The sequence below is a fragment of the Cupressus sempervirens genome, chromosome 5 (assembly GCF_028749045.1).
Source record: "Cupressus sempervirens isolate cs-2001-9-10 chromosome 5, ASM2874904v1, whole genome shotgun sequence".
NCBI lineage: Eukaryota > Viridiplantae > Streptophyta > Pinopsida > Cupressales > Cupressaceae > Cupressus > Cupressus sempervirens.
Genome location: NC_143122.1, coordinates 555,383,704 through 555,527,882, shown reverse-complemented (window position 1 = coordinate 555,527,882; position 144,179 = coordinate 555,383,704). Strand labels below are relative to the sequence as shown.

Below are 144,179 nucleotides of genomic sequence, written 5' to 3'. Positions count from 1 at the left end.
CAAAATTTCTTGCACAATTGTTTGAGGTCCTTGTTCTTGAATCGTATACCATAATGAAAAATGATGTGGGTTAGTATAAACAAGGCAACATGTTTGCCTATAATAGTAGATAGTGGTATAGCTTCAACCCATTTGGTCAAATACTTAGTTGTTGTGATGATGAATTTGTGACCACTAGATGAACTTGGATAAATTTTGCCTACCAAGTCAAAGGCCCATTGTTGAAATGGCCAATATGTCACAAAAGAAATCAACTCACATCTAGGAGAATCAATTAAGTTGCCTTGAAGTTGACATTTATGATAGGACTTGGCATAACGAACGACATCAGCTTACATGGTTAGCTAGTAATAACCCACTCTAAGAAGTTTCTAAGTAAGTACAAGGCCATTAGAATGTGCCCCACAAATGTCATAGTAGACTTCAACAAGTGCCTTTTCGGACTCTTCGAGCTCTAAACATCTAAGTAACATTCTATCTAAACTCTTCCTATACAAGCTACCAGAGACCAAAGTGTAATGTGAAGCATTACAGAGGAGTTGACATTTTTTCTTCTGCATGAGGGTTTCAGGAATAACCTGATCACATAGGTAAGAGAAGATAGCTGCATAGCAGGAGGAATCGTGACCTACAACAATGCAGATCACCTAGTTATCTAAGGAATCATAGGTGGGATGACATAGTCCTTCCACCAGGAACTCAAATCACAATTCATGTTCTTGTAGTTGGAGGATAGATGCTAGAGTGGCCATAGCATCAGAAGCCTTGTTTCTTGCTTTAGGAATTTGTTGGAATGTCACAAAAGTGAAATAGTTCCTTAGAGCATCTATCAACTTCTTGTAAGGTATCAACTTATCATCCTTTTTTGATATTCATTGTTCACTTGGTTTATAACAAGTTGAGAATCCCCATAGATGTGCAATTAAATGATTCTCCTTTTAAGAGCCATTTTGATCTCATTTGTTAGTGCCTCGTATTCTGCAATTTTGTTTGTACAAGGGAATAAGAGTTTTTAGGATTTTGGAATCGTATATCGATGAGGGGAAATGAACAAAACACCTACTCCAACCCCATTTTGTGTATGAGAACCATCAAAGATCATTTTCCAAGTTCTCTCAGTGATGTACATAATTGAGGCATTTGGAAATTGAATTTGTATGGATGTTGTATCTTCTAGTGGAAAATTAGCCAATTGTTCAGCTATGGCCTAGCCTCTAATGGCTTCACATTCAACATATTGAATGTTAAATTTTGAAATAATCATCATCCATTCAGCTAGATGACTAGTGAGCACAAATTTTCTCAATAAATATTTCAAAGGATCAATTTTGGCAATTAGGTCTACTATATGTGCCAACATGTAATGTTAAAGCTTCTGAGAAGCAAAGACCACTCTAAGGCAGGTTTTCTCAATACTGGTGTAGTTCATTTCGTAAGCTACCAAAGTTTGATTGATGTAATATATAGCCCATGCTTTACTAGTCTCATCACTTTGTGCTAATAATGCTCCTAAAGAAGAAGTTGTTGCTAAGATATACAAGATCAAAAGTTTTCCCAGAATGGGTGGCATCAAAACTGGAGGTTTAACCAAGTATTCTTTGATTTGGTTGAGAATTTGCTGAAAATGTTCATTCCCGATATGAGTAGAGCCTTTATACAAATTCTTGTTAAAACATCAAGCTTTATCAACCAACTAGGAAATGAATCTTCTTATGGATTGTAGACGTCCTAGCAAACTTCTAAGTTGACTAGTATTTCTTGTCGGAGGCATTTCCATGATGACTTGGACTTTTTTAGGATCAACCTCAATGCTTTTGCTAAGATAATGTAGCCTAACAATTTTCTAGATGTGACACCAAAGACACACTTTTTTGGGTTCAACCTAAGTTGAAACTGTTCCATACGATCCAATATCAAACTAAGCTCTTAAAGATGTGTGTCTCATTTTCTAGATTTAGCCAATGTGTCATCAACATGGTCTTCCATATTTTTATTCATCATGTCATGGAAGATGGTGGTCATTTCTCTTTGATAAGTAGCACCAACATTTTTGAGCCCAAAGGGCATGATGTTCCAGCAGAAAGTACCCCAGGCACATGTAAAAGTTGTCTTCTCTTGATCAACTAGAGCAATCTTAGTTTGGTTATATTCAGAAAAGCCATCCATGAGGGAGTACATTTCGTAACCCACCATCATGTCCACTATCATATCTATGTTTGGTAGTGAAAAGTCATCTTTGGGGCATGCTTTGTTTAGATCTCTGAAATCAGTACAAACTCAGATAGATTTATCATGCTTAGACATAGGTACGATGTTGGAAATCCACTCTACATAGTCAATAGCTCTGATAAAGTTTGCACTCAAGAGTTTTTCTAACTCTGCTTTGACTAATAGGGCTACGTACAGATGCATCTTTCTTATTTTTTGTTTAACAGGTTTCACACCAGGAGAGATAGATAAATGATGCATGATAAGATCTATGTCAAGCCCTAGCATATTTGAGTACATCCATGCAAAATTAATCTTCTTGTCTTAAAAGAATTTGGCAAAATGCTCTTTTTCCTCAGTTGACAGTAATTGAATTACATGGATAATTTTAGGAGATTCCTTTGTCCCCAAGTTGATAGGCTATGTAGGTTCAATGAGAACCAAAGATCTATCCTAAAAATAGCTTGGCGGACTACCAAGTACCTCATCCAAAGGTGCCTCAATGAGGTTTTCGCCATTAGATACATCTTTGTTTTTACTTTTTTTAGGTTCAGATACTGCCACAATGTGGTTTTTGCCATATGACTATTTGTTCTCTCTTTTTATTTTATGACTAAGGTACTTGATATCTGATTTTGTCATGTTAATTGCGGTTTTGTTGGTGGAAGAAGTGATGCGTTCAAAGGAATTGAGGTAACAAGCAATCTCATAGGTGCTCTGAAAAGATGGTATTTTAGGTCTTTGATTTTGAACTGACCAATCTATGAGATTAGGGTGAATTAATGAGAGTGAGGTGGAAGCTTCAAGGTTGTTAATGCAAAAGGAGTCATCTCTAGTGACATGAAAAGTCGAGCCTATAGTGAACATTGTAAAGGAGTCGAGATCAAGAATACACCTAGAGCGACCAACGTGATCCACTAAAGCATGTTGCAAGCCAAACTCATTTGACCCTATACTAGACTCTTTGACTACATTCGGTTGGGTTGCATAGGCATGAGTGACAACCACTCCTAGTTATCAAGATGCATATGATAAGCTTTCCCATTCATAGTCGTGATGGTCTATACTTTGATCTCTAGCAATTAGGAGAGAAATATTTTATCTAATCTGGCCTCTATTTATGTCTTCATGGTCAGATTCATTTTGTTTTGGCTGTTGAGAAGTGGAAGCTTCAACATTGTTATTGGAAATTAGTGTTTCTTCTCCCAGAAGGAGAGAAGTTAGAGGCATAAAATCCTCATCTTGTGAAGTGGCAGCAACAAAGGGAGGATGATCATCCTCTAATTTTCTAGACATGGGTGCACTTCAATCAAATGTTGGTATGTCATTTTCTATCCCAAAACCTAGGCTAGTAGTATCTCGAGCATCGCAACCTTGAGTATGACTTAAAGGTTCAAATAGAGCTTTTTTGTTACCAATTAAGGACCCATGGCCCTAATAACCCATGTTTGCAAACATTTAATATCCTTTGACATAACATTTAGGAGAAATGGGAGTAGTGACTGTGACTTCCTCCTCATCTTCCTCTTCCCTACAGATCCAATCTTTAACTATTTGTTCTTCTTTCTCTACTTCTAGGGGAACTAAGGATTGCACAAATGTGCCAAAAAGAGTCATGGCAGAAGTATAAAGCTTCTTTTTGGTAGAAGGTTTCCCATAAGACCAAGGGGAAACAAGTAAAGCAGCAATAGAATCTAGAGTGTATTCACCCATGCCAAGGCTCATCATTTTCAATTTTTGTTCACACTCTGTAAAGGACGGTGTCAACTCATGAGAAGAGTGATTATGTGAAACTAGTGTTTGTGCACCATATAATGTGTTGATAGACATTGAATTGTTATTGGGGACAACTATTTCAGTACCATTAAAAGGGAACTTGATGTACTGAAGGTACATAGAGGGTACTACTTGCCTGTCATGAATCCATGATCATCCCAATAACAAATTTTATGTAAGTGGTATGTCTAGGACTTGGAAAATGACATCATTCTCAATTGAGCCAACTCTGATTGGAAGCACAATTAGGCCTTTGGAAGGTCTTTTAACCTCATCATAAGCTTTTATAGTGATCTTGCACCTAGGGTCAATGGAAAATTCATAGATGCCCAACTATTTTATCACATTGAAGGAAATGATGTTCAACCCTGCACCATTGTCTATCAAGACTCGATGAACGCAAGTACAAAAGATTTGGACTTTGACATGGAGAGCAAGATTGTGGGGATGACTAAGAGCTCTGTCATCTTCTTCAGAAAAGTTGAGGTAATGAGGTGAAGAGATATGGTTCACCATAGCTTGGAATCGTTCCACATCAATATTTGTGGGAACGTTGGTAGAACGTAAAGCTTTTTCAAGGATATCTTTGTGCAAAGGAGATAATTCTAACAACTCAAAAATAGAAATCTAAGTCGAGGTACATTATGGTTGGCTGACAAGGTCATAGTTGGAGATCTTGGAAGTAGTTGGTTGTTTAGAAGATGAAGCATTCTTAGTACATGAGCAACTTTTAGGACAACTTTAGATTGCCCCCTAGTGACGACATTAAGAGATTCACTTTGTGAAGAGGAATATTTGGCCACTTGGAGTATCACCTTAGCTCTAGTGTCATTATGGTGTTGGGGAGCATTTTGTGTTTTTAGGACAACTTTGGGTCTTTGATCCTCAGGTCAGTTGTCATCATTAGAACTTGTCATGCATAAATACTTAATAGGCTCAAGCATGCTTATAACATTGTTGTGTCAGCATAGGCATAGCGCGGATCTTCCACGATCGTTGATCTCGTGGAGATCAACGGTTGGCGCTATGTCGCTATTGAAAGCTGCAAGAATTTTAACCATAATGACATAGCGCCTTAGTGACATGTAGCAGGGTGGGGCCGAGTGTTATGAACTACAAGGATGGTAACAGTTCGGGCTGAGTCAGATGCTAAGTGTGCTGAGGTGTTTTGAGGGCCCATAAGTTTTAAAGGGGCAAGTGCAGTGTAACTTGGTGTAAATTTTAGATTGGTAGAAGCTATATAGATTTTATCTTAATAAAGATATTTTCAGTTGCATCAGATCTAATGGATGTTCTGGAGTCCAAGTGAATCCTTACTCACTTTTTGATCACCATCCAAATGTTTAAAAAAAAATCTACCATTTTCAGAAGTGGGAGGATGACTGATCCAATCAAGGTTTCTTGTATCTTTCTCCTTAACACCTCTTTACTTAAGGATGAGGCATTCATGGCTTCCACTAGTATTATTGATTGGTTTAACAATTAGGGGGCTAAAGAAGGTAATTATATTGATGCATGGGTTAGGAAGACTAAAACATGGGAGAATATGTTTAAATTAGTTGAGAAGAAGAAAGCCAAGGATGCTAGAAGTGAGGAGTTAGGATTTTTTAATTCATTGCAAGATTTAGAGATGAAGATTCAGAGGAAACTTGAGGACTCGAATTCTTTGGAAGCCCTATTAGCCACCAGAGACAAACTTGGCATCATGATTCTTCTTAGCAACTTTGGAGGTTTCATCTTTCTTGTATTTTGGCAAGGGTTGTTTAAAAGCTTTATGGTCAAAATTTTTAACAAGGCCATTTGTGACAACTTTACTAGCCTCAATGAGATCTTGAATTACATCTTTTAGTTTGAAATAATTTTTCAGTGTTGTGGCCCTTGCTTTCATTATAACTGCAAATGTGATTCTCTCTCCACCACAGGGGTCTGATGGGTGGGCCGTAGGGATGGGAATTATCTAGTAAAGTAACCAGCTTGTTTGCAATTAAGGTTTTTAAGACCACTTTGTAAGGATCAACCATTGGTGTATAAACACATCATTTTTTGGTAAACTTAGAGCCCTTATTAGATGTTTATGGTTTCAAACCTTCTTGTTTTGTAGCATAGATAGCATTAGAAAGGTTGAATGTAGGTTCCTTGGTCTTAGGAGTGTCCACTACTTCATCATTGACAACATTCTTGTTTTTATTCCAAGGTTTTCCTTTGTCTTTGTCATTTCCATTGTTATTTGTCTTTGTTCACAACAATGTCACCCTTCTTGATAGTAACATCCTCAATGTGATATGCACTCTCAACCATTGCATTAAAGGATGTGAACAACTATTTTCTTAAATCAAATTATAGCTCAGGTACAAGCGTGTTGACAAAAATGTAAATTTTCTCAACTTCAGGAACTTGTTGAGGGTACCTAGAGTATAGGGATCTCCATCATTGAAGGTATGTTGCATAGAGTGCTCCCTATTTTTATTTAATTTGGCATAAGTCCAACACAGGTTCCAAGATGTTGAGTGTTATAAGGGTATTGTTGGATAAAGCATTGTGCAAGCTAGTCAAATGTTTTGAGAGGGGGAGTCAATTTTGTAAACCACTCCATAGCTTGCCCTCTTATACTTCTAGGAAACAAACACATAAGATAGGAGTCTTCATGCATGAAATCCATGCTAATATCATAGAAATGCCTCACATGATCATGAGGGTCACCATTTCCATCATATTTTTCATACTTAGGAACCTCTATACACTTAGGAAGTGGAGGCATGTATAAACTCCTATCAAATGGAAGAGCACAAATTGATTCAATAAATGACGTTTTAGGTGGCTCTTTGGTAGTTTGCAACTGTGCAAGTTGTTTCCTTAGTTCTTGCATTTCTTCTCACAAGATTTCAGCCTCAATAGGCTCTTGTTTTTTGATTACTTGTTGCACATCAAAATCTTGGGAGAGTTTCCATCCTTTCATTGTCATATATTAGAAGTATTGATCCCCATTTTGCTCTAAAGCTTTTAACATCAGTTTTTGAGCAAGCTCATCTTGTTGAAATCTTACCACTTCCTCACTTTCATGATGTGATTGTGATTGTCTAGGTGGTGATGGACATGCCCTTGAATTGACTCTAGGAGTCCTTGGAGGTATGTGATTGCCATGATTTCCACCAATAGGAATGTTTTCAAAAGGATTATGATAATATTCTCTCCTAGTTTCCTCATTGTGTGTTGGGCGGTTAGCTTCAACTTGTTGATCCACTATTTGCCTAGCACAGATAATTTACAAGAGTCTTTCATTTTCACATGCTTGCTCTTCTAAGTGGCATTTGATTTCATCAGGATGCATGTTGGTCAAAGTGTTTTCACCTGAGGGTGTGTCAAAGGGTATTCCAAATGGATTCTCAAAACTATAAAGTGGATTGTGCCAAACATTTGTCATTTGTTCTTAATTAGAATTAGGATCTTCTACATAAGGTTGTCCATGAGGACACTTAGGTGGAGTCTCTAACTATTTGAAAATGAAAGGGGAATGACTACCTTTACCAACATGGAACCTAGTTGTGACCGGCATGTAAGGATTCATCTTTGCTTAATAGGACAAGAAAAGTGTGTCAGATTTGAAGCTCTTACAACCAAGATTAGTTACTTGGCAAAGTATAGCAAATGACTTGTCAAACAGTGCTCAAGGATATACATCACTAGCGACTCAAGCCGAGCAAGTGAGCAAGAAGCTCAAATAGCGAATAGCTAGCATAGAATATTAATCTAATTTTGACAAGTGATTCATCAATGATGTTTTGAGACTTACATTTTATGAACTAAACCCATCTTTTCAACTTTGGATAGCACCTAACATACAGATGTGTGACCAAGACCAGGGAGAGCATAGGTGACAAGACCCTAGATAAGATAAAGTGGAACACAAACCCTATTTTGGTAGAAAAAAGTCTCAAGTGATATTCTTTCAAAACACAGGCGATAGTAGGACATCACAATATATTGTGCAACATAGTTTTTAGTAACTGTGCAACACTTTTCTCTTGGGTGACAATTCACACAAGGCAAGATGACATATTTTTGTATAGAAGGGCGATAGACTTTATAATAGTAGGGCGACACAATTTGTAAAAACAACTATTGCATGATATTTCTCTAGAGAATGTGTGATAAAGTGTCAGTTTTATGTAAAAGGACAAGTTTTTGACTCCAATTTGTGGTGTTTCAGTTTGATATCAAATAGTTTTTAGATTAGACATTCTTAGATTATAGTTTGCGTTGAAAACAACAAGGTTTGAAAATAGTGGGGATTTTTTAACATGTCTCAAACAGTTGAACAAGGGTAAAAACAACCTTGTCAATATGCATTTGTGATATCAGAACATCCTTCCTACCAATTTTACTAAGATATTTGATTTGTAAGAATGTTAAAATAGGTCAATACATTCGAAAACAATAGCCAAGCAATCTACTTAGAATCACAGTTCATTACTCAACAACTTGGCCCTCACTTAATGCTCCTTTGCCTTACACCAAGTGGTTGTCCACAAGAGATATTGGATTTATCATGGAAGTGTCATAAGCATAACCAAAGGGAACACATATGGTGAGTGTAAAATCTTGGGGTGATCCAGGTAGTCCACTAGGATTGATCCTTGCACTAAGAATTTGGGTGGAAAAATGGGGTAGCTACTAACTTAGGGTGTTTAGAAAGGGTTTCCATTCATAATTTTCCTCTTATACCCAATTAAGGGACACCCCACCTTGTGGTGGGTAATAGACCTTGCGGTCCCAAGAGCACCTTAAGCATTCTTTCCTAGTGATCTCCTTATGGTCAAAATCCCATGAGCGATCACAGTAAGCAAAGACAAACACTACACCTACCAAGGTTTTGTGTACTTGATAGCCTTGAGTTTAAAGTGGGTTGGAAGAGTTGGGTATTAACTTGTCCCACTTAGGTGATTCCTCTAAGGTTGTCCAAGAGTAGGCCCTCTAAAGGATTCTAACTACCACAGAATGGATCCACTCTCAAGGGTCAAGATGTTTGATTCACCACAAGGGTGAAGAGCATACTCTCCTATTTTGATTGCTTCTCCCAAATATGCCAAGAAGCTTCAATTAATCCTCTTATTCTCAAAATCCAAAGGTAAGTCAAGAGTTTTGATTTACTGCAAGGGTGAAGAGCATACTTTCCTATCACCCAAGGATACTGAATACAAGTTTTATGTGCCTAGAAAATTAAACAACTAGTAAGATGTCACACATAAAATGAAAGAAATACAAGCAAGTGTTTGGCTTTTTATGCTTTGGGCAGCCCTAAAAACAATTGTTAGTAGCCCTCGTGCATTTGAAGCTTTGACATGCATTCTTTTTAAGGCAATTAGGAAAACATTTCAAGGTTACACCCTACAACCACAACTGTTAGCCCCACAAGTTAGCTTCAAAATAGCATGTAATTTGCAAATAAACCTCTGTAAAACCACTATAGATCTATAAAAATTTAGCAAATAGCAAGTACAAACAAGAAACTAATCTAATCACTCAATCAACAAGCAAGTTCAAACCAGGTGACAGTTTTTGGCTAGAAGTATGTCGTGCGATATTTCTCAATATAAGCATGTGATAGTTTCCTTCCATGCAGTATTTCAGTCTAATTTGAGAGACAAAAAATGTTATATTAGAGTGATAGAGTTTAGTACTATCATGCGACACTATTTCCAGAAAATGTATCACCCTATAGTTATAAGAACTATCATATGAAACTGGAAAAATTTTGCCTGAAAGTTACAGCTTAAAAAAAAAAAAAAAAAAAGGGTGTAGACAACATGCAGAGAATGCAACAAAAAATAGCAAATTAAAGGAAAAAATCCAGTGTTCTGCCCCGTGGTGAGCACCAAAAATGTATACTAGAAATGTGTCACACTCTAAACCCTTCTATCTAAGGGATTCCATGATTTTTGAATGCTTGAATGCGGACTTAGAGCTCCCTATCCACAGAGTGCAAGAGAGTATGATTCAAATGAAAAGGGCTCTCAACTGAGCCTTAGGAATGCTCTTCTTGCTAGTAAACTATGCAATGGGAGGTTTTCTTAGAGACAAGGTGCAAGAGTGAAAATCTCTACAACGGGTGCCTCAATAGTGCAATGCAAATGGAGACTAAACTAGAATGAGTATGCAAAATGCAACTATACTAAGCATTGATGAGAGTGTTACCACCAACCTAGTTAAGCTATGTGAGATAAATCATTGCAAAAGAGAAACTAAACTAACATGTAACATGATATTAAGCTAGAATGCTATGCAATGAGAGAATGAAGACAAGAAAATGGAAGTTCTCCATAAAGCTCCAAGGAAACCTATTAGAAAACTTGTAGCATAACAATATTCAAAGGATGGATGGATCCTTTGACAAGGGGAGAGCTCTCTCTTTTAAAGTTGTATGGACGGTACTAGAGATCAAGGTCAAGATGATGGATGATCAACAATGGAGTTTGAAAAGAGGAGTGATCCATGTGCACACATAAGTCAACCAATAAAATATAAGTTGACTTCCCATACAAGACAAAAGTCTCAGAGCCTTTTCTTTTAATTTGAAAAGTAGAAAAAGGACTTTATGTGTGCACTTTAAGTGGGTTAGAAGAATGAGGTCTTTTATTTAATTAAAAGGGGACATGTTCTTTTAATCAAATAATGAACTTAGGATAGCATAGTCAAACTATAGGTTATAATCAAATTAATTGATTATTAGTAATTTGGTCTAGGTAAATGATTAATTAAATTAATCAAAATGCTAAGAAGGGGTCTAATAGTCTAGATGACCATTTTTAGGTGATTACAACGTCCACCAACAACAAGTCCAATATTATTATTATCCAGTGATTACAATTTGCAATCCCTTACAGCTCAATACTGCCGCAAGAAGCTACAATATCACCATTACATTATGAAATCCCTAACCCTCAGCTTTTTTATACAAGCCTTTTACCACTTACAAAATTAGGGCTAGAATAAGTTGTCCAATAAGAAAAAACATAGCAGTCAATGCCTTTTACAATATAAGGTCATTTTTGGCTTCAGGGGCGCAACCCATGAAAACCCCCATGAGGGCGTTGCCCCTTGACCCCACCTCGTACTACAACAAGGAGCACACCTAGGGCGCTGCCCCTTGACCCTATCTTGGGGGCATTTCCCCCAAACCCCTATAGAAATAATATGGGGAGAAAACTACGTCGAATAAACCTCTGAGTTTGATTAGGCTCCACATCACAACAATCTCCTACTTGAAGATTGATCAGACTCCACAATAATAACCTCCCACTTGGAGACTAATCATAGTAGTGCTAAACCTGTAGCTTCCATTGGAATATCAAACCACCCTAGACTTTGTTGTTCTTTTATTTTGTTTAGTCTAAAAGACCAACCGAAGCTAAAGAGGAATTCAACTTCTCCCTTGTTACTACCTTCGTAAACATATCCGTTGGATTGTCATCTATATGTATCTTGTCTAGCTTTTAACTATCCATCATCCAAAACTTATTGAAAGAAATGGTACCACAACCATATGTGTTTTGTCTTTGAATGCAGAGCAAAATTCTTCACAAGATGAATGACACTCTAGCTATCTGTAAATAAATAATTATCCCTCTAAGGGTGTCCCAATTCTTCCAAGAAGAACTAAAGCCATATCATCTCCTTTGTTGCCTCTGTAGGAACAAAATACTCTGCCTTTGTAGTGGATAAAGCATTAACCTTCTGCAACCAAGAAATCCAGCTCACTGCTACCCCACCAATAGTTAATACATAACATGTAGTACTCTGCCTGTATCAATATCTCCTGCCAAATTTGAGTCAACATAGCCCTACAAATCAGTAGTAGAGCCCCCAAAGTGTAAACACTTACTGGATGTACCTCTTAAGTATCTAAGAATCCATTTAACTGCATTTTGATGCTCAATTCCTAGATGACTCATATACCTGCTAACAACTCCCACTACATGTGCAATATATGGCCTTGTACATACCAAACATACATCAAGCTTCCTATAGTTGAAGCATAAGGTACCTTGGACATCTTGTCCTCCTCTTTTCGTGTCTTTGGACACATCTCCTTAGTCAACATCAAATGACTAGGTACAGGTGTACTGACAGCTTCATCATTCTCCATAGAGAAATGTTGCAACACCTTTGCAATATAATTAGCCTAAGATAACATCAATTTCTTGTTCCTCCTATCTTTACAAAGCTTCATACCAAGGATTTGTTTTGTTTCCTCCAAATCCTTCGTAGCAAATGCATGTGCTAATTGGCATTTCAGCCCCTTAATGTGACCCATGTTAGACCCAGCTACAAGCATATCATCAACATATAAACATAAAATAATGTAGTTGTCATCATCCAACCTCTTAAAGTAAACACAATGATTTGAATGACACCTGCTATATCCATGCTCGTGCATAAAACTGTCAAATTTCAGATACCATTGTCAAGGTACTTTGTTTAAGCTATATAAACTTTTCTTCAGTATGCACACTAAGTTCTCCTTACCTTTGACCTCAAATCCTTGTGGTTGTGTCATATATATCTCTTCATTCAATCACCATGAAGGAAGGTTTTTTTAACATCAAGATGCTCCAAATGCAAATCTTTAGTAGCCACAATACTTAAAATAGTGCAAATAGAAGTCATTTTAACAACAAGAGAAAATATCTCATCAAAATCAATGCCCTTTTTTTATGCAAATCCTTTTACAACTAACCTTGCTTTAAATCTTTTTTTACCTTCATCCTCTTCTTTCAACTTGTAAACCCATTTATTGTATAAAGCCTTTTTACCTGTAGGCAACTTGCATAAATCTCATGTCTTATTTTTTAGCAAAGAGTTTATTTCATCTTTGATTGCAGACTCCCACTAAATCTTTCTATCCACCTACACAGCTTCATCGTAACATTCAGGTTCACCAGCATTAGTAAGTAAAATAGAATACAAGGAGAAAATCTTTCTAGAGGTCTACTTAGCCTTGTTAACTATTTAACATTCGTTGGGGTGTGTGGTATTTGTTGTTGCGGTTGTTGCACATCATGAGGAGTTTTTGGAACATTGTCTTTTGAAGTATCATCCAACACTACATGATCATTTTCTTTCTTCTTATGTTGCTGTAATGGATTTTTGTACAACACTTTCTCATTGAATATGACATCCTTGCTTCTTACAATTTGACAATTTTCAAAATCCCAAAGCCTATAACCAAATTCATTAGTGTCACATCCAAAAAATATGCATTTCTTTGACTTAACTTCTAGTTTGGTTCTATTTTTAGAATCTATATGAGCAAATGCTTCACAAGCAAAGATTATGAGAAAAGAATAATTCACCTTCTTACCAGTCCATGCTTCCTTTGGAATACCACAACTCAAAGGAGTAGATGGACCTCTGTTAATCAAATAAACAACAATATTGAAAGCCTATGCCTACATGTTTGAGGGCAACCTCATGCTTCTTTCACGCTCCATTATAGTCTTGTTCATGCTTTTAGCCACTCCATTTTCCCATGGAGTACTTGGAACAGTTTTATGTCTACAAATACCATTAGTGGACCAATAATCTTCAAATTCATGACTACAATACTCACCACCATTATAAGATGTGAGACATTTTAATTTCTTTCCAATCTCATTTTCAACCAAGCATTTCCATTTCTTAAAAGTTTGAAATACATTAGATTTCTATCTAAAGAAATAAACTCATACTTTTCTAGTTGCATCATCAATAAATGTAACATAATAATGAGAGCCACCAAGGGAAGATACCTGAGCTAGTTCCCATACATCTGTATGCACGAGCTCTAATCTTTCACTTTTCTTTTCCTTCCCAGTCTTCACAAAACTCACTCTTTTTTGTTTTCCATACACACAACTTTCACAAAAATCCATATAAACACATTTCAAACTTGGTAAAACTTTCTTTGAATGAAGTAGTTTCATACCTTTCTCACTCATGTTCCCAAGTCTATGGTGTCATAGCGCTATATCGGAGTCTAGAACAACTATTTGTTCTCCCAACTCAACTGCAACAACTGTTCCTAAACATTTATTTTTCTCTAAAACAATCAAAGTAAAAGGAACAATATGACCTGTGCAAAGATATAAGCGACCTACTTTCACACCTTTTGCTACTACAAGAGAACCTTTTGAAACCTTCCAATTTTTATCATTAAAAGTAACTACACAACCCTCATCACCGAGTTGCCTTGCTAAAATTAAATTCTTACTTAGCCTTGGAACATGTCTCACCTAATGTAGTAGCCAATGATTCCCATTCCGCAACTTAATCTTAACTTTTCCCTTTCCAACAATCTGACAGGGTTCATTATCCCCAAATAAACAAGCCCAAAATCCCTTTAGACATAATCAATAAAATAACCTCTATGAGGTGTCGCATGAAATGAAGCACCAGAATCTAAAACCCATGAATCATCAACACTTTGTAAAGACAGAAGCAAAGCATCCTCTTCAAATTTGTTACTTACCACATTTTCCTCCTTGTTCCCTTCTAGTTTATCTCCTTCATTGTTCTTTTGAGTCCAACAATCTTTCTTCTTGGTTTCCCATAGTACCGGCAATCTCTTGACCCTCTAGATTGAGACCTCTTCCCCTTTGACTTTCCTCTTGATTTCCCACAATTTCCACAATTATTTCCTCTCTCAGTCGTTATGCCTTTGCTTTGTGCATTCAAAACACTTCCTGATGTCGATCCACCTAAGGTTTTTTCATGAGTTTCCTCACTAAAAATAACATCGATCACATCATCAAATTTTAGGTTATTAGATCCAAAAACAGAATTACTTACAATCATTACCAAGCCATTCTAGCTTTCAGGCAAAGAACACAAAATCAAGAGAGCCCTAATTTTTTTTTACCAAAATTAATACTCATAGAAGATAACTGACTAGTACAAATATTAAACTCATTTAAATGATCTGCAACAGATCCATCTTCTATCATTTTCATATAAAATAAATGCTTCATGAGAAATACCTTGTTTAAGCAGAGGGCTTTTCATATAGTTTTGCTAGGGTTTGCATCAACTATTTCATCATCTTTGCTTTTGTAATATCAAATGTAAATTGATGGTGCCAAGCACAATCGAATGCTTTCAAGTGCCTTTCTGTTTAAAATCTCCAAGTCCTCATCTATCATAGCTCCTTGTTTCTTGAACTTTCCTTCTAATGGATTCCATAAACCCTTATGATAAAGATAGTCCTCCATTTGCATCTTCCATAATTGAAAGTTTTACCCATTAAACTTCTCCACCTTTAGCTTACCCTCATCTCTCATTGCTCCTACTCAATCACGAGACCTTCCTACAGAGGATCACAAAAAAAATAAAAAATGACGACGGTCTGGCTAAAAAAAATGACAATAGTCTAAGCCAAAAAATAAAATGACATCCATCTAGCTCTGATAACACTTGTTAGGATTAACCTCAGATAGAAATAATAGTTACATGCAAATATAACCACTATCAAAAAATAACAGATCACACAAAAGAGAACACAAGACACCAAGATTTAACGTGGTTCACTCAATCCCTAGGCTACATCCACCAACAACAAGTCCAATATTATTATTATCTAGTGATTACAATTCACAATCCCTTATGGCTCAATACCACCACAAGAAGCTACAATATCACCATTACATTATGAAATCCCTAACCCTAAACCTTTTTATATAAGCTTTTTATCCCTTACAAAATTAGGGCTAGAATAAGTTGTCCAATAAGAAAAAACATAACAGTTGACACCTTTTATAATATAAGGTCATTTTTGGCTTCGAGGGCACTACCCTCGAAAACCCCGTGGGGGCCTTGCCTTCAACCCCACCCTGTATTGCAATAGGGAGCGCATCTAGGGCATTGCCTCTTGACCTTGTCTTGGGGGCATTGCCCCCAAACCCCTATAGAAATAATATGGGGAGAAAACCATGCCAAATAAACTTCTGAGTCTAATTAGGTTCCACATCATAACACTATCTTTATACCAGAAATGGTTTAAAAATACAAAATGAAATTTATGTACCCTTTTAGATCTTCCATCAAGAATGAAGTATTCATGAATGCAGGACAAGACATCTTGCCATATAGCCTTGAGTTGGTATAGGTCATGGAAATTCCCATTCTTCACAAACCTTTTCTCCTCATCATCATATTTTGGGAATTTCTTGAAAGTTGCATTCAAGATACTTGTTTCCTTTCTGAATTTTAACCCTCCCATAGGAAGACCGGTGATCTCCTCTATGAAATCCTCTGTCAAATTCATTGTAACTCCATGCATGGTAATCCTTTCTTCAGTCCAGTTCTTGAAGAAGTACTTAGTGATATGGGGCTTGTAGCCATGTAACTTCTCGATATACTCCATCACTTTGCCCTTGGAAAGTATTTGCCACCAGAAAATTTCACCTTCCACTCCTTGCATGTCATCAACTCTTGTTTCCTCGGCTCTCCACCCATCGCATAACCTGCTCTGCAATTTTTTTGATAAACGGTAGCATCAACTGAGAATAAGGTATGTTTAATCTCAAGAAAATGCTTTACCCTTAAAACATGCCAAGTACTTTTAATGATGACACAATAGTACCTCCTTGAGATACGCAAACAATCTGCCATAAAACCATCACTTATCATAATAAATTGCTCAATCTTTTGTAATCTTTCCTTCAGTAGCATTAGTCATATCATTATTAATAGTCGACACCAACTCACTCTCCTTGTTGGGGTAATCACACCAAAATAATAGCAATATTAATAAATAATTATTATTATATTAACATAATTATAAGAATAATGATAAATGGTCTCTAGTGTGGGTTTCTTGACTGGGTTTTGTTCCTTCTATTTAAACTTCAGGTTCCAGGTCTTTGTAAAACCTAGTTTCATTTATTGGTCTTATTTTGTGGTTTCAGGTCCCTGTAAAACTTGGTTTTGTAACTTTTATATTACAGGTTTCAGGTCCTTGTAAAACTTGGTTGTGCTTATTTGAATATTTTTTTCTTTTTCGTTAAGGGTTTCGGGTCTCTTCAAAACCTTTTGTTTACCTTAATCCAAAGCATAATTATAAGAATAATGATAATGATGAAATAAGAAGAAAACATTTAAATAGTGAGCAACAATTATAAAACATGAGTGAGAGATTGCTTAGAGATCAAGTTGTATTATAATGATGACATAGTTGAATCCCAAAAAAATTAGCAATCAATAAACTGATCATATACAACTAACATTAAAAAGTGATAACAATTTATTTATCAACATTAAATTAGTAACCAAGATATATAGTTAAACTCATACATTGTCCAACGATTAATAAAGGAGTTGCATAGTTCTAAAACAATGTGATTAAGAAAGTCAAGTGTATCTCCTCAAAAATGTTACCGAAAAAGATATGACTGAATACATAAGGAGAAAAATAGAACAAAAGAAAGGAGTATCAAACATTGAAGAATGAAGGGAAAAAATCAAGCAAAACATAAAAATCATACACATTAGCACAAGGTAATACTTAGCAACAACAATACATAATATTAAAGGTGAAGTGACATGATAATCATTGAACATAATACTTAATATGGGGCAACACAATAAATACATTTAAATTACATGTATTTGGAATTTATGCAAGTAGCGATGAAGATAAAGATAGCCCTAAGAATGCAAAATATCAATTAATTAAGGTAAGTATATGTACTTTATCAAAAAAAATTCTCACATTATGAAATGTGTGTGTCTATGTATAGGGTAATTTATTAGGAGAGTATTTTTCAAGAAGTGTTATTTAATAATATGATATTATGAATTAATTGGCTTATAGAAGGATGATTATTTATTTTTAAGATATATTAAACTAATAAATATTTACCTGTGACTCTAGATTACAATCAATATGCATTAGAGGATAAAATAGATAAGATATACTATTTAAGTATATGATCTAAGTAATCTTGGAGGGCATTCATTGTGAATGTTATGATATGATCCAAGTATAACTTGGTAGAGGGCATTTGTTCTGAATGTTATAATATGATCCAAGTATAACTTGGTGGAGGGCATTCATTGTGAATGTTATGATACATGGCATTTGTTGTGAATGTCATGATATGATCCAAGTACACTTGATGGAGGGTATTCTATATAAATGTTACATTATGATTTGAGCATACTCGGTGGAGAGCATTCTATATGAATGCCATAACATGATCCAATTACACTTGGTGGAGAACATTCGTTACAAATGTTAATTATTTCAAGCTCAAATTAGAGAATGATTAGACAACCTCTTAAGACCATACATAAATGTTGATAATAATAAATACACTTGCATATGCTATAAAATGATGGAATGTTTTTTCATTCTACCAATTATTTTGCAATTATTATGTGTCCCAATCTAATCCTAATAGTGGGGACATTACAAAGGACTTATTAGTAGACAAAATGAAAAAAACAACACTTCACAACTCAAATAGAACAAGGTTTACTGTTGACTAATTTTTTTGTAGCCTCATGGACACGACAAGTCTTATATCTATTATATGTTTAACGTTATTGGATTGCAATAAAAAGACACAATAGTTGATAAAAAAAAGGACACTAATATAAATTTTAGTTTCTTATAATACCCCTTCCATCACCATTAATCACATGTCAAAAAAAATTCATGTATGTTGATTATAAAGAATATAGAGTATCAATCTTAAGAGGAATAACATTCTTACTAATATTGACATGGTGTGATGGCTAAGTTGCGGTGCTGTTGTTCTCACCATCAAAGTTCAAATCCCACTAGAGTAGGACTCTTGAATGTTTGGATGAGGACAAGGTCCCTTGTATTCATAGAGGAAAGTCCATGTAGGCATTAGTGAACAATGGTTTGTAGTGATATCAAGGTCTACAAGAAGTGATCTTGACATGTATCACCTTAAACATATCAACAATACACATCATGGATATTGTGAAACTGAAAAGCACTTTATTTTAGAGTGCAAAACTTACAATGACATTAGAAACAACTAAAAAATTGATTTTATGACCTCTCTTTTCAAGATTTATTTAGTGATGATTGGGTTGAGAGAATAAGAGGCCTCATTATACTAAATCACTAACAATCAACACTTCACAATGCAAATATAACAAAGTCTACTAGTCCATAAGACTTCTTTAGATTCACGATCAATAAAGTCTTCTATTTTATTATATGATTCATGGTAGAAGGTTGATGGATTACAAAAGTATGACACATAGTTGATCTAGACAAATGACAATTTTAAATGTTAGCTTCTTACGATACCCTTCTCACTACTAATGATTATATGATAAAGATAAGTCATGTATGTCAATTACAAATAATCTACACTATCTATATTAAGATGAATAATATTGCTACCAATATTGACACAGTGTAATGCTTAAATGGTGGGGGGTTGTTCTTCGCATTAAGGTCTAAATCCTGGAGGGATGCTATGTTTAATATTTAAATTAAGGTGCCCCTACGAGTTGGTTTGAGGTTGTGGGTAGATCTCCATGGTTTCAGGTTTGACTCCCACACTACGAATTACCCCTGAAACTTTAAAAACCAAAAAAAAGGTGAAAATATCATGTTAATAACTTCCACAATCTTAAAGGAAAATATTTTTCATTTAAAAAGTAAAATAGAGAAAAAAATGAACTATATTTCTAAATTAAAATATGTCTAAGTGAATAGAGAATGGGAATGCACACAGTGCCCACGTCTTTGGGAATGAGAGAGCTTTTGAAAAATTTAGAGACCTTATGCTTGGAAGTTGGTATGGAAGTCAATAGCAGTAAGACTAAAGTCATGATTTTTTCTTCAAAAAAGAACAAACAACAACACACATTCATATTCAAGGACAACACGTTAGAAATATGTGGGAAATCAATTTCAACTATAGATTAAGTTGGGAGACATGCAGATCTAAAAGAATACATGGGGGATGGAAGGACTTTTACCTCTTTTAGAATAGATGTAGAAAGCAAAACTATGGGATTGAAAAACTAGGAAGACCCTCTTTGGTCTTTTGGTAGTTTTGGTTATTCTTTATGGGTGTGGAGTTTGGGGGAGCAATGTATCCAACCATAAATGATAGCAAATAGAAAGAATTCAAAAACATCTTATTACGTCTAACCTTCGGGTCAAGTCAGTGATGCCTTATGAGATCCTTCTAGCAGAGGCAAACATGTTTTGGTTGAAACATCAACTATTATCCGATTGCTTAGTTATTTAAACAAAGTGGGAAATAAGGACAATCATCGACAACCTAAAATGGTGGTTGGGAAGGAGCTAGAATGTAGGAAAAAAACATGGAGGAAACAAAACAACAAGTGGTTGAACAAATGGAACATTAAACCACAAGAATGCCCAAACACCAATATAGAAATAAAGAAATGGGTGTTAGAGAAATTCAAATCTGTCATGTGGACTAATATGTTAGGTAGGAAAAAACAATATTACAACAAAGAATTTAATCACACTCCGAAACATGGAGACAAAGAATATCTAGGATCCACAATTAAATGTAAGGCCAAAATTTTAATTGCCCAGATAAGAACCGACTATCATCATTTATGATGTGAAACTAATAGATGGAAGATGCCTAAGGAGGGGTGGGAAGAAAGAATACGTACCTTCTGTAGCGAGGGAGTGGTGGAAACGAAATGACAGTTTGTGATGGAGTGTATGACTTACAAAGATATTTGCAATAAGTACAAGGACAACTTACAGGTGCACAACATGAAATAATTTTTCAAGGAGGCAAGATTACACAAGATGACAAATCTACTAATATAGCTCCACAACAACAGGAACAACCCGAGAGAATTTAGTAGAGTGTGTAGTTGTTAGTCCCTGCCGTTAAGGCAATAGACTAAAGTTTTCAAGTGCTTATTTCTATTAGTTCTATTTTTGAAAACTGTACATAATGTATTATATTCTATAGTTTGGACAATATATTTATTAAAATAAAAATTTTCTATTTTAATTCTTAGTTTTTCATTGGCTAAGAGGATTTTTGTTGGTGGTCTTTTCTATTTTGGACAGGAGAAATTATCATAATTTTTGGACATAAGCTTTGATGTGTCCACTGTATATACAAGAAACATCAAAAGAGGACAACTATCTGCTTTGAGGACAGATGTTTGCACTATTTGTCATTGCTTACCAGGTGGCATTATTATCTATACGAGTGGCATCCATTTCCCTTTGTATAGTCTTTTCTACTTTTCACATATTGATTTTCAATTCCTAAAGTTGTATCTACTGCAAATTTGTGTAAAGTGTGATTTGGTAAGGTCTCAATATACAGAGTCTCTATTGTTAAACTGGCTTTTTTTAAAATTAAGTTCAAGCTGAGTACATAATAACAAATGGAAGCTATTAAGATAAGGAAGGTTTTAGAGGACTGATTATTTTCTTGCTTCTGAATGTTCACCCTCTCTGCTACCACAACAATTTGGTAGTTATGTATTTTTGTTCCATTTTTTTTGGTTTTGATTATTTCTTCTCTACACTCTCCACCCTTGTCATATGGCTCTATGTTTTCAACATTCAAAGCTCGACTCTCATTATTAATACTAATTAACACTGAAATTCTTCCATTAATGATTCTATGTCAATTTACTAAAAATATGGAACCTCCAGTTGTAATCTACTCTATATGGAATTGATGGTTTTGATTAGAGAAAGAGAGAGTTTCCTCCCTTTGGCAGGCTAACTTTTGTGGTTTTTAATATTCTTATGTAGTTCATAGCTTTATGGCAAGAAACCTTTGATTTTATTGGGATTTTTGCCCACATTCATACTTCAATAGACATACTTGAATAGTGCCACAGGTTCTTCCTTATAGCTTAAAATACATGAAAGACAAACCATTATTTAGCATTCTCCAATCATTCTATCACAACTTCATACATATTTGCTCTTATATGTACCATTGTTGAGGATTTATTTTGTATTTTCGTTCTTGGCATCTGTACTTAATTATGGGGTTTCCATTTTTTAGAGCCACAAAATTGAAACCCTATTTTGGAAGTGTATATATTGACATGGCATATAGCTTCATGTTTACTATTTATCGATATGCGGAGAAAATAATGCAATCGAAATCTCTAGAGTTTGAAAAATACTCATGAGGCTCTCCACTTTTATTTGTGGACACTTGACATTTCTAGAAGATTTCTTCCCAACTCAAGTTTAGAGGGTTGTAGTTTCAATATTCTGCTTTAATTTTATAGCACTTCTAGAATTTCATATTGTTCTAGTGTAGGTGTTTGATTTACTTGCAATTTTCAAATAATTTAAATTTTTTAACTTCACTATCTAGAAATTACCTCAAAAGAGAATCTATGCAAAGATAACAAGTAGAAGTGTTCCCACTCTTTAAACCATACATCGTAAAATAAGGGTTTTTCGATCTAGTACACTTGTTCATGTATCTAACAGATTAGCTTTAGTTTCTTATTCAAAACATTATGCATTTGAAGAATCAGTTTTCTTAAAACTCTTTTAATTATTTTTTGATGTTTACAGATCATGCTTGTTGTGATAAGAAATCTCACAATAAACAATTACCATTTTGCAACCATAATTATGCCTAAAAGCATTGCTTGTGCAAGATTTCACTATGATTCTAATTGTGATCATACAATTTTGGAGGACGCAAGAAAGGGTTGTAAGAAAATGACCAAACACATATTCTATTCTAAATCCTTGCAACTCACAGGTTCTATTCCAAATCATTGCAACTCATACCATCATATGTGAACAAAAGTTCACCAAAAGGAAAGTGATGTTACAGTATATAGTAAGGGAAGGCACTAAAATCACTCATAAATTTAATTTTTTCCCTGACCTAGTGTGCTACGAGTTACCAAGAACATGTAGCAATAAAATATAATTCAAAAACTTCTTCCTCACATCAATTTACACTCAAGATAGATGATGGGTAGAGGAAAAAGAACATAGCAGCTACTTGCACGCTGAAGGAGTAGAAATCTCAAGTTCTCTAGCTTCAAGTTTTTTTTTGGTCTAGTGTCTTTTGTAGTGGCTTATGAATCAAAACCATATTGTATTTGTTTAGTTTTTTGGTCCACAACCTTAAGTTGTAACAATCGTGAGGATTTCAAGGATAGAAATAAAATAGCATTTTCTATTTCAATCAATATTCTTAGCATATCATAAGCTAAACATACAGGTAGGACGTTGCCAAAGATTGCTTGAGAACTAAGAGAAAATATATTTATCCTACAACCATTGTAGTCCTCAAAACACATTTCCCATACAGTCTTATCAACTACCTTGTGGAAGACCATTGTAGTCCTCAAAACACATTTCCCATACAGTCTTATCAACTAACTTTTTTGTTCTTCCACATTTTCCATACAGGTCTATATATTTATCAGCAGTATATAAACATTTTTAAAATATAAGTGCAAAAGTGCAAATGTCTTACTCCTCTACACATAAAGCAGATGTGACATAGTCTTAATGAAAATTGCATGTATATATTACTGTTCATCTCGGATATTCCATTCAGTTATCATTAAATTGTAAAATTCTTGACTGATCACAAACTGTTTGTACCAACCCCTGCTCTCTAAAAAAAACAAATTTTCTTGTATCCTTTTTCAATTAATTCTATTTACCCCACTCTTTGCTTACTCCTCCCCACGCAGCGACTCTACCTCTCCAGAGCCCTTGTTCTTTTAGTACCTTAGACCGTCATTAAAATTCTTTCATTTCATTCCTCCGTGTTCCAATGGACGTTGTCCACGTATATTCATACCGCCAAGAAGAATTTTTTTTAATGGCGCACGCAAGTTTAGAGAGGGAAAAACGACTTGAATTCTCCGTTCCTGAGACCTCCGCGGAATTACAAATTAATGACAGCTGAAACGAAAGAATATGGAGGATGATAAGCTTGATATGAGAGCAGTGAATGAACCAGATCTTCTAGATCCCAATCCAGACATTCGTGCGCTCTTTTGCCATTATAATCAGTTGTATTTCCAGAATGCTTTAGGTGCATGTACCGTCGATTGGAGTTCCAAGCGCATGACCCTGTAACTATCTTTATCTTTAAACAGATTCCTTCTTTTTCCCGCTTTTTATTCTTCTAATTATTATTTTTGGTTGCTACAAACAATCATCTAACTCGTCATCTGAGAGGTTACTTCTCTGTCAAATTCACTATGCATTGCAACAGTTTATATATCTGTGACGATATTTTGAGTTACTTATCTCTGTCTTGGGAACATACGGTTATCGTTTCGATTGAATTCATCTGATACATGCACCTGGCCTTACCAATGAATGCCATTACAGTTTTCGCAAGAGCTGTATCAGTATAATATCGGAGTTTTGCGTTGTCACTTATTGCAACAGAAAATTAAATCTTCTATTCTAGTATGGTATTTTATGATTTGAAATATGATAAGCAGATACATATTACCATTTGGCATAAACATTTTCTCAAGTTTGTAGTTGGTCGCGGCAAATTTATTTTTCCCCATTCTTAGATTATGTAATTTTCTCTTTCATAAAGTTCAGCTTCTCCAAATTTCCTTTGCACGATCATTTGCATGGTGATAATATGTGTGCAGTCTTAACTTAAGCTGCATCTTTTGATGGGGGATCAGGTTTTTAATTATGAGGGAAAAACGGTTTTGAAGGGGTCTGAATCCCTGAACAAACAATTGGTCAAAAGACATAGCAACCACTAGACAAAGCATACCTACACACAAAATGCTGGAAAAAGATTAACAATATACCCCCAGTCAACAAACAGCCCACAAACAAAAAACACTGAAGCAGCTTCTACCCTCATGGGTGACGACAAAGTAGCAACCGAACAACAAATAACAAAATAAAATCAGCATTACACGGGGAGCCAACCAGCAATCATAGCAACCACTAGAGTAAACTGGTTCTGGAGAAGCCTTGCAACCCTACACACAATTTCCGGAGAAAGATTAACAATAACAGTTTCCCAGCCAACAATCAACCCACGACCTTTATCTCGCCGCTCCTAAATTGCTTCTAATGATTGCACACCCATTTAGCATGGTAGGGATTGTGAGGAGCATTCACAACAGGATGGCTCAAAATCTATTATTCCCAAGCCCAAAGGCAGTTTGTTCCCCTTTGGTCATCTGTACTCCCCAGTCACAACAATGAGGTAGTGTGCTTAGAAGGTGTCCTCATTGCTGTTCTCCCAACTGTGACTACTTCATTTTCCCTACCATGGTTCATTACAGGCAGTCAGGAAATATACATAGCATCTTATACATACTTTCTATGTTAAGTCATTGAATCAGATATACTTATCATTGCTAAATCAGATAATAATAAAATGCATATAAACGATGATTGAATGGATGAATGTAGGCATGATTTGGTGATACTTAAATGATTGATTTTTGAAGGATGAATTGATTAATTTAGACATTTGATGTTTGATTTCTGATTCCAAGATGTGAATTGATTGATGATGATTTGATTGCTTGTTTATTCACTTTGTTGAATTGATCTTGACTAGTTGATAGATTGTTTGGTTCAACCTTTGCTGATTCATAGATTGCTTGATTCTGTGGTGCTTTGATGGATGATGATGTATTGACATTTGCTTGGAACGATCTCCCCTTAATAATTTACAAGTGAAAGGATCACTAACTTTCATAAGTTCTGAGTCTCCATTTTTCATTGCCTTGAGTACACTATAGTATTCTCCCAATTGACCTCCTTTTTGATTCCATCCTCTTCTTCAATGAAGTTCTCTCTTTTATATCTTTGAGCGTAGGGAGTCACACCCTTTTATTTGTTAATGCCTTTATGAAAGGTTCACACCTGAAAGATACATCTATTTGACATCAATTGTTGCCCCTTTCACTTCCTATCCCTCACTTCTCAAATCTGTCTTTACCACTTTTCAAATCTGCACATATCCCATTTAAGATCTGCATATCTTCTTCTAGATCAACATATCACATTTTCTTCTTTCAATTCTTATTTCAGATACCTCCTTATAATTTTGCTTCAAATCTTCTGTAGATCTCCTCTACTCCTTTTTCCTTGATTCCATTTGATCCATCTCCTTTATATGTTCCCATGTGAGGGAGAGGTCACATCTCTTCATCTTGTTTGCCTTTGGAAAAAGTCACGACCCTTTATAACTACAACTCTTTTAAAAAGTCACAACCCTTCATAATCACAATTCTTTTGAAGAGTCACAACCCTTCATATTCACAATCATTTCAAAGAGTCACAACCTTTCACATTTTGAAAGTCACTTCCATATTTTCTTCCATTTTCTTTCCCTTAATCCTACATTAATTCTTATGCTCCACTCTTTCTTTCTCCCTTTTATGCATCTCAATTAAGGGGGACACAATTTTTTCATTCATGCCTTATGACTATTTGTTTAACTTAATTAAATTTTAATTTTTTTTCTAATTTGATAATTATTGTGATGTCACAATCAGGATTCAACTGTTTAGTTTGAGTTAAACTCATTGACCCATGACAAAAATCCATCTCTCATGAGAACGAATGGAACACTTGCCACTCATTGCATCTAGGTGATACTCACAAAGGTAAAGCACTGGACTTTTTTGGAGGCCACTCATCCCAATACTACTCCAGCTCAAGTGTGCTTAATTATCTCCTACTTATTAATTATTATTGTTTATTATTTAATCCTATTTCGATAAGGGTACATGGCAGATTTAATGATAAGTTGAGGTTTTAGAAGGGAAAATAAATTTAAGGAACATGAATAAGTCAATTATTAAAAATTTAAGACAAAAATTTAAAAAATTCTGATATGCTGACTCATTGGAGAAGGTTTCATACGTCTCTTGCAAATAATCAACAATGTTGAGTCACGAGAGGATTTACTGAAGGTCTGTACCCTATGGGAAAAATTCATTTTCCATTGTACCAATCAAATTGAAAATCATAGAGTATTTATAGGTAGAGAAACTTGGAGGTACATTAGTGGAAAAATGAGTTTCTTATGAATGTGAAAAAGGTTTCTCAATTCTTTTTCTTTCATACTTTTTAGATTGGGTAAGGAACAATGGAAAAAAGTCAGTATGGGGTCAATATTTCATAGATGGCTGTAGAAATAAATCTCAAAACCTTTGATAATATGAGAAAAAGTTTAAGCAAAGATTCAGACTGAGCTCAGACTTGGCGAGAAGGTCTTGACTTAAGACTCCGCAAAATGGAAAAACCCCTGAAATTTAGAGATTTTTAAGGATTTAAAACTTGTTTCATGTGTCCATTATCAAATAAAGCTTAAAGACACTATAACATCATGAAATAGAAATTAATTTGATCAAATACATAAATATACATTGATCACATAAGTACAAACACATTAATACATAGACGACAATTAATACATTGATAGATAACCAATATTCTAAAACAACATAGGCATTTTATGCTGACTATATCATCCTCCCAAAACAAAAGGCATCTTCTAGCCAACAAGTATACATCAAGTAATATCTAAGAAGCCAACAGTCTAGATAATTACTTGTACTGCACAAACTCAAAGTTTTAGTGTGCTTCAAAAATAACAGCGGTCCGGGGGCAACACCCCTAGCGAGGTCAAGGGGCAGCACTCTTTGTTGGGGTCAAGGGGCAGCACCCTTTAGGTGGTTTGGGGGCAGTGCCCTTGGCGTGCTCCGTGTAGCAGTACAGGGTGGGTTGAGGGGCAGTGCTCCTGCCATCAAGACCAGATTAGCACCTTGAGAACCACATAAAACTCCATGGTGTGCATCATTTTCTTGAATTTTTAAGATGCCAAAAATAATACTGATAAAGCCCAAAAATGCAATTTCTAGTGTTACTTTTGCATCACAAATTGAATGTTTTAAGGGGAAATAAGTCAAAAAGTGAAAAAAAGAGTTTTTTATGCTTACATTGATGTTGGTTGTGTTAGGATGCTTAGACTCGGTGAGTCAGCCCCTTGATTTGCTGACTTGGCTAGTCATGCAAGTCAGAGGGTCACACTTGCCATGTCAGGAATCATCCTGACCCACTGAGAATGGCTCGGCTCGGTGACTTGGATGACTTGCCTAACTCACAGTGAGTCAGGGAACACTGAGTTTAAGATACAATTGACAAATAGCACAAAATCTCAGTGAGACCTATCGAGGGAAGGATAATTATATCTTTTGTAATGCATCTGTGGGAAAAGAGCCACTTTATTTCTAGATGGAAATTAGGATCTGCTTGAAGCTACATTGAAACTTATTCCACATGTGTGGGAAAAGAGCTACTCTATTTCTAGATGGAATTTATGTACTGCTTGAAGCTACATTGAAACTTATTCCAGATGTGATTGAGGAAAAAAGTCTTAAAGTTATGCAAGTACTGAAAAGGTCAAATCATTGAACAGTTGTGTTCATTAATATTTTCAGCTTATTAAGATGCAGTGGAAGTTACAAAAGAGCAAAAGAGAGAAGCATATTATGGCTACCCTTTGTGTAATATGCACTTTCGCTGCAAACAGAATGCACATGACATCTAATTGAAAGGAATAAGTATATGTTGTTTTAGCATCAGATCAAGATTCCTGTTAAGGTTTGAGATGAGCGTTTCTGAGATTGTATCACTTATCTAGTTGTAGTTTGATTCTCAAAAAACTCAATGTGTTGTCTTAAACTTTAATAAGAGCTCCATTACCATACTAGAGCAACTTAAATCTAAAGACTAGACAATTTATTTATATGTATTCTGTTTATTAAATTGTTTGCTCCTGTTAAGGTTTAAGTTGATTGTTTTTGCAATTGAATCACTGATTGAGTCATCCTCTGAATTCTCTCAGTAAATTCAGTGTGTTGTCATTAAACATTAATGAGAGTGCTGATACCATGCTAGCGAAATTTATATATATTCTTTAGACACTAATTTCATGTATTCTCTTTATTAAATTATTTGAACTCTCAGTTTCTGTAACTAATATCCATTACATTTCTGGTACAGCTGTGCAGGTATTTGCCAGTATATGAAAATGGGAGGGTGTGCAATACGGCTTTCAGAACCTTTATTAAAGTTCCGTTCAACCACTGATTTGAAAAACACCTTACTGCATGAAATGATTCATGCATACTTGTGGCTTACAGATAGGAATAAAGATCACAAGTATGTGTTTTTCGATATTTTCCTAGATGTTTTTGTTTTTTGTCATAATATTGCGGTAGCCTCCTAAGCTATCCTCATGCTCTTGATTCACGTGTTCCTTTGTCATCTTTAAAAAGTGATCATGGCCCTTGCTTTCAAAAGATGATGATGGAAATAAATTCTAGCACACTACCTGATCACCAGGTGAGGGTCTAAAGTTTTTATGCAGTCTTTGGTTATTCATTAACATATATATCAGATTGGCTCATGCAAAGTTTTTGTATTTGTTACAGAGGCCTGCATGTGGTTATTCTCTAGGTATCTATCACAACTTCACCAATGAAGTTGACAATTATAGAACCCACCATTGGAAGGTATGCTTGTTTATACATCATTGATCTTGCTTGTAGCTATGTTGTAGAGGCAAAAGATATTGCAAAATAATTTATGCATTATTCAAATTTCTATCCAAGTTTAGGTTTGTATTTGGACTAGAGCCAAGCTTTTATGGTTATGTGATTTGACCTTTTTTTAATAGTATATGTAATAGCTTGTACTTTGTTTTCAAGCATAACCTGTGTAATTTTATTAGGTAGATGTAATAATGACTGAGTTGAATCACTAGAAATTGTCGCATTAACAACTAAACAAATGAAACTTTGTTCTCATATTGCAGTGTCAAATTTGTGGAGACTTCATAAGGAGGGCCATGAATAGACAACCTTCAGCTTCTGACTGTATGAGAAGGGTCATTCATAATGGAGTCTGTATTGATACTCATTGCCATTGGCATCAGTAAGAACAGTTGCTTTCATTTGAGTATACTTTATCTGCATTCTTGTGGGTGATCAATGAATTCTATTTTTAATATTGTATCTTGATTTGAATGAGAAGAGCTATGCATGTATTGACTTTGCAGTCATCAAAAAAATTGCTGTGGGGAATACATAAAGATAGCTGAGCCCACGGGGTATCAGGACAAGAGAAGACGCATACAAATATCTGGTAGGTTAATGATAAATTATCATGAAGAAGACATTTAATGTCTTTTTGAAAGAGTACAAAATTTCTTTTTTGTTTAGATTCTTCTTCATTGAGAACTTGTGCATTTCCAGTTAATACGTTGCATCAATGCTGCAATGGGATGAAATTATGTGCCTTAACTTCTAATCTAGTCAAAGCGTTTGGTAATCCATGCTACTATTCATCTTAATCATAAGTTGATTACTAAAAAACTAACTGCACCCAGAATATTTATAACTGGTTTTCCAATTTAGTTGCATGATAACAGGGTAAACTGCTAGCTCATCACATTGTAAAGTTGTCATTGCATTTGAGGAGTACGTAATTTTGGAGATAAATCAATTTATATTTCCGAAGATTATATAATAATGTAACCATCATAGTTCAAAACAGTGACTTAGATTCTTCTGGCAAACTTGTAGTCTACCAGCCAAAAGGAAGAGGAGGCATGCAGTAAAAATAGAGTGGTGCTATCTTGCTAAACAGGAAGAAGGGCTTGGGTGAAAGGACCTTAATCTTCTAGGAATAGCTCTTGCTTCCAAATGGATTGTTAAAGCCATAAATGAGAGTGAAGCTTGGAAGGTGCTGATTAGAGCTAATATTCGAAAGGCAGTTTTCCAAAGAAACCAAAATTCTGGGCTAATCTGCATATGCAAGAATTCTAATTGGCAGTTTTCAAGGCTATTCCTGCTGGAAATGTAGTATAGACTAGGTGACTGGGAGGGGTGGGGGGTGAATTAGGAACCAATAAAACTTATACTTTAATTCACCAATTAAACCTTCACAATATAATCTGATCTAATTGCATGCATGAAAGACTGAAAGCAATAAAACATTCATAACACTTGACACAATATTTGGTAACCTAGAAACCTTCCAAATAGAAAGTAAAACTGGGGTGGGGATGATACCCACAAGCTTTATTACTGCAGTATAAAGTTAGCCTGTTAGGAGCAATAAGGACTATTAGGTTCACCTTGTGAAAGGATTTACAACATACAATGAAGTATGCACTCGGTTGGGAGATTTGGAAAAGATTGTTAAGTCCACCTTGTTAGAGGATTTGATTGGTGCACCTGTTAGGATGAATCAGTGGTTGATCTTTGATCTGCAACTTGGTTTGTTGAATGAGATTCCTTTGAAATACAATGATCACCTTGTTGTGATAGATAAGACTCTGCTTTTCCTTATACTGCTTGTAGCCTTTTTTTAATTTGTACTCATGCTTCTTCTTTCTTGTTACACATTCTCATTTGGATATGATAAGATGTATTACATATATAATTACCTTTAACTCTACAATACCAAATTCAATAATCTTCACTAAGTCGGCTTACTGCTGTAGCTTGGGTTCTAAAGACCACTCGGGTGATATTCTAACACTCGACAACATTGTCAACTCAGCAAGCTCTGGCATTCGTTTGACATTGGTGCTCGGTCCACATTGATCACTCAGGAGTAGTTCGAACTCGGTTAGCACTTGTTGACTCGGTGAATACTGAAGAACTTGGTAGATACTAAAGGGCTTGGTGGACATTGCAGCTCGGTCAACGCTACCTTCATTCTGCTTTGTTAACACTGCCAGCTTGGTAGACACTGATAAGCTCGATTAACACTACAGAGCTCGGTTAACACTACTTCCTCCATGGTTTGCATTGATGAGGTCAGTAGACTCCACTAAGCTCGATAGACTCTGTGAAGCTCAGCAGACTCTGAAACGCTCGGTGTACACTGCGAGTTGTATGAGAACCTCGGTAGCAATTGTAGAGCTCGGTAGCAAGGTAGAAAATCAATCTGATAAGTGTTTAGTCATTAATTGACAAATGATTTGACCATAAGGCCAACAATCTCCCCCTTTGGCATTAGTGACAAAAACACTTATCATACCAAAATATTGAATACTCAAAAATATAAGTCAAAACTCCCCCATCAACATGTTTGGGTTTGCAAGTTGGTTTTGATTGCTGTCTGCTGCTCAATAATTTCTGATGTGATTTTTCAAAATTGTTTTTGTGTACATATTTTCTTCTTTGTATATACATCTTCTTTTCTGTACATATATTTCCTCCTTGTCTATATCTTTTGTATGATATAACCTTCTTTCCCCCTTTTTTGACACAAATGCCAAAAATGCATAATTACAAGGTAATGTCAAAATGTGAAAGGAAATCACTATGTACCTTCAAAATTATGAACATGGATTTGTCCCAATTCTCTTGCAAAACTTTTGAAGTGTGCAATGCTAATCTGCACTTCAGCTGATAGTTCCATCATGTGATCAACAATTGAGAAATTGTTGTCATGGATTAATGTTTTGGCATGCACAATATGTTTTTGCATTACATCCATGTTGGGAACTAACATACTCTGAATATCTGCAAGTGTGGTCCTTATCCTGGCGTCTTCCCTCAACAATTTTGCTTGCAAATCTGTCAAAATTTTGATCTTCATTGAATGTGCAGAGCTAGTGCTAGGGTCAAGTGACAACTGGTGTGCACTTGCCTTCATATCAGTATCAATTTTAGACAACTTGTCCGTTATTTCCTTGGTGAAGTTAGATGTATCACTCAACTTGACAAATAAGAAACAACATTATTTACAAAATTTTCAAGATTGGAAAGAATAGTGGACAATTCCATTTGATCAATAGCAATCTTTTGAGCTACCTTCTCCAAAACTTTGTCTTCAAATTTCCTTTCAGCCCTCTGCAGAAGTTTGTCCTGACCACTCAATTCCTCATTATACTTGTGAACAATTTCAACAAGTTGATCCAAAATTGGTTGCTTATCATCAACCTCTATACTTAGTGTATCAACAAATATGCCTTTAATGTCTTCAAGCACTTGATTTTTCTTTTTCTTTTCTTCTTTGAGCTTTTGCTATCTTGCTTTTTTCTTCCACAGCTCACCAAGGGTATCCATTTGATCAGGAGTTAGATTGGAGAGATTCCAATCTGGTATTACAATGTCTTCCTCTAGATCAATTTCCTCTTTAGAGGCTTCTACCTCTTTACCCTTTTCTTTATGTACAAAAGAAGGAATAATTTCCTTTCCTTTGCTCAAACCTTCAATGCTCGGTTGAGGCTTAACCTCAATTGTCATTGCACTTGCAATAGTAGAAACAACAGTAGAAACGGTATCAATTATAGGAGAAACAACACTATAGTAGAAATATATGAAATACCTTGCCGAGACTTAATTTGGCTTATTGCTGAAATGATTGGAGCTTGTTGTCAGTAGATGAAGTGATGGTAACAACACTCATCATTGTAATTGGTAGAGTTGCTCCAATAGTCAATTGGGTGCTTGGTAAAACAATGTTTACCTCAACTTGACTCGGTAGTAGCCTTCTTTGAGGTAGGTGACACTAAGGCTTTGCTCGGAGAGAGTGGAAGGGAGGCCATTAACTCTGTAGCTATTTTGTCAGGATCTGAGTCTTGAATACCCTGAATTTCAGGACGATCTCTACTTGCTGCTTGATCCTCTTGATCCTCTTCATCATCTCCTTCTACATTTTCTATTTCCTCATCTTCTTTCTCAACATCTTTTTCCTCCACATCATCCTTATCATCTATTTGAACAACCTCTTCAGTAGGTTTGTGTAATCCATAGATGTTCTTCCATGCAATTGTGTTTGACTTCACAACTGATTAAATATCTTTTAACAAAATCAGGAATGCATTGAACCTAGGGATGAACTTTTGTTCATTCTTCTTCAATGATTCCTTCACTTCCTTGTCAAAAAGATTTGACTTAAGTTGTCTCAAGGTTTGTTCTCTAATGTCCTTGGCAATATTGACTGCAATATCCCGTGGATGTGAAACATCCTTTAGTAGGATATCAGGAACTTGCTTTGTCAGTTCCTCAGGAGAGTACTTCCACTTAGCCATCTTAGCCACTAAGTCTTCTTCAACTTGCTTTTGCTTTTCCTTAGTCCTTGTATCATACTTCAAAAACTTGAAATACCATCTTGTAGTCTTTTCAGTCTTTATTCAAAGGTGAGGGGAGATCTTTTGAATGTCACCTACTGATCTTCTTCTTCAGGCTGCTAAACTTCTGATGTGAGAACCAAGAGCTCTAATACCAATTGTTGGAAATGTAGTATAGATTAGGTGACTGAGAGGGGGGGAGGGGGCGAATCAGGAACCAATAAAACTTATACTTTAGTTCACCAATTAAACCTTCACAATATAATTTGATCTAATTGCATGCATGAAAGACTGAAAGCAATAAAACAATCATAATACTTGACACAATATTTGGTAAACCAGAAACCTTCCAAATAGAAAGTAAAACTGGGATGGGGATGATACCCACAAGCTTTATTACTGCAGTATAAAGTTAGCATGTTAAAGCTTACAAATGATCACTTTTAGTGATCTGCCCCGTTAGGAGCAATAAAAACTATTAGGTCTGTTGGTTCCCAAAACCATAGATTGGAAATCCAAGAGCCTGCCACTTCTTCAATAAAATTCCGCAATCAATTTTGGCCAACGAACGAGAATACTTCTTGATTCCCCTGCACTTCAGGCTCCGCTACACCTAGGCGGGTAGACCTTCTCAAACGTTGACTGTCTGGTTCAAGGCTTTTCTATAGCGAATTTAAGCTTTGGAGTTCTTCGGCTGGCAAGGTTCTCGAACTCAATTAAAATGAAAACTAAATAATATTTGGATGATTTCTATAATATTTGTAAATAATGGATTTGATGCTTGTAGAAGGAATAAATAGATTTTTTGACTTCAATAATAAAAGATCAGTGCCTCTGCTCATTCGAGCAATAGAGTCAACTTCAGTGAATTTTCATGTACAACTTCATAATATTCTTATGCACTTATACTGCCACCAATTAAATAATCATGATGTGACAGATCAAATATTAATGCAATTTTAAATTAGTCCAGATTGAACTTTAACTCCTCTGGGAGACAAACTAGACACAAATATGGAAACAATTAAATATTTCACGCTATCTGTGATGATCAAATTTAAATGTTAAATGATCATGTCTACTTATTTGACATTTAAATTGTATACAGAATTCCAAAAATAATTACAAAGGACGATTCGCCTGTAGCTTAAATCTCCATGCCTTTAATAATAAGCAAAAAACATTTTATTTTATTATAAAAATAAAATAATAGAATTTATAGTACAAAATCATAATATAGCCCTTATCCCTCCATACAAAATAATATAAATATTTCTTGTGAATATTTGAATGAATGTTCGAATATATCTTGTATGAATGATACAATGCTTTATTTATATTTGATTGTGTCAAGAGACATTTCTCTTTAACATTATAGTCATGTTCCTTCAGAGATAAATTATACCTTTTAGTTACATCCGCTGCTTTTGAATTAGACTCTGTATAACGTTTAGACTAATATTGATATTAGTCTTCAAACTTTAAAACATTAATTTCCAATGCTTTTAATTTTATATCGCCCTAATAGAATTGATTTTTATTTAACTCAACCATTTCCTTGCGTGGAAAATCATCTCCTTATACCCAATACGGCTCATCTGTTTTGGTTGCGTATATTGCCGTATATCATGCTTGTATAATTTTATAATTAGGAATCGACTCTTAGAATTGTCATGAATTTCCAGGGGAAAACTATAGTTTGAAAAACAATATTAAGGTGGAGCTTTTTCATTATTGAGCATTTGTGTATGAATTTATCGGGCCTTCAAAAAGTACTCTAGTAGCATTGATTTACAAGAAGTGTTTGTTGCAGCGGAGTATATTGCTTGGTGCTCCTTGCATATGATGCATCGGTTCTTTTGTAACTGGCACTGTCTCCTTTGATCAAGTTCCATATGCAACTCTTTGACTTTGACTCTCTGATGATTACATCTATGTTATACTTTTGGACTCCTGTGATATAAACTCTCGTCACATCTAAGGGCATGAATAACATGATTTCTTATCGCCACGAAAGGTATATGATGTGTCATCAATCATATAGAACACATTATACGCAAGTTTGGTCATAGGTCTTCACCCACAACATGGTAACAAAGACTTTAGCCGCATGATGCTTATCCATTCTCAACAAAGACTTAGCATAATCCAATGCTTACTCTGCTTCATATCGCTCTTCCCTGATATTCGGTGGTGTCTTAATGACTTGTCTTTATTGCTGTTGTTCATGATTGGGAATTGAATTCATACATTCCTAATTGCAACCAAAGTTCTCTTCTTGCAAAGATTCTGTTAGAGCATCTTCAGCATAGATTTGAATGATATATCCGTCATTTTATAGTTAGGAGACTTTTCCTTGCCAAAATATGTTCAGTGCTTGTGCAAGACCTTCAAGGCATACATGCTTATGTGTTCAATCCTAATGCAGCAGGTCTGAGTCTGTATAAACATACTCCTTCCTTAACTGAATATTATGTTGTTTCATACACGTGAGAAGAGGATCCTGATGAAAATACTAGCCAGTCATGCCATTAAATCTGCATTTATTTTCTATCTTATTACCAATGTTTCTGATATCTCATCATGTTTCCATGTTAGCCGTTTTTTTTTGCTTGCTATATTATCATAGTAATATTATTAGATTCTGAATTTTTGTCAAGAGCATTTCGTAGCCTCCTCGACCTGCAGTTGCTTTAATTGTTACTGGAAACCCAATTTCCTCAGCAAGTCTCACGGCCTCTTCAGTTTGCAAACAATATGTAAAGTGTAATGGAATTGTGTGTCCAGTTTCTTCAAACATATCTTGGGTTTAAAATATGTTAAAGACAAGGACAAATTGAAAACAACATGGATGAACAAATTATAAATTTGGGTGTGATGCAGAACTATATGGCTGAGGTGGAATAGTGCAACACTTCATGTGAAAAGAATGGCCATTTTAGAATTGGTTTTACACAAGACAAATGGTGTATGAGTTTTGAAAATGTAACTTGGGGATATAAAAGGAAAATATATTATAACTAATCAGATATAAAAATTTATCCCAATGGCAATAAGTTAATGAACCAACAGATAAGATAAAATTGATGGTGATATGGGTCAAAAGTGGGTACATAAATGGATGCCCAAAATTTTGAGCTCCATCAAGGTTCACCTTGTGAAAGGATTTACAACATACAATGAAGTATGTACTCGGTTAGGAGATTTGGAAAAGACTGTTAAGTCCACCTTGTTAGAGGATTTGACTAATGCATTTGTTAGGATAAATTAATGGCTGATCTTTGATCTGCAACTTGGTTTGCTGAATGAGATTCCTTTGAAATACAATGATCACCTTGCTGTGATAGATAAGACTCTACTTTTCCTTATACTGCTTGTAGCCTTATTCTAATTCGCACTCATGCTTCTTCTTTCTTGTTACACATTCGCATTTGGATATGATAAGATGTATTACATATATACCAATCTAGTAAATTACCTTTTGGAGTAGGCTACAATACCAAATTCAATAATCTTCACTAAGTTGACTTATTGCTATAACTCGGGTTCTGAAGACCACTTAGGTGATATTCTGACACTCGGCAACATTGTCAACTCAGCAAGCTCTGGCATTTGTTTGACATTGGTGCTCGGTCCACATTGATCACTTGGGAGTAGTTCGAACTCGGTTAGCACTTGGTAACTCGGTGAATATTGAAGAACTTGGTAGATACTAAAGGGCTTGGGTGACACTACAACTCGGTCAACACTACCTTCATTCTGCTTTGTTAACATTGCTAGCTCGGTTAACACTATAGAGCTCGGTTAACATTACTTCCTCCATGGTTTGCACTGATGAGGTCGGTAGACTTTGCTAAGCTCGACAGAGTTTGTGAAGCTCAACATACTCGAAACTCTCAGTGTACACTGCTAGTTGTATGAGAAGCTTGGTAGCAATTGTAGAGCTCGGTAGCAATGTAGACAATCAATCTGATTAAGGGTTTAGTCACTAACTGACAAATGATTTGACCATAAGGTCAACAATTCCATCAGGAGCTAGGTTTTATCTGAGCGTTTGGCAGTATTCAAAGCTATTCCATTAGGGTCTAAGGTCTTTTTGAGCATTTGGAGGGCCTAGGAGATGTGTAAATGTAAAACACAGGGAGAAGAGACCATCATGAAGGACCAAAATTCACCGTTGGCTTTAGGTCCTTGCGGTAGAACTTAATGTTGGTCCACTATCAGGTCAGTATACTGAGAGGGGGGGGGGGGGAGGGGGGTGAACTAGTATACTCTAGGAAATTTCAACTTCTTCCTCTTATCTGACTGCACAGTAGTCTACAGGTTGGTGCTAGCTATAACTTAATCAGTTAGGATCAAGCAAAAACAATAAACACATCAATAGCAACACATAACACAGTATTTATTCTATGGAAACCCAACTAGGGTAAAAACCACAATGTATGAGTTGATCCTTACGAAGCTTGCACTATTCTGAAGTGTGCCTGGTCTAGAGCTTATCTTTGTTAGAAGATTACAAAGACACTGTTAGGTGCCGCCCCATTAAGGGATTTGAATAAGACTAGTGAGAGTCTTGCCTTGTTAGGAGTAGCCTGGTTAAAGGACTTTAGAACACAAGTTAATGTGTCACCCTGTTAGGGGATTTTGTACAAAGAACCTATTAGGGTCCACCCTCAAGGGGATTTATTGTTGTAGAGATTAGTAAATAATAGAGGAATGATCTAATGAAATAGCTACTACACTTAACTTGAGTATAGATCCCTTTGCCGCTCCTTTGACTTGTCTGTAATTGTGCTCTGCCTTCTCTCTTGGCTCTGCAACTCTAGACACAATCACTTACGTGCTTGACATTGCTCGCTCTTGCACGCATTAACACTTGTGTTGATTGGGCTTGTTGGCTTCTCCTTAACACACTTCTCCGTAACACACTAACTCCTTAGCTTGTCAATTTTCTCTATCACTCTTTCTCACTTCGAGACTACACTTAGCTTGGCTCTCTTGGCTCTCTTGCTAATTAGTCAACAATCTAATCTTTTCACATGTAACATTGTTCTCTTTTATAGTCTTTGCTTGTTTTGCTTCAAAACCCTAAATTACGAATTTAAAAATCTGAATTTTCAAGCGTACTCCTAGCTTGTCCACCTGTCACTGTTAATGCTTTGCTATTATTAGATGTAGCTTGTACGAACAAAAGTCATGGATGTTTTGTGACCTCAACGGCTTGCATCACTAGAAAGAATTCTAATTCGAATTCTTTTGGCTATTCCTTGATGTGACAATACTTAGTACCATTGAATGCACAAATGAGTGCACTACACCTACTTCGTGACATGACAGTCACGGATATCTTGCTACATGCATCCTTTTCTGACTCGATTGATACTTATTTCATTACTAATTGTCATTCTATCTTCCTTGCATACTTCTCATCCTTCTTCACTTTCTTACGTCACTTAGCATGACTCCATTGAAGTGGTTATCCTTTGTTGGGTTTGTCCTTTACCTTTCTATAATCCCCTTGTGAATTTGGAGTCACACAATAACTCCTTAGTTTAATGTGATTCACTAGTCATAGCTCCATACTAGTCACCGTTCCTTCTTCGCTTTGACATTAATGACAACACAGTCATAACTGAGTGCACCAGTCACGCCACCGGTGTGTCCTTAGGCATTCTAGTCAGTTATGCCAACAATCTCCCCCTTTGGCATTGATGACAACACTTCAACACTTTTTAGTATTTTGGTATTGGCAACATATTTTACCTTTGTCTTTTCAACTTCTCTCAACATCTTCCCTTGAGATGATGCATCCACATCCTTTGATGACTTGGAGTCATCTTTTTGGGTTCATTGGGTTTCTAACTACGTCGGTTAACTTTCTGAAGTCTAAAGCTTCTTCTCTTAGCTTCTTTCGTTCATCTTGCTCCCCCTTTGTTCAACTTCTTCCCACTTCTCTTTTACTTTTGCTTCTCTTCTTGTCTCTGCTCCTCATTCTCCCATTTTCTTTTTCTGAACTTTCTCCTCCTTTGTTCTTCTTCTTCTACTTCTCAACTTCTCCTCCTTTGACAACAATGCCAAAGGTGCTCATCTTCTCAACTCTCCGACTGCTCCCCCTTTGGAGTAGTCCCAATTGCTCATCAATCCATTCCTTTAATTTGACATTTTGTAGAACATGGATTAATGCATGCCCTCTTGTTTCACTTCAGGCTTGATAGGGGTAGTACACCTAACTTCTCTCTTAGATACTCAAAGGTATCCTTTTGTAGAGGTTTTGTGAATATGTTTGCTAGTTGCTCCTTGGTTAGTACATATTCCAACCTTACCATCTCTTGCACTTGTTCCCTTAGAAAATGATACTTTATTGATATATGATATGTTGATTGCACTAGTGTTATCACAGTTGATAACTGTTGAGCAGTCGTTTTGCATGATGATAACGCCGCAAATTCTCTCGAATCTCTCTCTTGAAAAGTTGATCAATGACCAACTCCAAGGTTCTGGATGGCTGTTTTTCAACCTACTAGGTATCTCAACCGAAGATATATGTGAATGTTCACAAGGAGGCCTTTGCTGGTATCCACCAATTTTGCACAACTTTGCTGAAACATAACCACAAAACCAATATATTTTTGTATTTTTTGTTTTTATGATGAATGCAATTTCTAATCAATGCAATTATATGAATTCCTATTTTAACCACGTTCGAAAAGCAAATAACAAAGATAGAGTGACGAGAGATTTAAAGCAAATTACTGAAAGGGAAATTCCTAAATGAACATAAGCCAAAGCAACAATATGTCTACGAATTAAATTATCTTGGTTGAAACCAATGAAATTAGGAGCAACGCTTCCTCAACTCCACTGATGCAATTGTCGATGGGAACTTTAATGATAAATGAAAGATATTTTATGATTCATCAAATCGTGCAACCACGGAAAGTGCGTGCACACGAGACAAAACGCTATGTAATAACAATAATGATCCTTTCTCCAATTCATCACAACAACAGAATTTGTTTAGCTAAGGCAAATACTAGAATTAGAAGATTGCACAATTATAACAACGCAATAAAACCATTAGCTCCATTATCATTCATGAACATGAATTTACAAAAAATAACACACTTTGACAAGATTTACTACACTTAGAATGAGAGCACTAATATACATTTATTATTTACTACACTTAGAATGAGAGCACTAATATACATTTATTATTGCATCAAAATATCGGCCTGGAGTATATATTATATCCACGTATTTCTAAGAAACCCTCTCCTGTTTGTGTTAGGAGTGAGAGCTCTTCTAATGCAAATACTCTAAAAACTAATAAAATAAATTTAATTGTATACTAATTGACTCTCTATTGTTTATATCAATTATTGGGTGCATAAGCCTTACATGACTTAAAACAATAAAAGAAGAAGAAGATAAGAAGAGAGAAGCCATGAGATGATCTGGGAGTCACTAGGACTTCTAAAAATGTAAGCTTGGCCTTCTCTAGGTGTTTTTGGGAGTTGAATTGTTGTCAAATTCCCATTTCTAGTGCATGAAATGCTCAAAAATAGCAACTAACAATTAATTGTCTACGCACCTCTTGATTTGATGCACTTTTTAAAAAGCACATCTTTTGAACAGTACACCTTGTAAAAAGCGCACCTTTTGGAAAGTGCACCTTGTAAAAAGCACACCTTTGGGTGATAGGAGCAAAATTAACAAAGTTTTTTCAAAGTCCACAATTTTCCAAAATTGTCAAAATTTTCTTAACTCCACAATTTTCCAAGAGAGAATTTTTTTTAACTCCACAATTTTTTCAAGAGAGAATTTTTCGAAGTCCACAATTTCTCAAGAGTGAACATTTTTTAAAGTCCACAATTTTCAGTTTCCATCATCTGGGTCTTGTTGACCTTCAATCAAAATGATGTGTGGATGTTCGCCTTTGAACTTTTGGATGGCAGAGGTGATTTCTTGAGGAGCTAACAAGTCTGCAGCTTCATACTTTACCCTCACTTCCTTGTGGAAAATCATGAAGTGTGACTTCTTGGGCATTCCTTGGAACTTGAAAGTCATGGGTTTGAGTGTGATCTTAGTTGCTGCAGAAGATGAAGAAGCCATGGTAATGTTGGGGACCTTGGGGGCCTCTGGATGTTTTAGATATGCACACCTTTAGAGATGATTCATTCATCGAATCTTCAAATGGCACACTTGCGCACCTTTAGGGAAGTGCGCAAGGTGCTCAATTCACCCAAAAATCAAAATTCTCAGTTTTGAAAATGATTTGTGGGTTTTGCTCAAATGGAGTTTTAGACCATCCGTATACTTATTTCTAATATTTTCAATGATTTAGGCCCATTTGTGCACTTTGTGTACCTTTACACTTTGCTCACTTGCACACCTTGCACTTATGTATATTCAAAATTGCAATGTGCACTTGTGCACCTTTTGAAAAGGGTACACTTGCGCACCCTTCAGGGAAGTGTGCAATGTGCTTAGTTCCCAGTTTTGAAAATGGTTTTTGGGTTTTTCTCAGACAGGGTCTAGGGGCACTCTAGTGTACTTATTCTTGATCTTTTTGATGATCTGTGCCCTCTTTATAGTCTAACATTGTCATAGACTTGAACTCCTTCTGCTGCTTCTATGTAAAATCCCAAGGTGCTTGTTTTGAAAATGCACATGCAATACCATGGTAATTTTTTTGTGCTACAAATGATGAGGATGCCATGATGACCTACACAAAAGATAAACATCAGTATAATGGTCTAGGGATTAAAAATGACGCTAGCTGATCAGACTCCTAAACTCAAACTACAAAATTTCCACTCCTTGAGGCACCTTGGAAGATACCCTATTTTGAGGAACGAGCTTCTATGAGCCAAAAAAAGGGGGTCCCCATTTCTGAAGTCGAAAATGGGGCATGTGTTGTGGAACCACTAGTTCTTCCATCTTCTTTTGAATTCCTTTAAGTAGTTTGTTCTGAACAACTTGAGTGTTGTTCATTGCTGCAGCTACATTTTCTGCTTCTGCTGTTGATTGCGATATGCAGTTCTCCTTCTTCTTGTCCCATGCAACCAGTCTTCCTCCAAGAAAGAATGCACCACCTATTGTGCCTTTTCAGTCATCTATGTTCCCCGCCCAATCAGCATTAGTAAAGATGCTGATCTCAAAGTTTCCCTTGCGAGGATACCATAAGCCATATTCTTCAGTTTCCTTTAGATATCTAAAGATCCTTTTTACTGCTACCATGTGTGAGTCTTTTGGGTTGGCAGAAAATTTGGCCACTATTCCAACCGATTGTGCGATATTTGGTTTGTTGTGCACAACATATTGCAACTTCCCAATCATAGATTGGTAAAGCGTCTCATTCACTGTCTTTAGAAACACCCCAAATGTTGTTGAATTCAATTATGTGCTTGATATTTTTAAGCTCTTCCAAAAAATAACATGGATCCATACCTTTTCCTTGAATAAAGAGGAAGTGTACATTAACTCTAGTAATGCTACTAAACCATTCCACATTACAAATGTTGCATCTTCATTTCCTTGTGCCACCCCCTATTGGCGTTGGGGCTGTTATTCTTGTAGCAAATTGTTTGAGAGGAGACTTGGGATCACAAGTACCCCTAGCAAACTTTCCAAAAGCTCGAAGGGGCAATCTGTAGCAGCTGGTACATTGGCCATGAAATTAGTTTGGCCTTCTGGATCAGCCTGGCCACAATCCTCAACCTCATGCTCATGTTCATAGCTGATTGATTTGCACCCTTAGACTGGATTTCCATCTCATCCTCAACCATCTCATGAGTACGAGAGCTCATTGTGACACTACATTTTACAAAATGAAATGAAATTCAATAAGCACCTAGTTTTGACCTACATTAAAAATAAAATAAATTAAAACTCTAAATTTTCTTTTAATCACTAATTGTAACAAATTTCAAATTTATGAATCTTGAAGAATTTTGCCCTCTGCCCTCAAGATTCATCAGAAATTCTGATTTAGAAAATGAAACAACAAAAATGAAAAATTATTTAACTTTGAAACAACAAAAATGAAAAAACACTCAACATTCAAAAACAATAAAAAATTTAGAAATAAAAATCACAAGATAAAACAAAAAAGTTAAAAAACCCTACCTTGTGCTTGAAAAATCTGTTCAAGTAAGGTGTGAAATCTTCCTCTTTCTTTTTCATTCCTCCATCACTCTTTCCTTTCCTTTTTGTTGAAGATTGTAGTTGCGATAGCGATCTTTATCTTTGATTTTGCTATATGTTGAAATTGAGATAATATCTATATATTGTGTTTATAGATGGAGAAGATATTTATGATAATATTCGAGACAATATTATATAAAGAAATATGTGTCATGCGAAGAGTCATGCATTTGGAAATATGACGAGACTTGTATTAGGAATTTGTAGAGGCCTTCAAGAGTTTCTCAATCCTATATATACGTGATTGCTTTGTGTGTTTATTTAATGGTATCAAATGGAAAGCATTGTACCTGAATGTTTTATTGTCAATAAAAGAGATATTTTCTGGTGTGGCTAGGTTTTTCCCTTCAAGTGGAAGGGTTTTCCCAGGATAATCTCTTGTGTCTTTTGTGCATTTTATTCTCTTTATTTATTGCTGTTTGTCTTTATTTTCTGGGCAAAACATTAACATGGTAGTAGAGTCAGGTTGGATAAATGCATCAGGGAATAAAATTGTAAGACTTGAGAATCTTATTGGCAGTTTGTAAGTGTTGAAGTCTATAGCTGCAAGGAAGATCCTTCTACCTGATCAAGCATCTCAAAATTCTATGTGTGGTTTTCATTGTTCTTTGTTTCGGTCATGGAGTGGTAGAGATGCTCTGAGATTTTAAATTCTCACCTCTTCCTTGGTTTAGTTGTTCCTAGGATTGCAACATTTTGTTTGTACCCTTCTTATAGATGCTCCTTTTGTTTGTACCCTTCTTATATTTACATTTGTAGAGTTATTTCTATTCTTGTTGCTTTGGTATGGTTGTGCGGCTCTATCAATGTCTTTGGCGCCATGTCATAGTTGATTTGGACTTGGCATCCACCTTCATCATTGCTGACAATTGTGTTAGATATTTCTTGTTTCATCATCCATGAGTGTTGGAGTTATGGTTGCATCGTGCCTATGTGTTGTAAAGTTGTCGGTTTCTTCTCCTTCATGTTGGTTCATATTTCTCCATCTTTGATTTTCTCCCTTGAAGGTGTCGCTTCAAATAATAATTTTTGCTAGTTGATTATGAAACACCATTCTTATATTCTGTCTTGATAATATTTTATCGTGGTAATTATGTGGAGAGTTGGGTCTGTTGATATATTGTATCATGTGTTATATTGGAAAGTCGATCTGTTGTGTATAATTTATATAGAGGGAAGTGCCGTTAGTTTTCTATATGTAGTAGTTGTTGATTTGTAGATATTTATTCAATACACTTGGTTACAATGTTTTGCCATGCTAGGCCCCTTCTGGCTAAGTATATGAATTTGCAGGCTTGTGGAAAGGGCTATCAATGCTACAAGCCCTCTCATTAATGACCCCAACTCAGGTAATGTTGTTTGCATGGTTGTAGGGTATGAATTTATTGTGCTCTTGCTTATTGCCCTAGGAATCAATTTGCTACAACATTCCAAATGATCCTTCTGAATTTGGATTTGGAATTGAAATTGTTATGCTTAGTCTATGGATGAATGGTGAATGGGGTCAATGATTGTAGGAAAAATAATTTGAAATTTCATGGTTAGAAAATGCTAAAGGAATCATATCTATGTGTAGGGGCTTTGTCCTGCCCTCACTTTGCTCACAATCAATAGTTTTTGTTCCTATGGAGCTTCTCAAATTTGCAGTTAGCAACATTTAGAGAATGCTCAAATAGATGATTATCAACAAATGAGAGTGATGTCTCATTTGAAACTAATTTGCTAGAAAAAGAAACCAATTTGGCCCCAAAATAGAAATCTCAAAGGGCTCTCCAAGTGTTGAAATTCAAGTTGGTTTAAAATTCTATTTTAATTAATTAACTTAATTTCTTAATCAATTAATGTTATATATAAATATAGTGTTCAAGAACACTTCTTACTTATTATTTAGTATTTACTAATGCATTACTATTTACTACTCTTTTTGCCACCCCTTGCTTGAAATCTAGAATATTCATGTTTTAAACATGGGCTCTACATTCTTTGCAATCTGATCTAATATGGATTGACAATTGTCTCATTTGTTTGTAGTCTACTTTCTTTGCAATTAATTGTTGGTTGCATTGCAAAAAGACAAGGTCGTTCAAGGCTTTTAAGCCAATATATTGTGCTTTCTTGGAATGGCCTTAAAAGTGTTGCGATGTTGTTAACAACTAGAAGCATTGCAAGGTTGGGACAAAATGCTGATGGCAAGGGTCTGAAGATTAGGTGTTCATTGCACCAAATTCTTTCCATCACAAATCTTCAGGACAACATTTATAAGTAACTTAGCAAATTCAACGTAATCAAAATTAAACATTAAACTCAAGCACGAGTTAAGATATAATTTTTTTTTTTCAATTAGCTACATAGTCATTTTCCTTTTAAGGCTTAGAGATGAAGAAAACACTTCTTTGTTCCCTTATAAACTTGCAACTCATCATGAATAATGTAGTGAAACCGAGAGACACGTGTCCCCCCCTTTAAGACACATCTTTGAGACCTCGCATGATCCAAAGTCTTCAAATTTGGTTGGAGTCCCTTGCCATGAAATTTAATGTCACTCTTGCATCTCTGAATGAAAATGTTAGGATTAACGAGACATAAATAACAATTACATGCAAATATAACCAATGTCAGAAAATAATAAATCGCATAGAAGAGAACACAAGACACAAAGATTTAACGTGGTTCACCCAATCCTTGGGCTATGTCCACCAACAACGAGACCAATATTCTTATTATTCGGTGATTACAACCTGATTACAATTTGTGATCCCTTACAACTCAATACTGCCGCAAGAAGCTACAATCTCATCATACATTATGAAATCCCTAACCCTAAACCATTTTATACAAGCTTTTTGCCACTTACAAAGTTAGGGCTAGAATAAGTCGTCCAATAGAAAAAATAGCAGTCAACGCCTTTTACAATAATAAAGCCAGTTGAGCTTTTGGGGGTGCTACCCTTGAAAACCCCCACAGGAGCGTTGCCCCTCGACCCCACCCTGTATCACGACAGAGAGTTTGCTTGGGGCTTTGCTCTAGGACCCCTCAAGGGGTGCATTCCCAAACCCCCGTGGATAAATTTGGGGGGAAACCGCGCCAAATGAAGTAGGGAAAAATTAACCTCTGAGTCTGATTAGGCTCCACGTAACAACACAAGAAACATATAAAATTATTAGTTTTTATTTCTTTACCATCTTTTTATGCGTTTAGAGGCTTGACGTTTTTACGCTTAGAAGCTCAAGCCCTAACAAGAGACTGAGGTGTTAGGAAGGTAGGTTTAATTTTTTCCATCACCTGCTTTTGCTGCGATTGTTTGTTTTTAACTTTTTATGCCTTCCATTTTTTTGTTTGTTTTCATTTTGCTACTTGTTATGATTGTTTTCATTTCCTTCCACATTTTGCAAACATGTCTGCTAGCAAACATGTATGCAAACTGTGGATCAGAAGCATTCACAACAGTGTCAATGTCAATTTGATATACATTTAAAAATGAGTGAACCATGACGTTGATTCATTGAACAACGAAATAAAATTTGAAATATATTATTCAATTTTTTTAAATTTTCATTTTGTGACTTGTGCCAGTTAGTGAATTTGCTAATATTTTTTTTGTGTAAAGTGGGAGAAATACCTGTTGTGGAATCATTGTGATCATATTACCGGAACTAAATGTACGAGTGGAACAACCGCAATCAAATGTAAACATTGGCCAAAGGAATGACGAGACACTTACACGAACGTGAAGGATCATTTCCTTCACTAACCTAGAAAAGGTTTTGATCCTTGTGAAAATGAGATAGTACATCTTGAGGCTGTAAGGAAGCAAGAAAGAGCTGATGGGAAAATATATCATATTGTTAGCTCCTCTCATGCTTCAATGAGAATGATAATTGTTGCAACTTGTTCTCAGAATGGAGAGGTAATACAAACAAATGCATCTTCTGGTAGAGATGTAGCAACACAACTTTTAGAGTTGTACAAAAGACCAACATTGGTAGCTCAAACCTCATTGAAAGACTTTTGATATGTAAGGTCTAGAAGTAGTTGATGCAACGGTTGCACGCCTCTTTTTTGCAAATGGAATACCATCTAATGTTGCTCTTTCACCGTTCTTTGGAGAGATGGTCCAAGCTACCAATAACTGACCAACAAGTTATTGCCACCAAAGTCTGAAAAGCTCCGCACTACTCTGATCGATAAAGAGCAATTTCGATTAGAGTAACATACAATACCATTGAAAGGAGTGTGGGCTACAAAAGGTTGCACTATACCGATGGATGGGTGGACATATACTAGGAACTTGCCGCTACATAATGTCATTGTAACATGTAGCAAATGGCCTTATTTTCTGAAGGCAACAACAAAAGTATGCTGGTTTTCTTCATAACCAGTTATGTGACAACATTGAGGAGGTGGGAACACCATGTGGTGCAAATTATTATTGACTACTGCAACTCGTTCTCAAAAAAGAGAGCCAATGGAGACAAATGCATCTTCTGATAGAGATGTAGCTACACAACTTTCAGAGTCGCACAAGAGACCAAACATTGGTAGCTCAATCCTCATTGAAAGACTTTCTGATATGTAAGGTCTAGAAGTAGTCAGTGCAACAGTTACACACCTGTTTTATGCAAATGGCATACTGTTTAATTTTTCTCTTTCACCTTTCTTTGGAGAGATGGTCCAAGCCATTAATAATGGACCACAAAGTTATTGCCACGTAAATCTGAAAATCTCCGCACTACTCTGATCGATAAAGAAAATTTTCAATTAGAGTAACATACAACACCATTGTAAAGAGTGGGGGCTACAAAAGGTTGTAGTATAGTGATGGATGGGTGGACATATACTAGGAATTTCCCGCTACTTAATGTCATTGTAACATTTAGCAAAGGGCCTTATTTTCTGAAGGCAACACAAAAGTATGCTGGTTTTCTTCATAACCAGTTATGTGACAACATTGACAAGGTGGGAAGATCATGTGTGATACAAATTATTATTGACTAGTGTAACTCATTCTCATAATAGAGAGATGATAGAGACAAATGCATCTTCTGGTAGAGATGTCGCAACACAACTTTCAGAGTCGCACAAGAGACTGCACATTGGGAGGACCTTTTTAAAATTAGAAAAAGTAGACTAGAAAGACCTGCCTGAACATCCCCAGCTCTCTTGGCAATAGTGAGATTCCCTTAAGATGTTTTCTCACATGAAAAAGCATTTTGGTGACAGGCCCACGGAATCCCTGAGGATAAGGAATGACCAAATGGAATGTCCCCTATTGTTGCATAACTCTGATTTGCCCAAGAACTGCCAAATAAGGTATGTAGTATGTTTAGGAATGTAAATTGTCAACTATATGTTTTGATTTAGAGCTTGCAAAGAGGTTAGTTATCATTGTGAAAGATGAATAAACATAGAACTAGCTCTATTTTAAATAGAGTCTAATCATCATTATAACTTACATAATGCACGTGTGGGATTGCCCTAAGGATTTTCCCAACAACCCATCCACATTATGGTGCCCCTTGAAAGATGTTACAAGGCACCTCAAGCCTATCCATCAAACCTAGGAGCACAGAATGACACATGCCATTCGGCCTCCCAGCCCCACTTGGGGTTACTCTACTTGTGGAACCTTATGCTACTTGCATTTCTTATATGTACATTCTCCCCTCAATAATGGAACGGCAGATTGTATGAAAGCTTTAAAGGAATCTTTATCATAATTAATTGTGCATGTACACACACACACATATTAGTAACAATATGCTATCTGCATACGTGCCTACTTCCTAATAAATGGAACACAAAAAACAAATCAGTCAAATCAGAATGCCATGCGTTATACATCATACCCAAATTCTTTATCAATATATAAATTGCTGTTTAATTTATCAATTCCACGACTGCAAATCTTTTGCTTGATTGAACACTTATTTGAGTTATTTTCTCTTCTTCGATGCCTTATTCAAATAATGTCTCCTTGACTTTATACCCTTACTGCGAAAAGGGTCATATCCTTCTTTTATGAGAAGACCTGATTGGCAATTGCTGTCCGTTCACTTTATAACTACCGCTGTTTCATGATTGTAGCTATGAAGGAAATTAAATATAAAAGCTACTTAATACTAGTCAAGGGGAATAACTGACCAGTAATTACTTATACATTTTAATATTTATATTCTTGGCTTGGCCCCTCTTGGGATTTGTCATCTTGTAATTTTAACTGTCTAAGTTGGCCCTTTCTGAATTTGCTGCATTGTTATAATCTAATCGCTGTTCGTCAAACAATCTCATTGTGGTTTATTATCACCTAACCGATGTCCATTAACAGTGTTTCCGGATCATTGTAGTGGCATCCCTTCATGGTGGGGCATGACACGAAAGAATCTTCCCATAATCTGCATGCCTTGTGGATGGGAATGGGATGCCAAGTTGGGAGGTTGAAAATATCTGTCCAAACTAGGTTCAGAAAGATCTTTTGCATTATTAATCATTAGAAAGAAACTTCAGTTAGAAAACATATAGACTTGTATCTGAATATAATATCATATAATTGTGTATTACTTGATCTTAGCAAACCTTTCTGATTCTTTTCATCCTGAACTTTGAGGAACTTAATTATCATTTTGAATTGGAAGGTACTCCACAGAGATATTAATAAGGTAAAATGTTCATTGTTGAGGGTAAAGTTTTTATATACTTACTAAATGTTTCTCATGCTATATTAATCAATAATATGTTATAAACATTTTCCTGAGATAAATTAAGCATGGATGGGGTATGTTAAGCCTTATGTTAAATACCAAGTCGACAATGGATCATTACTCATTTATTTCTGGCATTAGCCTATTCAAATTAATGGCAGATGATATGACTTATGAATCACCTAAAACATTCTAAACTCTATTGAGCAATTTAGTGTTAGATCGATTCATTTGGTGCCATATTGCCTACATTTTAAGAGAATCAATGTGATAGCTTTGGTTTTTCAATTTATTGTTCTTGATACTTGCCACTTAGAGGCTTTAATATTTGGCTCTAACAGGCAAACAAGAAAATGATGGACAAGTAAAGGATGGGAGTATTTTGAGTGAGCAGAATAAGAGCAGTTTAGTCAAAGAGCAGTTTAAGGAGGAACGTGTCACAGGTCTTTCATCACAAGGAATTCTCCCGCTTGATTTTTTCTACCCTAAATTGGAGAAGAAGGTAAACTTGAGCTTAGATGAAAGCCCTGTAGTTGATCAAAAGTTTAGCAAAGAGGATAGTGATGAGATACTTACCTTCAAGAGAAGGAAGAAGAATCCTGAAGAAAATGTACAGGCAGGTCTAAGATCCTTACCGATGCCTAAAGCTGATGAAATATGTGAATGCAACACTCAAGAAAGGGTAAAAGCATGCCCAAGCTCAACATCGTCTCCTGAAGCTGAACAAGGAAGAAAATGCAACCCTGAAGTAAGAGTAAAAGCCTCTCCAAGCTCTACATTGATTCCTGAATTTAAACAAAGAGGAAAACATATCCCTAAAGAAAGAGTAAAAGCAGGTTCATTACTAACAATGACAACTGAGTCTGAAAGCAAATTACGTCAAAAAGTTGAAAGACGATGCCAGAAATCAGAGTGTGCTGCTACTTCTGGTACTCATGAGATGGATTTTGATGTTATTATTAAATGGAAAGGTTGGTATGCATTTGAGAAAGAAGATGATGAAGTTTTGCAACCATTAATCAATAAAAGACAAGAAAGGAGAAGACATGAAAAGATGTTATCATTTGTTGGAATGCAAAATGGGTGTGACACACAAATTTCTGTAGAGGCTACAGGATACAAAGAATCATACAATGCTCATGTGAGTGTATTTCCAACAGGAAGGACCAATACAACTGAGAGTGACACACAACCAAGCCTGATTAAAACAGACAATCCTGGTGTAGATTCTTGCAGAGCAACTGACATGGTAGTCAGGGAGGCATGCTTAACATGTGTGACCAAAAATCTGGAGTGCAACTGCTTATGCACAGCAGGTTCAAGTCTGGTTTCACTTCCATCTCTTGGCAATAGCAGCACTGAAACATGCATAAAAAGAGAGGCTTCTTGTTCCCAATGCACTGGTGTTGAAGAAATGGTTTCTGAATCCTCTAGCCAGAGAAATATTCATTCTAGTGGTGTGGAGGTTGAAGCATCTTGCAAATTAATAACGGATGCGAAGTATAGCTATTTTGGATCTGCAGGTAATGTTGGAGAGAAATCTATAGGATCTGAAACTGTAGATAAAAAGGAATTGGTCCATGAGGATATGGATTTGGACTTAAAAGGCAGGGTAAGTGATGAACTAGCTCCACAGGATGACAAAGATATGGAGGCTGTTTCTCCTAGTGCACAATCCATTAAGCATAACACAGGCCCCTTCAATTGCCATTTATACTTTAAATCTTCTGGAAATCTTAAAGGAGGTACCACTGCATTAGACAAGATGAACTCTAGATTTGAAATCTCTGATTGTGACTCTCAGGACTGCAGTAATCCATTTGAAAATCTGGAAGAGGAGGAGACTTTTGCATCAGCAGAGATGAACTCCGGCCTTGAATTGTTTGATAGTGAATTGGAGCGAGATTGCCACGAGATCTTAGATATGGGTGATAAAGTTAACAAAAAGAGGACAAGCAGGCTTCTCTATTTAAATAAACAGTCAAAGAAAGAACGAAAAATGGGCAGACAAGATCAGGTTGGCAAAAAGGGAAATGCTGGTAATATTCTTCTTCTTTATCTGTTTTGCATTTCTTGTGAGCTGTTATGCATTTCCTACATTGGTATGTATGCTAATGGCAAAGGTAGGGTTGTATATCATTTTCTAACTTTAGAGTTAGTTTATAGTAATAATTTCTTAAATATAAGTTGGTTGTGTTTTTGTCTTTATTTATGTGGTAATGACACGAGACTCCAAAACTGCAAAATGTGCCCTAGAACATCAATTTTCAAATTTACTAAATGCTCTAGTTTATCTCAGGTAACTAAGTATCAAAAGCATTTGAGGTGGTTGTACCAATTCAAAGTGTAATAATACTATAGGACGAAAGGAGAAACACTGCTTGCTATCATCTTGGTGGTATACAATCATATAAGTATTCATATACTTTGTACTTGGAGGTTGTCAATTGATGTTGACATATTTTGCTCTCCTAATCTGGTGCTGTTTTTTTCCCCATGCTTGCTTGATATATTGTTTGAAAGAGCTCTTCAAATATATAGTCTAATGATATATTGTTTGAAAGCGTTCTTCAAATGTGTTTAATATGGCTGTCACAAAACTTGGAACTTAGATTGAGGGACAAGGATTTTCCCTCTGTACTCATAACTCTATTTCTTGGCAACTACAATTAAGTGTATATTAGCTTTACCATTATCTATATAATGATATTCTCATGCCCTTTTTCTCAATGCGCTCCTCATTCATGTCTCACTATTTCTCGCGAAGGTGGTGTAGCAAGTTTACCTTGTTAGTCAATTAAATAATAAAGTCAAATGGCATGTTGTTTGAAAGTGCTACCCAAATACGTTTTGACCTAGTGTTCAACAAAATCAAGTTCAGGGACAATTTTTTTGTCTCTATGCTTGTACCCTTTGTGCTAGGTAAAATATATGGCTATACCATTTTTGGTTAATGAAAAAAGGGGGTTTAATAGGGGCTCTGTCCCTTTTACAGGAATCTAGTCATACGATATGCAAACAATAGGGATGCATCAATATAACAACAAAGGATAAGCAAAACAACCTTCCCTAGAGAGAAAGATTGGAGTAGGTTCAAGGCCATCGTGGTTTCCCTTTCCTCTTTTAGAAAATTTACATGCTTCTAAACAAATTTCTTGTCATCCACCACTTGGGGTTTCTCCATATTTATTTGATTACGAGCTTTTGCATTGGGTCCAACTTGTTCTTCCAAGGCTTGGGGTTTGAGGCATTCTAGGAGAATCTTTATACTAGTGGCACTATTTTATATTTTCATTCTCTTTATGTCAAACACCTTTTCCATTTTGCAAGTTGGTTTTGATCTTTTGCATTTCTTTGTCCAACCAATTCAGCTTCTCATCTTGCTTTGCATGCCCCTCCTTTGGCTTGCAAATCTTTGCCCATCTTGTTAAAATTTAGAAAATACAACTTTAGTAAACAACTTTGGATTTAAATTTATTTTCCATTATCATAAAATTTTCTTGTGCGAGAGCTCAATAATAGACATCGAATTAATAATGGAAGAGGCAAGAGAGTATGAAAAGTTTGCAGGGCCAAAGGAGGGACTTTTTAGCATAAGAAAAGTAACACTGTTATTTTTTCCTTCGCCCCCTGAAGAAGGCATACAAGAAATCTTCCTTATTTCATTTGTCTCTATAAACTGTTACTCCAAGTTTTCAGGATGGGGGGGTGTATTTTCTTTGTCTCCAAGTTTCTGAGCCTTTTTTGGGGTTCGCTAGGGGGCAACAAATGGGACACACTATGTAGAACATAGAAAATTCAAAATATATAGAGAAATTATAAATATTTATATGAAGACACGGATAAAGAATGCTTATATTATATATACATTGTAGATCCTTAACATAAAACATTTGTGTTAAATAATTTAAATTGGGAGTTTGCTTGAGAGTCAGAGTCAAACAAATAATCAGAACTTAAACAATAATATAATGGGACAGCTAGGGGACATCCCCAAGGTGTTCTCACCTCCTTGGGATGTCCCCATTTCTGGGACAAGTCAAATAGGCTTGGGGATTTATAACTTTTCTTATAAATGTTTGCCACTCAATGATGAGTGCCTCTTGTATCCCTTTATAAACAACTTTGATCTTTGCCAAATTATTAGTGTTGTTTGGTTAAATGATTGAACTGGAAACTAAGGTTTGTGCTCATGGATTGGACATCCAAGATAGCATCCAAAACTCTTCATTGGACCCATTTACTTATCGACCAGGGACGTAAACTTGAAATGATGTCTACAAAGTATATGCTTTAAACCTCTTTGATTGTCATTTCTATCCTACAGAATCAAGAACAAAAATATTAAATATATATGCCTAAATGACAGGAATGGAAATACAAACAAGATTCTACATTGTTTGCCTTTGCTGTAGTAACAACGAATGGTTCTGTTACCAATGGCTGCAGGAGCAACAAAGTTCTTACTTAATCCTAAAACAGTGAAAACTAATTCTACCAACTAGGTTTGCTCACCAAGTGGGCTTTCTTGGATAAGTGAACAATTACAAATTCAAACTCAAAACACAACAATAGTAATTTTATTGATATCAGACCATAAAACAATACAAAATGGAAGATGAGAGTCTATATCTTAAAATGCTATTGCAATTACAATCTCCCCTTAAACTAACTATCAGGGATTGATTCAACAGCTTTATTTAAAGCAACTACAAAAACTAACTTCCTAAGATCTAGTCTCAACAAACGAGGATACAACAACACAATAAATTAAATCATTATAACACACATCTCAGCTGAACAAATCGTCCAGCAAATATAGCACATAACAACTTCTGGATTTACACAACAGTTATCAGCTATGCTGACATGATCTTCAGCTGCCTCATAAATACATAGTGGCTGCATAACCTTTTCATTAATTCCTTTGTGCACACTTCTTCCATTGACTTATTCCTGCAAAATGTTAGTAAAGTACATATTCATTCCAGTAACTCATAATAAGATTTTAATGCATACATAAACCAATCCTTGCTCACAATATTTGGCTGCAGGAACATACCCCTTATAAGTAAGAAAGGAAAAAACATTCTTATCTATAAACACACATATATAATCCCATTGATATCATATAAGTCTTCAACCATAGCAGTATGTTCATGAAACTATATAAAGTCAAAAAACCATAGAAAAGCAGAATAAAGATAGGTTTATACAGAATATCATAATAAAAAGTCTTCAAACTATTAAAGGAGAAACCCCTTCAATAACCATAAAAACCTATAATGCCCATCATTCCCCCCAACTTAAGGGTTTGCTGGTCCTCCAACAAGTATGTAGTTTCTGACTCTTGCCTTCAGTCTGAAATCCTTTGCTACATTGGCTTCTGATCCTAATGTTTGCCAACTCCCATAATATCCTTTAGACTCCTCGAAATTCTTCCAAATCTATACCTCGGCAGCCATGTTATGCTCATTCACATGCTCGTTGATTCCCAATAGTGGATGCATGAGTAAAGGTAGCTGAAAGCGGAGTGGAATCCAGAAGCTTCCTTTGGCTCGTTGGCTAGCCATAATAAAGTTTTGGAGAGAAGGTGGCTCTCAGAGTTGCAAACCATAGGTAAGTCTTATCCATCAATGAGTTATTGATTTTTTGAAATTCTTTAAATTATGCATAAGCAACCTTCCTAAGAGGCTTAATGTGCTCCTCCCCTCTATCACTAACTGCTACCTTCAAGAAATCATAATAATATGTCCGTGGGTCTTTTACCTAAGGCCTTAGATATAATGGTTCCAATTCCTTTGCTTCTCATTATGGTCTAGCCTGATTCTCTCTGGTGATCTCATTTTGTGCCCGAGGCATAAATACTCTGAGTTGAATATCCCCTACATACACTAAGGGATTCCATTCCCTGTCATCCGGAACAGCTATGTTATGCATGTACAACTCACATAACAAATTTTTAATGGCTACAAGAGATTGTTGAAATGCACAATAGAATTCACGAGGAGTGTTTAAAGAGGATTTAAGGCCTTGAACAACCAGAGTAATCTTATAATTCAGCATCTGTTCTTTAAGGAACAAAGCATAAACTTGTGTTGGAGGCCTACATTGAAGAAGTTCAGGCACTAATATAGTCAACTGAGTGACCTTATCTTCTAAAACCATAGTCTTTTCCTCTTGGTCCAACATCTCTCGTTTTTGATTATTAATAATTTTCTGCATTTTCCTCTTTTCCTCTTTTCCTCCATCCACATAGCCTTTTCTATTAAAAATTGTTGGTAAAGACTTAATCTTGTTGCTAGTGGTATAGAAAGGTTTGGTGGAGGCATTGGTCTCTAGTTATGAATATCTACACACCCAAAACCATCAGCATTGTTTGTTTCATTGTTTTTGGGCTTCTCTGGTTGAGGATTAGCAACAGAATTTGCTTTTCACAAGACTATGGCTTTCTCTGTGTGATGATCCTTCTTTATCATCTTTTTACTTTTTCACAATTTCTGATATAAAGCTATTTCTCCCTCCTTTTTCCATGATATGATTTCTTCATTTATATTCTTACATATGAAAGGGCGTGTCTTCCTATGCCCTTAGTTTTATTATGTTATTAATCTAATTACTATATGTTTATATTATTATATTTGTATACTATATGATATTATCATATTTTAAGATCAACTATAATTTAATATTTAATATCTAATTATGTTTAATTTATATCTTTATAAAGTGTTACAAATATATCATTATATATAATAGATTATATTTACTAACAGATTATATTTTACTTTAATATTATTATTCTTAATTAATAATATTATATTTCTATTATAATAATATATTATTTTAATATTTATATATCCTATTAATTTGGGCTCATGACAAGTATTGTGATGATCCTTCTTTATCATCCTTTTAGTTTTTCCCAATTTCTGATATAAAGCTATTTCTCCCTCTTTTTCCATGATATGATTTCCTCATTTATATTCTTACATATGAAAGGGTGTGCCTTTCCATGTCCTTAGCTTTATCATATTATTAATCTAATTACTATATGTTTATGTTATTATATTATCAAATATATTAGTATTATATTTGTATACTACATGATATTATCATATTTTAAGATCAACTATATTTAATATTTAATATCTAATTATGTTTAATTTATATCTTTATAAAGTGTTACAAATATATCATTATATATAATAGATTATATTTTACTTTAATATTATTATTCTTAATTATTAATATTATATTTTTATTATAATAATATATTATTTTAATATTTATATATCCTATTAATTTGGGCTCATGACAAGTCCACCCTTCCTCAAATTGCTTGCCCTCAAGCAATTTCTATTTTTCATTCAACACCTTATAATCATAAAATCAAAGATTATTAAATAATGATCATGCTCACAAAATTATTAAGTATAAATATATACAATGTATTAATGCATGAAGAGATGAAGTAGACACAAAGTTTACACATTGATGCAAGAAGACATGAAGCAGACACAAAGTATACACATTGATGCAAGAAGACACAGAGTAGACACAAAGTATACACATGAAGACATAAAATATGATGCATAAACTTCAAAGTGTACTATTTATCTCTTTGATAGGCATGTTCTTAGAGTTAGTGGTCAGAGTATTGTGCTTGGGCATGGAAACAGTCTACTTGAGGCTCCCTCATGAACAAAGCCCGTTTTGGAAATCTCACCTCAATATGACCGAATTATTCCCCTCTCCCTTCACAAGATCTTCATTCACTATATGACTTTGAGATAGATAGATACTTGGAAACAATAATGTATGTATTGTTCATTTACATTGTTCTATTCCTATAGTGAATGGTAGAATTACTGTGCTTAGGTAGAAACAGTCTCCAAGAGGCTCCCTCATGAACAAAGCCCATTTTAGGAATCTTCTCCTCACTGTGACCGAATTACTCTCCCTTTCACAAACTCCCTATTCACTAAAGGATTAAGAAATCATCAATCATTTGTTAAGTTGATAATATCAACAATAACATTTAAATATTAAGTAACTAGATGGATCTTTCTTAGGCACTTTCCATGTCCATAATAAAGGGTAGAATTATTGTGCTCAGGTAGAAACAAGCTCCAAGAGGCTCCCTCATGAACAAAGCTCGTTTTGGGAATCTTCTCCTCACTATGTTTGGATTACTCTACCTTTTACAAACTCCCTCTTCATTATGGATATAAGAAATGCAAGCTTACTCATTTATAATCAATACTCCTTTAATAAAGAATGAGTCCTCGTTATTTTCTTCCTTAATTGATCCCTATTGATATTTCATAAACAATACCTATATTTAGACTGTATGAAAATTAGTTTATTTTCTAATAATTTAAGTACTGATTATTATATTCTACAACATACTGTTTACTTAAAATGGTGCCCATTATTTGTTAAGGTAACAATCTAATCTTATAACATGACTTTCATAACGATAACATAATTATAAGAAATGGAATAACTTTATATATTGAAATAACATTATAGAATTCATACCTTCTAAGTCCCACAATGGATGTTACCTTTCGCAATATAAAGTTGATGGTGGAACATTCTTCATATCCTGTTTTATATGCTCGATCGGCGGGTAACACTCCCTTGGCTCTCACATCATTTGTTTCTTCCTATGTGGATGGCCGAGTCAAAGTGGTGCAGAGATACCTCTCGTGTAGGTACATTTTCCTCACTACGAACCGATCCAATCGAGCTTTAATTTTTGCGGAGATTGAAGTTTTAATTTTTTCATTCATTTATTAACTGCCTCCTACTTACGCGTCCTTTTCTAATGATGATTCATTTATCAATGCATGGTTGCTTATTTTTGACCCGAGATTTTGGAATGTGGCTTTGCACCAGCCAAATGCATCTGTTTGATCTTAATGAATGGTTATAACCTATCATCGTATCTCTTGAAGGTAGACATCTTTTGGGCCCTTTATTTTGTTCCCGTACTCAATTAACACATTTCTGAAGTGCATGCCACTGTAGATATTGCTCGACTCCTCGCACACTTCCTAATGAAGGTGATTGTCAACACTTATGATTTATCGCCTTATGGTTTGAATAATATATGTTAACTGGATCACTATGTCACATCTCAATAGATAACATTACCAAACAATATATTTATTGGTACTATGGTGGCTCTCCTTGGTAACGTAATCCTAGAGAAATTGATGCATAACTCATCATATATTGAATACAAAACACATATGCTTGGTAACACGTATCTTTCTCTCCCATTTGTCCACTCTTTGTCAGTTGGCCAATTGTCTCATCACTCTGACTTTCTCCTAGCATTTTTTTTAGGTGGCTTATGTCTTTGCTCTGTTATGTGTGCACTTCCACAATGGTCTGGTAAAATATTTATTGTAATGTAGGTACATTATATATATTCATCACTTTATTGCATGAGTCTCTTTCTGAGGTATCACGCCCACCAAATGAGCATCATATCACCCGCAATATGGTAGAATGTCAGCCTAACATTCCTTTGGTACCAGCAATCACAATTTTGAGGTTATACATAGATTTATACAGTTTTCAATAGAATAGAAATTGAAAATATCAAGTAACCATCATTATAACTAACGTAGATATCAATTTTCCATATACAGCTTGTTGATTTAAAGAAGTGGAATAACTCAATGTCTCTTATTATTCTCTACAATATCTTATAATTCCCCTCTGTGTAACTTGATTCATCAGTACTCAATTCCTATCAGCGATCTCCTTGGCTGACGTTACTATTCAATGTCGATATTGTTTGAAGAGAGAGATGGCTTGAAGAATCTTCCTAGTTTGCAGTGATAGTCTGTAGGATGGCAGGATCGTTGCTTTGATACCAATTGTGATGATGCTTCTTTATCATCCTTTTAGTTTTTCCCAATTTCTGATATAAAGCTATTTCTCCCTCCTTTTTCCATGATATGATTTCCTCATTTATATTCTTACATATGAAAGGGTGTGTCTTTCTATGTCCTAAGTTTTATTATATTATTAATCTAATTACTATATGTTTATATTATTATACTATCAAATATAATACTATTATATTTTTATGCTATATGATATTATCATATTTTAAGATCAACTATATGTAATATTTAATATCTAATTATGTTTAATTTATATCTTTATAAAGTTTTACAAATATATTATTATATATAACAGATTATATTTTACTTAAATATTATTATTCTTAATTATTAATATTATATTTTTATTATAATAATATATTATTTTAATATTTATATATCCTATTATTTTAATATTTATATATCCTATTACGATCTATTGGCTGTTGTAGTGGAGGTTCTTCCATTTGTTGAGCAACCTGCACTAAGGTTTCCAAACCTTCATTAACCAATTGCTCCACAACTTGTTCAACAATTCTCACATTAACTGTAGAAAATTTTTCATCAAGATTCTGTGGATCATCATTTAGAGGTTGTTCTTGTTCATCATCGGAAACAAACATGGTATCATTATCAAACTCATATATAGTTTGAGGATTTGCTCTTTTACTTCGAAAACGAAGTTAACATGATCATAATCGTTGTCACTACTATCATCCCTAATATGCACAACATCTTCCTGAGACTGACTAGGATCTTGTGGCACATTTTCTGAACCTATTCCCAATTCTTTGGCCTTATCATGTTTAGGGATTTCTTCATTAATTTAAGAGGCACCTGCTTGAGGAAATTCATTAACATGATTGTCTACAAAACCTTTAGAGATTTGCTTACTTTTCCTCACAGGTGTTTTAGCTTTAGACACCTTTTTCTTCTTCCTCGAAGATTTGCTTTCAGCACAAGCTACATGAGTCTCTTTTTCAAATTTCTTTATTTTAACAGACAATGAAGTCATGACAGTTTTACCCTTGAAGTCATGACAGTTTTACCCTTGACAACCCCTAACCCTTTTGTTTGATTTGGGTTAGTTTCTCCCGATTCTTGAACTGGTTCTTTTTTACCCTTACTTGTAGAAGACCTAGTTTTTACACCAGTTTGTGATTGGAGTGAGGTAGGGTTTTCTTTAGTCACAAGTTTTTCTTTTCCTTTCCTTTCAGTAGGAACAGATGGTGATATTTCCACCACCTTTTTTTTTTCTGACTAGATGACCTAGGGCTCTTTGAGGAGTCAATGGATATAGTCCATTCTACAACTTTGACAGTACTGGTTGCTGTATTAATCATTCTTCCTATTCCTAAGCCCCTAGGTCCTCCACTTGTTGGAAAAAATTCACTCATTAACAGAAAATGATCCCATGAAAAAGTAGAACTTTGACTTAAGGCTCTCTCAACTAGTAATTTAATGAAATAGTGGTTTGAGACCGAGTTCGGCTTACCTACTTGAACAGATGCAACTCGTTTCTTCAAAAGACTAAACGAGAAATGCGAAAGGTTGATTGGTTTGTTGGCATGTCTCAAACAACTGAGAAGCTTGAAATGAATACTGTGTAACCACTGATGCCTTCCCTCACATGTAATGTATTGCATAATAAACATAGCACACCAATTATAGGGCTCCTAAACAGATACACGCCTTGTGCCTTGCTTTCTATCTATTTCCAACAGCCTATTTGTATGCAAGGTGAATTGTGCTCTTGCTGAACGTGGGTCCATGTATTCTTCAAAAACTTCACCTTCTTGTGATGACCTAGAGACCTTTGCAATTATTTCTTGGTTACATTCAACCCTGAGCCCTTTTACCATGGCTACCCCATTGTTTAAGGAATTCATGAACTGAAATGCAATCTCCTCATCCCAAGCTGTAAGCCTCTAAAAATACTGAAGCCATCCATGGTTTTCAAACAATGGCCGACAATCATTATCCTGGAGGATAATATTATGAATTGTGGGTTCATGGTGAATTAGACCCCCCCCCATTGTTATGCTAACAAGATATCACTTAGAGGACAACACAAAATTGGCAAAAACAAAAAGGTGAATTGCAAAGATTTGCAAAGCACTTTTGAAATGACAGCAAGCATAAAACAAATGAAATCTTTAAAACAACTGTCGCCGTCTCAAAACATGCCATAACATAATATCATGTAATTATTACACTTACCTCTTGTCCTTTTATTCCATAAATGCCTTTTGTTTTCGTGCTTTTGAAAGGAAGGTAAATGTCGCATCATTCTAATGAGTTTGAAGCCTATGATATGGCATATCTTAAAATGATCACCAACAGTACAACATATTAACTTATCATGCAATTATGAGATATAATGTGCATAAAATAAGATTTTCATACAATTCCCACACGTGCATGAGTCCCACCATACATTGAGAGCAAAGGATAGTATAGGCACACAAAAAAACTTAACGATGTTATTAAAGGAAATGAATAAGTATGTACAATTGCATGGTACTAACTTGTCAATATAGTTGGAGAAAATATTGTAGTGCCATATAGCTGAATATTGAGGTGAGGGTGAGGTGGATGGGTGGTATAGATAGAAGGTGATATGGATTTCTAATGGAGAAAGTGAGGAATTATTATGAACTTTGGTCGGAGTCAAAGAAGTAGGGCATGCTGAGTAGAAGACTCAGGTGCCTCAGTTGTAGGAGATTTGGCAAAATTGAACTGTTGCAGGAACTCCGCTTTACTCTGGGGTTTACTGTAGATTTTGAGTCTATGACCATTTACTAGTAATTTGAATTTGAAAGGATCAATTGTGGACAACTGCACAACTCCATTTTCATACATTGCTTCTATTTCATATGGTCCTAACCATTTGGTTTGGAACTTACCTAGATTATGTTGGTATTTGGAATCAAAGAGTAGTGCCCAATCATCCAAACTAAATTGCTTATCCTTAATAAATTTGTCATGCCATTTGTTGCATTGTTGAATTAACTCTATATTATGCAAGACAAATTTTCGAAACTCATCAGGTCCATTCAGCTGCAGGACACATTCTTGTTGGGCATTATGGAGATCAATGTTGAGTTCCAATGTAGCGCGGAGTGTTTTGTGTTCAAACTCAATTGGCATCATAGCTGTTTTCTCGTAGACCAATTTAAAGGAGTAAATCTTCTTCTTGTCTTCCATGTTGTCCTATATGCCCATAATGCCTCTGGAAGCTTGGATGTCCAGTCCTTCTTATGTATTTGAACAGTCTTTGCCAAAATTGCTTCCAGTTCCCTATTTGTTATCTCAGCTTAACCATTAGCTTGAGGATGGTAAGGAGATGATTTACCATGCTGAATAGTATATTCATTCATAAGTAATGAGATTAGATTAAATTGGGCTCCCTGATCAGTCACTAATTCTCTAGGCACACCAAATCTTGTAAAAATGACTTCATACAAGAATTCTCTATTATCCCTAGCAAGTTTCCTAGGTTTTGCTTCAGCCCATTTAGTGACATAATCAATACATACCAAAATGTAAGATTTACCTTTGGATGGAGGGTTTATTGGTCCAACAAAATCTATTCCCCATTTATCAAATGGTGTAACAACTGCCTGTGGTTGCAAGGGCATTTCATCTGTTTTAGTTGGTCTGCCTATTCGTTGACATCTGTCACATTTCTTGGTGTACTTTGCTGCATCCTTATGTAGAGTTGGCCAATAATAGCCAGTTGTTAAGATTTTGAATGCCATCCTTTTAGCTGCAAAATGTCCCCTACATGGTTCATCATGGCATGCACATAGGATATTATAAGTTTCATCTTCTCTAAGACATCTGCGCATAACTTGATCAGGTCCAATGTAAAACATGCAACCAGCTACGGAAGAAAAATTGAAACTCTTTTCAGCTAGCAGTCTTTGTCCTTAGGAGAGAAATGAACTGGGGTTCTCTCTGTGGTGAGATAATTGGCAATGTCAACACACCATGGATTATGTGCTATCAAAGAGAACAAATGTTGATCTGGGAAGCTATCATCAATGACTGTAGGATCATTAGGCACTTGTAACCGTGAAAGGAAATCTGCCACTATATTAGCCTTAGCTGGTTTATCTATCACTTTGATGTCAAATTCTTGCATGAGCAACAACCAAGGAGCTAATCTTCCTGAAATGGAAGGCTTATTCATGAGGTACTTGATGACAACATGGTCAGTGTGCACAAAAATCTTATAACCAGTGATATAATGTCAAAATTTGTTAAGTGCATAAATAACATCCAACAATTCTTTTTCTATAATAGTATAATTCAATTCAGCCCCCTGCAAATTTTTGCTGACATAGTAGATAGCATGCTCAACGGTTTCTTCCTTTTGACCTAACACAACACCTATGACATAATCTGAAGCATTAGTATGAATATGGAATGGAATATTCTAATTGGGACCTTTGAGTACAGGTGCTTTAGTCAAGATGTAATGCCCCGCTCGGAGATCCTTGGAACAAGGAAAAATAAAAGGCAATACATTTTTTTTAAGGTATCAAGCATGGATTCAAACAACATCAACATGCATCTGATCAAAAGATCGCAACAAAAGACTTAATCAAACAATACAAGCAACCAACGATCTCCAAGCGTCACTACTTACCAATGCAATCATGAACCAACTATGAGAAAGTTAACAAACGAGAAACACTTAATCATCAAACTGTCAAGACCTAAGAAGGGGCGCAACCCAATAGGGTATCCAAAACACCCTTCGAAACTCATCCGACACGTTCGAAAATGCCTGCTGTTTGCCTAAGCAGGTTTTCTCACAAAACTAGTGCGATATTTTTCAAGTATCGTATGATACTATTCACTACTACCAGGCGATACTTTTCCAATATTGTGCGATACTTCTTACTACTACCATGCGATACTTTCTAGTATCACACGATGTACTTTACCATTACCGTGCGATACTTTACCAGTGTCGCGTGATAGAGCTTTCTATTGTTGTGCGATACTTTCCAGTATCGCATGATATTTCTTCCTATAATCGTGCGATACTTTTCTAGTATTGCCCAATGTTGAACCGGTGTCGCCCAGATTTACAAGGAAAAAGCCTGACGACATTCTAGAAGCAAGATAGAGTTAGAACCTCCACACCGGGAAGTACTGGAACCACTTTAGTTGAGGCACAAACACTCGAAAGCATAAAGGAGATCAGATACAACTAACATCTAATCTAATACATCTAATCCATAACATCTAATGTAATCATGCGGAAAACAACATCGCAATGAACATATATGTGCATAAATCAAATATCACAAGAAGGAAAGCACCAAAAATGAAGCCAAACTAAAAACAAACGTGCTCGTTTCCTCCCAACCATAATAGCATCATGAGACCTCAGAGGCCCTAGCCATCCCCCGAGCATGAATCTCAAATTGCCAACAAGATAGTTGGATTTGTGTCACAAGATCATGCTTACCAATACTATCAATAACAACATAAGAATACATCCAATCATGCTAATCTATCAATAGCAACACTATCCAAAGCAATGGTAAGGAATCTCATCTAAACCATAAGATACAACATCATAATAAGGAATGCATCAAGTAAAAACTACTATCATCTAAACATGATATCAAATGCATCCAAAGTAAAACATAAATCACAAGGAAACATACTCCGGATACACCGAAGTACCAAGTGAATATCCATCATCGGCCTCGAATTGGAAATAGACCATCTCTGTACACCGGTCCCCAACAGTGGTATAGGTAGCTACGCCTCCCAACCACGTGGAACCCGTAGGCCCACTCTCGTCGTGCTGATGGAGATAATGATTCGACCAAAATCACACAATATAATGATCCATCCATGGCTAACACTCATGCCAAACAGTATAGAGGACTAAAACCAAGAGCATGAGATAATGCAATACAACAGGTCTTGGTTAGCCACTCTATGGGTCTACTATTTACAGACTCTGGTGGAGAGTAGATCGCTTGGCATCACAGAGCCCAAACTAAACACCAATGGAATCACTCCCTCGGGAGGCTATAGTGCTCTGTCCCCGGATGAACCATGTAGACAATTACCCTCGGATAATTGAACAAGCACAACACACCTTCGGAATAGCCGTTCAGGTATGCAATATTTTCTTATCTTAGTTAATTACCCATGAATTCATTTAGTTATCACTTGCTAGAAACTTCTTCACATAAACCTCGCCGGGAACACGACTCGAGGTTACAAGAGAAGTGCTTCCACTGGTCTACCCTACATACCCATGCTCATCACACGATGAGTGCCCGTAGGCAATGGAATTTCCCAACCCAACCCCAATGAACATAACTCAACTGAAAGAAACCGGGAGCTCGGGTCTTGCAAGAACCCACCAAGTGCACGCTCACGTGCTCGTGTGTGGGCACACCAACTACACGATGATCATAAACAACAAGGGTTGGATGAGAAACAATCAAAATACAAGTATAAAAAGATCACTCAACTGGCCAATATCTGGGAGTACGGATTCTACACGAATCCCAATGAACAATAAATCACTAAGCATCATGAACTCGCTCAATCGGCCTAAATCCAGGAGTATGGATTCTACACGAATCCCAATGTCCATGAAGGGGAAACATAATATGCTAGGAAACATGAATACAATTCATTTCCACTATCCAAGGAAACAACGCCAAATCCAACAAAATATGGGTGGCATGAATAAAAGCCCAAAACTCAAAGTTCTCGAATAACAATGAAACTAAAACCTCTATTCAAGAATAGGGTCACAAGATCAAGGGTCCAATAAAATTCACCAAACAGGGTCAGATTCCCAATCCGGAAAATCCGACAAAAGACAAAAGCCCACAAAATCCACTATGGAAACACGAGTTCGGATTGGGAAATAAAATACTCCGGAATGCCCTATAACCATTCTGATTTCACGGTCCTAATCGTTAAGCCAAGGGTTACAAAATGAAATCTCTAAATAAGCCAAACAGAGAAATGGGTGAAAACCCCAATGACACGCAAAACGAAACAATGCCAAAATACCCAAAACTAAAACATCTTGGAATTCGACAAAATAAAAAACCCACTAATCAAGTCTACCCAGCATCACACTTTTCAAATAAATCATGGACCCGGACACTTCACGGAAATCCAACAACATAACAGTGCCTAAACTTGCATTTCTAATTTCCTACGAAATAGAAATGCTCACCCCCGTCCAATCGGGTGATATGTATGCATAAAAATAGAGGGGAACACTAGTTCTGCACTCCCTAACATTTAGCAACACGAAACAAAAGCTGAAACAGAGTAAAACTATTAAAACAAAAAAACCCTACCTCGCAGTTAGGAGGGCAAAACGAGAAAATACCACCGTAAAATAATGGGGACGCTGAATCGGATGAAACCATTGGCATAGTGGAGCAATCTCGAAAATCCAATGACACTGACCTCACAATGATCCGTTGAGCCAAATTCTTGCAACGAGCAAAACACCGATTTCTCACAAGAGGGCTTGGAGGAATTTTCTCCAAAATCCTCAAATAACAAAGTGAGAAGTGAGAATAAACTCACTTTTAGCCAATATATGCACTTTTGCAAAGTAACATATTAATTAGATTATTTCAATTAAATAATCTAATTGGCCCCCTTAACCCAAATTAAATCAGGTCATTCCAATTGAATTGGAATCCAACTACTGCAAATTAGTTAGCAATAAAATAAAGATTAAGTCAAATAATTAAACTTTTCAACCCAAAAACAACATTTAATTTAATCTTTTCCGCGACCAATGCAGAATCCTAAATGCACAGAGATGCTTACAGGTCTAATCACATAATGCATTATGAATCCGGATTTACCATTTACCGGAGGATTAAAATGACAATAAAGATACGTCGCCCATACAGGGACAATATTGGCTCAACATAAAAGGTTTGATCAATAACTTAACGTGCCACTGTCGGGGATATAAGTGCTACACAATAAACGAACACAATCAAATGTAGATGCACAATAATAATAGCCAAAACGACAATTATGCGAAATCACGTAACTAAAGCATCTAATTAATCTCATTTAAATAATCATTTAAATAGCCCATTTTGCATAAATTACTGAAATGAACAAGGTACTTATCCGTAGCACTAAAACCAATGAATCCAACATGGACAATTCATTTCTAATTATTTAAGCATTTAAATGGAATTAAACAACATAAAAAGACACTTAAAACACATAAGTGAACATGGTCAAATACATGACTAACCATTGCTATAGGAACCTAGTCCAGTGTAGCAAGATAATAATACACAATGCAATCTTTGCACATACCTCAGGGTAATCACGGAACAACATCATGATACCACATCAATCATGGTAACCACTGACACAAACCTTAGTGAAACCATCTAAGACATTATAATCTCATAAATTAGTCATAAGTATAACCAATCCAATTAATACAATAACATAAGTCTAATCACCTCAAGGGCGTAGACCACTCATGGTCCCAATCATAATCACTCACAAAGCAAGATCATCAAGGTTGCATCCATCAAGATGACTCACAAAAATCAAATGGGAGAGGTATTACATCTTTGAGTTGCTGAAATGATCTGTCACATTTTGAATCCCATGAAAATTCAAAGTCCTTCAACAAATTATACAATGAAGCTGCTATTTGGCTGAAATCTTTAATGAATCCCCTATAGTAACCAACATGGCCAAGAAAACTTCTAACATCCTTTTGTTTTTTAGGTGTAGGTAGAGTGTTAGTCACTTCTATCTTTTGAGGATCTACTTGGATGCCACTTGAATAAATGTAGTGACCTAACACAACCCCTTCCTCCATCATCATATGACATTTCTCATTGTTCAATGAAAGGTTGTGTTCCTGACATCTTTTCAAAACTTTATCCAAAGTGGATTTATCTTCCTCAAAATTAGATCCATACACAGTGAAATCATCCATATGGGTTTCCATATAGTCAACAAACATGTCAGAGATACTTATCACAACTCGTTGAAAGGTAGCAGGAGCATTACACAATCCAAAGGGTAGTACTGAATAAGCAAATGTGCCCCAAGGGCAGGTAAAAGTTGTCTTATCTTGATCCTTTGGTGCTATTTGAATTTTATACCCATTGAATCCATCTAGGAAAGAGAAATACTTCTTCCTAGCCAGATTGTCAAGAACTTGATCAATGAAAGGTAAGGGAGAGTGATCTCTTTTAGTGGCTGTATTAAGTTCCCTATAATCCACACATACCCTCCATTTACCTCCTTTCTTGGGTACTATTGCTAAAGGTGAGACTCACTGACTATCAGAAATAGGATAGATGAACCCAACACTCAAAAGTTTTTGTAATTCAACTTTCACTATATCTCTCAATGCTGGATTGACTCTTCTTTGGGGCTGCCTTACAAGTTTGTACTCTAGTGTAATGTAAATTCTATGAGCATAGAGCTTTGGGTCAAGTCCTTTCTTATTTGTGTAGTCCCAAGCTAATGCTTGCTGATTTTCCTGTAGCAACTTAAGCATACTTTCGAGGTTGGTAGGAGTAAGGCTTTTATTGACATTAAGCTTCCTACCTGGGCTTACTTCAACTCGAGTCACTTTATTTAACATTGCTAACTGTGAAAAGATGGATGACCTAATCTCATGAGGTAACAAGGTATGAAGGTAGCTAGTGGCTGCAAGAAAATGAGGTGTATCTTTAGGAGAAAGAATTGTCCGTAATGAACAATTCTGGTCACTACACAGAGGAAAATCTTCACCATATTCATTGGACAAGATAGCTGCGAGGATATCATCATCATTTTGAGGAATCATAAATGGGTTTCTATCAATCACCATGAGGTGACTTAATGAATTTACCTCAGTTTCATCATCCCATAAATCAGGCCACACAACTTGATCATCTTGCAAAATTGGTGTAGCAAGAGAGTATAAGGCTAACTTCTTTATAGTGGAACCATTAGATATGGTCATCTTTCTTGAACGACAAGCGATGCAAGCGTTTGTTGTGGCTAACCAAGGCCTTCCTAGGATAATAGGATAACCTCCCAAAGTTGTTTTAGATGATAAGATAACAAAATCCACTAGATATTCCCAAGAATCCAAAGTAATTATGACATCCTCAATCATACCATCAGGTTTGATGGTAGAACTATCAACAAGCTGAAGTATGGTAGGGGATTCTCTTATACCAATTATATTCAAGTGCAAAAGTACTTCCCTAGTCATTACATTAATGGATGCCCCTAGGTCTATCGAAGCATTCTGTACCTGAACCCCATTGTTATGAACTGTTATGACTGAACTCCCTGGGTCAGCATATTTTAGAACTATAGATTTATTCAGCATGAGGTCAGACAACTGACCCATAACATGGATAGTTTGAGGGTCCTTTCGCTTTCTACGAGGTTGTTTTATATAGGCTTCCTTAATAGCTTTGGTATATGTTGGAATCTCTTTCAGAGCATCTAACAATGGTATTTTTATTGTCATTTGATTCAATTGTGTTAGTAGCTCTCCAACAACAAGATATTTAGGAGGAACAGAGGATTGGGCAAGTCTTTGCGAAAATGGCGGAGACTTGGCAACAGGAGACTGTGGTGGAACAGGAAGGGATTCTTCATTCAAGGCATCCTTAGAAGTAACTTCAGTTATTACTAGACCTTTACGATTTGGAAGAGTGGTTCTAGACCTAAGGTGAATATTATTGATTGAATAGGTTTGTTCTTGAGTATCATTGGACGAATACACTTGCTTTTGAGCATAAATGTTATTCGGATTTGGTTTTAGTTGAGCAAGTAACTAAGTTTGTTTGGGTGGATTGGTATTGGTTACAGGAGGATGCGGCGTTAAAGCTTGCTACTGAGATTGTTGCAAAGCATTATATTGTTGATTAGGCCGCCACTGAGGTGATTGTTGCCAATGACTTTGTGGGGCTTGCCATTGATTGGACTACGGCTGCCGATTTTGATTGGGCTGTTGCCAATTTTGTTCTTGTGGAGGGGCTTGCCAATTTTGTTGTTGCCATTGGTTAGGTGGAGGCTGTTGCCAAGGTTGGCTATTCCACATGGATTGAGATTGAGTAGGCCAAGAAGGATTGCAATGATTTGGGTTAAAAAAATTAGAATTTCGCCATTGATTATTAAAATTCCCAAAGTTTTGGAGAGGGTCTTGAGGCATACCTTGTCTCTGAGCCCATGGTCTTCTTTGAGAAACGTACAATATATCTCCATTGTCATCAATTGCTTTGAACTCTACTAGCATCTGCTGTGCTTGAATTTCCACATTAGCAACCATCTTACATTTGTAATTCCTCTTCTTCTCTCGATAGTGAGAGTAGAACTCAGCTAACATAGCATTAGCTTTTTCATGTTTCCTCCTGGCTTGCATGGTATCCAATTGAGTTGCAACATTGTTAATAATGTCTTGCTTGAAGTCAAACAACAATTTTGAAAGATCCAATTTTGATACACTAGCTCCACCAGTCTTCAAAGAACTAGAACGAATTCCTCTTCCTTTCTTAACATTAGCCCTTGAGTAGTTCTTGCAATACCTCTTAATATCCTCCCGTGTGCTTTGTGTAATGTCTCCACCAACCATTGAGAGCCCCTATGGTCAAACTGAGACCTTCTTTACTCAACTACTATCCTTCTGGCCAATTCGGGCCAATGCTGTTATCGGATAGACACAGACTTTCATTCTTTGAACCAATAGAAACCGCCCCTAGAATTTTATAGCATGCTCTTGGGCCTCGAGCCTCCATCCCACGGTGCTTGCTGAAATACCACACGCCCATAGAAAGGTCCAGGGCTTGTACACAAGTCTCCTGTACACCCCTCAAGAAAAGATGCTTTTGAGATGACTCATTCAGCGGATGTTCAGTGTTCCTTTGTAAGTTACAGAGGAATCTTGAAACATAGTCTTCAAGAGTCTCATCATCTTTCTGCTACATCTTGAATATATCATCTCCTTCCATACTTCCTCTGCAATAATCTTTGTATTTAGCAAGAAAGAAGTTCTTCATTCCATCCCAATCTACTGCAACATTAGCTCCTAACCCCATGAACCATCTTAGAGCTGCCTCTTTCAGAGCAGAGGGAAACAATTTCAGCCTATGAGCATCAATTGTGTAGTCATACCCTCTACAAAGAATGTCAAATTGAAAGAGAAAAGGTCTCAGGGTCTTCAGTAATTAGGCCATAGAACTTGGGAAGAGTAGACGCATGAATATTTTTCAGATTATTGTTATCTTGAAGGTCTGGTATGGGAAATGGAAAGGTGGGCTGTGCCATTTTGGGTGGTGGTGCTGATAAATGACAATGACTAGAGGATTGTCCTGGTATATAGAGGCAACAAAAATATTATTCAAGCCTAATGATTCGTCAGATGATGATGAAGGAAGATTTACATAGTAGGTTGATTTTCAAATGGTGGTTCTTCCACAATAGCTTGGTCTTCTTCAAGGGGTTGGTCTTCTTCTTGTCCCTCAGGTTGTTGGTCTTCTTGCTCAGGATACACAATTTCTTCTATTTCAAATCGATTGTTCTAAGGAAGAAATCTCTCAAGACGGTCTCTTCATCTATGCATACAGATAAAATAGTGCTAAGTTTGACTTAAATGAAACTATAGACAACTAATTATGCATACAAACTCCTAAAAATGACCCTTGGAAAAGGTTTAAAGTGACACCATCCTCGATAACGATGCCAAAAATGCTTGGTTAAATGATTGAACTGGAAACTAAGGTTTGTTCTCATGGATTGGACATCCAAGATAGCATCCAAAACTCTTCATTAGACCCATTTACTTATTGACTAGGGACATAAACTTGAAATGATGTCTACAAATATATGCTTTAAACCTCTTTAATTGTCATTTCTATCCTATAGAATCAAGAACAGAAATATGAAATCTATATGCAAGTGTAAACAACTTTATCTAAATTACAGAAATGGAAATACAAATAGGATGCTGCACCATTTGCCTTTTCTGCAGGAACAACTAATGGTTCTGTTACCAATGGCTGCAGGAGCAACAAAGTTCTTACTTAATCTTAAAACAGTGAAAATTAATTCTACCAACTAGGTTTGCTCACCAAGTGGGCTTTCTTGGATGAGTGAACGATTACAAATTCAAACTCAAATACTTAAAACACAACAATAGTAATTTTATTGATATCAAACCATAAAACAGTACAAACTGGAAGATGAGAGTCTATATCTGAAAATGCTACTGTAATTACAGTCTCCCCTTCAACTAACTATTAGGGCTTGATTCAACAGCTTTATTTAAAGCATCTACAAAAACTAACTTCCTAAGATCTAGCCTCAACAAACGAGGATACAACAACACAATAAATTACATCATTACGACGCACATCTCAGCTGAAAAAATCTTCCAGCAAATATAGCACATAACAACTTCTGGATTTACGCAACAGTTATCAGTTATTCCAACCTGATCTTCAGCTGCATCATAAATACATAGTGGCTGCATAACCTTGTCATTAATTCCTTTGCGCACACTCCTTCCTTTGATTTGTTCCCACAAAAGATTACTACGCATGCAATATGCCAAAGCACATATTCATTCCAATAACTCATAATAAGCTTTTAATGCATACATAAACCAATCCTTGCTCACAATATTTGGCTGCAGGAACTTACCCCTTATAAGTAAGAAAGGAAAAAACATTCTTATCTATAAACACACATTTATAATCCCATTTATATCATATAAGTCTTCAACCGTAGGAGTATGTTGATGAAACTATATAAAGTTAGGAAACCATAGAAAAACAGAGTAAAGATAGGTTTATACAAAATATTGTAATAAAAAGTCTTCAAACTATTAAAGGAGAAACCCCTTCAATAACCATAAAAACCTATAATCCTATGCCATTTCCTGAGCCCATCAAGTTATGTCCCAAATTTTCAGCAAAAAATGCAGCCACAAATTTATTTGAATACCTACCAGTGCCTTCCATATTAGCCTAAGTTGAATTACCCCTTGAAGCACCACCCATATTCAACTTACTGTACCCAAGAGTGTTGAAGATTGGCAGCTGCAGAAGCTATCTGTCATACCTGCGATGGTTACATCAGCATTCTCTTTGTGATATTTGCTATGTTGATAATATGTAGCTGCAGGAGTTATCTTTCATACCTGCGATGGTTGCTTCTGCACTTTGATTCTAGTGCTTATGTAGATGTTTGGAAAGATACCTCCCTGGCTATAAGGGAGTGTTGAAGTTTTGCACCTGATTCAAGCATGCTATGTGTAGCATCAGGGGAATCTTCTATTCCTGCAGCTGTCTGTTTATTTCTATTCTTTGTGCCTCAGATGGTTCATGATGAAGCCTTGTACAGACTTAGCATAGTCATGATATTTATCTTCATGGGTAACTTCAATCATCAAATTAGCATGGGAATGAGTGGCTGTTGGTCTTCAAAGAACTGTATTCCAGTGTGTCTTTTGATAACTGTTGGTGTTCGTGACCTTGCCTACCTAGACTTTGTTATTATTATTCAATAACATTGCTTTTGGTATGGCTGTGTTTTTCCCTTGAGAAGGAGGGTTTTCCCAGGGTATCTCTAGTGTTCTTGTTTTTTAAAGGCATCTACTCTCTGTTTATGCTATTCTGGTTCTAAATTTAACAAACAGGAGGAGATGCCCAAGGTCTCTCCAACTTATATTTCTTTTCAGTCAAAAAGCAGAAATTATTGAAGTCTTAGGTTGTAAAGAGAGTTGTTACATAAATTCTACATGAATTCTCCTATTTTGGAATGACAATTTAAGGTAGAAAATTTTGATCTTTTCCCAAACATAATTGATATCCCTTCTATCTTGTTGGAAAAGGTTTGCAATTTTTCTCCTTCCAGTGCTTTCTCCCAAACATAATTGATATCCTTGCTAGTTTGCTGGAAAAGTTTGTGATTTTCTCGTTCCAAATGTTCCAGAACAGGAATGCAGGGAGGAAATTCAATCCCTTAGGAAGATGGCTTTTTCATGATTGAATAGCTGTTCAAAATATTGAATGCTAAACTATGGAATATTCAGTACTTTACGTAAAGACTTCCATAAGAGAACCATCCACGGGAGATCCAAAAACCATATGTGATGGCTTCCTAATAGTCCAAACATAGAACACAATAAAAGAGGCCATAAAAGTCATGTTCATCTTGGGCTAGATAGCAGGCTGCTAAATGAAGTTGAAGAAATCCTTCATCTGGTGGCAAGTAGTCTTGCCTAGACTAGCATAGCCTGAAGTAATGTATTTACCAGTAGGGTTGTTTCCCCAAGCAACTGAATCGAGCATTGAGGAAGTTGAAAGATGATGACCTAAAAGAATTGTGTCAATCTGAGCTTGTTGAGCTTTTCCCATGCGGATTTGCCATTCCAGATAGGGGATCCAACATCACCCAATATTAGCTTCCAACAGAACATAAGTCATAAGCATTCTTTTACAAAGTTTAACTGCCAAAGCCTTATTGTGCTTGATGGAGGAGTTAAAAGCTAAGCAATTCAAAGTTTGATCTCGAATATTCATAATAGAGGATACATATAGAAGCAAGGCTTGAAGGATGGCCTTAATCAATGTCATTCGTCCTCTGATGAGATCCTTTTATTAGTCCACTTTTGCAATTTCATCCTTCCTTTGTTGATAACTCAATGTAATTATTTAGGTTGTTTAGCTGCAAGAGGGTTCCCAAATACTAAAGCAGAAGTGATCCTTTTTAAAGTGGAAGATGCTGAGAGTTGATCCTCCAGTCTACTTGATCAGGGAAAAAGAATGATGCTAGATTTGGCATGATTAACCAGCTTGCCGGTAGCTCTTGAAACAAATGGAAGAAGTTTTTACGATTGTTGAGCTTCCAAGTAATTAGCTTTACCTAGCAGGGTAGAATCATCCAAAAATTGAAGATGGGTGAGAGGACAAGCTCCTTTGGCCAATATAAAATATTAATTTTTCTACTGACAAGCTTTTGTTGCCAATCTTCCAAAATGATGACAAGGAAAGGGGATAAAGGAACATCCTGATGGATGCCCTTAGAAACCAAGAAAAGCAGAGGTTTTAGCTTGCCTTCCATAATTTTGGTGCGTATTTATACAGACATTCCATAGAGCTATAGCTTTGAACTTTACAACTTGAAATATCCTCAACATTAGTAGCTTTTGGAATATGAACTATAAGAGTTTCTGGATTTGTTTTAGCATTGTTTTTATCATAGTTGAAAAACTCGATCTCTGCAATATCTCGACCAACCCAAAAAAATTCAAAATCTCAGAATCGACAAATACTCAACAATAATCAGCATTTTTATGGAACATTTGAAAATATATTATTTCTTAAAATAATCTTAAAAACACATACATATACACAAAATTTATAGAACATATACTGAATAGGGTTTCAAACTCAGTCGTTTCGAGTATAAATCATGCAGAACAAGAGGGGCTTCTTGGAAAAGAAGCCACACATTCCTTCAAATAATGAGTGGAAGCTGCCAGGAAAGTGGTTAGAGAATTTTAATCGACAATCATGTGAAACAAAGAAATAAGCCAATACCTTGTTATAAAACAATAGCTGTCTAATTCCAACCAGCAGTGGCTCAGAATGAAATGGGGTCGCTCACAACAAAATGAAACATGTTTCAAAACTTTATGTTGCTTAGAACGAATGGTGTTTCTCAAAATAAAAGGGAACAAGTCTCAAAACTTTATGTCAATTAGAATGAATGGCGTCGCTCAAAACGAAATGGAAAAATGCAATGTTAAAACGTAATGTCAAAATGCAACTTTCCATTGCTATACAAAGTAAAAAAAGAAACTTAAAATTTTGTTCTAGTTTCTAATTGTTTTAATGTCGATTTTTTGTGAGAAATCTTGCGATATACCGCAAGTTTTTGCATTTAAGCTTGCCACGAGAAAATGAAAATAGTGTCGGCGATATTTTCAGAAATAATATCTTTTTCATTTGTGAATCACTGAATCGTGATATCCATGATATATTCATGATATTTTCAACAATGGTTTTTGTTGTCTTTACCTCTTCCACCACCTTAAGGAGCTCCCCTTTTATAACACTCCATAATGTTTAATAGAATTTAATTGGGATTCCTCTTCATATTAACTTCTAAGTGCAAATGGCTGTAATTCAGTTTTTGTATGGAATGTTTAGCTTTTTCATTGCCCTGATCTTAGATTATTCTGGGAAGCATCTCTAACAGTTTCTGTTGGGCCATCTCATCTAGAGGTTGGGCTGTAAATGAGTACTAGAAATATTGTTGGGCAATTCGTTGCATACCTTCCGTACTTGTTCCCGTCTTGCATACTAAGAGCCTTGATGCAGTTATGAGCTCATCTATTTAGCAAAGATTTATGAAAGAAAGCAGAATTTATCACATTATTTTAAGCATCGAATCCTAGATTTTTGCTTAAACTTAATTTCTTCTTTGGCATCTATTCCTGAAGAGCAGCTTTCAAAAGGCGTTCTTTGTGAAAGCAAACCATTAGTACTTCCAAACATTCTTAACAAAGTTACTGGATTCTGTTGCCCCATCCTTGGATCTGGATGCGGACACATCCAGAGGTGGAGGTGCCTAGGAAGCGCATCTCAGGGCTGTGGATGCCCCATGGGCATCCTGAGATGCGCATCCTGTGCACCTCCAGGGGCATCCAATGTGCATCTGGAGGCCCAAGAAAAAGAAAAACGCCAAAACTGAAGATACTTTAGTCACAACAGTGATGCTTATGAGAACAAGACAGAGTTTGCAATAATTTTAAAGCAGCTGTTTTGATGCAAAGATGAAGGATCATGGTTGTCATGGAGTGTTCTCAATGGCCATGTGATGACAAGATAATCTCTGGAGAGTACTGTTGCTCAATTTTCACACATGTTCAAATGGAGGAAAACGTACATGCTTATTACTTTCAAAGTAATTCTCAGGAATGCATTAAAGAAAAGTACTTTATTGATTTTGAAATAATGTACAATGTTTGTATGATGGAGCAAATCATGATAGAAATCAAATGCTGAAAGTGAACTTCTCCCACACATCTGATTGTGAGAGTAGTCCCTACGTACTGATATACACCTATACTATACTGAAATGAGTAACGTAAAAGAGGAGAAAAGGGAGAAAAAGGTCATGGGCACCAGTCATTGCCTGTAATGATTGGTGAAGTGGCGTCCATTTGCATCCACCTTCTTGCTGTTCCGGATCTCACCCTTCCCGTGCTTCCAATCCCTGTTTCCATAAAAGAGAATGGGTTAGATCCAATGGATCTAAGCAATGCTGATAGCTCACTTCATCTCACTTTCATCATCCTACATGGTATTCATCTCAGTAAAATACAGACATACATTAGCAGATAGAGAGATCAATAGCGGAAAAATAAAAGTATTAAAGGGACAATTCATTTTTTGTTTTGGAACCTTTTACTTATAAACTGATGTAAAGCAATAGAAGCATATCAAGAAATGCATGAATAGCTAAAAGAGAGCAGAGTGAGCAAATTAAATGTCATTCTCAGATAAAGACAATGAGCAGGCAGCTAGTAGAAGTGAGATTAAAAGGAATCCGAAACAAATTCAAGAGCATATGCATCTATTCTGATGTGTTACAGCATGACCAACCATATCTTTTTTAATATCACAGTGTGCATATATAGGATATCACAGGTCTGAATTTTATGAAGTATGACATTTGATATGAAAAAGAAAAAGGAAAAGATGTTACAGAAACATACCATTGATGCAAGCGATGCTCAGGATCTTTACTAAAATCTTTTATGGCAATAAAAAAATTCATATACAGCAAAGAGACAAAAACATCAAATTTGGTATGAATGTTTACTTTCAGCAAAGGAAAACAGTCTCTAGTAGTTTAAACAAATATAATCAGTACAGAGCTTCATGAATCTTTGGCAAATACATCAGTGGATATGGTGTCTACTTTTCATGCACAGCAAGAATCATTAAGCAAAGAATCTGGTATGGTTTCTAGTAAAGAAATCTCAGTTTCTAAGAGTTTAACCAGATTCAATCAACAGGGATTCTCACATCTATTACAGATACATTTGAAAATATGGTGGCCATGTACAACTTTCAGCAATGAAAGTAGGAACTAATAAAGAAAATCTGGTATGACTTTCTTCAAAAAACCCTCATAAATTTTGTGACATACCAGTACATACAGCAACCCAGCATGGAGTTAACACAAATGGAGTATCACAGTTATCTACAGGTTACTTGCAAATGGCTTAATGGAAATTTCATATGCAACAAAAGGAGCAAAAAGGAAAATTCATGGATATTACAAACTGCAGAGAAACCTTCATAAAGAAAATACAATGCCATGACAATTTCCATCAAAGAGCCAATAACAGAGAAATCTAGTATTATAGTTACTTTCAAGAAGGTAATAATGGTTTACAACAGTTCTTGCAAATGTCTGAGAAAAATTAGCATACAACAGAAAATCCTTAAAAAATATGGCACAGATCTGAAGTAGATGCAGTATTTCTATACATAATAGCTTCCAGCAGAAGTAGAAGGTGGAAAAAGTGTTTTAAAATAGACAAAACAAGCAGAAGATCTCATAAGAAACAACAGATTTGGGGTGGTTTTTCTTTAATATTCTTCTAGTTCTAAAACCCACATGGCGTCCAAGCTCACAATTACCACAGAAATGGCAAGAATCAAATATATTTTTAGAAACAATAGCTAGGGTAACCAGGCAGCATGCTACTTTTTACCCATGAAGCAAAGAAGTGTTCACATGAAGAGTACAAGACCACTTACTAGGGCCACGTGGTTTCATCTTTTGTTTCCAAACAGCAGAGATAAGTTTCCAAGCATTCGAGTCTCAAAATCTGCATGGGAGTCCACAACCAGAGAAAATATCAAATATAGAGTCAGACTCACGGCATCAGGAAAAGAGAAAATTGTAATGATGTCCAAGGAAAAAATCAACTGCAGATAACTAGTATGGCTCACTTTTCCTTAGCAGCCGTGTGTCTCCAGGCTTGTTAAACAACAAAAAATGCGAAAATGGAGTCCAAGTAACAGTAAACACCAGTCGGCTTCTTTCAAATCCACACGTTTTCATGCTGGACAGCAGAAATACACCATAACAGAGGCCAAAAAGCATATACATCAGTAAATGGCGAATATAGTAGCAAAAATTGCAATGGGGGCTTGAGTTTGGACGGCTAGGGTTTTGTTTAACCCTATCGTGTTTACCTGCTGCTGTTCATCATGCATTCGAAATGACACAATAACACCCTTTTCCTCCTTTTTATCATTTCCTTAATCGCATTTTATGAGTTTCGGGTCCGTAGTATGCTGAGGAGATTTTTATGACTTAAGGCATATTTTTGGCATTTTTTGCATTGCATGCACATTGCAATATTATTATTCTTTTAAGTTGATAATTTACAAATCAACTAAAGAGATAATAATAATTTATTGAATGCAAAATAATGATAAGTGCTAAAAAAAAAAAAAAAAAAAAATGTAAACTCATTTTTGACTTATTTATATTATTCTTTAATTGCATAATATTGAGATTGTAATTATTATTTTATAATTGATATTCTATGAATCAATTATTTAAATAATAACTTTCATGCAATTAAAATTTATTAAAAGTCAAGAATCAAATGAGTTAGAGGAGAGGTTGGTATTTTTAAATGCCAATTTTTAAGGGGTAACTTCAGTTGATATTTTTACAGGCACAGTTTAGACTGAAGACTTCAGAGTGCATTATGGAGTGATTTGTGGCAGTTTGGGAGACATTTTTAGACTTTTCTTATGCATGGTTGGTGGAACCTCAGTTCGAGATATTTTGAGCATGTTTTTGAAGTTTTTAGAGGTCCTTAATAATGAGTTAACTCATTATTTCGACCCTTTTTTCCTGCTTTGAGACAGTTGTATTGTAGATATATACTCCTCTTATTTTTGAGGAAGGGGTTCAGATTTTGAGGGAGGATGCTTATGTGATTTCATCCTTAAGTGTATTTTTTCTATATGATTTTGATCCATTATGCAGATGTACTATTTTGAGGGCCTTTGATGAAAATAAAGTTTTCATTGGAATCAGTTTTGGAGTTGACAGATTTAGTTGTGTGCATTAAGGTGATTGATGTTATTCAAATTGTGTTTTAATTATAGGCCTTTCTGAATAATGTCTTATCTTGTACCTTCTTTATAAATAGCTGTTCATAAGTTTTGAGTTGTGTTTCAATTATTGATGTATTCGATTGTGATCAAATTCCTTTCGTATATTTTCAAGTTCATAGACCTTCTCTTAAATTATTGATGTGAACTAGCAGATTTTCAAATAGGGTTTCTTGTGATTGTCTTATCAAATCTTTCATTGTGTCTCAGGTATAGTAGTATTCTGTGTTATCAATCTTGGTGTATCACCTTATTTCTTTAAGTTTTCCGTGTTTTAGGTCATCTTTTTTCCCTTTTCCATCTGAAAGTTTCACATTTTCATTAGTATAAGCAAGGTATAAGATATATCATACAGGAGCCGACCTAGAATCCGGAGGTTCAGCCAAGTTATAAGCTACCTACAACTTTTTTCTGATCCCATGTTTCTCCAAAATCGCTGCGAGTTTTAGGACTTAAAGCAAAATTTTCAGGGTGCAGATTTTGGAGATAACAAGTACTATAAATTAAAGTTAAACCCAATTGGGGATTTGATCACACAATTTAATGAACTTCCTGTTTGAAGGATCAGAAACATAGGTTTCATATTAACAATATATAACAGATGCTAAAATAACAGAGACAATGAGAAAAATTCTGCTGTTTAAACCAGAATGCATACCACCGTTCACAGTTAGCCAGGTTTCATAGAAAATTTGTTTTACTAAAATAAAAGCTTATTTTAAAGCAGATTGCATTTGGTTCACAGTTTACAAAAGCCTATCTAGTTAGAAACAATAAACAAAATCTCAGTGAACTTCTGTTGGGTGAGCTAAACTGCGGTTTTGTGCCTGGGCAATGATGCGATGATGAACTCCTGCTAAACTGGAGTTTGAACAGATACTGAATGGGGAAACAAGAAGGTTTAGTGGCTTCTTCAAACAAGGAACTTTGAATTTTGCAACGCTTTGATAACTTTACCCAAAAAAATGCCAGAAAGCTATATATATTTATATATATAAAAGCACCCAAACCCATCCAAAACTCCCCCAAAAAAATTCTGCACATCCATGAACCCAAATCAGCAACTTAGGTTCTAAGCTTCCAATTGAGCTATACCAACTGTTCATGCATTTTCTGTTTATTCTCCTTTTCCTCCTTGATGTCGCCAAATTCAGGCCAGTTACAATTTTTTAATTTGATATTGTGATAATTTAAAGTGTTATGTTTAGCAAAACACAGTGTTCCATATGCAGGTTAACCTCTCAACCATCATTGTCTAATGGAGCCACTTTAACTAGAATTAGAAGGGAGCATGACACGTAATTGATTCACTCATCATTAAAGATATTGGGCAGTGATCATAGCTAATGTTGCTTAGAATCTGAGGCTTAGGGATGTATCCATTTAATCACTGTTGACAAAAGGAATTGCTCTAGACATTCCAAGATGCATTTTGGGTTTTGAAATATAAAGATTGATGAAGGGTATTCCCACTTTAACTAGAATTAGAAAGGGGCATGACATGGAATTGATTCACTCATCATTAAAGATATTGGGCAGTGATCATAGCTAATGTTGCTTAGAATCTGAGGCTTAGGGATGTATCCATTTAATCACTGTTGACAAAAGGAATTGCTCTAGACATTCCAAGATGCATTTTGGGTTTTGAAATATAAAGATTGATGAAGGGTATTCCCCTTAATAAGACAAACACACACAACAATGTAGAGAAATAAACAACAAATTGCAAGAACCGAACAAACAATCTCAGGAATATGAAACTTGCTTTTTATTATCTCCAATGAAATGATATTACAATATTTAGAAATATGACATGCTACAGAGACATGGAAATTTTTATTATAAATATTTGCAAGACAAAGTACCACATACACCAATAGAACTGCCCTAGATAACCCTACAGGCCTTCTTTTTATGGGGAAATTTTAACCTCCCCAGAATGTTCTAGAAATTCTAAACCCTAATTTTGAGGCTATTATTTATTTTTTCTTACATTGGAATAGGCCCCTAACATCTCTTGGATCTCAAATGAGTCTTTCTGAAGGAATTCTGTTTTTCTATTTTAAGTAGCGCAACTTCCAAAGACCACAACTCTTCACTTGTTGACTCGATTGGCTGTTATAATTTATAACCTCATTTCAGAAATGGTGCGAGGTGCTGTATAGGATTAAGGTGCAAAGTGCCTATCCTACCAAGGTTTGACCCCTTTTTGGAGCCTCTAAAACATTCAAAACTGAGTTCAAAGTTTTTGTACCCCTCTGCCAACACCAATTTTTTGTTAAGATCTTCAAAACCAGACTCGATCTTTCAATGAAACTTTATTGACAGACTGATATAACTGAAGTGAACTTCCTGGGAAGAAATTAGAACATTCTGAGCTCCAACAGATAATTTATTAAAAGTAAATGTCTAGAAAGAGTAATTTTGCACAAAGATAACCCTTATCGAAAAAAACTAGACAATATTTTTGGGTGGTGCAAGGTTGTTCTTACAACCTGGATGTTCCTGCATCATATATAAAAACAATTTTGCTGTTGGCCGACCTAGTTGAAGAGTTGTGACCATAGTTGAAGAGGAAAATTGGAAGGTCTAAACATTAGATCTTGTGAGGTTCATTTTGCAAATATTCAATCATATATTTTGGATGTATGAAGGCCAGAAATATGAAGTTATCACAGCAGATTTATATTTCTTAATGAGTAGATTTATGAGATTAAATTAATCTCAACCTGAAGGGTGATTTTGTGCAAGTTGTATGAGAGTTGTTTGTGGTGACGTGAAGATCTTGAGCAGATCTATGAAGCATTATTGATCAAGAAGTTTGCCCTAGTTTGTATTCTATTTTAAGGGATTAAAGATTGGAGCCTTATTGTGAAAGGAATCTCTTACTAGATAGGTGTCTAATTATATGGTGATTGGTATCTCCTGCAAGTGTTTCCACATAAATAAAATCATGTCTGCATCTTGTGCTCTCCATTGCTAGATCTTAATTGTGTGGGTACATTTGATTGTTGCTCTGTGATTGCTAAAGTTTGAATATGTGAAATTTATTGGATATTGATTCACCCCCACATCCCATCCCGTGCGTGTTTTCTTCAGGATTGACCTTACTTAAGAACATCAGATCCTCTTCTCTGCAAGGGTACATCCAAGCTAATGTTAATGTTCTAGCAATCAGCTACCTTTTGATTGTAAGTAGAGACAAGAACAACACCCAAGAGGAATCCCAATTCTTGAGGGAAGCAAAAAGTTCTTGATAGCCAAATATATTGTGGATCCAACATGATCAGTTAAAGCTTTATATCTTTAAGAATTCTGGCTTTTTGCTCCAACCATTGAGATAAGAGGTACAAAAATAGATGTAGCTTGCATCAAACTGGAACAGAACATGGACCCCAATATCTCAGGTAATGACAGCCTAAAAGGAGGGTAAAAACTGATAATGACTTCCTACAAGGGGGGCACCTATTTGGGAGGGACAGTCCCCTTTTGACCAAATTGTCCGAAGTAAGAATTCGATTTTGGACAGCCAGAGAAAAATAGTGACACTAGGGAAGAGTGTTTTAAGCCAGACGCTGGACCGAGGAAGGTTTACCTGGCGATTGAGCAGCACAGAAAAACCTGAAGCAATCCTCACGAGTATTTCCAGGTGACCCCTATTATCCAAATTCCATTATCACATCCCATGTCTCTAGGTGACCATGGATTTTCAAATTTTCATTGATATGCTATTTTTGAATTTTTAAGTGGTGAAGTCTATTTTATGCTATAAACTAGCTACCACATAACTTGCTGTTTCTTTAGGGTTGTTCATGATTTATTTGCTGAGATGGATGCGAATCTGTGATTGGATTTTTCAACTTTTTAAGTCAACCTCAAATTTAGAGTTAATTCAGTAGAAGATACTTCAAGATTTGTAAACTTTAGTGGTTTTCTTAATACAAGATTTTTTTAAACGGCAGTGAATATGCTAATACTGCCTTATATTTTATCATACAGTTCAACGCAGATTTCAGAATTTACTTTAGTCAAACTGTCAAATGTGGGTATTAGCATATTGGAGTTTTTCTTTGGCAATGGTTTCAGTTAATTTGATAGACTGACTAGCTTAAAAATACTTAAAAGATTATAGACACATAAATTGATGGAAATATTGTCATTGATGTCAAAGGAATTCTTGAACGTGAACAAAACGATAAGTGTTATCAATGTCAAAGGTACAATGAAGAAGTCAAATATAAGGAATTGATTAATAATTATAGTGATGAACAATGGTTAATTATATGTATACACAACTTGATGACTATAATTGACATCAAAGCAAAGGCAGTAATATGAAGACTGTATGAAGTCGAAGATATCTTGCACATTTTTGTTTGCCTGATAAAGCAAGACAAGAGATCAATGAGTATTATCGCTCAGAAAGGAGCACTATTAATAAGGAATGCAAAGGCTGGATACAACCTAAACAATAAAGAAAAAAAAAAGACGGCACTATTATTATAAAAGGAATGGCACATTGAAGTCAACTTTGTCCATGTCAACAAAAATCTTCAAAGAAACAATGCTGGGAAATAACAGAGGTTTATACTCAGTTGCAATGGTATATGGTTTCACTGTTGGAAGAAAGTCATTCGAGCAATACAAATAAGTACGGATCTGCAGATATATATTTTCAGCAATACAAAAGTACTGATCTACGTGTATATGTATCTTCAGCAATACCAATAAAGACTGCTTTTGGTCCAAACACAAAGCATCACCAGAATCTGTATGTGAGAGCGCAACATGTAACAAAGTAATAAGGTTTGATACCAAACAACAAAGCATCATCGAGTGGTCAAATTTAAGGATTAGAATTACATGTGTCTTTCATATTCAAGTGGTACCAGAGCGCTGGGTTACAGGTTCAAATCCCTCGGGTCATGCTGAGGGGGGGTTGTCGGGAGGTTGGTGCCTTTGTCTCCTCTAGGTGAAGGTACTGTTCAGTATAGACTGATGGATTTGTGACATGTGCTTAACTGCTTCCCGTGGATCCTTGTCTCTGGCTGTTGTGACGTTCATTGACAGCTGGAGCTTTTGGTGTAACGGCAATGGTGATTCCAATATAAATTAATACAGAAAAGTAAAATGAGCCAATAAACACTTTAATTTTCCAAGAATCCCTTGGGTAACTTATTCTCGAGTTATTTATTAACATTCAGTCTTATATGGTGGATTTTCCATGGTATTGACAATAACAACTGTGTTGTTTAATTCTTTTAAAACTGAAGTGCAAGCTAACAAGTAATTTTTACTTGTATATTTAGTAGTGAACGAGAATAGCTGTATGGAAGCTGGAAGATAATCATTAAGTTAAATTTCATCTTATGGATTAGGAATTATACTTAGAATTATTAGAGTACACGGACTAACTGTCTGTCTACACTACTTGACAGGGATTTCTGTTGCATGCCCTGTATGTAACATAGTTCTTGAAGGAGATATTACAAAAGGGGATTTCAATCAGAGATTTAATGCCCACATTGATTGCTGTATTGGATCCTGTGCCTGAAGCAAGCTGGCCATAAAATGAGTCCATAGACTTTGATTTGTAACTGTGGTTTTATAGATTTTAAAATCTTTACAGGAAGAGAAGAGGATTTTTTTCAGTATCGCTGATATGAGTTTTTTCAAAGCTCAAAAATTCTCTTCATAAGCAGAAATCAGAACAGATATGGGCTGCAGATATTTTTGTGGTTTTGTAGTTTTGATGATATCCACCCTGGTAAAGTAATACTTTATCGGCTTATTTTTGTATCGGGACTGTTTATACATTTAATATATGGCTTCTGATATTTCTTAACTATCATCCCATTCTGAGTTAATTGTGTTTGAAAATTACTCTGCATAAATGTATGTAAAACTGGCATAATCTTTTGTTGATCGAGACAATAGAGAATAAAAAGTATTTAGCTGCCAAAGATGATTCTATAATTACTGGTATAGGACATCTGATTTTCTGAAGAAGCTTGCAAATTCTTCATGTAAATTGAATTATTCATGATTGCTATTTAGCTCAGTTGATTGATTTGCTCACAATGTTTTAATCAGTTAAAAATTGCACATCAGGGTACAGCCTGAGGATGGCCAGCTGTCCACTGACTGCCCCTGAGATGCCTGGCTGTACTCTACAAATCAGTGAAAAAGAAGCTAGGCAACATCAATTTTCGCTGCTTAATAACAACACTGAAGTTTGTCATATTTTTATTTCTCTGTTTCGGTCCAACAAATAACTTAATTAAGAATAAGAATAAGCAACACGCAAAGAGTTGGTATAAGTTATGACCCAAATATGAATATCTTAAAAATAATTGGGTTTTGACAACGGAAATGGATATAATGATAATTAAAGCAGTTTGTCTAATTAGTATTTTAAAAAAACGTATAAATAAAACCAAAACCTACAATTACGACAAAATTAGTATTTGAACCTAAGATTTTGGCCACAACAAAGGACAAAGCCTAACAGATTAAAATAAAAGGCATGTTCTAAGGATTTCCAGTGTCTTCGTAAGGAACTTTCCACAGACCAAGAGCAACCGTGAATATAAAATTGAGACACTGCCACGATCTGCATATAAACAACTCCTTGGATTAAAATATTAATATACTAGCACTTGTACCAGAAAGAGGTGCAAGGTGTATGCCGATAGATTTTATTAGAAAAGAAAAATTGAAGAGATGTCAAATTCAAGGATTTTTAAAAAATTGTTAGCATTGAATTAATATTTTATATAGAATAGAGGCATATATACATGAGTAACCTCTTTAGAGGTTCAGACATTTTACATTTGTTGAAATATTTTTTCAATTGTATATGCAAAAGGATTGAAAATCATCAATTAGTACGTAGGATATTTTTTCAATTGATAAGTAAGATATTCTTTCCATAGCATTTTTGTGAAGTAGCTTCAAAGATATGATTCAACTATGTAGGTTTTGAGTTGAGCTGATTGACCCATGTTTAATGAGTAGTGGCTCACAAGAGCCCATATATCATCAAAATGAATGGAACACTCAAGCAATTATTGCATGTTTAGGTGATTCTAACAAAGCCAAATCTTCCCATGAGGTCACATATTCAATAATACATAAAGTTGAGTATTTAACATGTAACCAAGAGCATGAGAATGTCGTAGATAAAAGTCAAATAAGATTTACATGCACATTGAAACATGTTAGTTGTATGATATTGAGATAGCATATATTCCACTAAATTATATAATTAAGATTTTGTTGGAAAAAAATGGTATTTAAAGAATAGTTTATTAATCTTCTCGCATTAATACATGACCTATTAAAAGCTAGGAATATTACTTTTTTTTTAATTCTTTTTAAATTGAATAGAATAGTGACAAGATTCATCTTGGTTGAGAGTTGTGTAATATCCATGCTATGTTCATTACTAATAACTATTCCAATCGAATATAATATACATCCCACTGACATCACTAAAATGAGATGAGCCTTAGTATTTGTTGTTGTGGCTATCAAGCATACTTTTATCTCTAAAAAGAACAGTCTTATCTCTTTTGAGCTTAAATTTAAAATTTCAGTTGTCAAGTTTGGAGAATGATTGAAATCTTTCTTCTATTTTTAACATTTTTTTTTTCTTCAGTTTTTAAAATTTGTTTCATAGTAACTCTTGAACTCTCAATTTAATCACTGTTAATTTATGTAAATATGTACATTTATTTTCCTCCAATCAAATATTTATATGGTAAAAATAGTTATTCAAACTTTTGTCATCAATTTCTAGTAGTAAATTTTTTTATGAGAGATATTTTAGAAATGTGTCAAATGAATATTTTTTGAATTAAATTAATGTGAGCATTACTTAAATTTGATGCGTACTAAAAAAATCAATCATACTCACAAAGAAAAGAAAAGAAAATAATCTTACAAATAATTTTATCTATGAATATAAATAAATCAACAATAAGGTTTAATTGGTGTTATTTTAAGGTCATTCATATTAATTTAACAAAAATAATAAAAAAATCTTTTACAAATACATTCTAAATTAATTTTTTTTTGTTCTTTACTCCAAACTAATTAACAAAAGCATGTAAATTTTTATAATGCATACTGAATCATCCTTATATTCTTGATGTAGATTTTTTAAAGTTCGTTTCATATTGGTCAAAAAATTCTCTCATTCGAGCTTAAATTGAAAAATTTAGTTGGCAAATTTGGAGTGATTGGAATCTTTTATCCATTTATAAATTTTTTTGTAAATTTTTAAAATTTGTTTCATAGTGAACTCTTTCAATTTAACCATTATTATTTTTATTTTCCTTCAATCAAATAGTTATAATTAATTAATTGGGCAAATGGATGTATTAAAATATATAAATTTAGAAACATGTCACATAAATTTGCATCAAGTTGGCTTCCACCAATAGAAGCAAATGACATAGAGGAAATTGAGTTTGAAAGTCTAAGTTTTCTTGGAAATCCCAAGCCGTCTAGGAACATACTCAAGCATCTTGGGATGTGTAAACTTTCATATCTCAAGGTAAATGTTATAAATATGGGTATTTATGCTAGTATGGGCACAATAAATTACTTATATTTGATGATATATAATTTAGCTACATATATAATTTTAAAAAAAGTTCCAAACACTAAATCTAAGTAACTACGCATGACACTGCCAATGCAGAATTTGAATTTCTTTCATTTTATAATTTTGCAAATTTCTTAGAGATCTAGAAACATCAAATGACTCGTACTGTTCCCCAATTTATTAAACTTTTCAGTAATTTTTTTTCCTGTTGACGTTTTCAATCAATCTCCATGAGTCATAATTACAAAATTCTATAGGAAAATTGAATTTGTAGAAATTTTTTGTCTGTCTTTGAAGAAATCTTTCTTTTTCATGGAGCTCTCTTAAATTTTTTAATTGTATTTTACAAAACAAAATGCCTCAAAATGTTCATACAACCATCAAATTCAAGTGCACAAATTGACCAGATTTGAGATTTTGCATAGTCGACTGTCAATTTAGGTTTCGATGACTCCTCCATGATTGATTTGCTTGGATGGCAGGGTAGATTCGAGAGCTTGACTTAATAGGCACATATTTCCCAACATGTAAGATCCACAAACCATTTACCGATGATTTGTAACCATTTATCGATAACAACTTTCCAGCGTGAGACAAATTTCGACTGGAGGCAACTCCAGAAGGAAAGCCTAGCAGCTAATTAATTAACAACTTGACATTTCAGAAGAGTTTTCATTTAAATTATTATCGTCACCTAAAGTTTGTTGCTTCATACTTTTCACATTAAGCCAACTCTTATTTTAAACATTTATTGTGATGATAAATCTTCAGCTTGGCAAGGCAACCTGGCAGTGGCCTACTCAAATCAGTTGGGTACACAAAGACAAAATGTATAGATGTATCCTTTAAGAATTTATAATATCATTTGGGTACACAAAGACAAAATGTATCATTTAAGAATTTAAGATTATATAGATATATCATTTACACATGCCTTGTCATAATCTATATTCATTTTATTATTATTTTTAATTCCATTCACAACTTATTGTTTGTAAGTGAAAAAAATCGACAATTATGGGTGTATCAATTTTAATTTATTAAAGTTTTCCCTAGTCATGGTCATAGTTTTTAGTATCTTTTGAAATCTACAATGGATTGACCTACAAAGTTCATTTATATTATATTGGTTGTGGAAGTTTTATCACCATAAAGATATCTCATTTCTTTGCTACCTTTTTTCCCCCATGAAATATGGATAATCATTAATTAAAAAGATTAGTACAGAAATAAAAAAAATTAATAGTTTGGAGGATTAAAAATCGTTCTTTGAAAAACATCAAATCTGGAAAACTAGGAATCATAAATCATAAATATAGGAGCATAGTCTAGAAATAAAGAACCTTTGTATAGCTAATGTTGTAGCTATCCTTCTTCTCCTATACAACATATTTATCTTGATATCACACCTCAATTTTACATGCTTTTTTGGCTTCTCCATATCCATGATGACACCCAACTCATATCTAAGCTCAAGTTGTTTGGAACTAGGCATATCCATGGGAGCCACCCCTTTGCCCACAGATTGGGCTCAAATTTAATTAGGGCAACAAAATTTTGATTTTTGTAGGATGTTCAAACCCACATAAAATAAATCCTACCTCACTCTTTTTTCTAAGGAGTTTTAAATCAATGAAGCCATTCTTTTAGTCAAGTATTCATGATCTCTAGCAAACAAGAGGCATGAAGAACTCAAGAATTTCAAGCATTCAAGAAATTGCATCCTTCATTGTGGTAATATTGAACAACCTTCACAAAACCATGTCTTTATAATTTTATTTTGGATTTTTTGTCGAGTCATACTATTCCACCAACACATGTCGATCCATTCAAAGAGCATTTGCATCATCAAAGTATAAGAAATACATTCTCCAAGATCTAATCTCTACTTCCTATAAGAGTACTTTCCTTTCAAATACTTTCGTTATTATTTCATGGTTAATTACATATCATGTGTTTAACTTAGGCAAATCCCTTCCCATAATATTTTCTTTCTTTTTCTCTACATAGGTGATGAGTTGTACAACTATAGAAAAAGCTACATAGGTTTTGTAGAGAGATAAAGTTGATTAAAATTTCAACACAATTTGTTGGGTCTAAGACACCTCTTTGGGTCCTTGGTGAATTTGTTCTAATTTTACTCTCTACATCACATAGTTTGTATCATTTTGGATTAAAATTTGGATCACTAAATGGTTTCTATTTTAAATTTCTAGATTTGGTATGAAATTTGTGTTTTTGGTTTGTTAACTATAGTCCTACCAAATCTAGAAATTTAAATATGACCCCCTTAAAATTGTGGTAATCATTATGCTGAGAAATTTTAGCATGGGAATATACCAAGGAATATGTCGTATAAAATAAATAAATAAGATGAAAGTTAGAAAAGAAATACTAAAAAACATTATAAAATAAATAAAAAATAGAAGTCAAACAACCATCAATTTAGAAGAGGAAGAGACCCGAATGCAAAGGGTCAGTTTTGTTACTTATATCTCCCCTCTTTTCACACTAATCTGGTCGTTCTACTAAAGCTTCAACATAGGGCACACATTAATATTTTGTTAATGCAAATAAATTTGATTTTAAAGTTCTTTCCATAGGTGAACTCCTTTTATTTGACAATGAGAGGTTGAGAGGTAAATTTTCGTTTGTTAATTCCATTTTTTTCCAATTTCATTAGATGTGGATTAAGCTTAGTTAGAGGGTTATCATATATTTCAAGGATATAAAAAAGGGTGAATATTGTTTTGATTTGTTATCATTTATTATAACGACCACGGTTCTGTAGAAGAGAAATACGATCACCCTTAATTTGGGTTGTCTAATGGCAATAGATAGAAATAGGGATACATTTTTATTACCACTGGAGGACTACATCAAGTGCCAGGTGCATAGAAATGTTCTAGACTTCCTCCACTTATTGCACGATTGAATGAAAAAATGAAAATTTGAAAGGATCATAGGTTTGTTGAAAAGTTTTTGAAGGAAAACAACAATGCTGAGAAAAAGGTTTAAAGAATAGAAAGATATTATTGTTGAAAGGTTGAAAGAAGGTGAAAAATTGTAGAAGAAGATGATTAAAGTTTGCAATTTTTTTTAGTAAATTGGATTGAAGTTTTAAGAATGAAATTGAAGATTTGGGTGAACTAGTCATGTTTAGCCCTATTGAAATAAAGGGATAACAACTTGTGTTTCCATCTACAAAGACAAAAGAAAGAGGTTTTGGGAGAACCGATCATGTTCTACCCCTATAGAGATTGAAGGGGAACTAATTGAGTTATGACTTACATTGATAGAAGAACCCTGTAGAGATAGGAGATGGTAAATTAGTCATGTTTACCTTGCAGAGCCAAAAGAATAGTATAGCTAAAACATCCAAATGGACAAATATCCCTTTCAGAAAAAGGAAGGAATGCGAGATTACCAAAGATTCAAGGAAGAATAAGACTTGAAAATGAAGTAGTATTCATGGAGGCAAAATTAAGGGGGAGTGTCCGAAGTAATTACGACTCTAGTTTGAATTGTCGGGTTGGTTAACTAGTCATGTTAACAGTGTGAAAAATACAAACGTTGACCATAATAGAGTTTCCAGATTTAGGTGCCCAGTTTTGAAATTTGAATTAAAGTTTTCCTGCTTAGCTTTATTATCCTATTTTATATATACCCAATATATCTTTGTGAAGCATAAAGTGAAATGTAGTTGAACAGTTAAGTAATTGTTGAATAGAATGAATACTTTATCTCTTGTCTCTATTTTGCAAACTGTGTGTTATGTTCCAAAATTTTATGTTTTGTCTAATATGGTATTAGAGCATTTCTAAATGTCAAACATGGTATCAGAGCATTCTAAATTTCTAATAGTGCCCACTAGACGGACTCTTCGTGCTAACGGTGATATGGTATCAACTATTGAGAGTTTTTATTTTTATGAAAGTATAGTATTCTTATTCACTGGTGGTTTTAAGAGTATTGGCCTCTAATGCAATTTGGTTATAATATCATTCATTGTAGAGATTCTATTTTTTAGGTGCTTGTTGGCCATTTTTGCCCCCCATTTAGCCCATCATCGATATCCAATCAGAGAGACCTTCAATGGGCTATTTTCTTTGTAGTGGGTCTTCATGCTAAGGTTGGCAGCTAATATTTCATGTTAGCTCGGTCCCTTCTTGACAGAGTTGAATTGATTGTTCTTTTGTCGAGCTGTAGTTTGTTCTTTTGACCAAGTTATCTCAGTGGTTAGGTTGATTGGCTACGAGATACGATGAATTTTACATTTTTGTGAGCTATTTTCCTATCTTTGTGAAAGTGTGAGATGCTTCCACATGTCTCCATTTCAAAGTTTCTTCATGTTGCAATGTTTTGGCAAGGCCTCGAAGTTTGCAATTGCACCATATGGCAAGGATCCCCACCTTTTGTGCTATCCATTTCCTTCATTGGGAGGAATATCTTCACTGCATCTTAGATGTTCACTGGAAAAAGAGATGATCTTCAACAATGACTACGACTTTATCTCTCGTTGGGGAGATTCCCATGACATCTCAGTCACTCCTCTCAAGGGGAGGATCTTCATCAATGACAATCATTCAATTTTGGGAAAATTAGATCCCCCCTATAGTCAACTCTACATGCTATCCTTCCTGGTAGATTTGTTTGTCCATGGCACGCCATTAGGGTCAGTTCTTCAATGCCCAACTACTTTTTGGGCCTTGATTGACACAACACCATTGCACTTCATGTGTCTTTAATGCATGAAATGATCAAATTTTAGTGATTTGATCTCTTGCAACTAGGTGCATTTATTTTAGTCTCATCTTGTCACTTCTAGTGTGCAATTGCACCTCATGATCATATTTTCTTTCTAATTCTCTATTATTGCTCACCTCTGCACCTCAACTCCATGATTGTTGGAGTTTGAACTCAAGGTTGTATATGGGTTATGCCTACACCCCATAAAGGCAAGTTTTGTTGTTATTACGGGGATCTCTTTTCTCTAATCTTTTGCAGATTTATTCTCTATAAATGCTTTTGCCTCTTATTCAATAGAGATTACTGGTGTTTCATCCATTTTCAACCAATTAAATTTGTACAATCTTCTATGCCTCATTTTCTTGGATGTATTTTGACAATTGCAACACCTTATGATTGTGTTCATTTCAATTGACTAATATGTTAAGTGAATTTGTTGTATTCCTTACATGGTCATGTTGATTTCTTGGCTTATTCTATGGTGTTAAGGTTGAAAGAATACAAATAGTGGTATGTCTTGTAGGGTCTATTGGATTTTAGTGCAGTTATTCGAAGAAGTAGATCAACAATCTATCTAGTGCATCACCCCCCTTCCCCTTATGCATATTTTATTCCAGTTCTCCTTCTCCCTTTTCCTCTCAAGCTATATTTTATGTGCACCCTGATAGTGAGGAAGCCAACCTGCTCTAGAGATTCAAACTCAGAGCGCAAGTCCCACACTTAGAGGTTGTTTCCGTGTTACACAAGGTCGCTTGTGGGTGATACCTCAAGCAAGGGTGCATATTTTTTTGTCAACAATTTTTGGTATGCTCGGTGGGACTACTTTCAAGCTTACTAGAAGTATACTAGTTTGTTGGCGTCAAAATAAGGACCTCAACTTTAATGCTAAGAAGACAGTGCTTCTCTTAGCATTTCAACCTTCAAGAGGCTCACATTCAAGAACTTGGTGACTCCATCTCTATATCTTAGTTTTTAGACCAAAATTGTTGTAATTCATGCCCAAGGTTCAAATAAGAGCATCTTCTAGATGTAATTTTCAATTTCCCAAGTTTTCATTTTCAAATCCTAGAAGAAAAAGAAATAAACTCTCTCTATCACCAGTTAGGAGTTTAAAAGTAGCACATACACCTTCTAGATCTCTTTCTACTACTCCAATTGATAGGTCACAACCTAGGGCACCATCGTTTATTTGAATAGACCATTATTCCACATAGCTAGAAATCAAGTGTTTGCTACCTCCAATGGAGGGAGACCTCTCATCTTACCCTAGAGACATGATATCCTAGTATCTGCTCTTAAAAGTCTACTTGATTTTACTGGTGAAACTTCTATCTCCCCCATAGAGCATATTATGGAAGTTTCAAATATTTGTAATATACATGGTATTACAGAGGATGATGTTGTTGTTAGACTTTTAGCTTCATCATTAAAGGGAAATGCTTTACAATGGTATAAAGGATTACCACATAACTCTATCAATAATTGGAACGAGTTAGGAGAAATATTGTGTAAACATTTTGAAGATAAAAGTGACCACCTATCACTTTTAGAGCAACTGACTACAATCAAGAGAGCACCTCACGAGTTTATGACAAATTTCAATTATAGATTTCAAAAAATATGGGATATAATTCCTATTTCAGTAAAGCCTACTCCTGGTAATGGTTTCTTGTATTATCTTAAATCTTTTAATAGTGATATTGCCACCACATTGCAAACCATGGGAGGAGACACTTTACTAGCTGCATATGAAATTGCTATAAGGGAAGAGAACACTCTAATGCAAGGAGGAAAGCTAGCTCCAAGGCCTCCAATGCCTCTATTCCCATATATGCCTACGCACTAACTTGTAATGGCCCCCATCTCAACTATGACCACAAGTCAACCTCTTGCTACTACTCCTACAACTTCCACATCTTCGAATGGGATAGATGGAATTAAGGCCATGATGCAAAATATGGATAAAAAGTTTCATGATCAAAATTCAAATATAGATAAAATTAAGGATCATAATTCTGATATGGATAAAAGATTTCAAAATCAAAATGCAGTGATGCAAAAAATGAACAAAAAATTGATGACTTTGGAGAGACAACAAGCTCAAGGTAGCATGCCTTTTTCGGCCCAATTATCAAAACAATTCATTCAATAGGCAGCCAAATCATGGTCAAGCTCCATACAACCAAAATAGACTCATGAGTAATGCAACCCCTGTAAATGAAAGTACAAATCTAGTAAGGACAAAATAGTTTGGCTCAAGATCAAGAATATTGTTCAACTTGTAACTTTTCATATGAACAATGTATATGTCATAGAGAAGAATCTTCTCAATCCTTGGCTACACAAGAGAAAGCAACAGGGCAACAATATGATTCTAATCAATCTACTACTAGTTTCCAATCTCAATAGTAAGGGGACAACACTTTCATGAATTATAAGCCTGAAGGTTATTGCCATGTAAATCATGAGGGTAATGATGGCATTACTCATAACACTAGGAGAAAAGGAGAGCTATAAAGGATGCTCAATCCTCTTCATTGAATCAGGCTGCAACTTTAAAGGCTATTCCACATGCCATAAGTACAAATGTACAACACAATGTTGCGGCTCCATTGCAAAATCAGAATAGCAAGAAGACTAAAGAGCCACATGTTTCTCCCATTCATATACTAGACTGTGTAGTCACTGGTCAATCAACTTAATACCTCAGTAACAAATTTTGTCAACCTGGGAGCGTAAGCTTGAGAGGGTGGATGCAAAATATATGCTCTGATTCCTCTTTAAGTTATTACAACAAAAAAAAAAAGTGAATGCTAAAGGAGACTTAAGCTAGGGACTAAAACAACATCTTATCTTAGAGCTTAGAGTAATGTTGCAAAAAAAAATCTATCTATGCACCTATGCTACAGGAACAGTTCAACGATTCTGTTATCAATGGTAATTGTAGGAACAATAAAATTATACCTTGCAAATAAACAAACAAGGAAATGAAATCTATTCTAACAAAGCAGTTCACTCCTTGGATGAGTGAACATAAAAGACAATCAAGACAGAAAATGGAAACTTGAACTTTGTATTCTATTTATTCATAGTAACAGATTACATTTGATTAAAAACAAGATCACACATTGTTGTTATGAAAATTGGTCTATTCTATCTTTCTCTTGACAAAAACTTCTTTCAAAGCTACAACAGGCATTATTTAAAGGAAAACTACAACAACTTCCTACTTCTACGATCACTATAGCAACGAGGATCAATTACATATTCATAAAGTTTACAACAAAAATATCATTAACTACAATTTAACTCCTCCAAGAATATAGTAGGTAGAGAGAGCTATGTTTGTGCATTGCCATAATAGAAATCACACAATAATCTACTTGTTGCAGTGATTCATCAATATGGTCGGCTTTGACTTAGCGTTAAAATGCTGACTTTGAATATGCGCGACAAGTACCTACAAAAAATTGAATGTATACAACTTCCACATACATATATATTTATTTCATTATCATTGTTAGAAAAGGTATAATTTTCAAACTATCACTCTTTACAAATCCTATGGCTATAGGAAGGAATCTTCCCAAACATAGCATGGATGAGGAAGCATTTAATAGCATGCAATATTTCTTCATTATACCATAGAAGTCCATAGATTCAATCAAACATAGCATATTTGAACTATCTATACTTCAATCTTCATGTCTTAACATATAAATAATATATTCATAAAAACATAAGTTCCTTTGCTTAAACCATAGAGTCATAAAATGTTTCTACAAGATAACTGTCTAAAAAAAAGATAAAAGGTTCTCAAAATAATGGCCTTTTAGAGGCTGATCATCCCCCCACTGATCTATTGCTGGTCTCAAAAAATCATGAAATTCCTGATCAGGGCCTACACTCTCCAGTCACTAGGTGTCCTTTCTCCTAGCTCATTCTTCACATAACGAAGTAACCATAATTTGTCTTGAGCCTCTTCCGGCGCTGAACTTCAAGAGTCATGTCATGATCTTCTGCATCATCATTTGCTACTAGTAGTGGTTGTAGGAGAATTGGGGGTTGATACCTTAATGGAAACCAATGTTTGCATTGATTTCTCCTCAAGTCAATATACCAAGGAATCCTAATTGTAGCAAGAGTCAAGTTTTTTGGAGAGTGGAATTCTCTTATTTTTAAATCATGTGACATTCTAATCCATTGCTACCTTGAGGCAATAATTGCTATCTGAACACCCTGAGATGAGTGTTGTTTCCAGTCTATTAAGGCCCATTCTCTAACTGAACACACCTTACTAAGTCCTGCAAGATTGCCCAAAATAGAAATCCAATCTAGATATGTCCGTCTAGAATGTTGAACTTCCAGTCTCATGAACAATAGTGCTGTCATTTTACTCTCCATGTAAGGTGCAACTTGATCTTCTTTTCTTATTTCATTCTATATCCATGACATCGCTACTCTTAACTGCACATCCCCTACATACATGACTAGGTTCCACTTTGTGTCATTAGGTACTACCAAATTATGAAGATACAATTCACACAGTAAATTCTTCAAAGCCATGGGAATAGATTGAAATGCATCATAAAACTCATGTGGGCTAGAGATAGAGGGATTAAGATCATCCACAATTCTAGTCAATTTATAATTTTTAAATTGTTCTTTAAGAAATAAGGCATATACTAGCGATGGCAACCTACATTCTATTAATTCAGGAATCAATCTTGTGATCTGCTCAATTCTTCTCTTCAGGACTTCATTATGATCTAAACTCTATTTCAACTAGTAACTTTGCTCATTAATAACATGTTTTAATTTTTCTTTCTCCAATTTTCATTGAGCTCTCTCCCATAACAACTGTTGAAATAAATTAATTCCTACAAACAAAGGTGTAGACAGATTGGGTGGTAGAAATGACTCTTGATTAAAGAGGTCTATCCATTCAGGTGCCAAATGGGGAGTTTTATTGACACTCTATGTTGTGGAGAATTCTCCTTTTCTTATGACAACTATTGTCACCACATTTTCTTCCCTACTAGATTTAGTGGTTGCTGTAGCTAATGTGTCTAACCCTTTTGCATCCAATTTTTCTATTACTTCCTTAACAATTTTGGGTCTAAATTCTTGATAATCCTCCAAAGGGAACTTTGCATAATTTTCACCAATATCTTTCATATCAAGGTTTTCCTTAAAGTCCTAAGATATTTCAAGCTCACTAGACTCCTTATTACCATCAATAAGCACATAGTTAACACTACAATCAACTTCAGGTTGCGGATTCTAAAAATTGCTTTTTCATTGAGTTCATTTTGCTTCAATTTTTCCTCTAGAGAGGACTCCTTTTAACATTAAAAAAACTCAGGGGTAACTATGGGAATAGAGGCTTCAGGATCCCTACTCTTAGAGAGTCTCACACTTCACCTTGTGGGTGGTGTTGACAAACATGGAGGATTCTTTCATTTCCTCTTGCTTACAAGTATTTCCACCACATGTGTTTTAGGAGGTTTTTATAGATCTTCCTCCTCTTGAGAGTGTAGGGTTTCATTAAGGTTACTCTCCTCATCTAATTATTGTTCTAACCTTTCTACTTTAGGTTCCAAAATTTTATCTTTGTCTTTCTCAATGGAATACCTATTCTTAGCAGATGATGGGGCCTCAGGGGCACTAGCAACTTCTATAGTTTTGCTTCTCTTTTTGCTAGCAATGGAGGGTTCAACTTTGTAAATCCTCTTCTTAGTCAGTATGGAACTATAGGGAGAGGCTTCAGGAGCATTTTCAGCTTTGGGAAAATTTTTACAGAAACCAATGGATGTTATTTCCCTACGTCCAACACCCTAGCCTCTAGGACCGACCAACCTAGGCTCTACCTCTTTTAACTGCAAGAACTCCTCCCATGACCCAATTGCTTGTTGATTCAATTCTCTTTCTAGGATTAATTTTATTAAGTAATGGTGAGAGACAAACCGATCCTTTCCCAACTGTACTAAAGAAGCTTGCTTCTTAACAATGTTAAACTTGAAATTTGGAAGGCTTATGTAAGAATTTGTTTAAGGGCAAAATTCACCCAGGAATTAAGAACTCAAACACAAGCACAACTATAGACCAAGAGAGAGAACATGATCATTCAATATGCCATGTTAAGAGTACACTAGGAGTTCCTGTATATAAAGGCCTCTAAGATACATCTAGAATGCCTCATAATCAACACCATGATGTGTCATACAACCAGGAACATGTCCACCAAATATGTGTTATCCTCCATTAAGCATGAAAGTATGTGCAATGATGAGAGGATAAGCCTACAAGAGTGTGACACACAAATTAGTGTTGTAGACACCATGTGCTAAAATAGAGTTGCATACTGTTGTGTTGTCAACGTGAAAAATCAAAAAAGGTGTGCAAACTCCCAAGTGTCTCACAAATAAAAATAATAAAGTAATGCATTAACCTAAGTAAACTTAAGTAAGTGTAAATAGTAAGTACGTATTTACATCGACACCCCCCCTTAAGTGCAACTTAAGGGAATGCCCTTAAGCTTATGAAACTAGGATGAAGATGCATAATGGATCTCGACTACTAGGCCATGTTAGGTACCCACGTACATAATGAAAATGGAATCTCTTATAAAGCGAAGAAAGAGGGAAAATCTCATGGGAAAAACCCTCCCGCAAAAAGAGAGAAAAAAAGGGATGCATGGATGGATGGAGTAATCAAGACACCCGCAATTATGACATACATCCAGTATATACATAAGAGAATGAGAGAAGGAAGAGAGACAGAATAGGCTCCCCCACAAAAGAAGAATGCTGACAAGTGAAAGCCACTTCAATGAAGAAGCTGGTCCAAGAATGTAGAATGGTGTTCCTCCCCTTAGGAAGAAATAATACCAAAGGTACAATCCTAAAGATGTATGCTGGCCCTGAAACCTACTCAAGTATCCCTGTACTGATTTTGATGTTTGCCCCTTCCAATTGTGCTAAAAAGAACGAATGTAGATTTGGAAAGGATGTCTGTTGAACATGTTTCACTAAACCATCTGTCTCCTCCACTAATAAAGAGACCTCCACTAATTGCTATTCATAAGGATCCACAATCACACCAACCTATGAAGATCGATCATGTAGAGAATGGACATAAGGGTCAGAGTGAGCCCTCACAACAATTGTAGAAGGATCACCTTCATCAATGAGAAGATGTAAGTCCTCAAATCTATCTCCCAAGTCATCTAAAGCTGGAGCTGGAAGACGAGATGTACCATGCTATGTTGGACCTTTCATTGTGGCAATGCAAGCATGTGGACAGGATTGATGTGACCTTTGACTGCAACTGTCAATAGAACCCCACGTGTCTAAACCTATTGAAGCACTATCACTAGTGTCACTATCAGTTTCCATTATGTATGATGTGCAGAGAGGAGTAGAGGATAAGCTAGGTGAACTTTCCTCAAAGCACACATCCTTCTCCATAAAATCTCGTGTGTCTCTGGATGCATAAGTCTGTAAGCTTTAGCATTGTCTTCATAATCGATAAAGGTAAAAGGCCTAGGTGCCGGTGCCTTGCAACCCCTGGAAGAAAGGTTTTCCCATGTTGGACAACCGAAGACTCTAAGGTGACCCAAAACTAGTTTTCTACCACACCATGCCTCAAAAGGAGTCTTCCCATCTAAGGAATTATGAGGAGACCTGTTAAGTATGTGAGTAGCATTGCTAATGGCTTCAACTTCTAATGTTGGATTGAGAGACTTGGCCTTTACCATGCAACTTGCCATGGTCTTGAGAGTCCTAATCCTCAAAGATGCAACATCTGTCTTGTGTGGGCTAAATGCTGGTGAGTTTTGAAGATCAATCCCCTCAATTCTACAAAATTTCTTAAGTCTTTTGTCTACATATTTGTTCTCACTATCCACCCTAAGTACCTTGATGGCTTTCCTTTACTTGTGTTCAACATGAGTTTTGAAGTCTTGAAGCTTATGAACCACTTCACTCTTAAGATAAAGGAAGTAGACCCAAGTGAATCTTGAAAAGTCATGAACAAATGTGAGGATGTAATGGCCTTGGTTGACTAAAGTCATTGCAAAGGGTCCTACTAAAACCATGTGAACTAGCTAAAGAACAACTAGAGCTCTAGAAGACTTCCCTTTATCATACTTCTCCTTGAGATTCATATCCACTGAACAAGATGAACACTGTCCCTTAGAAAAGTTGATATTAGGTAGACCTTTGACCATATGTTTTGAGCAAAGTTGTTGAATAGAGCGAAAATTAAGGTGACCAAACTGCTCATGCCATAAGTTGATGTTTGAAGTAGAGTGAGTCACCAAGGCTTGAGAAGGTAACTTAGGCACAAAGTGGGAGAAGGAATAAAACCTCTTGTCATCATTGAATTTCCCCACTGCAACCAATGAATCATCTTTGAGACTTCACACCATCACTGAATCTGGAAGGAACTCAACTTTGTGAACATATCCAAGATCAGTGATTTGGTAAACTGAGAGGAGATTGGAACTAAGGTTTGGAATGTAGAAAAAATCTTTGAATTTCCCATTTTCCATTTCCACATGTCCTTTCCCTTCAACTTCCATCTTAGTATCATCTCCCACGAAGATGTGTGGTACCTTTGACTGTTTTAATGAAGAAAAGTCTTGCTTTGAAGAATTCGTATGGTAAGAGGCACCTGGGTCAAGTATCAATTCTGAAGAAGAGCTTGTGTTTGCCATAAGTGCTTGTCCTTTACCCTTTGAAGAGGTTGGAGTTGAATCCTTGGAAGTATCTGGCACTTGAATCTTGTTCTTCCTGAGTAGATTTTCTAACTCATCGATTCTTTTTGTCTTGCAATGATGCTCATCATGATTTGGCTTTTTGCAATATGCACAAAAGAGTTTGTCCTTCTTGTCATTACTTCCCTTCTTGTTGGAAGAAGATTTTTCTTATTGAGAGTAGGAATCTTGTGTCTCAGATTGTGTTTTCTGCTTCCACTACTTCTTCTTGTTGTTGCTTTTCCCCCCTCGACTTGATTTGTGCTCATCACTAGCCACCAAGGCTTTGGTCTATGATGACTTGAGAAGTCTTAAATCCATCAAGTGAGATTGTTCAATAATCAAAATCTTTGTAAATGCATCAAATGAAGGCTTTTGGTAAGCAGATCCCATGGTCAACTTGTAAGTATTAAAACTTGAAATAAAGTTAGTATACTCCGAAGGTAGCCTCTTCAAGATGTGATGAATCAACCTGTCATCCTTCGTGGGATTTCCACAAACTTTTAGAAGTGCCCTATACTCATTGACTTTGATGATATAATCCTGAATTGTGTCAAAATTATTTGGATCCAAGAGAAGTAGATCATCCTCAATCTGAAATCCCTTTTCTTCATCCACCTTACCATACAACTATTCAAGTTTATCCCGAGCTTCTTTGGATTCTGAACAATTTTTAATGTGAAAGAGAAGATCCCCACATACACAACTCCTGATAACTCCTAGAGCTCATCGATCTTAAATTTGCCAATCAATGAGTTCTTTAGCATCAATAGGTTTGGTAATTGTACCTTCAACATAAAGACTATATCCTTTTTCCATTAATCTACTCCATGCAATGTCTTTCCATGTAGAATAGTTACGTGAAGTTAGAGGAGGAAATTTAAAACCCATGATGCAGAAATGAAAAAAACACAATAGAGAGACAAAAAAACACAGTATATACCCCCCCCCCCCCCCCACTTTCACTCAATCAAAAGACCCCCCCAAAAAAGATGCTGTTGGCACTTTATAAGTAGTGCGTATACAATGGGCCACTTGTCAAACTGAACAAAGTGGACTTTTTGATTTTGCTTTTAGAACTACCTTATGAGGCTTAAATCTGTCACTTAAGCACTGTAGCTTAGATTTACAATAATTTGAAAAAGAATCAAAGCTTTATAATGCCGAAAAAAGCCTAGTTCTGAAAGTGAAAAATTGTTCCACACAACACTAGAATTTGACTTCAGATCTAGAAGTTAGACCAAAAAAATACATACTTTCAAAAAAATTAGAACCTAAAAAAGTTACTAGATGTGTCCGTACGGAGCATTTGAAGTTGCAAAATGCAAGATTATGTAGGTACAATCGTCAAAAAATGGAATTTCTACAAAATATGTGCACCAAAACTAGCAAAAACCCCACCACTAGAAAATTTAGGAAATTCTACCCAATTTCAAAAAAAATTGCACCTGAATCAAAGTCCAGATGTTTAAGATATGGGCTCACAAAGTCAGGTTGCGAAAATGAAAAACAATCTGGAGAGGGGTCTGGAGCAAAAATTATGAGTCTAAATTTGATAGTCAAACAATCATTGCTTCAGTTATAAATTGCCTGGGTTTGACAGTTAGACGATCGTCAATTTTAACCTTTAGAAAATATGACATCAACAAAAATAATGCCTAGGTTGACATGTCAGGTTGACAGAGATGTCTGTACTGTACATATGTGGACGTGGCATAAACTGTATTGCTGATATGGTAATCTAAGTTAGCAAGTACGGTGACATACACATGGCAAAAGTAGTTGGTTTCCATGTGGTAAATGTGGCAATACCATGATGCTAACTGGGTAGTCCACCATGTACTCCTACATGGCAGAGGGTTGGGACATGTGGCAGATAAATGCAACGAGAGGGCGGGTAATAATCACTGGTATTTTCAAAACTACTGAAATCAATAAAACCACATTCCCATAAATAGAACTGTTGGTGCTAAAATAGACTTGTGCGACTGGGAAAGTACTGTGCAGGGCTGGTGCCATTAAACTTTGTCGGTGTTGAAATTTTCAATGCCGTCGATGAATGGTCACTAAAAAATGCTAGCAGCCATGTTGGAGATATAAATTGCAGTTAAAAAACCTATCGCTGGGAATCTATGCAGTGTGGGATAAAGATGATGCTGGGAAGATGCAGGGGACATAATCTACTTTTTGAAGAGGTGATGCCTCTGAGATACATCTAGAATGCCATGTAAAAAACACCATGATGTATCATACAACTAGGCACATATCCAACAAATATGGGTTATCCTCCATTAAGTACAAAAGTATGTGCGATAATGAGAGGATAAGCCTACAAGAGTGTGACATGCAAATCAATGTTGTAGAAACTATGTGCTAAAATAGAGTTGTGTACTCTTGTGTTGTCAACATGACAACTCAAAAAAGGTGTGCAAACTCCTAAGTGGCTCACAAATAAAAAAATAAAATAATGCATTAACCTAAGTAAACTTAAGTGTAAATAGTAAGTACGTATTTACAACAATAGTTTATGTGTCTTTATTCATGTCGTAGGTGAGCCAAAATCTTGAAACGTAGGGCATACAAGTATGTGTAATGTCCTTCACACGTAATGTAATGCCCTGCCAAGGGATCCAAAGAATTAACCTAAATTTGATAACATTTAAAAAAAAAAAAAACATGAAAGTAAAACCATCTACATCATTCACATGATAGTGAAAGCATTATCATCAATTCAAATAAACATAACATACATAAAAAGTTACATTCTTTAAAGATCCCTTAACATTGAATCACATCTAACATAAGTAATTATGTTCCATCTAATACTACATCCACACAATGAAAAGTCCTACGTTCTTAAACAATATACAAGTGTCCTTTTTAGTAGTCACATTTTAGTTTAGCTCAATCATCCACTATACATGTTACAAGGTATGAAAGACTTAAAAGAATAAACATTCGTGTAAATAAACTACATCATCATACTAAATCTAATCCATGATGCAATAACATAAATGAACCACAAATCACACATGATACATCATCATCATAAAGATATAGACATCCATCATAAAAGATAACCACATATAACATCGAAACATAACTAATTAAGTGCACAGTTCCTCCCAACCGTAAATAGCATCATTAGACCATCATGGATCCTAGCCATCCCTCCATATGTAACATTCCAAATCACCGAAGAGATCATTAGTAGTAACATAGTAGGAATGTCACACCTGAACATACTACATTAGATGCAGAAAGTAATCTAACATGTAAAGTAAAGCATCATCTAACATATGCAAATCATCAAAGTAAGGATACAAGTCCACCATCATAATCCATGAAAATATATTCCAAGAAAGAATGCATCAGCCACGGTGTCTCAGACAGATCTCAAATGATAAGAGTGATAAAGCACTACCACCCGACCACGTGAAACCTAAGTGGTCCAATCCCACCGTGCTGAGGAGATAATCTCAAGTCCCAAATATGCTATCCAAATCACATAACATAAATACTCTCTAAGTCCAGGAATCCTAAAAGTATACTAACTCAAAGGTTCCAATCACAAAACTGACATTTAATCCCAGAGGCACACAATGACATGTAGGAACCTACTATGTAAGTGGGAAAGTGTCATCACATATATCATGTAGAAGTTACCCTGGTAGTTAGCTAAACTCCACGGGTCCCTACTGATCCTCATGCGGCTACTAGTATCCTCTCATACTGACAAGGCATACTATGGAATGCAAGGTTGCAACCATGTGTTCTCTCTACTCCCATCCTAGTCTATACAAGCACTTGAGGCATGCGCGAGAACATCAAAAATTATCTTTTTAGGTTCATTTAATCCCCATTTAGTGTAAATGTTATCACTTATTAACATAACTTACAATGAGTTACCTTGGCAGCCACTTAGGGCCCCAACCCCCATTGTAAGCCACTTCCCGACACTACAAGTAAATAACCTACCCTAAGCTCATGGAATAATAAATCACCCCAGTCCTATACAAGCGATTGGAAAGAAATACCAAAAGATAATCCATAAAAAGAATCATCAAATATCCACAATAAAAGCATCAAATCTCCATGAGCATCTGAAAAAACATCCATAGAAAATCATGACCACAACAGTTCTCTATTGGCAACTAAAGGTATCACTGATAATCAAAAGTATCCATTGGTTCTCAATAACCAAAATATATCTCAAAATCATACTAATCGAAGACTCCAAAATGGTTGAGTCAAAACATGTCACAACATGACATCATCAAGAAATCAACCAACATTTTAGTCCCATCATGGCGACTGGAAAGTAATCCAAGGATAACTGATCGATGACTCAAAAATGGTTAAGTCAAGTGTCTCAGATACATATAGCTCAACTTTACTTTAGAAGAATGATGAGCAACAACAATCAGTTAATACAACATCTCATAGAGCATAGCATCACATAACCATGGTTGGGTTTATAAAGATCGAGATCAAATAAGATCAACATGCCATCACATCTCATAACCCCCGAGCCTCTAGTAACAACCTAAGACTGGTCAACAATCTAGTCAACCCAAAAACCCAAAATAAGAAGCATAGAGAAAACACAATGCATACACATGTTTTGGTTTACTAAAATCACATGGATGAATTAAGTGTAGAGGTTTCCAATTTTTTGTTTGCAAGTATACTAAGAGTAATCATTTGACCTACAGGTCAACCCATTTGTTTCCCCCGATAGCATTATTCTTTCCATTATTTAAAATAATATTCTAAGAATAACTTAAGGGTAAATACTTTACTCATTAAACTGATCATCATTGACCCTTAATTAAATTGTTGTCTTTATTTAACTAAGATCCATATTCTAATTGATTAACTCTTCTTTAATGTTACTTCAACTTCTCAATATAAACGAAGGATCATTATTCATTAAATTATAAGAGAGCCAGTTATCAATAATTAAAACTCAATTAAATGTCACTAAAACTTTTAAGTCTCTTGATTTAATCATTTAAAATATCTAAAGTCATTATTCAAGTCATAAGATTTATCAACTTCGATGTAAATACTTGACAACTTTGTTAAAAGAATCATATCAACTCAAACTCTAATTCATAACTTAATTATTAATTAAATTTAATTAATTCTAATTAATTAATTAAATTAATAATTACATAACCATACCAACAACCCAATGAATATTAGTTGACTAATAACTAACAATAGTTTGTATGTAAAAAGTCAACTACAATCCAATACACAAATATTAATAGTTCAATAATAATAATAACAAGTTATTTTGGAAATCTTATCCATAATGACCACATTCGTCATTCTTTAATGAATACTAATATTTCCTTAACAAATTCGTATTAATGATAATCATTTCAAGTTAAAACTCTATCGCATAATATAATTATATTAACAACTCAATGAATATCAATTGATTAATAATTTTCGTAAATTTATAATCAACTATGCTCCAAATCCAAAAATTAATATCTTTTACAAAACTTCAATCATTAAATAATCTCTACTAAATTAACTCTAATTGGATTTATTGATAACTATTTAAACCGTTTATACTATTATTTACTAATAGTTTGTTAAACCCAACAAATATTAATAAATAATAAACTTATTAAAAGTATTATTAATCAAACTAGAGAAACCTTCCATAAACTTAATTAGTTAAGATTTAACTAACTCTTAACACGATTTAAGGTATATCAATAATATATTTAATAATACATAACGTATTAATAATACCATAGTAATTCAAATTTCCATTACCAATAATCAATTTCAAATACATAAACATAGCAATGTTATAACAATGTTATAATATAATAATGACTTTTATTAACCTTAACATATTAACAATATATTTTCATTGAATAATAACTATCATCAATGTCATATCACAAAACTTAACAATAATATTATCAACCTTAATAGTGTTATTAAAACTTTTTAGTAAATAAAATATCAATTAAAACATATCATATTAATATCATATAATATGTATATATTTAAATAAAAATGAATTAATATTTAACAATATACATATATTAATAAAAACAAACATATATTAAAAAGTCAAAGTAACATATATCATAAACGTTTTGTAAAAAAATGTAACAAATGCAAACACTTGTATTATTACCGCTGATGCGATCGTAGTACCTTGCGGTCGCAGGGCCTACGACGACAACAATACCGAGTACTGCCTGTCATCGTAGTACCTACGATGTAGGTACTCGACATTCATTACCGGCGGGGATACGGGCTTCGCCCTCCCATATGTGAGATAAACTTTGTTATAAATTTTTCTTTTTAAAACATTTTTTAATAAACGTTTCTCAAATGCGATTCGATTTGCATTTCAAAAGCGATTTGCCTTTTAAATATATTTTCCACTGTGACAATATACAACATTTTACTAAATACATTTATTTATATATACATGTATATATACATATGTATATATTTATATATATATGTATATATTTATATATATGTATATATTTATATGTGTGCGTGTGTGTGTGTACAGATTGTCAAACAATATTTCAGCATTTTGAATATATAAATGTATGTATATATATATATATATATGTAGATTTGAACATATATGTATTTTTCTTTTTTTTTAACATAGTTATTAAATAAAAGGGCTATCTTAATCTATAGGTTAAGAATTTTTATAAAAAAATTGCTCTCTAAATTATCCATTAATAAAAAGGGTTTGTTCATACGCATCTAAAAATATAATTTGATAGAAAGATTACCTCTAACCATTCAAATTTTCAACTTAGAATTTCCACCTTAGTTTCAAATCCTGTCTATCTAATTTCACAATATAAATTCAAACCCAAACTTGATTATGATCTAATTTCTTTTCATGAATGGAAGCTAGGGTTTTCTATTGTTTTCTTTGCAACCAAATAACAAACATATCTAGATTCCAATTTCAAGATTAGGGATTCATTCATGGAGTATATTCAGACACATATAACAAACACGATGAAGACAGGAAGAGAAAGAGTACAAATAGATTATGTGATTATCACGTGTGCACCTGGACACTGATGCTAATTTTTCATGCCTCAGAAGTCCATAGAAAATCCCTTCCTTCTCCAACATTCGCAATTCCTCCAAGATCCAAGCCAACCGAAAACCCACAAGTGGCTAGAAGTGCTTGTAGAAGCATATGAGCATGTAGAAACATACGAGCATGTAGAAGAATATGAGCATGTAGAAGCATATGAGCTTCTCAAATGCATGTAAGCTTTGAATCTTGAAGCTTGTCTAAACACACTAGGAGAGCCTCTATTTAAAGGCCTCCAAGATGCATCTAGAATGTGTCCAGAAACAACTAGAAGATAAGCATGACAACTAAGCATGAGTCTTCTCCAACCTTCTAGATGAGTCATAAGGTTGTAGACACCATGTGCTCAAATAATATGCAAACTCCTAAGTGTAGACAACTTGTGCATACTTAGAGTGCAAACTCTTGTGTTGTCTACATGACAACTTCTGAGAATTTGCAAACTCCTACATATTAAAATAATGCACATTAATTAATATAATATTTACTTTACTCTTTTCAATTTAATTTATTAATTTTTATTAAATCTCATGCACTAACTTTAATAACTCCACTTGTTTAACCTTAATATATTTATATTTTAATCACATGAAATCTAGAATCTTTTAATAATTTTAATATATTTTCCACTTTTAAATTCATTTCCAAAACTTAATTGCTAAAATATTTATTAACTTAAATAAATATTATCACATTCCAACTTTAAAATTATAACTTTTATCTCCAAATTTAATTATTTTATTTAATTAATTTTTCAATTAATAAAATAAAATAAATATTAAAATACCATATTAATTTTTCATTAAATTAAACCATTAATTAAATCTTTTAATTAGGCTTAATTAATAGAAAATACACTAGAGACTCACAAGGTAAAATACGAAAATCTATCATAGCCAAAATACATACAAAATCAAACCAAAGGTTAATATCACGAATTACATCATCCAACGTATTCGGAGGGTACTTAACTCAGATACTTGTCCTAATTTTCAATTAGGAAAAATGGCTTAAAGGGTTGGGATTTGGACGAATTTATCTCCCCTCTCTTACCATTGAGATAATGCGATAGGGTACGCTCATCCTGGCAATTCAGGAAAGTCGATACTCAGTACCTCCAACTTGCATAAAATCCATGCATGTACATACAATATATACTAAGCTAAATAGGCAATGGGAGGAAGTGGTGCATCATGTAGATCCCGACTAGCAAGTGACTACGATTCCCTTCCTCAACCACATTAGAAACGCCATCCAAGAACAAACACACACACCATACACATGCAAGTATGAGGTAAGTATCCATGAGAAAACACATAGAATAAACCATCTATCTAATCAATAACTGAAATAATGTAATAATCATCATGCATACATGAAATGTAGATTCTAAGTAATCTCATCACATATCAACTAAATCCATAGCACAATATCTGATAGTCTCAAAACAGTGTTGCTAACCATCAACATAAAACTAGCCCTAAAAGAGTTTGACAATGATAACAAAAAAATGCGACCTAGGGGTAGGCACTACACGTAAAGTACTGGATGATAAACACTACTAGTTGAATAAACTCCATTTGCAAGGATAATCTAGAAGTAACTTGTTTCTTATCAAGGTCTAGTGGAGGGTCTTGGTGAACACTAAATTGTGCCCTAGCTATTCTTAGGTCAAACTCTTTCTCCTAATTTTTACCTTCCTGGGGCAACCCAATGACCTCAGCTACCACTTCCTTTGTGAACTCAATTCTCAAGCCTTTAACTACTGCAATGCCATCCTTTGAGGTGCTCATGAATTGAAGAGAGACCTGGCTCGTTCCCTTATAGACCTCCACTCATGGTTTGATTTGGGGGATATTTTCACCAAAAATTGAAGTATCTCCAAAACTCCAACAATCAACATCATTTTAAAGTCTTCAAAATTCTGCACCCAACTTAATTTGAACGGGCAAAAAAGGAGTTCATATGCAAAAGTTATAGCTAGTCAAAGTTTGGTCAAACCAGGTATAGAGGTCATCAAAAGGTGAAAAAAAATCATCTCAAAAGTGGTCAACAATGGGTTTCAAATTGAAGATCTTGTCGAGAGCTTTCCAACGGCGTTCGTTTCGTCAAAAATGGAGTTCGTATCCTAAAGATATGTCCGATTGAAGTTCGAGATGATGAGGTGGAAAAAATTAATAATAAATTAAAATAAATAAATTGTTGACGGTGTTGGGATTTGAACCCTCGACCACCGGTCCCCAAAATTCGGCCGGTGGCCATTACACCATTGGCAGCCTTTGAAACATGTTAGACAAATGTTTATTATATGGTTTGAAATGGTGCTAAGTTTAGTTAAAGGCTAGAGGTCAGTGTGGTGGTTGGAACCACCGACCTCCCTCTATTACATGCATTTTCAAAATCTCTTTTGCCACTGCGCCACGTGAGTGGCTATGCATCGAATATGCATTGTTTTCATTTAACTTTAAGCCAATGCCGATTCCTCTTGCCAATTTAAGGGGATTTGTTGGAAACTAACCCTCCAAAAGAGGATAATGAAAAATTCCTAAAATGACTAAGGCCTGATTTCGAAGGTGGATAGTTGTGAAGGCATATTATTAGATTTGTTTGTTTTTGCCCTATTTTAGGCAAATATTTTGTATAAAAAGGAGGGTTAGAGGCCTTTTCAAGGCATGAAAATGAAGGGAGAAATAATGCAAATGTTGAGAGAGAGTTTGTCTTTGTGGAGACTTAGTGATTTTTCCTGCACATAGAGGAATTTTGCTGCGTGTGCTTGAAGGGAATTGTCACAAATCACTTGTATTGATTTATTGGAGTTAATCAGATCGGTCCCCCTATTGGAGTTGGACTCGGAGACGTAGTCCTTCCCGGATGAACTCTGAAATCAAATGTGTTGTGTCTCTATCTCTCTTTCTATCATCTCATATTGTGTTTTTTTATTTGCAATTACATTAATTTTGCTTTATTAAAGCTTTAAAATTAACTTTATGTAATTGGTTAGCATTCTCTGTAATAGTCCTAGATCCTAGAAATCAGATCATGGTTTATTCCAACTGAATTGTGGCAAAAAACATGATGTTTTAGAGCTTGGTGTATCAAACTTTGCAATATTACGACACTAACACTAGTTAATTTAGAAAAAAATGACATGTACTTGGAGAGTTTAATGCATAATATCTCATGATATCCTTCTTGCATCAAATTTCATTATTTCTACTCATGTATAGGTCTGTCACTTGAACACATTGTAAATTATTGTTAAAAGTTAAGTAACTACTTTTAATGTCCTTTTTTTTATAATGATGCAATCAATAAAGGACAAGTCATCAACATGTGACATTAAGCATGCAATTATTTCTAGTCATCTCAATGAACTTTTGAAGTTACATGTGATTTGAAATTGATTTAAAAGCAAATATTAAATATTTCCCTCCCGCAACTAAAAAAAGGCATGGGTCCCACTAGGCTAGGATATGCAAGAGTGAATAATTATGAACAATACCAAATCTTAACAAAGCATGAATAAAATAAAATAAAATGTATGCAAAGTTATGTGGTAGGTAGCTGACAACTACTGCAAGAAAGATGTTATGGAAAAGATCATCATAATTGATAGAGTGATGGGATGGAATGATAAGATGGGAGAGAGAGAAGGTGAAGTGGAGTGGATGTGAAGAAAGTACTTTCAAGAAGACAATGCTTATTATGAATGCCTAGAATAAAGTGAAGAAGTATCAGGAGTCAAGGTAGGAGACCCAAACTCTGTGGCTACAAGAATAAAAACATCTTCATTGTGCTAAAAAGAACTCTTCATAGCTAACTGGTTTAATTTAAAGCTTGAGGCGATGCCATTAACAAGTAACTTGAAGCGGACATATCAATGGTAGATAGCTGAATTGCACCGTTTGGAAATATGACAAAAATATCATATGATCCTAACCAGTCTGTTAGGAAATTTCCTGGATTATGTTGGTACCTTGAATCATAAAGGAGTGCCCAATCTCCTATAGCAAACATTTTTTGTTTGATAAACTTATCATGCCACTATTTTCTTTGGTGTTGTATGTTTTCAATATTATTCAATGTAGATTTCCTCCATTCATCAAGATTATTTAAACTCAGGATTCGGTCCTATTGTGCAATAGTAAGTTCTATCTTGAGCTCCAAGGCATTCCTTAATGTTTTATATTCAAATTCTACATGCATTACTGCTGACTTGCCATAGAAAAGCTCGAAGGGAGTAAAACCAACTGTGGACTTTCAGGCAGTTCTATAAGCCCAGAGAGCCTCAAGAAGGCATGTAGCTCAATCCTTCCTAAGGAGTGCTACAGTCTTGGTGAGATTGGATTCTAACTCCCTATTAGTAACTTCTACTTGACCATTAGAATAGGGATGATAAGGTGATGATTTACTATGCGTGATAGTATACTCCATCATAAGAGTAGTTATTAAATGTGATGTACACTGAGTCCCCTAATCAAATGTCAATTCCCTAGGAATGCCAAGCCATGTAAAGATGGATTCAAACAAAAACTTTGCCACGTTGATATCCCTTGGGTGTTTTATGGGTTTAGCCTCTACCTATTTGGTTACATAGTCAGTGCACACTAGAATATAGGATTTTCCTTGTGAAGTTGGTTCAATAGGTCCTACAAAGTCAATCCTCGATTTGTCAAAGGGTGTGACAACTACTTGAGGCTATAAGGGAATTTCATTTGATTTAGTGGGTCTTCCCATTCATTCACACTTCTCACAATTCTTCGTACATTTGGCTACATCCTTGTGAAACCTTGGCCAATAATACCCAGTTGTCAAGATTTTGAAGGTTGTTCTTTTGGCTACAAACTGACCTCCATAGGGCTCATCATGACATTCCTTCAAGACATCATATGTTTCATCCTCCCTTAGATATCAATGCATGACTTGATCAGGTCCAGTATAGAACATAAATCCAACAATCCATGAATAATAAAATCTCTTCTCTGTTAGTAACTTTCTTGCTTGGACAAAGAAGTGAACTAGCATTTTACCTGTGGTAAGGTAGTTAGAAATATCTACATACCATGGGTTTTGTGTGGACAATAGAAAAATGTGCTCATCTGGAAAACTATCATCAATGGATGTAGGATCATCAAGGACATGTTATTGAGAGAGAATACCACATTGGCCTTACCAGGTTTATCAACTATGGTGATGTCAAATTCTTGCATGAATAATAACCAGTGAGCCAATATTCCTAAGATTGCAAGCTTGTTCACCATATATTTTATAACAGAGTGGTCAGTGTGAACAAATATTTCATATCCAGTAATGTAGTACCTGAACTTATTGAGGGTATAGATGACTGCAAGTAATTCCTTTTTAGTGATTGTGTAATTAAATTCTACACCTTGCAAATTCTTACTCATCAAATAAGTGGCATCTTCAACTGAGTCTACTTCTTGTCCTAACATAACACCAATAACATAGTCTGAGGCATCTGTATGAATGTGAAAAGGCAAGCCCCAATTGGGTCCTCTCAAAACAAGCATTGCGGTAAAAAAACTTCCTTAAGGTGCAAAAAGCATGTTGTACAATCAAAGTCCCAAGGAAATTTAGAATCCTTTTGAGTAGGTTATAGAGAGGTGATGCGAGTTGATTGAATTTTTTAATAAATTTTCTATAATATCCAACATGTCCTAAAAAATTGCATACATCCTTCTGCTTCTTTGGCATAGGCAAGGTACTAATGACTTCAATCTTTGCTGGATCTACTTGGATGCTCTTAGATGAAATGAAATGGCCTAGCACTACCCCTTCCTCCATCATCATAAGACATTTTTCACTATTTAAGGAAAGGTTATAGTCTTTACATCTTTTGAGTATCGTTTCTAAATTTTCTTTTTCTTCTCCAAAAGTAGCACTATAAATAGTAAAATAATCCATGTAGATCTCCACACAATCAATACAAATATCTAAAAAAGATATTGATGACAACTCATTGAAAATATTGTTGGGGAATTGTACAAGCCAAAAGACAAGACTGAGAAGGCAAACATTCCCCATGGGTAGGTGAAAGTTGTTTTTTCTTGTTCTTCTGGGGCTATTTGTATCTAATTGTAACCACTAAAACCATCCAAAAAAGAAAAATACTTTTTGTTAGCTAGGTTGTCAAGGACTTGGTCTATAAATGGCATGGGAAAATGGTTCTTTGTAGTGGCTGAATTGAGCTCCCTATAATCTACACAAACTCACTATTTTCCTCCCTTCTTGGGTACTATAACCAGGGGTGAGACCCATTGGCTATCAAAGATAGGGTATATAAAACCAACACTTAATAGTTTCTATAATTCATTCTTAACTATATCTTTTAAGACAGGGTTAACTCTGCTCTGAGGTTGTCAAATGGGTTTGGAATTAGGGCTGATGTAAATCTTGTGAGTGTAGAGCATAGGGTCTAATCCTTTCATGCCCATGTAATCCCAAGAAAATGTGCTTTGATTCTCCTACTGTAACTACAACATAACCTTTTGTTGAGAGGGTGATAAGGCATTGTATACATTTATTTCTTTGCCTGGACCAACTTCCATCTTAATAACCTTATCTTCCATGAATAATTGGGTAACAAGAGAATAATATATCTCATGAGGTAATAATGAGTGGAGAAACTATAAAGCTTTTGAATGATGTGGTGAATTCAAGGATGAGAAAATGGTATTTGAGATACATTCAACTTGAGGACACACTTGAGATTCTATTCCATATTCATTCAAAATAATGGATGAAATTATTTCATCTTTTTCTCAAGTAATTATAAATTATTATCTACCTGTCATCATCAACTAATGGATGAAATTGACTTCTAGATCATCATTACCCAAGTCTAGCTAGATTACTTGGTCATCTAGTAACAATGGTTGAGCAAGGGATTATAAAGTTAGGTTCTTGGTATGAACACCATTGGATATTGTCATCTTTCTAGAATGACAAGCTATATAGGCATCTATAATGGTGAAGCATGGTCCTCCTAAAATTAAAAGATATCCTCCCATATTAGCCTTTTGGGAGAGAAAAATAAAATCAACTAGATATTCCTAGGAATTTAAGGTGACTATAAGATCTTCTATCATCCCATTTGGTTTAATAGTAGAGCTATTAGCAAGTTGAAGTATGGTGGGTGTCTCTCTGAGGCCAATGATATGCAGTCGAGAAAATACCTCCTTTGTCATGACATTTATAGATTCTCCTAAGTCAAGGAAAGCATTTAAAACTTGGATCCCATGAATAGTGACTGTAACTACAGGACTCCTAGGGTCAGAGTATTTAGGTTTAGTTAATTTCTCTAGCATTAAGTTAGACAACTATCCTAGGACATGAATAGTTTTAGATCTATCTTCTTCCTTTTTGGTTGCTTAATGCATGCTTCCTTAATAGCTTTAGTATAGGCAAGGACTTCCTTAATAGCATCCAACAATGCTATTTTTGTAAGGAAACTTGGCAATAAAGAATATAACCATTTCCACATAACCCATAATAGATCTAAAATAGACACAGAATTAAAATCCACATGCAAGAGAATAGACAACATACCCAAAAAATTGTGACACAAGATATACCCTGGGAAACCCTCATTGAGGGAAAAACCTAGCCTCCAAAAGCATCCATCACCATGTATTATTCAACAAAAAATACCATTGCCATACAACCATGGAAGCCTTCACGACCATAGCCACAATCGAGCAAACTATGTGAACAAGCATGAATCCACACATCCCATGCCATGCTTCCAACCTTCACAAATGCTCCCTTGGCTAACCTGTCAAGCCTTGTCCTGCTTGACTCTTGCCTTTTTCCCTTCTCACTCTACAAACACTACCCTTGTGGCTTCTTATATAGTATCAAGTCACACAAATCTACCAAGTGGTATTACATAAACCATGTGCTACCTAACCCACTGACCCCACATTTAATATTGGGCATTTAATTATTTTCCCCAATATTAAATAATTACATGAAATATTATCACAATGTTACAATACAACTCATCAATAATATTCCATGGGAATCTTTACAGGTTGCATGTCCATCTAGGTACAACATTACAGAATAAAATAAAATAATAAAATATAACAATATTATGCAATGTGTGCAACACCCATTATCTCAAGAATTTTTACTATCATCTATTTTAGCTGATTAAGCAAATCAATGACTGCATGGTTCTCCGCAGGATAGCTTTTTTCTATCAACCTATGGGGAAATGGAGGTTCTTTGGCTACAAGAGAGGTTTGTTAATTTGACTCATCTATATGTTGAGTCAGAGGATCTTCAACTTTAGTTATTATAGGCTTTTGGCGTGTGGGAAAGTGGTACCTGACCTTAAGTGAATATCATTCAATGAGATGGTATAGCTTTATTGTTGAGCCTACTATTTAGTATTGTTCAGATTAGGATTAGGTTAAACTAGTAGTTGAGTCTTCTTGGGAGGAGTATTAGTGGTTACACAAGGAGGCATTAGAGCTTACTACTAAGGTGATGGAAATATGGTTTTCTAACTAGATTGGTTATTCTAATGTTGAGGTTGCTTCCAACCTTGCTGAGGTTGTTGCCAACTATTATTTCCACTAAAAACAATATTTTGAATTTTTTGTCATTGATTATTATTATTATAACTTTGAAGAGGATCTTGTGGCATACCATGTCTTTGAGCCCATGACCTTCTTTGAGTGACATAAAGTACCTCTCCATTTTGATCAATGGCTTTGAACTCAATTGGCATTGGTTGTGTCTTGACACTTGCAATAGACTTACATCTACAATGCCTTTTCTTTTCTATACAATATGGACAATATTCAGTCAACATTGCATCAAATTCATCTTTCTTTCTTTTGACTTGCATGGTGTCTAGTTGAGTGGCTACATAATTAATAATGTCTTGCTTGAAATCTGACAATAAATTGGATAATTCCATATTGGATACTACTGAACTACCATTGGACTTATGTGGTAGATCTCTAAGTCCACTACCTTTCTTCATAGTAGCTTTAGAATAAATTAGGCATATACTCTATATATCAGTCCAAGTCTTTTGAGTGATATCTCCTCCTACCATAAGATCTAGAGCTTCAATGCTTCCATCATTTAAACCTCTCAAAAATAGATGTTTCTTTGATTCCTCATTCAATTGATGCTATGTATTACGTTGTAGGTTGAACATGAACTAGGAAACATAATCTTCCAAGGTTTCATCATCCTTTTGGGACATTTTGAAAATGTCATCCCCTTTCAAATCTCGACCCCTACAATATTCCTTATACTTTGTGAGAAACAAATTTCTCATTGTAGGTCAATCTGCTACAACATTGGCACCTAACCCTATGAACGATCTTAGAGTAGCTTCTTTGAGGGTAGAAGGAAACAACTTTAGTTTATGGGCATTAGTTGTATAGTGATAAATTCTATATAATATGTCAAACTCAAAGAGAAAGGTTTCAAGTTCTTCAATAATTAGGCCATAAAACTTGGCAAGTGCAGCAATAGGTATGTTCTTCAAATTTGGTTACCTTGCTAAGGGGGAATAGAAAAAGGAAATGTTGGTTGAGGCTGAGTTTGAGCCATTCTTGGAGGGGGTACTGGTAGTGGTGTTTGATAGATGAAAAGGAAAAGTGGATTATCTTGGTATTTAGGTTCAACAAAAAGATCATTCAAATGCAAAGATTCATCAAAGGATGAGGGTATTCGTTCTTGAGCAACAACAAATGGATTTTCAAAAGGTTCTTTTTCATTCTTGCTATGAAGTTCTTTAGGTTTAGGATGAAAAATATTCTCCTAAGTATTACAAGTAAGAAATCTCACAAGGAGATCTCTTCTTCTATGCATGCAAAATAATGTGAAATCTAAACTAACATAATGACTTCAAAGTTGAATTAGATTGACACCTTCCTCAACGATGATGCCAAAAATAACCAGTCAACTTAATACCTCAGTAACAAAGGATTGGACATCCTTTCACATTGACTCCATGATTAGACAAAACCATGTATTTTCCTAAGAATAACATACCAACTTCATTTTATTTTGTCAACTCAAGAGAATAAGCTTGAGAGGGTGGTTGTAAAGTATATGGTCTGATTCCTCTTTAAGTCATTATAGCTAAAATAGAAAGGGAATGCTAAAGGAGACTTAAGATAGGAATTGAAATGACATCATATCTTAGAGCTTAGAGTAATGCTGCAAACAATAAATCTATCTATGCACCTATGTTGTAGGAACAATTCAATGATTTTGTTATCAATGGTTGCAGGAACAACACAAGTCTACCTTGGAAAGAAAAAAATAAGGAAATGAAATATATTCTAACAAAGCAGTTCACTCACCAAGTGGGCCTCCTTGAATGAGTTAAACATAAAAGATGATCAAGACAAAAAATGGAAACTTGAACTTTTTTTTCTATTCATTCATAGTAAGAGATTACATCTAATAAAAAAAATATCACACACTACTGTGATGAAAATCAATCTATTCTATCTTACTCCTGGAAAAAACTTCTTTCAAAGCTATAGCAAGCATTATTTAAAGGAAAACTACAACAAATTCCTACTTCTATGATCACTCTATCAATGAGGATTAATTATTGATTCATAAAGTTTACTACAAAAATATCATTAACTGCAATTTAACTCCTCCAAGAATATAGAAGGTTGAGGGAGCTATATTCATGTGTTGCCATATCATAAATCACACAATAATATGCTTGTTGTAGGCATTCATCAATCTAGTTTTCTTTGACTTAGTGTTGAAATGTTGACTTTGAATATGCACAACAAGTACCTACAAAACATTGAATGCACACAACTTCCACATACATATATATTTATTTCATCATCAATGTTAGAAAAGATATAATTTTCAAACTAACACTCTTTGAAAACCCTATGGATATAGGAAGGAATCTACCCAAACATAGCATGGATTAGAAAACATTTATCAACATGTAATATTTCTTCATTATACCATAGAAGTCCATAGATTCAAGAAAATATAGCATATCTGAACTATCTCTACTTCAATCTTCATGTCTTAATAGATAGATAATATATTCATAAAAACATAAGTTCCTTTTCTTAAACCATAGAGTCACAAAGTGTTTCTACAAGATAATTGTCTATAAACAAGATAAAAGGTTCTCAAATAATGGCCTTTTAGAGGCTCATCAATCACTAAGGTTCTAGCCAAGTCAACATACACTCCTCTCAAAATTGCAGATCAAATGAAGAGGACCAATGTCTGTGTTCCTATGTGGGATGTTCTTGCAATACCCTCTCAATTGGAATTACTACAACAAGAATTAAAGACTATCAGAGTGCAGAATGGACCAGCTACCATGGATAGAGCAACAAGCTTTGTGTTCCCTATAAGGGAAGAAGAGACATGTAAGAGGAATAAACCTCCCCACTTTTATCTCTCTTTGATTATAGGAGTTAAATTAGTTCATAATTCTATGATAGACTCTAGAGCTAGCAGCTCAGTTATGCCAAAGTGTGTAGCTAATCTTCATGGTATTAAATATGAACCAATGACTAAGGGAGTTGTTTTAATTGGATGGTAGTTCTATTCCAACATCAGGAGTGTTAAGAGGTGTAAAGATGACATTACATGCATGTCCTTGTTGTACTACTATAAAACATATATCAGTTGTTGAGCTTCCTCCACACTTTTCTATTTGCTTATCTAGGGACTTCACTACATAGATTGTTGGCTATATTGCATATGTTTGGTCTTATATGTTCTTTAGAACTAGATATAGAACAAAGGCTTCCATAAAGAACCATTGGCCCTTAATCACATAGAGACTTATACTCCTAGCCCCATAAATATGAATTGCACAATCCATGAAGAAGATGAGGAATTCATAAGTCATGAACATGATAATCTCTTAATAGAGGTTCCTAATTATCTTTTAGATGAATGGGATAATGCTTTCCAAATTGACCCAATACAAGAAGCTAAAGAGACATGCCTTGGAAATTATTGTATAATCAAGAAGGGTGCCCCTATTCCCAATCTCATGAAAGCACAAGAAGATACTAATGGATTGTGGAATATGTTTTTTGATGACTCAAGAAATAAGAATGGTTCAGGTGCTAGTATAATGCTTGTTTTCCCTAGTATGAAGAAATACTACTCTTCATATAGACTCCAATTCAGTTGCACTAATATGTGGTTGAGTATGAAGCCTTGATTCAAGCTCTCCAACTTTCACAAAGAAAAGGTATAAAAATCTTGAAAGTATTGGGGTATATCAAGTTGATTTTGAATCAAATTAGAAATCAAAATTTCAGAAAGAACAAACTTCTTAAGTCATACAAACATAGAGTTTGGGCTTTACTTGAGGGCTTCCATGCATTCAATATTCATAGTGTTCCTAGAAATAAAAAAAAACATGTTGATAGACTTACATCAATTGATGCTCACTATGATATACCAGAACATTTTGCTGATGTAAATTAACTACAAATCATACTAGCTATAAGGCTTGCCATCCCAGACAATTGCATGAATTGGCAAGTTTTTTATTTTGATTTGCAAATTGTTATTTTTTTGTAAAATAAAGAAAAGTTATCTACTAAAGATTAGTCTAAGCTACAAAGTCAGTATGGAGATCAAATTGTGAATCTTAATTCCAACAAGTTGCCTGTTTGGTCACTTTAGAGGGCATATTTAATTCTGATGATCAAGCAAGAAGCAAAGGCCCAAACTTGACTACAAGGAGGGATGACTACATACCTATTACCATTATTGATGGAAATACTTTTAACTTGGGAAAGGTATGCTTTGAGGCTGAACAAGAAGTTTTCATTAATTTATATCAAGAATTTAGTGATATTATTGCTTGGACATATGAAGACTTAAAGGGTCTTGACCCAAGCTTATTTCAACACATCATAGATTTAAACCATGATGCAAAGCCTTCTAGACAAAAGAAAAGACTATTCAATCCCAAGATTGAACCCTTAATGAGAAAAAAGTTGTCCAAACCTATAGAAGCCAATATCATTTTTCCTATTAAGCACTCTTCATGGGTAGACAATCTTGTTCCCATTAGAAAGAAGAATGGAGAAATTAGATTATGTGTAGATTTTAGGGACCTTAATAAGGCTTCTCTTAAATATCTCCATCCCCTTCCTTTTATGGAATAAATTCTATCTCACGTTAGTGGTTCAGAGAGGTTTTCTTTTGTAGATGATTTTTTAGGATATAACCAAGTTTTAGTCTAGGAGTCAGATCGATACAAGACAACCTTCACTACTAAATGTGGTACTTACACCTATTGGGAAGTGCCATTTGGACTAACCAATGAAGATGCTATATTTCAAAAAGCAATAGAGATGGATTTTAAGGGTGTGTTGGAAAATTTTGTGCTAATATATCTTGATTATATAACTGTCTATTCAAAGCATGCAATAGATCACTTTGATCATTTGAGGTAGGTATTCATTAGATGTAGAGAGTATGGTGTATATCCAAATCCAAAAAAAATGTGTGTTCACCACTAATCAAGGAAAGCTCTTGGGACACATTGTGTCAAGAGATGGGCTAATGATACATCCAAAAAGGGTGGGAACAAATTTCTCTCTCTCACTTCCCAACCACAAGAAAGAATTGTAGAGTTTTTTTGGTAGGATCAAATTCATCAAAAGGTTCATTCCTAGTATTTCTTCCATGGTGAGGCATCTTACAACCATGTTGAAGAAGAATATTATGTTTACTTGGACCAAGGAAGGAACTGCCTGTTTTGAGGAAATGAAGAGATCAATTTCCCACTCTAGTCAATCCCAACTTTGATAGGGATTTTATCCTCTATTCTCTTGGAGGAGAATCAAGTATATTAAATTTGTTAATACAATTAAATGAAGAGAATTTGGAGCAGCCCTTTGCTTTCTTTAGTGAAGGACTTAAAGACTATGAGAGAAGATATAGCTATGTAGAGAAGCAAGTTCTTGTTTTTGTAAGGGCTCTTAAAAATTTTAGACATCTGCTATCCCATAACAAAGTCTAGCTCTTGGTTCCACATGCAAGTGTAAAGGAATTCCTTTTAAAAAAGGATATCAATAAAAAGAGAGCTGGATGGATCACTAGGGTTATGGAGTATGACATTGAAATTAAGATCACTAAGCTTGTGAGAGGCAAAGGGTTGTGTGAGAAATTGGTCTTATCTTTTGAGATAATTGAGGAGACCACCCTCTTAATACAAGATGAGCAACCAAAAGAGAATGAAGAATAGAATGACTAGTTTTCTTGGTAGAAGGAAGATATCTATAAGGATCAAATAGAGCTAAGAGAAGACAATTCAAATTGTAGTCTATTCCTTATGTCTTATTGGATGGAATATTATTCAGGAGTGATACCAATGGGGTCCTATTAAGGTGTAATTATACAGATCAAATCAACAGGCTGTTAAAAGAATTCCATGATGGCCTTGCTAGCAGTCATTTCTTAGCTAGGATCACAACAATGAAGATAATGAGGGCTTGTTATTATTGGCCAACCTTATTAAATGATTCTTATAAATGGATGAGGAAATGTGAGAAATGTACCTTCTTTATAGGAAAACAAAGGTTGGTTTCCCTTCCTCTTCATCCTTTTCAATTTGATCAGCCTTTTGCTCAATGAGGTTTGGATTACATTGGTTCCATAAACACACCCTCTAATTTTGGTCACAAATGGATCTTGGCAGCCAAAAATTACTTCATGAGATAGACAAAGGTAGTATCTTTGAGTGATGCAAAAAAGGCTTCAGTGGTTGAGCTCCTTGATGGAATAGTGACCAGATTTGGTGTTCCTTCAACTATCATATCAGATAATGCTAAGTCTTTTGTTGAAACTTATATATGCTCTTAGGTTGTTGAACATGGAATATATTTGAGCACTTCTTCAAATTACTATTCCCAAGGGAATGGCTTGGCTGGGTCCTTTGGTGGAACTCAACATTTTACAAATATTTCTTCACCTTTTACTTTCTTCAATTGTTATGCATTTACTATTAATTATTTATTTACCATTTTCTTGCCTTAGGTTGATTGTATGATTGTGATCAAATGAATCACTTAATGCATTTCTTTGTATTGGCAGAAAATTATAATTTAGTATCTAAGGTTAAAGGCTCCTATTTCAAATTTCACTCCGAGGGCTTACTCATCACATGGAAATCCCTATCAATTGATCTTGGTTATGATCTTATTGGAATTTTGAGAGATATCCTTATTTTTGTGCATATTTCTATAACTACAATGATGGAACATTTATCATTGCTAAGTCATATAGTGATAACAATAGGGTCAGTTTCAAAAACTTGGTGAGGCGTCACTCTATCATATAGTGATCCAGGTTCATCACTATGCAGGGAAGACATAACATGGATACAGTGATGAGTTATAATTGAAAGATGTCACTATTCCTTTCAATGATTATCACTAATCAAAGTAATAAGGTTTCAGTCTTAGTGATCAATGATAAGATGAAGGATATCGCTATAGGATACAACAAACAATATTATCGATGATTGAAGGAAGACAAGTTGTGTTGCGATGATGCGCGATGATGATAAATGATCACTATAGTGTACATTGATAAATAAGTAAATTATTAAGAAGGCATCGCCATGTGTTATAATGATAGGTCCATCATGGATCACATTTGGAGCAATAGAGATATAGCGATTACTGATGAGCTTTGGCATATCATTATATGTTATAGCAATAATGTAAAACTTGTATCAATAACTAAGGGTTTTGATCACCATACCTAATAGCGAGAACATTTATCAAAGATCATAGAAAAATGAATTTTATATAGTGGTGAGCGATGGAATTATCATCATTACTATAGTGATAAAACATAAAAATAAAAATAGTTTGCTATTTTTAGAATTTAGATATAGTGATTAGAGGTATGCATGTGCTTTTCGCTAGGAGTTACAACGATTGAATGCTTGGATGCATATTATAAGGTGTGGAGGTAATTACACAAGGTGACTTCTCACAATGAGTGTAGTATTACAATGATAAAAAAAAAGGCTTTATGATTTTGATTCGTATGGGAGAGTAAATGCATGAATGTTGGAAATTTTATAATAAAAGGGCAATCATTCTTAGTTTTGTCCACAAATTTTCAGAGGAAAGATGTGAGATTTTCTGTTAACATACAGACTTTTCAAAACATCATTTTAGAGAGAATTTCAAAGAAGAAACATGGAAAGCTTTGGTTTAACACAAAAGAGCAAAATTGAGAAGGTGAAAAAGGGTAAGGCAGAAAAGAAGCAAAAATTAGATGATGAAGTCCCACCCAGAAAATTGAATGAAGATTTAATTGAGCAAATGGATTTTGCTAGGCCAAAGTCCAAAAGAAGCAAGTTCATTTCTCTAGACAAAATAGAGGACACATATAGTGAATTTGTAGATATTTTGCTTTGGACACTAGTGGACATTAGTATGAGATTATAGATATAGTGCTTCCTACTACCTTACCTTTGAGGATCATTTTGTCCAGCCTTTGTACACTCTATTTGGACATCAGTATTTTTTGTCTATTAGCCCTAATATTAAGAGATTCCTGAGACCTAAAGATAATGTGATGGGAGAGGAAATTAAGAATAATTGGGGAGATTGGTATGCCTATTATTGCTTCACTTGCTTTAGAGTTTTTGGGTTTGAAGGGACACCATTCAGATTGCCAACATTAGTGCCTGACAGGATTACATATCTAGAGATTGTAAGGCAGATGTCTGAGTCTAGTAAAAAACATTTCAAAGGGAAGCAAAGAAATAAAATTTTCTCCCAACCACTCTATCTTTTGGAGACTTTACTATTTGTGCCACCAAATCTTATGATAAGATTGGGGAGAAGTTGCAAAATGAGTACCCCATGTATACTACAGATCCATGGAGTCATTATGATCTAGAAGGATATATTCATGCTTGTAGAAAATCACAAAAGGTGGGTAATTAAATTCATCAAGGTATTGAATATGAAGAAAGATTTAAGAACATGGAATGGATGGAAGTACAACAAAATATTAAGATCAAAATAAAGAATTGGAAGAGCAAAGACAACAAGAAAAGGAATAATTTAAAGATGATATTCAAAGTATACTGGACTCCCCTTTTCCAATAACAAGGAATGAATAGGCGAGTACTTCATTCAAGTGCTTGATAGAGTAAATATTGAAAAGGATAAGAGAATCCTTGAATCTAGTAGATTTTTGAGTGATGATGCTTTCATTAAATCTAAAGAATTCATTGTTATTTTATACAATTACAGAGGAAAACTATTGAGATAGAGTATCCAAAATATCACTCTAGAAAATGAACAAAAGATGATGGAAAATTTGAATGAGGATATTAAGAGGGAAGTGGAACACATGACTCCAACTAGAGGGAGACAATTGTTGAATGAATCATGGATCATGGTTTTACCTAGATAGGATTTGAGTACCTCATACATTTTTGATAGCCTGATCAATCCCAAGAAACATGACATGAAGTGAGATGTGCAAGGGGTCAAAGATGTAATTATCAGTTCAAGGTTTGTAGAAGATGAAAGATCAATGTTATTGTTGGCTTTATACCCTTCACACAAATGGCCACAAATTATTGATGTAGACTAGCCTTTTGGACATCTGGTAGGGGTGGTAGAACCTAATAAAGTAGCAAGTATGCAAGTTGACATGGATTTTTTTAATCAATCCCAAATGAAGAAAGTGAGATTTTAGAGAGACAATTGGAAGGCATTGTATGAAAACATGCTCAAATCAAGAAATTCATAGGTGCAGTCTATGATCCAATTATTTGATGATGCTTTGAGGGTTGAATTGAAAAGGTTACAAGAAGAAAATAAAAAACTGAAGGATGTGTCTATGATTTAGAAATAGATATCTGGCATAGTATTGAGGAGCCATTTTAGAATGTTGCTAATAAAATTGGGGCAGGTTTGGGATCTATATTGTTGGGTGATGCGACGCGCTCCCCTTCCCACAGGTGGTTAATTATGTGGTGTTCCATGTTCACTAACAGTCATGGCTTTTGGTGCAATAGAAAATGGGCCCAACAATTGGTATCAAAGCCTAGTTTTGGCCTGGTCATGGGTTCAAATCTCCTCGGTGCCTTCCCGACCTGCGTAAGCACCTGGTATGTGCGTCCAGGGGGAGATTGTTGGGTGATGCGATGCGCTGCCCTGCCCACAAGTGGTTAATTATGTGGTGTTCCATGTTCACTAACAGTCATGGCTTTTGGTGCAATGAAAAATGGGCCCCACATATACAATGCATATAAACCTATGGTCTTACAACATAATGAGGTATACAAGAAATTGGTTGAGGAAAAGAATAATCTTGTAGAGGATGAAGACATACAGGAAGCAAAAAAATTGATCAAAGATCACACTGCATATTTGCAAGAGTTCAATGCCACTTTTTAATCGTTCAAAGAATTGGTGATAGTACATGGGGTTTTATCTTGGAATGATGTAGATGGAAATACAATTGACTAGGAGACATGGATGTGAATGTGTCATGTGATGTAGGACCAGGCCCTAGGAGTAGCAATAAATAATGACTTGGAGATGACGAAAACAAGCTAGTAGATGGAGTAAATGTTTGAGATTGAAGTTAAAGCCCAAGAAGTGATCAATGATGCATATTTTCTCGAAGATGATAAATATCATGAACACATTAAAAAATAAAATAATTTCATTGAAGAATCATCATCAGATTTGACATAATGAATCTCTTTTATAAACTTGTTTTGTTTACTAGATAGTTGATTATTAGTTAGTTGATTAGTTCAAATTTTGTTAAAAAAGGGTCATACCCTTTCATTTTGTAACCAATTCAATGTCTATAATTATAAGGAGAAAATTTGGAAAAGATATATAGATTTTTCATTGCCAAACATTGTATATACAATTTTATAGAGAGGAATTGATCCTATTGTCCACTCTAGATTTTGTCATCTATATGCACCAACAACACGTGTAATTTGTAGTGAAAGTATTTCAAGTTCAATACAAGGATTCATGTTCTTAATTGATCATTTGGTGACACCATTTATGGCTCTTTCATTTTCTTTCCTTTGATCAAATTTACAAGTTTTCTTTAATTGACTATTCAATTGATTGAATGCATTAAGGGATTTTGAAGTTTGGAAAACAAAAATATTGTAAGATCTATTAGATTTCCACAATCCATGAGAATGAGATATGCTTTCTGGATTTGATTGTGTAGAGTTTTTTATCATCAATGTTTTAGATCATACTACATGATCCATCATCAAGATGCAGGAGAAGAACATAAAATAATATTGTATTGACTGGTCAATCTACATTGTTGTCTTGTTAGGCTCTTGAGGGGAGTTAAATTCAATAAGATTAAGTATTGGAACTTTCTTAAGTATTTCAATAGTTGGTACATCATTAAGGTGATAACGATTTATCTCAAAGTGATTTATTGTTTGTCTTTGAGGGTTACGTAAAATATTGTGAATGACTAATAGAAGAATGATAAAGAATCCATCAGTTAAGGTATAGGTCTATTGATTATTGTTTTGAGTCTTCATGCTAATTGTAGAAGGGACATATGCCCAAGTGAAAAAGGTCAACAAATCATTTATATATTTAATTATTACAACTACAAACATTTATAAACCTTTAAAATCCCTTAACCACTCAAGTCTCACAAGTTATCTGCTCTAAAAAGCCTCTAAGGTGTGAGGTATAGGCTTACTAGCATTGGTCCTACAGAGCCAGAATTATAGAGGTTCGCATCCATTTGAGTGGAACCTATCCATTGAAAATTGCTATTAGGAATTCCCATAATTGGATCATTATTCCATAGGAAACCTAATCTCTTAATTTGGGCACTAACATCCTCCAACAAGAACCTCATTAGAATAATAAAGAGGGAAATTGAAGAAAATGAGAGGTGTTGGCATACCAAGTTGAGGACTATCCTTTGGGTTGATAAAATTACACCCAAGAGAGAAATTGGAAACTCACCCTTCATGTTGGCATATGGACAAGAAGTAAGGCTTCCTATTTCACTTGATTTCCCCTCTCTTGAACCAACTCATCAATTGGAGCTAGTTGAAAATTATGCTATGACAGTTAGGCTAGCTGAAGTAATGGAATTGGAAGTAAAAAGACAACAAGCTATACACTTGGGGCACATCAACAGTAGGTCAAAATGAGCTTTGACAAGAAGGCTATGCTTAGAATATTTAAGGAAGGAGACCTTGTCCTCAAGTGGGATGTTGATAGGGATAAACCAGGTAGGCACTCCAAATTTGATGCTATGTGGAGTGACCCATATATTATCACCAACTACAAAGAGGCCAATTATTTTTAGCTATCCAAGCCTAATGGTGAAGTTCTTCCAATCCTAGTCAATGGGATTCACCTTAAACCTTTCTTCTAGAGGGGGTTATATTTTTTATGTACATATTAGAGTAGGTTTCTTTCTTTCCAAGAAGTGCATGTGAACAATCATTTCTGAGTTGTCAGGAGCTCCCTGAAGCTTTTTTGATTTTTTGCTTGTTACAAAATTTTGTGAAGTTGCAGGTAGGATGATGTGTCATTCTCTTTGGTGACTCCATGCACAATGTATTTCTTAAGGCCACTGATCCATACTTAGGAGGCAAGCATCCCCTCTGAGTCACCAAGAATGTTGGCCATTTTTGCCCCCCATTCAGCCCATCACTAATATCCGATTAGAGAGACCTTCAATGGGCTATTTTATTTACAGTGAATCTTTTTGCTAAGGTTGGTAGCTAAAATTTCATGTTAGCTTAGTCCCTTCTTGACCAAGTTGACCCGATTGTTCTTTTGTCGAGTTGTAGTTTGTTCTTTTGATTGAGTTAACTCAATTTGCTCTTGGTCAGGCTATCTAGCTATGAGATCTGATGACTCTCATGTTTTCACGAGCTATCTACCCATCTTCATGAAAGCACAAGATGCTGCCATGTGTCTCCATTCCAAAGTTTCTTCACATTGCAATGTTTTGGCAAGGCCCCAAGGTCTAGAGCTATGCCATATGGCGAGGGTCCCCACCTTTCATGTTATCCATTTTCTTCATTGGGAGGAATCTCTTCACTACATATTTTCCATTTGCTAGAAAGAGATGATCTTTATCAACCATTGTGACTTAATCTTTCATTTGGGATATTCCCATGACATCTTGGTCATCCTTCTCAAGGGGAGGATCTTCATTGATGACCATCATTCAATTTTGGGAAAATCGAATTTCCCCCATGGTCAATTTTGCATGTTATCCTTCTTGATAGATTTTTTTGTCCATGGCACACCATGAGGGTCAGTTCTTCAATACCCAACTACTTCTTGGGCCTTGATTGGTAAAATTCCATTGCACTCCATGCCTCTTTAATGCATGAAATGATCAAATTTTAGTGATTTGATCTCTTGTGGCTAGGTGTATTTATTTTGGTCTCATCCTGTCACTTCCAATGTGTAATGACACCTCATGATTAGATTTTCTTTTTGATTCTCAATTATTTCTCTCCTTTGCACCTTAGATACATGATTATTGGAGTTTGAACTCAAGGTTTGCATATGGGTTATGCCTGCACCTCATAAAGGATAGTTTTTTTGTTATTCCAGGGATCTCTTTTCTCTAATATTTTGTAGATTTATTCTCTATAAATGCTTTTGCCTCTTATTCAATAGAGATTATTGTTGTTTCATCCATTCTTAGCCAATTAAATTTGTGCAATCTTCTATGCCTCATTTTCTTGGATATATTTTGACAATTGCAACACCTTATGATTTTATACATTTCAATTGACTAATATGTTAAGTGAATCTGTTGTATTCCTTGCATGGTTATGTTGACTTCTTGACTTATTTTATGGTGTTAAGGTTGAAAGAATACAAATAGTGGTATGTCTTGTCGGGTCTATTAGATTTTAGTGCAGTAATTAGAAGAAGTAGATCAACAATCTATCTAGTGCATCACCCCCCTTTCTCCTTATGCATATTTAATTCTAACTCCCTTTTCCTCTCAAGTTGTAGTTTAGGTGCACTCTGATAGTGAGGAAGTTGACCTTCTCTAGAGATCAAACCTCAGAGTGCAAGTCCCACACTTGGAGGTTGTTTCCATGTTACACAAGGTCACTTGTGGGTCATACCTCAAGAAAGGGTGCACACTTTTGTGTCAACATTGCTTTTTAAATTGAGACATTGATTGTAAACAAGAAGTATTATAGTGATTGGTTTTTAGATTATATTGTGTTAAAGGTTTTTATTATAACTTTGAAATACTTTGTTTTGATTTATTTTTCTCTTTTATCCTTATAATAAATTAGGTAGTATGATTCAAAACATTATTGTAATTTTCAAAGCATTATCTAATCTAGAAAGCAATCACTGTAATACAATGAATTGTAGAAATTTAATCTCTTTGATATGAAGTATTGAGTTGTCTATTGAGTTTTCTATTGGCAGGTGCACTTTATGGAACATAAGATTGATAACTATATTGTGTGGAGTAAAAATGAGGAGATAATAATTAACATAGATGGTAAGGCATGGATTTTAGAGGCAATGATTAGCATCAAAATTATCCTAAAAATCTACACTGACCATAAAAATCAACTCTAGAAAATGGATAATATCCCTCCCCACAACTAGAAGCTGATTTATCATAACATATTATGTAAGGAGATATATGTAGATATTTTCTATAAATATGTTTTTGATTAGATAAACAGGTTTTACAGTGATCGTGAAACCCAATAGTTAAAACATATAAGGCTGATAATAAGTGTGAAAGCCCAACCCAAAAAGTATAAGTTCAGAGGCTGATAATAAGCATAAAGCCTAGCCAAAAAGTAGAGTTTTGAGAAAAGACCAAGAAAAAAGACAACTAATACCATGGCCTAAAGCCACAACAAAAGCCAAAAGAAAAAGAAAAACAAAAGAATAGGTGAGAGTTATTCCTCACTATTTTTCTCCAGCTCTTGCATAACCTCAGTAGCCTTGTAGGCTAGTTGATTCTCCTCCGCTTCCAGCTATTGCACCCTTTGGTCCCCTTGGTCCTAATCAGGAATGGTGTTGTCCTTTGTAGAATCATCCTCCATTCTAGCTTCATCCCTGTCTTTTCCTTCCTCATCATCCTGCATTTCTCTGTCTCTGATCTAGCCTATAAGAGAGATGATGTTGTTGTTAATGGAGCTTAACAAAGAGAACATCTAATTCATAAGGTTATGATTGTAGTTCTCCAGGTTGTGTATCCTTCCTTTTGCCAGACTGAGCCTGTCAGCCAAATCCATCCTCTTGTTAGCATCCATCCCATTCCTTGTTGCCTCAATATGCCTCACTTGTTCTTTGACCTCCTCTACCTCATGGAAAAGCCATTTGATTGATCTAAAATTGTCAATCATACTGTTATGAGCATTATTCAAGAGGTTCATCTTTGTCTCCCTGGCTTTGTTCAAAATAGCCACTATCACCGGGTCAATGAGTTCTTCTAGCCAGTATTCCTCTTGATTTTCCATAAGGATTTGGAGATTCATGGCCTCCCTAAAGATGCCCATCTTCAAAGTATTGACATTAAAGTTTATCCAAGCTTTCCTCCTATCATTGACCTACACTTCCCCTTCCATATACCTTGCATTCTCCTCTTTTTGCTCCTTAGGTTGGGCTTGGAGGTGGACAAGAGATAGGGGTAGCATAGACACCTCCTCAAACTGAGAGCGCACTTCCTTGAAACTCTCCCTCTTGCATTTCTTCCTTCCACTTTCATCCTTAATTTCCTCTTGTGTATCCTTAACCACCTCCTCAGACTCTAGCTCCTCCTCATCATCATTGTATCCCTCCTCATCCTTCTTAGGAGGCTTCTACCCAAGATCCCTAGGGATTTTTCTACTAGGTGTTATGGGGGAGGGCAAATTTTTAGCTTGGTGAGTCGCTAATTTCCCCGAAGAAGAGATCCCTCCTTCCTTAGAGTTGAGGCTCTGAATTTCATCCTAGTCAGAGGAGTAACTAGAACTACTAGGCTCCACATTCTCTGCCTATGAGGGAGTGATGCTTTTAGTCTGAGCCTTGAAGTGCTCATGGATAAGAAACAATAGCCCCTCGTGCAGAGTCGGGTTTGTGATGGGCTTCTTTTTGAAGCTATCCACTGCCTTGCTCATAGAGGTTAACAGATAATATGGAAAGGAAATATTAGCATTATGCCAAAAATGATTCAATAGAACAAATTGGTGGGTACAAGCTCTATCAAACCTAGGGTCCAACGTGATGTACTTGATAACAGCTCTCAGAACATACCTCCACCGCTTCTTCATGGAGTCGGGGACATAGTAGGTGTCAATCTTTCTCAGCTCCTTTAGTTCCTTCTCACTCTCTACAAAGTCCCTAACTGCATTGGCTAAGAGCTTCTTATCCTTGAAGAATTTAAAATCCTCGATAGGGATTTTGGTGATAGTTGCAATCACCTCCTCCGTTATTCGAAAGTAAACCTCGTTCACCTTCACCCTGCCATCCTTCTAGGACCCCACCATACTTTTGGTTACCTCCTGATTAAAACCATATAGCTTCATGATATAATTGGTAACCCCACCCTCTTCTAGCTTTTCCCACACCTTCTCCCTACTTCTCCATTTCTCAAAATCTCCCACTGGTTCCTTTTTGCACCTTTCACCTACCATTTTTGCACACTGCACACCCTCTTTACTCATGTGCTCCTCACTCTGTGACTGAAAGGGACCTCTAAGAGTAAGCAATAAATAGAGAAAAATAGCCCTCCTATTGCTCAAAAGTGAGTGTGAAAAATGACCCACAAAGCATGTCGATTAATCAATAATGAATCACTGCAGTTACGATTTCCCATGCTCCCATTTTGAAAAGTACCCTTATTTCTTAAAACCTTCATAATCATAATTATAGCTTGATTTTCTCGGTACTTCCTTGGATCTTGTCCAAGTTAATCAAACTTTTAACGTCTGTCAAAAAACAAATTCTGGGATGCCAAGTCATTTTTTGGTCTATGCTAACCCCAATGTTCGCAAACCTATCAACAACCGGGTTTGCTTCCCAAAAAATATGAGTGACATGGATTCTATTAAATTTGGTGAGGGTCTCATGTGTCTCATCAATTAGATTTGCAATTGTCCATGATGGATGTGAGTTTCCAATGATGCACTTTATAATGTTATTCAAATCCCCTTCGAGCCATAAATTGGTAACACCAATTTCAAAAGCCAGTTTTACAACATTGCACGTGGTGTTCGCTTCTACAAAATGATTGGTTTGGAATCCTAGTGGGAGAGAAAAAGCCACAATACTATCTCCATTTTCATTCCTTATCACACCTCCACTACCCAAGGAGCCAGGCTTGCCCTTGGAGGCTCTGTCAAAGTTGGCTTTGTGCCAGCTTTCAGGGGGGAGGAGCCACTTGGCTTCTTGTCTTTTCCTCAATCTATCTTTTACCTTCTCCTTTTTCCTACCTCCTATCTCAAATTCTCCCCCCTTCCTCACATAAAAGTTTTCCTTTATGTTACCAAAAATCTTTCTCCCAACAACTAAAGCCGACTTCTCCCTATCTCTAAAAATTTGATTATTTCTCTCCTTCCATATGCTCCAACAAAAATGGGGCAGGATCCAGGAGCTAATTTCCTGCAAAATAGACCCATTGAACAAGCCATGCCATTGATAAAAAAAGTCCAGAAGGTTAGAAGGAAAGCACCAGCTGTGGCCTAAGTCCTGGGTGAGGAAGCCCCAAACTGTCCTGGAGAAAGAAAAATGAATGAACATATGGTTGCTTGTCTCTAACTCTTCTTTACACAAAACACATATGCTGGGCATGATGTGACCTCTTTTGATGAGATTTTCCTAGGTTAGAGTTTTGTCTTGAAGAGCCAACCAAAAAAACATGTTGACTTTTGGTGTGAGTCTAGGGATCCAAGCCCTCGACCAAGGGGGAGACTCTTTTAAGCTCCATAAAGTAGAGTACCTAGAGGCAACTGAATAGAGCCCATTGGCATTATCCCTCCAAACTAGTTCATCATTATTATTGCTAAGGGAAAAGGATTTAAGCATGACCATGATAGGTTTGAGGTCATCTGAGATAATGGAAATTTCCCTCCAACCCTGTTCAATCTTGTAATTGCTGAGTTTGTGCCCATAAAGGCTGATGAAATCATTAGCCCAAAACCCATAGCTAGGGTTGTTCATAAGGGGGCCCTGAGAAAGCCAACTGTCAGACCATAGAATATCCTCCCCATTACCTAGCTTCTGGGAGACTTTTGAGTTAGCCAAGTCCCTGGCTTTTAAGAAACCATTCCAAATAGTAGAACCTCTTGGGATATCCTTACTGAAGAGGGTGAACTGAATAGAGGGCCTCTTTATATACTTTTTTTATTATAGTGTCTCTCCATTCCCCCGTGCTACTAAAGATGTGCCAGATATGCTTTTCCAGGAGGGCCTTATTGAGGTGAATGAGCTTCCTGATTCCCAGACCTCCATTCTTCTTGGGGAGGCAAAATTTGTCCCATGCAACAAGGGGGTACCTTTTATTCCTTTCAGCTCCCATATTACAAAAAATCCCTCTGGATTTTCTCCATCCTCTCAACATATTTCACCGGTATGGTAAAAAGGCTCAGAGCATATATCGACAAGTTTTGAAGGATGAATTTAACTAGTTGACATTTTCTAGCATGGCTAAGAATGGCTCCTTTCTAGCCTGCCAGTTTCTTATTGAAACTTTCCATGATGCCATTCTAGAAAGAATTTGAAGGGGTTGTTCCCAAGGGGAGACCAAGGTAGGTAGAAGGAAGCTTCCCCACCTGACATCCCAGGATTCTAGAGATTCTCTTCTATCTTTCCTCCAGAGTATTGATAAAGAAAATAGAACTTTTGTCCCAATTGATGAGCTGCCCCAACCCTCTAGAATAGGTGTCCAAAGTGTCTTTCATATTCTTTACCTCCTTGACTAAAGCCTCTCCACCCATAATAGTATCATTAAAAAATTGCTGATGCGTAAAGGGGGTACATTTGGAAGAAGGTTTAAAACCTTTGATCCTACCTTCTTTCTTTTTCTTCTCCATGAGTCTGCCAATGCATTCTGCCAGGATAATAAAGAGAATAGGTGATAGAGGATCCCTTTGACATAGGCCTTTGGTAGGTTTGAAGAAATCAAAGGGGGATCCATTAACTAAAATAGCTAGAGTGGGAGTGTTGACCAGCTAGGAGATTAGCTTACCTAATTTGACATCAAAGCCAAAAGCCTTCAACACCAAATCCAAAAAAGACCAATCAACCTGATCGTAAGCTTTGGACATGTCTAGTTTGAGTAACATCCCTTCTCTCTTTCCAACTTCCATAGAGTGAATCACTTCATGCACCATAATAATTGAATCTAAAATCTGTCTGCCCGGAACAAAACTAGATTGTTGCTAAGAGATAATTAGGGGGAGAAGCTTAATAAGCCTCAAAGTGAGAACCTTCGAGATGATTTTATAAAAGGAGTTGCATAAACTGATGGGTCTAAACTTATCCAAAGTGTCAGCTCCTAACACTTTGGGAATAAGAACTAAGAATGTAGAGTTTATTTCCTTTAGAATACTTCTGGCTCCAAAGAATTCCTGAACCACCTTGACAACATCCTTCATAATGACAGGCCAATACATTTGGATAAAGAAGGTGGGAAAACCATCAGGGCCAGGCAAGTTATCCACTGGAAGAGAAAAAAGAGCTTCTCTTACTTCAAAATCAGAAGGAATGGCCTAGAGCAGATTATTATGGTGCGGTTAGAGGATCTGAGGAATACAAGAAACAATGTCATCCTGGTCCACTTTAGAGAGCAAAGGATCCCAAAACAACAGGGAGGAGAAAAAATAAACAACTTCATTTGATATATCTTCTTCCTTTGTCAGCACATGCTGGTCTTTCTTCAAGCCAAGAATCCTGTTATTTGCTCTATGTTTAAGAGTAGTTAAATGGAAAAACTTTGTGTTCTGGTCTCCTTCCTTCAGCCAGTTGATTCTAGACATTTGCCTCGAGAACTTTTGCTAATGATGTCATGTAAATCAGACAAGATGGACAACTCTTCTTCCTTATTTGAGGCATCATACCCATTTTCCTAAATGGAGGCTTGGATAGAAGAGATATTTTCAGAGAGATCCTCTTTAAGAGAGAATATGTGACTGAAATCTGACTTGTTCCAAGCTTTAACCATCCTTTTAACATTGCTGAGTTTTCTAGCAACCCTGAACATTGCAGTGCCTTCCACTTCTATACTCCACTAGACCTTAATACTTTCTAAAAGGTCAGGGTGGGAAGTCCACATTTTCTCAAAATGGAAGGGAGGAGGTCTAAAGGGATCAGAAGGAACAATCGAGAGGGAGATAGGGGAGTAGTCAGACCCAACTCTAGGCAAAAGAGCTAACTTGCAAGAGGAAGACTATAGCCAATTAGGAGAAATGAGAGCTTTATCCAGTCTAACCTGAATTCAATCTTTGCCTATGCATTTATTGGACCAAGTGAAGTCACCTCCCATTAGGTACAGATCTAGAAAAGCCAATCCATTGATGAAGTTAGAAAGGTCATGCTTTCTATCCTAGTCCTGAGGCAGACCACCCTTCTTCTCCTTGTCCAGAAGAGGGGTATTGAAGTCTCTCATAATGATTCCTTTCTTCATGTTGCTATTCTATACCAGCCCTTCTACTCTAGACCAGTAGGACTTTCTATCTCTCTTGTTATTGGGAGCATATATATTGAGAAAAAACCAAAATTCATTGGAATGGATATGGAACACTTTACAAAAAAGAATGTTACCTACATTGAAGATTGATTCCACCCTGAAAAGTTTGGTCTTGAATAATGTTAGTAGACCCCCAGAGGCTCCATCAAAGTTCGATGCCTCCCTGCTCATTAGGTTGCTGAACTTAATATTTCTCAATGAATCCTTTTTCATTTTTGTTTCTTGGATCATCAAAATGTCAGGTCTCTGGTCTCTAATCAGATTCCTAATAATTTCCTATTTATGGGCACCATTTAGGCCCCTAATGTTCCATGAGATGATCTTCATTTTTTATTCTAATGAAAATTCTTCAGAGTGCTTTGGCGCCCATTCGCCAAGATTCTTCTAGTCTCCTCCTCTCTAGACTCCCTCTCTGATTTTCTAACTACTTTGGTAGTAGAGCCCACATCTGGTTTGCAGTTGCTCCTGGTTGCCAAAGGAGAAGCTGTAGAAAGATCTTTGATTTGTTTCTTCATGGGTGTCTCTCCCTTCTTTTCAAACTTCAAAGATCTAGAAGCCTTGTGACCATTCTTTGATGTGTTGAGAAGGTTTACCCTTTGGTCCAGATCTTTCACCAAGTGCTCCTTTTTTCTCGTTCTAGTTGCTCCTTCTCTGGTGGAAACCAAGTTTTCCTCTGGGTCTTGAAAGATGATAATTTACTTATTTTCTCTTTCCTTTTCCTCCTCTGTGGAACCCAGTTTAGGCTCTTCCTCACTGGGGAAATTGTCCATCCCAGACTCCTGAAAACCTTTCTATGAGGTAGCTTTACCTTTCGCTTCTCTAGGCATGAGGACCCTTTCCTCAACCTAGTCATCTTTAATCTATTGAGAGGCATCTAAAGGTAAAGGGGAACTCGGTCCTGACTTGACTAACTCCCCTTCTTTTCTTGCCATGCCCTGAGGCTCTTGGTTAGCCATCTTTGGAGCATCTACTGCTTTCTAGGTCACCGAAGAAAGGCCCTTCTGGCCTTGTTTAGTGGGCTTCTTTTTCCAAACTTTCTTCACCCTCATTTGAGAAGGAGAAAGAGGATTCTTCTTCTTAGCAGTCTTAGCTTTCAGGCACTGAAAATCCTTTTGACATGTTTTAAGATAATGAAAACACCCAAAAGGGACACTCTCATAGTCCATCTGCTGGATATGAGTGCCAAGTTTGGACTGAAAACATACCACTTCAGGCATATCATCCCCTTCCCTTACACCTATGCAGATCCTCACATAGGTCAGCCTACTCTTAGAAGCTATAATAGGGTCGATGGAGAGAAGCTATCCAAAAGAGCTAGCCACTCCCTTAAAGACATCCTCATTCCAGAACTCCAATGGCAGCTTCGGGAGTCTGACCCATACTAGAGCTTGCTGAAAGAAGGATTCATTTAAGTCTAGTTTAGATGACCATTTTTGAAGCACCAAGGTGGCCCTCCCAAAGCTCCAGGGGCCTTCAAATAGAATGTCAGCCATGTCCTCTTGATAGGTGAACTCAAAAAAGAGAAAACCCTTAGCCATTGCAGTGACACTGACCTGACCTTTCAAGCTCCATTTTTTCAAAGTTTAGGCCTGAACCACATCAATATTTGGTCTCAGGCTAATAAACTTCCCAAAAAGCATAGAGGCCATAGAGGCAATACTGTGGTCAACAATCTTGTCTGGAATAGCAATCGTGCAAGAACCATTTTCCAGACCTAACACAACCTTAACTGGAGGGAAAGAGGACGTACCAGATGGCTTGACACCAAAGAGTGAGGCCCATTTCATTGGGAGATTCCTTGGTATGTCCTCACATGGGTCCCCATCCCCTGACTCCTCTCCACTGCCTGCCTGGATCCCCTCCTACCTGCCTGGTGTCTGAGATCCACTTCCCTGTGACTTCCCACCTGTCTCTAGATTTGAATTTTGAACATACACTCCTATTGTCCTCTTCTGAGCAATGTTTTTTCTCAACAACAAAGAAATATGTTATCTTTAAGGCTATAGATATATCTTAGCCTGTAACTTATAGGTGTGCAAACTAGAAGCATATTCTAGTCCACATAATCTTTATAAATAAAGGTTTTTTATAGTTACTAGTGCTAGGGTTTTTATTAATATGTTCAAATTTGTGAATGGTTTGATATATTAAATTTTAAGATAAAGATACTTTTTTTCCAATTTTAATCAGTTATTTTAAAAATGATTTTGGACATTGTTAGTTTAATGTTGATACTTGTTATGTCACTATTATGTTATGTTGAGCATTGTACAATCGAACTATACATTATTTACTTGTTATATAGAATAAACTAGTGTAGACTCAGTGATTTGTCTTGATGTTCTTGTGCAATCTAGAGCAAGAATGCTCTTAAGAATTACAAGATTTGAATCTTTCAATTGTAGCAATCAAATGTGTAAGGCCCCACCTATAGTTGGACATTGGCCTTTAATTAGTTGTTAATTATGATTGTGTTGTCAACTCTTCTGAATGAGCATGACATAAAATAAGATAGCACATCCATTGGAATATGCATACATTTGTAAAAGGGAAAGTCCTATTGCTTTTAGTTTAGGTTGTTAATTGTTATAGCTTTTGAGTATAATGTATACAATTTATGGAAAACTGTAATAATATTAGAGATTTTTTTCTAAACTAAATTTTGTATGAGAGGATTTGAATGCTAAAAATAAAATAGGTTTAAGATACTTTTTTGTATTTTTTTTGGGCAATTCTATTACAATGACTTGTATTTAACTAGTTTTTAATATTTTTATTTCAATTAATTAGTTGTAAGAATTTCTATTTTTTATTTTTATTTTTTTAATGTATAAATGTGATTTTTTTAATGTCTTAAATCATGAAAATTATTTTACTTCAATTTAATTGGCTAATATGTTTGGGTGTTATAGAAGTGGATTCCCACATAATTCTACCCATATTGTGAGGTAACATGTTAGGATGCTATAACAAATAATTCATGAAAAATGTCTTACTCTGCTTTTTTTGTTCCAGCCTGCTTTGCTTGTTCATTTATGCTTTCAACCGTCAGGTCCTTCGACTTCTTCAGATTAATCAACACCTTCTTTTAATTCTAAGTTTAAGGTTGGTCCTCCCCTTGCTAACATTCCTAACTAAAATTCTTTTGCTACTTTAATGGATGATTATCTTGCTTCAACAAAGAATTTGGAGGGCTCTTCTAAACAAAACCCTAAGTCTCAACTTGGGGATATGCATGTGCAGTCAAGTCTTAAACACATGAATTTGGATCATGTGATAAGTTAGGATGGAGAGAATGAGGCTCTTTTAGATCATTATCTAGAGAATTGAAGTAAAAATTCTACCCTAGAAAAGAAATTATGGATTCTCTTAGTTAAGATTTCACCCTTGTCTACATGGGCTAATGCGGTTCCTTTAGGTAAACCCTACGAGTCAAAGTTACATTCCTCTCATCCTATCCCTTCCCTTCTTTTGAAACCTATTGTGATTCAAGATAATAAACCTCAGTTTGGGGTTAGGACTAAGGATGGATCTAACCCACTCCCTCTTATACTTATCGATGATCCTGCTCAGCCACCATAAGAACTTTCATATAACTTACTTTCCTGAAAAGAAATTCAAGAAAGAGGAAAATACCTTAACTGTGATGCTTGCAAACCGCTTCAATGCTATGAAGAATAGCAGATTCAAATCTTGTCTTGATTTAGTAACTCTTGCATAACATCACCCTCTTTCTTTACAACCACTGCCAAGGGCCTAAGATAACTTCTTCAAATCTAAATTCCCACTATTGTAACTTTCACAATACCCTCCACTTCATTTTACAATTGCACTGGTGTAGAGATATACTTTCGAGTCACCACTCACTAAGTGAGAAAAGATTTCTCAACTTGCACAAAACGACAAGTTGGTCCAAAAATTATAATAGGTATTTGAATACTCACAACCAACCTTGGAAACTCACACCCTTAACAAAGTGAAAGAAAACATGTATTCTTGACCCTTGAAAGCATAGCAACACTTTGAAAACACTCTTCAGCTGCACTAATTGAT

At 35.4% G+C, this 144,179-nt stretch overlaps 1 protein-coding gene across 2 annotated transcripts; it reads left to right on the top strand.

Moving 5' to 3' along the window:
• The first annotated feature begins 23,671 nt into the window (after positions 1 to 23,671).
• LOC149557140 (uncharacterized) lies at positions 23,672 to 87,999 on the top strand. 2 transcript variants are annotated; one of them, XM_089831856.1, is made up of 8 exons: positions 23,672 to 24,090; positions 29,024 to 29,182; positions 29,299 to 29,365; positions 29,455 to 29,535; positions 29,838 to 29,956; positions 30,081 to 30,166; positions 51,361 to 53,058; positions 87,587 to 87,999. In XM_089831856.1, exons 1-8 carry the CDS (start codon positions 23,933 to 23,935, stop codon positions 87,700 to 87,702), a joined length of 2,484 nt encoding a protein of 827 aa, XP_089687982.1. In that variant the 5' UTR covers positions 23,672 to 23,932; the 3' UTR covers positions 87,703 to 87,999. The 2 variants fall into 2 exon arrangements, with proteins under 2 accessions (XP_089687982.1, XP_089687983.1); XM_089831857.1 differs by lacking the exon at positions 87,587 to 87,999 and adding an exon at positions 81,704 to 81,834 and having other exon boundaries at positions 23,779 to 24,090.
• The last annotated feature ends 56,180 nt before the right edge of the window (positions 88,000 to 144,179 follow it).

What these genes read in the sequence shown, in the direction of transcription:
- LOC149557140 (XM_089831856.1), top strand. Translation starts at nt 23,933, where the DNA reads ATGGAGGATGATAAGCTTGATATGAGAGCAGTGAATGAACCAGATCTT. An exon ending in ATAGAACCCACCATTGGAAG is followed by an intron (nt 29,536 to 29,837) that starts GTATGCTTGTTT and finishes CTCATATTGCAG; the next exon opens with TGTCAAATTTGTGGAGACTT. An exon ending in AAGACGCATACAAATATCTG is followed by an intron (nt 30,167 to 51,360) that starts GTAGGTTAATGA and finishes TGGCTCTAACAG; the next exon opens with GCAAACAAGAAAATGATGGA.